Source organism: Phoenix dactylifera, chromosome 5 (genome assembly GCF_051530095.1).
Source record: "Phoenix dactylifera cultivar Ajwa chromosome 5, Ajwa_hap1_PhDact_Kaust_v1.1, whole genome shotgun sequence".
Classification (NCBI taxonomy): Eukaryota; Viridiplantae; Streptophyta; class Magnoliopsida; order Arecales; family Arecaceae; genus Phoenix; species Phoenix dactylifera.
In genome coordinates, this window is record NC_143194.1 from 39,313,369 (window position 1) to 39,456,919 (window position 143,551).

Consider the following 143,551-nt stretch of genomic DNA (forward strand, 5'->3'; position numbering starts at 1 on the left):
TACATGATGCATACCCATATAAAAATTTATTAAGTGCATATATTAATGATCGTGGATTAGGATTTACATTGACTGAAACTGATTGGAATAAAGGAAAAATTTTGGAAGATTTTTTGCTTAGTTTTTATAATGCTACCAATGTTCTTTCTGGTATTTATTACCCTACTTCATGTTCATTTTTACAACAAGCATATATAATTAGTCAAAAATTTGCAGAACATAGATATGATGATGTTTTAATGCCTATTATTCACCTAATGGAATCTAAATGGAATGAGTATTGGGACAGGATATGTCCTATGCATAACTTAGCTGCTGTATTTGATCCTAGAGTTAAATTAAATGGCGTGCTAATTTTACTTGATGCATACGCTGAAAATATGAATCAAGATGCTGAATCTGCTAAAGATGAGGTAAGACAACTTCTTTATGATATTTATGCTATATATGATGAAAAAATTCGTGGATCTAGAACACAAATACAAACCTCTATTCCTCCTTCTAGTAGTTCTCGTTCGTCATCTATTTTTTCATTCATTGCACAGAGAAGACACACACATGCTTCAAGTTCCTCTTCATCTTCTTCATCTTTAAGTAGTGAACTAGAATTTTATTTACGAAATGATCTTCAGTCTGCATATGATGAAAATCAAATAGAGAATCTAGATGTATTATCTTGGTGGAAGAGTGTTAGAAATCAATATCCTGTTATGTCTGCAATTGCACGCGATATTTTAGCTGTGCCGATGTCCACGGTAGCATCGGAATCCGCTTTTAGTGCAGGTCGGCGTGTTCTTGACGAAAAGAGAAGTAGGATGACGGGCGAAACGGTGGAGATGCTTCTCTGCTTCAAGGATTGGCTGGATGCTGAGGCAAGACTTCAAGATAAAGGTGGACATAATACAACATCCTCTGATGATGATGATACAAACACTACTGAAGACTGAAGACTGAATACTGATTCACTGAATCACTGATGATTAGTAAGATTTCTTAATTTTTTATAATTGTACATTTTTATTGTATTCTGGAGGTCAGACCAAGGTCCAAACCTCGGCCCTTTCTTAGTTTCTTATTGTATTCTAGAATCTAGAGGTCAGACCAAGGTCCAAACCTCCCTTCATGTACCATTTTGATTGAAATTAATAAACTGGTAGGGGTCTATGCCAAACCCCCCACCATTAAGGTGGCTTTATATTCATAAATCAAGATTTCTTAGTGTTCATAATTTATTAATGTATTAAAAAAATTTTATCGGGCCGAGCCGGGCCCAGGCCCGGACCGTGCCAGGCCCGCGTGCCAGCCCGGCCCAGGCCCTTATGGGCCGTGCCGTGCTGGCACGCGGGCCGTGCCGTGCTTGGCCCGCGTGCCTAGACCGGGCCGTGCCGGCCCAGGCCCGAAGCGGGCCGTGCCTGGCACGGCCCGCTGGCCAGGATTCGCTAGCCCAGCACGGCCCTATCAAAGGGGCCGTGCCAGGCACGGCCCGTCACTGTAGCTGGCGGGCCGTGCCAGGCACGGCCCGCTTCGTGCCGTGCCAGGCACGGCCCGCTTCGTGCCGTGCCGTGCCGGGCCGTGGGCGGCCCGGCCCAGTGCCCATCTCTAGCTGCTACGACCTTCATCAGGCCTGCTTAACGGGTTGCTGTCACAATTGAAGTGCAGGTACTATTGTGGCCTTTAACTTCCATCTTCTTCTATCTATTGTATGTGTTCTTTAGTCGCAGGCTGTTGTCGTGCATCCTTCTGTTGGATGTACCAAAAAAAAGCCCAAAGTAGATGTGATGTGGCCATCCATTGTTCTTGCTGGGTGGATCACAAGTGCTTAACACAATTGTCATGCTTTAAACATAACATGTGGATCTCTGGTGCTACCATGGCTTTAAACATGAGGATCTCTGGTGTCATTAGCTGTACAGGGAGTGCTGGGAACCGTTGCTGCGGGCTTTAGGCTCCAAAACTAAATGGTGGATGGAGTCGAACGAAGCATTGGTGAAGAGGGATGGTAAAGGGAAGGTGGTGTTTGAGAGTGTGAATGAAGGGGAGGAATGAGATGAGAGAAGAAAGCGGGCTGACAAATTAAGGAAGAAAGCACAAAGAGGCTATGGAAGTCGAATGGGCGAGAGTAGTACTAGGATGGTTACTCCGTGGGAAGTCCAAACCTTCTTGCCTGTAGCCTTTTGGCAGCACTCAATGTACAAAGCCTCCAAGTCATCAAAACTGGTTACTTGCCACCACTCCGCCTGATCTCGACTCCCGCATCTTCTGCTCTGGAAATTTCAACAGGTCTGATCCACCAAAGTTCCTAGTAATTGGTCCTTACTTATTTCAAGCCAATGGGGAAATTCAGGCATGACAGAGCTCTTTCATGCCATCGGTTATGGTCTCGATTGATTCGAGAAGCATTGAGGGGTGTGGTAGGAAGCTAACAACAGCATCATGGTTTGCCAAGGGACACGCCATGCCTATCATAGGGATTATGTGGCCTTGGGCCATTAGCGGAAGGAGGTATTGGACCCTTCGTGTCGTTATTGGGTGCTTGAATGGTCGAGTGGAGATGGGAATGGCTGTTTGATTCCTAGTGAAATCTCTGCTGCAGGCACTTGCGCCTAGTGAAATCTCTGCTGCAGGCACTTGCGGATGGTTACAGGTGTTTGGAAAAATTTAGAATTGGAATTCGACTCAGTGGTTCCTGGTTTGATTCAGAAGCGCCATGTTCTATGTTGTGTTTCTTTCGAAAAATGGACTGCAAGCAAAATAGAGGAGTGCTGCTCGGCTCAATGCAAAAAAGTAAAGGGTGCTCCTCTATTTCAGCTTGGAGAATGGGATTTTAATGGAAGGTACAAGTTTTGTTGGCCAGCTGAAATCCAAATTCAAAGCTGATGGCAAGTGTGCTGTTTAAAATTGGTTTCTTCTCAACTTGCTGTCTCGATGTTTTCTGGATTAGCCTGCTTTCACCATAGCTGGGTGCTGAGATTTTGTTCTCTTCTCTTCAATTTTGTTGTCTCATCATACTTTGTATTTGTATCACATTGTAAATAGTTACAATTCACTTGCATAAAAGCTAGGTGACTCTTCCCAGCCTCCCTTTTCATCAAAAAAAAAAGAAAAAAAAGAGTGGAGATGTGAATGAATAAATGAAGCAGAAGAATAAGTAACTCCAAGGAGAGATGACACACAAAGAGAAGAACATTGGATTGAGAGCAAGGAATTCGGAAAAGGCTCATGCAAGTCACAGAAAAATCTCACTTCCACTTATTATGCGACTCTAAAAATTAGTCCATCTATCTGCATATATGTATGTGCCTGTCTATGTGTATATGCATGATGTATATAAAGATATATGTATGTGTGGATGGATTGGGTGATTGTCTTTAGAAAACCTGCTAAACGTCAGCCCCCTAATCTTGACTATAGATAATGTTTTGCTGTGGCAATCGGTGATTGGTAGAGCAGTTCCCTTTGCAACAATCCCTGACTTCCATGATTAAGTCTGACCAGGGATGCGAGAGGTGATTAGAGCGGTGATACTTTTGTCGTTAGGAAATGAAGGCATACGTATGGCGTGACGAAGGCAGCTAGGCGGCGATCGTTATCCCAGTGAATTTGACATTCAATTCCGTCCATGTCGACGGCTCTCGGCGTTTGGTCAGGTTCGGTGGCGGAGTGGGTGCATGATTCTTACCGCCACACAATTCGCATGCAATTTTGTACCAAAAAACAATCGCATGAAATTACGTTAAAAAAAAAAACTTTTCTATTTTAAAGGTTGAGATTCGACCATCGAGGTAGATAATGTTGCAAGTATTGTTCTCATCGAGTCTAAAAAAAAAGATTCTATTTGATCCATGCGGCGACGAGTCAACTATCTAGATTCACAAGCTGGAAAAACAAATCATTTATGTGAATGATCCAAATGATCGGTTCATGTAGTTTCTCTCATGACGTGCTATGCTGTTGGGAAGAGAGACGAGAGAACGAGGGGGTTGGATTTGCATCTGTCCCATGTTGGCCATTTCAAGCTCAGCACAAATGATGAAATGAAGATATTGCATTATTTTCAGAGATGTGCATGTTGCAATCCAACAGTTCACATTAAAAAAGAAGCATGGAATCATTCTTTCATTGGAAAGATGGTATTCAGTTTAGATAGAAAAACCAAAATGGAAAAACTAAAAGACAAAACGTCAAAAAATGGTACAAAATCACAGCTCCCAGATCTGAACAAATATAAAACTAATCCTCTCCTGAGCCCTCTCTTTCTATGCTGGTGCGAGCATGTCAGCCTTGACCTGTTTGATGAGGAGAGTCAGGTTCTCGTAAGATGAGCCTCCTTCTTCCATCGCCTTCCTAGCCTTCTCCCCCATTTCCCTAACCCTCTTCCTTCTCTCCAACCCATCCTCCCCTTCATCCATCAATGCACTCACTGCCTTCTGTACATCGTCCCTCTTTACTAATACTTCATTGTTTTCGACCCCCCATCTTGTCATCTTCTTAACCCCTACTGCAACTCCAATGTTCAGCACCTCCACCATCAGTTTCTCATTTAGAAACTGCTCTGCAAAGTGGGGCCATGTTATCATTGGCACACCTGCCGTCACCCCCTCCAGCGTTGAGTTCCATCCGCAGTGCGTCATGAACCCTCCGATCGCCGGATGTGAAAGGATCATCACCTGCGGTGCCCAGCCTCTAATGATAAGACCCCTCGACCTCACCCGCTCCTCAAACCCCTCCGATAGCCATTTCTCCACCTCCGGAGACTTATCTCCAGCTCTTATCACCCAAATAAAAGGACGGTTCGAGGCCTCCAAGCCCAATCCGATCTCAACAAGCTGTGGAGGAATAGGGCTGGCAATGCTTCCAAAACTCACATAGATCACAGAGTTTGGCTTCATGGAATCAAGCCAGCGCAAACAATGGTTACCATCGATCGAGGCTAGGTTCCCCCTTGCAGACATATCCGCAGCATCTTTATTGCAGAGCGACATCGGTCCAATCGTCCAAACCTTCTTCCCTATGGCCTTTTGGTAGCTCTCGCTGTACAAAGCTTCCAAGTCATCGAAGGTGTTCAATATCGTGCCATCGAACCTTGGCAGGTCCTCCTTCAGCTCCTCCAAAAATTTGTCCATGCCTCGCCCGCCCATGTTTCCGGGTAATTGGCCCCTTGTTAAGTCTAGATGATGGGGAAATCCAGGCACGACGACGACTTCCACCTCATCGGATATGTTTTTGTGCAATTCATTGGTGAGGATGATGTGCCTGCAGAGGAGAGAGAAGCCACCGAAGCCATTGAATGCGAACCTTGGGATGCGAAACTCTCGAGCGACATCTCCGGTCCAAGTGTGCCAGACATCAGAGATGATGCAGCTCGGGCGCAGCTTTTGCTCTTTGAGGTGCAATATTAGCGGCTCTCGGAGCAAAGCACATGCATCCAAGAAGCTCCTGAGATGACCGTTGGAAGGCAAGGTGTCGATGTTCTCGCACCCCTCGGGCAAGCCTACTGCACTGCACGGGAATGGGAGAGATACAAATTGTATCGGAAGTTGCGATGCCTTCACACGGTCGATGACGGTCTTGATTCGAGCAGCATTGAGGGGCGTGGTGATGACACTGACATGGATACCTCGATTGGCAAGCAGGCGAGCCATGTCGACCATGGGGATCGTGTGGCCTTGGGCCATCAGCGGAACCAGCACGAAGTGAAGCTTTGGGTCATCTCGACTGTTTATCACAATTTGGTTGGTCATGCTGGGATTTTGGTGACCCAATGAATTGAATCAGAAACAGGAGAATAGGTCCGTCACAGGTTAGCAGGGGAGAAACACAAACGAGGAGGAGGTCACGGTGGAATTGTGGGCAGGGAATGGGTAAAAGGATCTCAATGCAGAACGTTCCAAGTTCCAGTGGTTATGTAAATCTGTGGATCCGACCATCTCCATATTTATACTCGTAGCCGGGAGCGAGAATAACTTGACAATGCACATAATGGATGACATAAGTCCCGACATCATCTCATTCAACCCTTTGGAAAAAAATAAAAAAACATCATCACATTGAAGCTTCGTATGTCAACATAATGGATGACATATGACCGCTCATCATGTCCCAACATAATGGATGACGTGATGTCATGCATGGCGGGATGCATGTGGCGGCTGGCGTGTTTCTTCAGCAGACTCCGATTGTATCTTTCGGACAAAATGATAATTAATCTTCTTTTCACAATATCCCTCGTTGGATTGCGTCTCGCATTTAATTATTCAAGACACTCCTAAACCTTCATTCATCTATCAGGATAGATCTCGCAGCTGCAACTATTCAATAGCAGATTCAGAAAAATGAATTGATCGGATCTTTCACATAAAAAATAAAAGAGTTAGATCTTTTGTATGAAAGAAAGATTCATTTTTCTTTGCACGTATACTATTAGAGATGTGCAAGCAAATGAATGAATGCAGTTCAGTTTATTTTGAGATCTATGTGAAGCATGATCCAATAATTAACATCGCAAGAGAACGTCTACCATTGTTTGGCGCCAAAGATACAACCCGAGCCCGCCTTTCTTGACCATAAAAAGTTCCAGCTAAAGCTAGCTAATTGGTTTTGTTGACTGCTCGGTCGTCTCTCGGCCTTGAACCATCCCGGCCGGCAGTGGGTGCTTTTTATTTTTGCTCCATTTTCTTGGCTGCCAAGGCAAGCACAAGTACATGATCTGCATGTGAATGGTCCATGCGGGCCTTACACATAGCCAGTTGAGAGATCCTCACCAGGTTAGCTTTATTGTTGTCCCATAATTAAGATGTCTTGGAAATGAGTGCATGGCTATTTCGATGGACAACATCTTGCATGGAAAAGATGTCTTAGCAGCACAAATTGCTGTCATATTCTCGTTGCTACTTTCTATTTCCTCCAAACGAAAGTTCCATTCACAGGTGCATTTATTGCCAAGTTTCAGACTAATAAACCTACGTGGCATTCTTTTTATTAGTTAATATAGAACTGTAGCAGTCTCTTCCATCCAATTTCGTGATATATTTGTGATAGATGACACTTACTTGAGAGATCCAAGTTGATCCTGCTACTTTTCAGACTGAGCGGCTCATATGACTCACAAAGATTGTAATGCTTGTCAGGGACTCACAGCCTAAAATGCTCTGAGTTATTGGGAGAACAAAACTTGGCTTATGTCACGCCCCGAACCCGAGGCCCGGGGCGCGAGCAGACGCCGCGCACCTGCAGGGCGGATCCCGCAGGCATGCAAGGCAGATAATTTAGATCCAACATCAATAGCTAAATAAAGATAAATTCCAATTTTCAATTCAAATGTCCATATATACATAAGTCAAAGGAAAGTCCATATCTACTAGCTAATTACATCATGATCACTCTATCCCGTAATCCCCATAATCATATGTCATCACCTGCAAAAATGTAAATAGTAGGAGTGAGCTAACAGCTCAGTAGGCAACATCATGCAATAAAGTCGTCATATAACATGTCGTGATGCATATAAAAAGCAACTAAACTCATGAATCCAAAATCCACACAATAATCCGTAAACCCGATCTGAGACTCAAAATAACTCAACCGCATGACTACAGCCACATCACCCAGTGGCATGGTTACACCGAAGTGCCAATACAACTCTCCGAAGAGCCGCTCCACTGAGCCAACGCACCACTGTGCCGCACCCCCTGGTGCCAAACTCACGCTCCACCGAGCCGCTCCGAAGAGCAAAACACACCCCTGTGCCGCCACTATTCTATCACCGGTGGTTGCGGTGTCGGAACTAGTTCCTCAGTACAAGTCGACTGGGCCAACGTATCATCCCATTGGCGGGGCCTAGACTATAGTCACGCGGATTTTAAAAATCTATAAATCAACTTTCTATATCAAAGTCATAATCATACTCCCAACAGTAAAGCACATAACAATTTATGAAATTAAATATTTAATTCTAAATCTAACACATAATGCCAATAATAAATCATAGCATCGACATATGCAAGATACATGTTAAAATTCTACTTTAAAGTAATAGGTCACCTACCTGGGTTCGCTTAAAAATTCCTGCCACAGATATCACGAACCCCTGATTAAAACATAAACATTAATTATTTAATTAACTAAGAAACATAATTTAAACAATTTTTCAAACCCTTAAACTCCTAAGTTCATAGATCCAAGAATGGGCCCTTAAGATCAAACATAGACCCTAAGATCAGAATCCTTTAAACCCAAGTCAATTGTGACCCAAAACAGATTAGGCCCAATTGAACCAAATCGGATAACAGGTCCAGATCAGATTTCGGGCCCAACCCAAACCAGCCCACAGATCCAATCAGGCCCAACTCAACCCAAAAACAGGTCCCTAGCCCAACCTAAACCAGGTCTGATCAGACCATAACAAAACCCATTCATGGAATAGGTGGAACCGGTTCACAATTTAAACCCGGTTCAAAGTCTGGTTCACCCTTAAGGCACGGATTTCAAAGCAAGGAAAAACCCAGACCGAATAAAGAAGAAAAAGAAAGAGAAGAAGAAGAAGGAAGAGAAGAAGAAGAAGAAGAAGAAGAAGAAGGAAGAGAAGAAGAAGAAGAAGAAGAAGAAGAAGAAGAAGAGGGAAAGGAAGAAGGGGGGGGGGGTGGCTGGTGGTTCCGGTCGGCCTTCGGCGGCCGACCATGGCCCTCGGCGGCGGCGCTCAGTCAACCGCCGCCGGCCACTCCACTGTCACGGCGACGGAAGGGAAGAAGAAGAGAAGAAGAGAAGAAGAGAAGAAGGAGAGAGAGAGAGAGAGAGGAAGAAAAGGGAGGAAAGAGAGGGAGACCGGGGCTGGAAGCCCGGCCCCCGTTCACCCACCTCCGGCCGAACCCGTTTCGGCCGGATTGACCTCGGCCGGCCACCGTCGGCCGGCCGAATCCCACAAAAAAAATAAACTTTCCCGAAACAGGGGAAGTGAAACCGAATAATTTTCCCTCATTTCTCTCCCCTCAAATCCAAAAATAATAGTAACTATGTTGTCTTGCTCACCTCCGGTCGTCGACGAGTGGTTCCCTGGCGGCGATGGCGGCTCCGGCGATGACTACGGCTCCGGCGATCGTCTCAAGAAGAGGGAAAATGAGAGGAGGAAAGGATTCAACTCTCAAAGGGATGAGGGCTCCTCTGAGAGTTCACGAAGAGAGAGGGGGAGAGAGAGAGAGAGAGAGAGAGGGAGGGGGATTCAGTTCACGAAGGACCACGACTTCAGTTTGTTGGGCCCTAGGACGGGCCCAATTCAGGTCTTCACAGCTTATAAATCTATGCGGCATATGCAGAAGTTTTATTTGAATGAAAAGCTATACTGAAGCCGAGACAAAACCCAAAGCGGAGATTTAAGCCTGCCATCAATCACTGCCCACATCTCTAGATGCAAGCCCATCAACAGACACTTGTGCATCTCAGAATGCACATGTGAATCTCAAAGGTGGGTGGACATGCATGTGTAAAGAAGTCACCAATATATCTCGCGAAAAATGATACTATAAGGAAATTCTTCTTTTTTTGAGATGGAATACTTTATAGAAATTCTAAGACATGGCGAATCCTGATTTCATAGGATAATGAACTCTAGCGTCCATCCGGCGAAGTTGGTATTATTTAGACAGGAATTTATAAGATCACAACAAGATGGACAGTGGTGATGAGAATTTATCTTCTACCATGGAAATCAGAGTTGGTCTTCCCAGGAATCTCGATCATGGGCGGCAATCCCCAAAATCAGAAGTTCTGTAGCCATGTGGTCAGCCTTATTTATAGCTGTAATTAAATACTATCATTATTCAGAACTAAAATGATAAGTTCCAAGATTGTATAGAATCTTTTTCTTTATTTTTAGGGTTTACTTTTTATTTTCTACCTATAGGATGTTTGGGATTCCATAATGAAAATTATTATGCGACTCTAAAATTTAGTCCATCTATCTGCATATATGTATGTGCCTGGCTATGTATATATGCATGATGTATATTAAGATACATGTAGGTAATCCCTGACTTCCATGAAAAAGTCTGACCAGAGATGTGAGAGGTGATTGGAGCGGTGATACTTTTCTCTTTGAGAGAAATGAAGGCAAACGCATGGCGTGACGAAGGCAGACGTATAGCGTGACGAAGGGAGCAAGGTGGCGATCGTTATCCAATTGAATATGACATTGAATTCCGTCTACGGCGACGACTCTCGGTGTTTGGTCAGCTTCGGTGGCAGAGTGGGTGCATGATTCTTACCACTAGAGATGGGCACTGGGCCGGGCCGTGGAGCGGGCCGTGTCCACGGCCCGGCCTGGCACGGCCCGCCAGCTACAGTGCCGGGCCGTGCCTGGCACGGCCCCTTTGAGAGGGCCGTGCTAGGCTAGAGGGTCCTGGCCAGCGGGCCGTGCTAGGCTAGAGGGTCCCGCTTCGGGCCTGGGCCAGCACGGCCCGGTCTAGGCCCGCGGGCCAAGCACGGCACGGCCCGCGGGCCAGCACGGCACGGCCCATAAGGGCCTGGGCCGGGCTGGCACGCGGGCCTGGCACGGTCCGGGCCTGGGCCCGGCTCGGCCCGATAAAAATTAATGCTTCATAAATTTTTTTAATAAATTAATAAATATTGAACACTAAGAATTTATGATTTATGAATATAAAGCCACCTTAATGGTGGGGGGTTTGGCATAGACCCCTACCAGTTTATTAATTTAAATCAAAATGGTACATGAAGGGAGGTTTGGACCTTGGTCTGACTTCTAGAATACAATAAGAAACTAAGAAAGGGCCGAGGTTTGGACCTTGGTCTGACCTCCAGAATACAATAAAAATGTACAATTATAAAAAATTAAGAAATCTTACTAATCATCAGTGATTCAGTGAATCAGTATTCACTCTTCAGTCTTCAGTCTTCAGTCTTCAGTAGTGTTTGTATCATCATCATCAGAGGATGTTGTATTATGTCCACCTTTATCTTGAAGTCTTGCCTCAGCATCCAGCCAATCCTTGAAGCAGAGAAGCATCTCCACCGTTTCGCCCGTCATCCTACTTCTCTTTTCGTCAAGAACACGCCGACCTGCACTAAAAGCGGATTCCGATGCTACCGTGGACATCGGCACAGCTAAAATATCGCGTGCAATTGCAGACATAACAGGATATTGATTTCTAACACTCTTCCACCAAGATAATACATCTAGATTCTCTATTTGATTTTCATCATATGCAGAATGAAGATCATTTCGTAAATAAAATTCTAGTTCACTACTTAAAGATGAAGAAGATGAAGAGGAACTTGAAGCATGTGTGTGTCTTCTCTGTGCAATGAATGAAAAAATAGATGACGAACGAGAACTACTAGAAGGAGAAATAGAGGTTTGTATTTGTGTTCTAGATCCACGAATTTTTTCATCATATATAGCATAAATATCATAAAGAAGTTTTTTTACCTCATCTTTAGCAGATTCAGCATCTTGATTCATATTTTCAGAGTATGCATCAAGTAAAATTAGCACGCTATTTAATTTAACTCTAGGATCAAATACAGCAGCTAACTTATGCATAGGACATATCCTGTCCCAATACTCATTCCATTTAGATTCCATTAGGTCAATAATAGGCATTAAAACATCATCATATCTATGTTCTGCAAATTTTTGACTAATTATATATGCTTGTTGTAAAAATGAACATGAAGTAGGGTAATAAATACCAGAAAGAACATTGGTAGCATTATAAAAACTAAGCAAAAAATCTTCCAAAATTTTTCCTTTATTCCAATCAATTTCAGTCAATGTAAATCCTAATCCACGATCATTAATAGATGCACTTAATAAATTTTTATATGGGTATGCATCATGTATCATGCTATATGTGGAGTTCCAACGAGTAATTACATTAAGTTTAAATTTTTTAAAACGTTTACCATGATTTATGCATAATTCCTTAAATTCTTGAAGTCTTGATCTAGAAGCATGAATAAAAGAAACTGCATTTCTAATTTTTGAAATCACATCTTGAATCATGCCCATGCCAGCTTGAACAGAAAGATTTAAGATATGACATGCACATCTAATATGCAGTAAATTTCCATCTAATATGGGATGCAATGAATCTTTTAATAATACAACAGCAGAATTATTATTAGATGCATTATCAAAAGTAATAGACATAATTTTATCATTAATATTATATGAACATGCAGTTTGATAAATTATATTTGAAATTTGTTGCCCAGAATGTGGAAAATCAAAAGCACGAAAAGCAACAATACGTTTATTTAATTGCCAATCATTATCAATATAATGAGCAGTAATGGCAATAAAACAATTACTACCTACAGATGCTGACCAAATATCAGAAGTTAATGAAATTTTTACATTTAAAGTAGAAAGTGTTTCAATTAAATTTTGTTTCATTGCTAAAAAATTGGTCATAGCTACTCTTCTAAATGTACGCCTACTAGTTCTTTTGTAAGCAGGTTGTAGGTTTAATTGAACATATTCTTCAAAATTAAAAGATTCACATAAACTAAAAGGTAATTTATCCTTAACTATCCATTTTACAAGTGCTTTTCTTTGATTTTCATGATTATATGCAAAATTACCTACAAGTAATCCCCCTTGTATATTAAGGGTACTTTGAGTTTGAGCATGAGAATCATGCATCCTATGACTCTCTTGATGTCTTTTTAAATGCCCTGTTCCCCCACTACTACTACAACTATAAAGTTTGGCACATTTTTTACATTTAGCTTTCCAGACTCCTTCAACCATAACTCTATTAAATTCATTCCATACAGTACTAGTCCTCTTACGAGAAGAGGTTTGACCTTCACTCGGTTCACCAGTTCTAGAGGAACTAGGAACAGGGGGTTGGGGATTAGTTTCTTCTCCCTCAGAAATAGGAATGCCAAACTGACTTTCCTCAAAAGATGACATATCTATGATTAATTCAAAAAATAAAAACTAACCGCAAGGAGGAATTGAGTAGAGGGTCGGAGGGCAGAGGCAGAGCCGAGATTCCGAGCTTCCTCTTGTGCTCTCAACAGAAGCGACCTTCTCTTCTCAACAGGAACCTCCTCTTGTGTAGCACTTGAACAAACTAAAAATTAAATTGCTAGAAGAGCACTTTAGAAGAGAGAAATAATAGCAGTAGAGAAGGAGAGAATGAGAGGTTTGGTGTGGTGAGAATGAGGGAGGAATGGGCTATTTATAGAAGCCCAAAAAATTTTTTTTCCCAAAATACCCCTCAATTCAGCCGTTATTGGACTGTTGGGAGGGGTAAAAGGGTCATTTTCACGAAAATAGCCGTTGGAAACGGCTATTTTCCTCCCCCCTCTCCAGACGGGCCGTGCCTGGCACGGCCCGTCTGGAGCCGTTACGGGCCGTGCCAGGCACGGCCCGTTTGGAGACGTTGCGGGCCGTGCCTGGCACGGCCCGCTTGCGCCCGTTACGGGCCGTGCCTGGCACGGCCCGTGGCGTGCCGTGCCCGGCCCGGCCCACCAATAGAGGGGCCTGGGGCCGGGCCGGGCTGGACGGGCCGTGCCAGGCACGGCCCGTTTAGTCTTTGGGCCTGGGGGGCCTGGGCCGGGCCGGCCCGGCACGGCCCGTTGCCCACCTCTACTTACCACCACCCAATTCGCATGCAATTTTGTACCAAAAAAAAAAAAAAACGCATGAAATTACGCTAAAAAAAAACCTTTTCTATTTTAATGGTTGAGATTCGAGTATTGTTATTATCGAGTCTAAGAGTAACACTGTGACAGGAAAAGAATATTTAAAAAAAGATTCTATTTGATCCAGGTGCCGACTAGTCAACTATCTAGATCAACATAGCTGGAAAGACAAATCATTCACGTGAAACGAAAATATTGCATTGATTTGAGGGTTGTGCAAGCTGCGACCCAACGGTCGCGTCAAAAAAAAATATCGAATCAATTCTTTCATAAGAGAGATCCAACCAGAATCTGAACGGTGGGAGTTGAAAAGTGAGCTAAAAGACCAAAAGATCCAGCACGCCATCCTCTTGTGAAAGCGGACGGCTCTGAACAAGTTTGGAGACACTCAATCCATGGCCTAAACCATCTTGTACCGTAGAACTATACTGCCTATTAGATTTTTTTAACGTAAAAAGAAATTCCTTTGTGTTTTTCACTAGCCGCCGGAGCAAAACAGACTACATCCATCCATGGATCACGTATGTAAGAAACTTGGTGAGACGTATTTAGAGATACCCGAAAAACTTGGAAATCGACATAGACGGCGAGAGAGAAAAACTTCTATGGATATAAGACTTGGATCCCATCTTTTGCATAATGAAGGACATCGAGGCCAGGTTCATCAACTGCACAGATATCAAAGCACCGAATACAGATTCGTAGGTTGATAAAAATGGAGGAAGTAAATTCTTCTTTCGTATGAAAAATACAGTCTATGTCCGATATTGCTGGCTTTTATACCAATATTTTTTGTTTATTATTAAATATAATTACAAAAAAGAAGTCAGATATATATTTTCCACAAGGCAGCTCGACATAGGCTATTTTGTATATTGAATCTTATTTGGGGATCTAATTCCAAACTAGGTTAATTGAATGTTTTTGATGATTGTTACACATGAAAATAAATGAGACTATATATTATTTTGAGAAGCCCTTCAAAAGTGAGATGGAATGGAGTTGGAAACTCCATCTAAATTGGTTGCAGTGGAGTTGAGAGTGCCCAATCACAAGGGTTTGGGGCAATATCCTCTCTCTCTCTCTCTCTCTCTCTCTCTATATATATATATATATATATATATATATACATATACACACACATATATATACATATACATACGTGCGTATACAAGTGCATGTATTTATCCATGCATGCACCATGATGCTCTCATTATATTAATAAAACCAATATTAATGCGTGAGGAATATCCGCTCATCATTCTTTGTTGTAACAATGATGGTATTCAGTTTAGATAGAAAAATCAAAATAGAAAAATTAAAAGACAAAACGTCAAAAAATGGTACAAAATCACAGCTCCCAGATCTGAACAAACATAAAAGTAATCCTCTCCTGAGTCCTCTCTTTCTATGCCGGTGCGAGCATGTTAGTCTGGAGTCTCTGGACGTGTTTGGCGAGGAGAGTCATGTTCCCGTAAGACGAGCCTCCTTCTTCCATCGCCTTCCTAGCCTTCTCCCCCATTTTCCTAACTCTCTTCTTTCTCTCCACCCCATCCTCCCCTTCATCCATCAATGCACTCACTGCCTTCTGTACATCTTTCCTCTTTACTAGTACTTCACTGTTCTTAATCCCCCATCTTGTCATCTTCTTAACCCCAACTGCAACTCCAATTTTCAACACCTCCACCATCAGTTTCTCGTTTAGAAACTGCTCTCCAAAGTGGGGCCATGTTATCATTGGCACGCCTGTCGCCACCCCCTCCAGCGTCGAGTTCCATCCGCAGTGTGTCATGAACCCTCCGATTGCCGGGTGTGAAAGGATCATCACCTGCGGTGCCCACCCTCTAATGATAAGACCCCTCGACCTCACTCGCTCCTCGAACCCCTCCGATAGCCATTTCTCCACCTCCGGAGACTTATCTCCAGCTTTTATCACCCAAATAAAAGGACGGTTCGAGGCCTCCAAGCCCAGTCCGATCTCAACAAGCTGTGGAGGAATAGGGCTAGCAATGCTTCCAAAACTCACATAGATCACAGAGCTTGGCTTCATAGAATCAAGCCAGCGCAAACAACGGTTACCATCGATCGAGGCTAGGTTCCCCCTTGCAGCCATATCCGCAGCATCTTTATTGTAGAGCGACATCGGTCCAATCGTCCAAACCTTCTTCGCTATGGCCTTTTGGTAGCTCTCGATGTACAAAGCCTCCAAGTCATCGAAGGTGTTTATTATTATGCCATCAAGCCTTGGCTGGTCCTCCTTCAACTCCTCGAAAAATTTGTCCATGCCTCGCCCGCCCACGTTCGAGGGTAATTGGCCCTTTGGTAACTCAAGATGATGGGGAAATCCAGGCACGACGACGACCTCCATCTCATCTGATATGTTTTTGTACAATTCATTGGTAAGGACGATGTGCCTGCAGAGAGTAGAGAAGCCACCGAAGCCATTGAATGCGAACCTTGGGATGCGAAACTCTCGAGCGACATCTCCAGTCCAAATGTGACAGAAATCAGAGATGATGCAGCTCGGGCGCAGCTTTTGCTCTTTGAGGTGCAATATTAGCGGCTCTCCGAGCAAAGCACATGCATCCAAGAAGCTCTTGAGATGATCGTTGGAAGGTAAGGTGTCGATGTTCTCGCACCCCTCGGGCAGACCTATAATGCTGCAGGGGAATGGGAGAGATACAAATTGTATCGGAAGTTGCGATGCCTTCACACGGTCGATGACGGTCTTGATTCGAGCAGCGTTGAGGGACGTGGTGATGACACTGACGTGGACACCTCGACTCGCAAGCAGACGAGCCATGTCGATCATAGGGATCGTGTGGCCTTGGGCCATTAGCGGAACCAGAACGAAGTGAAGCTTTGGGCTATCTCGACCGTTTATCGCATTTTGGGTGGTCATGTTGGGATTTTGGTGACAATGAATTGAATCAGAAACAGGAGAGTAGGTCCGTCACTGGTTATTAGGGAAGAAACACAGAAGAGGAGAGAAGGAGGTCACCATGGAATTGTGGGCAGGGAAAGGGTAAAAGGATCTCAATGCAGAACGTTCCAAGTTTCAGTGGTTATCTTAATCCGAGGATCCGACCATCCCTATATTTATACCCGTAGCCGGGAGCAACAATAACTTGACTGTGCACGTAATGGATCACATATGTCCCGTCATCATCTCAACCAACCCTTGGGAAAAAATAAAAAAAGTATGTATTAAGCTTCGTATGTGAACATAATGTATGGCATATGTCCGCTCATCGTGTCCCAACATAATGGATGACGTGATGTCATGCATGGCGGGATGCATGTGTAAAGAAGTCACCAACATATCTCCCGATAAATAATACTACAAAGGAAATTCTTCTTTTTTTGAGATGGAATACTATATAGAAATTCTAAGACATGGCCAATGCCAGATTTCATAGGATAATGAACTCTAGTGTGCTCCATTTGATCCGGCGAAGTTGGTATTAGTTTAGTGTGCTCCATTTGATCCGGCGAAGTTGGTATTATTTAGACAGGAATTTATGAGATCACGACAAGATGGACGGTGGTGATGAGATTTTATCTTCTACCATGGAAACCAGAGTTGGTTTTCCCAGGAATCTCGATCATGGGTGGCAATCCTCAGAATCAGAAGTTCTGTGGCCATGTGGTCAGCCTTTTTTTATAGCTGTAATTAAATACCGTCATTATTCAGAACTAAAATGATATGTTCCAAAATTGCATAGGATCTTTTTCACCGCCATTATTCACCGCCACCAGATTCAGCTTCAAAACAAGTTAGGTCATGTAGGGGCTTACGTCATGATTTGAGGCTTGATTTAGAAGCCTGGCCCATAATTCATGGGACTTCCCGGTCATTTTTGCTTTCGAGCAGTACCAAAAATAATAAATAATACCAACCGCAAGGTGTCCAAGGTTCCAGATAAATGCTGGCTCCTCTTCCTCTGCTTTCTAATCTGTGGCTTCTCCATCAGAGTCGCTTCCTTGATAGCTTCCACAGCTACACCTCTGCGCTTTCTTTGGAGACTCGCATCCGTTCCTCCATTTAGGATGACCAACCAAGCTTCCACGAATGGTCTCAGCAGTCGCAAGCCTCACTTCATCTTGGTCCCACTGATAGCCCAAGGGCACATGATCCCCATGGTCGACTTGGCTCGTTTACTCGCGGAACAAGGTGCCCGGGTCAGCCTCATCACCACCCCAGTGAACGCCGCACGAATCAAGGCCATCGTCGACCGAGTGAAGGAATCCGGTCTCCCGATACACTTTGTCGAGCTCCAGTTCCCTTGTGCCGAAGCTGGCCTACCGGATGGTTGCGAGAATGTGGATCTCCTCCCTTCAAACGACTACTTCAGAACAATTTTCGATGCCATCCCCCGGCTCCGAGAACCTCTAGCCCGGTACCTGCGAGCACAACGGCCTCGTCCAACATGCATGATCGCCGACATGTGCAACCCATGGACGGCGGATGTCGCTCGCGAGCTTGGGATGCCACGGCTCATCTTTCATGGGCCCTCTTGCTTCTTCATTCTAGGCGTCCATCTCATGGAGCAAAACGGGATCTACGACCGCATAACCGATGATTTCGAGCCCGTCCTCCTATCTGAGCTGCCGCAACCTGTCGAGGTCACCAAAGCCCAGTTACCGGGCTTCTTCTGGTCAAAAGGGTGGGAAAAGCTTCGATTTGAGGCTTTAGAAGCGGAGTCGACGGCGGACGGGGTGGTGATGAACACTTTTGATGATATGGAGCATTCATATATCGAGCTCTACAAGAAGGTTGCAGGAAAGGAGGTATGGACTATCGGACCCTTATGTCTCTACAATAAGGATCTTGACAACAAGGCTGCCAGAGGGAACAAGCCTGTCATCGACCACCACCGAGTTCTATGTTGGCTCGACTCGAGGAAGCCCAAGTCCGTGCTCTACGCTAGCTTTGGCAGCCTTCTGCGGATGCGCCCTTGGGAGCTCATTGAAGTAGGGTACGGTTTGGAGGCATCCAACCAGCCCTTCATCTGGGTGATCAAGGATGTGGAGAGGACGCCGGAGGTGGACAAATGGCTGTCGGAGGGATTCGAGGAGAGGGTAAGCACCAGGGGTCTTGTAATTAAGGGGTGGGCGCCGCAGGTGGTCATCCTGTCTCACCCTGCCATCGGAGGATTTATGACACTGCGGATGGAACTCGGTGATGGAGGCCGTGTCCGCGGGCGTGCCAATGATAACATGGCCTTGTTTTTCGGACCAATTCGTCAACGAGAAGCTGGTTGTGGATGTGGTGATCATTGGTCCGAAGCTTCGGGCGAAACCAATTCCCAGGGTGTGACGGGCGGTATGTACAGGGCCCGGGTACATATTCACCGCGGCATGCTGATCCGCGATTAGATGAAAGATATGCTGTTGGTTTGCCCCTTGTCCCTGCTTCGGGTGGAGCGGCTCTGCCCTTGCTACTCTCTTATAGTAACTAGCGGTTATCCCAAGCGAATTATCTGATTAGGACTCATCACCCGTCTGTTTTGTGGCTCTCTTCATAGATCAGCGTCCGATGCATGTGCTAACTCCTTGTGGGCCGCTTTCTTCGTACTTTGGCTACGTGGCGAGCAGCATTCATTCAACCCGTGGTTCTATAAGACCTGGCTTGCTCCGTCTGACTACGTCTCCTCTTGGGCACCCAGAAAAAAATGAAAATGGAAAGAAGGCGAGTAACTATTTTTTGAATAGCCGGCGTGAGAACTGACTTTTCCGGCGATCGTATGAACAATGCCGTCCGCTTTTATGAGTTTCCATTGATCTCTCCTCTCCAAGTGTGCTTGTTCCCCTCCGTCTTCCTGGCAAGTCTTATTGTAGATTCGTAGAAGAGAATCAGAGTACGCGCGCTAGCTCTGGATAGCTGCGAAGCCTTCTATGGTATGGATACTTTGCTTCCCGTTCGTTGCCCAGGCGAGTCTGCAATTGGGGTGAAAGTTCACTTCTACTATATCAATGAAGATAGTCCGTCGGCAGCGAAGAGGAACGACATAGGGAAGGCAGTCTCTAGGCTTATGGACGAAGGGGAGGAGGGGGAAGAGAGAAGAAAGAGGGCCAGGAAGCTGGCTGAAAAGGCTGTGAGCGCAATGGAAGGAGGAGGGTCGTCCTTAGAGAACATAGCATGCCTGATTCAGTATGCGTTGAAGCATGGACACGACGATTCTGATCAAGAAGAGGAACACAGTGCGTAGATTTGCTCGTCAAAGGGTAACGTTGAATGTATCGAAAATATGTAATGGTAATTTATTTCGCATAACCTGACCTTGTCCTGAACAGATCATTGCTTGCAATTTGCCCATTTCCTCATTGTATTGAAATTTTTACTTCCAGGTGCGCTGATCACCGTACATCTCGCTTCTAATTTCTCAGCTGGATTGATATCATTTTTAAGTCGGATTGATGTGTACACCAAGAGGAACAATTAGGCTTCATTTTCAGATCTTAACTTTGGCATTTTTACAGGTTCGCACAGCAAACTGATGCTGGGCAGCTGACAAGAACCCTCCTCTTGGCACCTCGAGCGACTGCCAATGTAAAACCTAATCTACAAATCATTGCTGATGATGTCAAATGTTCACATGGAGCTGCTATCAGTGACCTTGAAGAAGACCAACTCTTCTATTTCCAGGCAAGGGGTGTGGATCTACAAACAGCAAGAGATGCTCTGGTCTTCTCCTTTGGAGCCGAGGTGGTGGCTCGCATTCCATCTGCACCCATTCGGAAAAGTGTAACCAGTCAACTTAAAGAGTTCCTAGCAAATCAATGAATAAAATATCGAACCAGCGATTGCTGATGATGTCAAATGCGATGAAGCATTGTGGATCAATTGTTTTGATTAATAGAAAAAGATGTGCTTGGTCAAAATATGGGTCTGTTTGTATTACATCTGCCACATGATATCAAGATTTTTCTCTACTCCAAAACATTAGTTTCTTCTTTGGGACATAGGTTTGGTAATGACAAGGTTAAACTCATACCTAACCTTTGTACATCCTTCATCGGATAGTAATCCTATTGCATGCCACTCTAATCTCTGCTTAGTTTCGGTTTGACATGGCAGGAGGCTATTGAAGCAATTCAGGCAGTTGATCCGTTCATAAGGGTTGATGGGAATTTTGTTGTTTTTTAATATAGAACTGTAGCAATTTTTTCCATCCAATCCCGTGATATATTTGTGATAGATGACCCTTACTCGAGAGATCCAACTTGATCCTCTGCTATTTTTCAGACTGAGCGCTTCATATAACTCATAAAGGGTGTAATGCTTGTCACGGACTCCCGCTTAAATGCTCGAGCTATTGGGAGAACAAAACTTGGCTTATAAATCTATGCAGCATATTTTTTTATTAGTAAACATTGGATTGTGATAGGGGGCTTCGCGGATGATTTATTTGAAAAGTCATACTAGAGCAGAGTTCAGGAAACTAAAGACAAAACCCGAAGCGAAGATCTAAGCCTGCCATCAATCACGGCCCACATCTCTAGATGCAAGCCCATCAACAGACACTTGTGCATCTCAAAATGCCTATGTGAATCTCAAAGGGTGGGTGGACATGCATGTGTAAAGTAGTCACCAGTATATCCCGTGACAAATAATACTATAGGGAAATTCTTCTTCTTTTTGAGGTGGAATGCTATATAGAAATTCTAAAACTTGGCGAATGCCAGATTTCATAGGATAATGAACTCTAGTCTCCATTTGAGTTGTGAAATATTACCATGACATGATCAAAATCAGTCATGGATCAAGTTGTGAAATATTACCACAACGTGAGCATAAGTGGAATAGACCAATCAATACTATAATATAATTTAACCATCACCTGACATTTCTTTTTTCACATTTTTCATCTTTAAATTTTGCTAGAACTAATCAGATCTTCCATCTTTCCAAATAGAACATTCTCCGCTATATAAATGATTCAGATATGGACGTCTTAGCCCTTAGGGTGAGTTACAGATCCGGAGAAGCAACAAAAAGAGGGTTTCTCAAATGGTTGTGTACGTCATCCATCCAACTACCAATAAAATCGAAGCATGGGAACGGGCAATCTCGGATTACATCGACCTTGACATATAACAGAACTTGTTCTTTTAGTTTTTATTGAACCAAAAATAGAAGATAACATCTACCAGACTACCACAGAGTTGCAGCAAGTATAAACCACTGGAACTTCTTGAAACGACATTGAAAGGACTCATATAGAATAGTGTATTTAGAATTTATATTTATTCTCTCAAAAAAATGCTAATTTATGTTTACGTTTTCCCTCTGCAGTCCAATCATGCACCTTTGGATTGGAATGGGTGTCCATAGGCTTACAGTCATGCATCAAGTCCACTTACAAGTCATTGGATTGGATTAGATGGTTCTACCTTTCCAATCATGCACCACGTTATTGTTCGAAATTTCGCTTTCAGTTGTCTCTCAAGAGGCCTTCTCTAGATTTTATCGGCATCTTCGTCAATGTGGCTTTAATGATGTCCGCGTGACGCGGATCTTCCATTGAAAAGATAATTTTATCTTATGTCGCCAGCTAGCTTTTTTTTATTATTTTATTTCTTACCTGGCTGCTGTTCTCCAGGATAAACACAGCTGCTACATCGCAAGCAAAAGAACTACACAAAGTAAAAGAAAATAAGAACGGCTGAGTTCAGAAAAACTCTTCCGAATAGTGAGTAATAGAGGAAAAAATGGATCGTCCAGCCCACAACTAAAAGGCCGTCCAGTTTTGGCCCAGTAAACACCAACGATGAATGACTGAATCTTCACTTCGTCCCAGAGCCAGCTCGTCTTCGGAACTACGCCTAAAGCTCCACCAACTCCAGACATTCGCTGACTCTCCCGACCAAGTTCGGGGTACCTCCAGACAAACGCCAACCCGTCCCGACCAAGTTCGGAACGCCAATCCCGGCGATACACAGCATACGCTCCGACCCTCGAGCTCGGAGCGCTCTCTCGAGTACATCTCGGAATTCGAAAAATCGAGCCACTCCCAGTCTCTACCAACCCGACCTCACCAAACGCATGATGCGATTACTTAACGAGCTCGGCCTCGCCAACAACCACTTCCACGTGCGGGCCTACGCCCACCTATGTAGCCGTACTTCATCACACTGCCGTGTCATGTCTTTATAACCGGCCAACAGCAGTCAGACGGTACCTTGACTACTTCGGCCATACCCTGCTGTGACTTTCAATGCCCTACCGTTTTTAAGAACGGGCTGTACCGCATGTCACCAGCTTACCTGAGCTGCATGTCATCCGGCTCAGAGCCATACCCCCTCATGATGGGGCCTGATAGTACCTTCGTCGCCTGGGCCACTCCACCGAGGCTATAAATAGCTCGGTCAAGTAATTCCTAAGGGATCTTTGGCTGGACAAAATTTATCCACTCTAACTTGATCGTCGGAGGGCCCTCACTGGAAACACCGGTGAGGCTTTGTACAGGTCCGCGACCGTCGCGTAGGAGGTGGTTCCCGTCTTCTCCTTTCGAGCATCGGCGACTTCCTCGGCTCCACCGGCATGGTCATCCTCGGGCCAGATTTGAACCACAACAGTGAGCAGCAAATGAGGCGACCCAGTCAGCAGCTTGGTTCACCTCTCGAAGGATATGCCCAACCTAGATAGCCCGGCACTTCCGTAACTTTCGTCGCATATCGTCCAGAAGCGGATGCTCCACCTTCTCTCGCCCCTCCTTCCGAAGACATGCGATTAATGAGACCGAGTCCCCCTATAGAATGATGCAACCAGTCTGCAAAACATGTCTCGCATAGAAAAGGCCTCTCATGTTGCCCTGAGCTTCATCCTAAAAGCTGAGACCTTGAAGGAACAACACCCTCCACCGCGATCAGCCTAGCACCATGATCTTTAATAACAAAAGTCACTCCCGCGTGATATAAAACATAATTGGTATCTTATTGTCCAATGAATAGTTTTTTTTGAAACCCCACGATTTAAAATATAGATATTATTTTTTAAAAATAAATATTAATAAATAAATAATAGTCGCTGTTGGCGGCCCTTGCTCACCTCAAGATATGAGAGACAAGAATTTTGGCTTGGAGCCGTATACGATGGGATTGGTGATGTTAGACGTGCTTGGCTTGCCAGCCCTGAGCTCATCTCCTCATCCGTTTTTGTACTTTTCAAAGAACCGAACGTTGGTCAGCAACGAACGATTTGTAGGTTTTTCCATCACGAACAATGGTGCAGCCAAAAAAGAGCAACGCCCGTGCACGTATTTCCTGTTCCCCTCTCTCTGCCGGTGCTGTGACCTCGCGGAGCAACGTAAGAACCGCGCTAGACCATACAAGTGGTCCTGCATTACATTAACCAACCCCAAAAATGGATTTGTTACGGGGGTTCCCCGAATTTAGTCCCACATCGGCCGTGTAGCAGGAAGGTCTGTGCCATATAATGGGGGGCTCAATCACCCTTCCTTAAAGAGGCGTCTTTTGTGGGGCAAAACCGTGAGGCGCCGTGAGGAGGGCTCCGGGTACGCTCGACCTCCGAATCGGACCCAAAGCGGACAATACCTTCTGGAAGACACTTTCTCTTCTGCTGCTCGGCTGTTGTGTGGGCTCTGCTGGTGACGGAGTGTAAATCCCGCATCAGGATTGGATATTCATATTTCTATATTTAAATTATTGTCTATTTTTATTATGCGAATTTCTGGGGCGAGATCACCGCCACCAGATTCAGCTCCAAAACAAGTTAGCTCATGTAGGGGCTTACGTCATGATTTGAGGCTTGATCTAGAAGCCTGGCCCATAATTCAGGGGATTTCCCCGGTCAATTGATTTCGAGCAGTACCCAAAATAATAAATAATACCAACCGCAAGGAGTCCAAGGTTCCAGAAAAATGCTGGCTCCTCTTTCTCTGCTTTCTAATCTGTGGCTTCTCCGTCAGAGTCGCTTCCTTGATAGCTTCCACAGCTACACCTCTGCGCTTTCTTTGGAGACTCGCATCCGTTCCTCCATTTAGGATGACCAACCAAGCTTCCACGAATGGTCTCAGCAGTCGCAAGCCTCACTTCATCTTGGTCCCACTGATAGCCCAAGGGCACATGATCCCCATGGTCGACTTGGCTCGTTTACTCGCGGAACAAGGTGCCCGGGTCAGCCTCATCACCACCCCAGTGAACGCCGCACGAATCAAGGCCATCGTCGACCGAGTGAAGGAATCCGGTCTCCCGATACACTTTGTCGAGCTCCAGTTCCCTTGCGCCGAAGCTGGCCTACCGGACGGTTGCGAGAATGTGGATCTCGTCCCTTCAAACGACTACTTCAGAACAATTGTCGATGCCATCGATCCCCCGGCTTCGAGAACCTCTAGCCCGGTACCTGCGAGCACAACGGCCTCGTCCAACATGCATGATCGCCGACAAGTGCAACCCATGGACGGCGGATGTCGCTCGAGAGCTTGGGATGCCACGGCTCATCTTTCATGGGCCCTCTTGCTTCTTCATTCTATGCGCCCATCTCATGCAGCAGCACGGGATCTACGACCGCATAACCGATGATTTCGAGCCCGTCCTCCTACCTGAGCTGCCGCAACCTGTCGAGGTCACCAAAGCCCAGTTACCGGGCTTCTTCGGGTCAAAAGGGTGGGAAAAGCTTCGATCTGAGGCTTTAGAAGCGTAGTCGACGGCGGACGGGGTGGTGATGAACACTTTTGATGATATGGAGCATTCATATATCGAGCTCTACAAGAAGGTTACAGGAAAGGAGGTATGGACTATCGGGCCCTTGTGTCTCTACAATAAGGATCTTGACAACAAGGCTGCCAGAGGGAACAAGCCTATTATCGACCACCACCGAGTTCTATGTTGGCTCGATTCGAGGAAGCCCAGGTCCGTGCTCTACGCTAGCTTTGGCAGCCTTGTGCGGATGCGCCCTTGGGAGCTCATTGAAGTAGGGTACGGTTTGGAGGCATCCAACCAGCCCTTCATCTGGGTGATGAAGGACGTCGAGAGGACCCGGAGGTGGACAAATGGCTGTTGGAGGGATTCGAGGAGAGGGTAAGCACCAGGGGTCTTGTAATTAAGGGGTGGGCGCCGCGGGTGGTCATCCTGTCTCACCCTGCCATCGGAGGATTTATGACACACTGCGGATGGAACTCGATACTGGAGGCCGTGTCCGCGGGCGTGCCAATGATGACATGGCCTTGTTTTGCGGACCAATTCGTCAACGAGAAGCTGATTGCGGATGTGCTGGGCGTTGGCGTGGCAATTGGGGTGAAAGTTCCCTTCTACTATATCAATGAAGATAGTCCGTCGGCAGCGAAGAGGAACGACATAGGGAAGGCAGTCTCTAGGCTTATGGACGAAGGGGAGGAGGGGGAAGAGAGAAGAAAGAGGGCCAGGAAGCTGGCTGAAAAGGCTGTGAGCGCAATGGAAGGAGGAGGGTCGTCCCTAGAGAACATAGCATGCCTGATTCAGTATGCCTTGAAGCATGGAGATGACGATTCTGATCAAGAAGAGGAACACAGTGCGTAGATTTGTTCGTCAAAGGGGAACGCTAAATATATCGAAAATATATAATAGTAATTTATTTTGCATAACCTGACCTGGTCTTGATTTTGGTACGGTTCAGGCTAGGCGGTGTCGGAACGGATCATAGCTTGCAATTTGACCATTCCTCATTGTAATGAAATTTTTACTTCCAGGTGCGTTGATCACCGTACATGTGGCTTCTAATTTCTCAGCTGGATTGATATCATTTTTAAGTCGGATTGATGTGTCCATCAGAGCCTATTGAAATCTTTTAAGAGGACGGATCAGCCATCATCAAACTTTGGAGCTAAAAAAGCAAGCAACAGTAATCCTAAAACAATCAAACAAATCAGAGAAATCAAGTCTCACGTCCGGCCTAGTCTTCGCACTTGTACTGCATGCACCACATGGTTGCAAATGCAGCTAATTGCGATCGCTAATTTTTATAAGCTTTATTCATCAAGTACCCATCTTAATTCATCGTAATTGACTGCGGGCATCATGTATGCAGTGTAGCCAAAATTTCTCGGACAGACGTCCATCGGTTGAGTTTGTTGCCAAGTTTTTTTACCTATAATGATAGTAATAGTTCTAAGAGCATCTTATGAACCATCTGGAAAAGGTGTGGAATTTAAGGACTACCGAGAAGACACGCAAACTTTTTATGTCCACAGAGGTCATGGCGCTCCAGACAAAACCCTCGCATGCAGATCTGTACCTTCCAATTCGTCCCGGTCCACATTTCAATCACAGCCAATGTGCTACGTCCACATCAGAGCGACCCAATTGGGCACCCATCTTTTATGAGTTTAACAGCAATGGAATCAACGCATTATGCATTCCAGAACAAGCTAAACTTAATATAAATATCTATACATGTCTCTCTCTCTCTCTCTCTCTCTCTCTCTCTCTCTCTATACACACACACACACACACACACACACACACACACACACACACACACACATACATACATATATATATATATATACACACACACACATATATATATATATATATATATATATACACACACATACACATATATATATATATATATATACACATACACACACATATATATACATATATATATATATATATATATATATATATATATATAGAGAGAGAGAGAGAGAGAGAGAGAGAGAGAGAGAGCACATCATGGTTTGTCAAAATTTGGTGACTGTTATTAAATAATCAGGATTGGTTGTCTTGATTGTTCTTTGAAATATAACATTGATTTTGATTAAAACCTCCACGAGTATTGCACGATCTTACAAAGAATCAGAAAGATTACGTCGAGCACCAAAGACTGCAAGGAATGTTGTTGAGGGTAGGTTTTAGGCTTTTAGCATAAAATTGCAGCATGAGTTCAAAAAAGAGAAGCTGTCCAAAAAGTTAATCAAAAAAAAAAAAAAACACGCATGCACACACCTAACACAGGAAAAATAGAACATAAAATGTAAAATCTAAAATTTAGAAAAATTGGAAAGAAATTCATTGAAGAAATTGATATCTTTGAAAGTTATTTTCAAAAGTAATTTTTAGAATTTTCCATCCCATGCACAATGCAAGGAAAATATTAGTGTTTTAACTCTCAAATAAATGAAATTAATAACAACACCATAACAGAAGCAAGAGATGCAATCCACTTTAAAAGTATATTTCCCTTTAAAACAAAGATAAATGATCAAATAAATACCAATAATAATCTAGGGACTAGTTAAAGCAGAACCAAATTTGGAGAGGAAGAAGAAGAAGAAACTGAACCTAGAAGAAGTAAAAGAATTAGAGTTGAAAAGAACTTGGAGAAAACTACTACACATTCCTAATAGAAGACTCTCCTACTTCTTTAGAGAATGCCTTGAAATTTTTAGATGTCCCCTTTTGAAGAAAAAAAAGATAATGAAATGCAATCCATAGTGCAAAACTACACTTGAGAATTGGCAAACTTACTCCCAGAAAGTAAACCAATAGGGTATAAATGGATCTTTAAGAAGAAACTTAAGCCAGATGGAGCTGTAGACAAATACAAGGCTAGGTTAGTAGCCAAAAATTTTACTCAAAAATCTGGGATTGACTTCTTTGATGTTTATGCCCCTATAGCAAGAATCACTACCGTTAGGATCCTTGTTGCCTTGAATTCTATTCATAAGCTGGTTATACATCAAATGGATGTTAAAACCGCTTTCTTGAATGAGAACCTAGATGAAGAGATCTATATAGACCAACCCGAAGGTTTCATTGTACCAGGTCAAGAGAAAAAGCTATGTAGGTTGATTATATCTCTTTATGGTTTAAAACAAGCCCCCAAAAAATGACACCTTAAATTTGATGAAATAATCCTAACTAATAAATTTAAAATTAATAACACATATGAATGTATATATTATAAAAAGAAGAATAACAAAATTATAATCTTAAGTCATATGTAGATGATATCCTAATTTTTAGAACATATTTAGAAATAATTAATGAAGTAAAACAATTTTTATCTCTAAAATTTGACATGAAAGATTTAGGAGAAGTAGACCTAATCCTAAATAATAAAATCATAAGGAATGAAGATGGAATAACTTTGTCCCAAAGCTACTATATAGAGAATATTCTTAAAAAGTTTTACTACCCTGATTGTCATCCTGTATCTACTCCCCATAATCCATCTCTTCATCTAAAGAAGAACTTAGGTGATCCAGTCAATCAAAGCTTGTATGCCCAGATCATTAGTTCTCTAGGGTTTCTTATAAATTATACCAGACTTGATATTGCATACTCTATGAACCGACTGAGTAGATATACTCACAATCCTAAAAATGATCATTGAACTTCTCTAGAAAGAATTCTCCGGTACCTTAAGGGTACCATATTTTTGCGATTACACTATTGCGGTTATCTTGCTGTTCTGAAAGGCTATAATGATGCCAATTGGATCAGTGATAAAGTTGGCACCAAAACCACTACTAGTTTTGTCTTTCTTTTAGGAGGTGCAACTGTATGGAAGTTTATCAAATAAACTGTAGTGGCTAGGAGCACCATGGAATCTGAAATGATTGCCCTAGATACCACTAGCATTGAGGCCGAGTAGCTTAGAGATCTACTGGTAGATTTACCTCTCGTGACTTCACCATTATCTTCTATATCTGTTCATTGTAACTGCATATCTACTATAGATAAATGCAATCAAGAAAATGCAAATATAAAAATGAATAGATACTTGAAAGTGCGCCATAAATTATTGAGATATAAATTAAAGAATAACTTGATTGTACTAAATTTTGTAAGATCCGAAAGAAATCTAGCTGATCAGCCTATCGAAGAATTATCTAAAACAGTGGTTCTAGAGTTATCGAGGGAGATGGGGCTAAGCCCATAAGTAAAGTCACCACGGTGGTAATCCAATCTGAAAAGGTTCAATGGGTAGAAACAAGCTAGATAGGTAACTAATGAGGAGCACTATTTGGTTTTTCCATTTCTAGGGCAATAATGCTCATAAAAAGCAAGAGTTAGGTTGAGTTTTTACTCTTAATGAATCCGAAACCCATGAGGCAGAGTATCTACTTGCTCGTACCCTTTTTCACCTGTAGATGTGTAGTCGTGAGGCCGCGACTGTAGAAAGTGGGTTGCTTCATAATAACACACAAAGAGATACCTGCGCATAGCCGTAAAGTGCAAACCCGCTTTGAGCATTGTTCACGCTATATTATGTGTGTTGTTGATGAAATCTGAGTCATGGACCAAGGTTCAAGGCATAGTCCATCTTGGCTCCATAGAGGTAATCAATTGTCACTAAGTGAAAGTTCAAACCAAAAGGTACCTACATTTATTACATAATATAAGATACTCAATATTTTATTTTGATTTTTTAAATTTATTTTGATTTTTAATTTTTAAATATTTAATTTATGTAGGGAATTGTTGAATTAAATTAAATATTTTAAAATTTGAAAACCGCATGCCAAACAAAGCAAGCCGCGACCAATCATTTGACTTGGTCAACGGTCAAGTGGCAAGCATCCGCGCACAAACAAGAGAGCAAACATGGAAAGATCTCCAAAGAAAGCAGGCCAAGACAAGTGTCATGCATCCACGCACAAGAGCAAGCATGGAAGGCCTCCTAAAAAAGGAAAAAAACATGGGCGGCCAAGATGCAATATGCCTCATGATCAAAGGAGCACAAAAAGACACGTCATCAATCCGTGGAAAGGGAGTCTGCTTCTTTTGACGCGCCTGAACGTATATAAAGGGCTCTAGGGATTATTTCAAATACAATGAAAAATTTCTCTTCTCCCTATTTCAAAGTTCTATATAAAAAGGGCTCTAGGGATCGTTGGGAAGAAAATAAATAAAGAAAATTTTTCTTCTTCTCATAATTTCAATAATTTTTTTGAGTTTTTTTGAGCTATCTGCAAGCGTGAACGTGTTCTTCTTTCTTCTCTGGAAACGCACTGACGAAAAAGACGTGGTTCTATATTGGTCATCGTATCACTAGGAGATCTGTGCCAGCGGATCTGTACATGGGAGGCATAAACTTTTCTGAGACAATGCGTCAGCATGCTTCAATCCACAGGCTATTTTCTTTCATTTCTTCATTTCATTATTCTATTATCAAGTTAATTATTTGCTGGTTATTCTTCTTATATACTGTTTTTGAATATTAGAAATATTTAATTATTGATTTATTAATTATATTTGTGCATCTAGGCTAACAAAAATATCATAAGAAGAAATAGAGATTTGTGTGGTTTAATCTTGGTGTGGTAATGAGCGTTAGAGCCACTCTGCTAATATATCAATTATCAATTGTGTCTAGGCACATGCTGCTGCTAAAATCACCTAAATCCTACCAAAATTGCTAAAGAAAAACTCTAAGATAATCATAGAGTCTAGAGAAAGAAATTGCCAAGATAACATAGGCTGCAAAAGAAATTTTAAAGTATTTTACACTTATTAAAATTTTTCATCATTTAAATAAAAAAAAAGGCTTCTTCCAGTAAGTTCGCCTTAGGCCTCCAAGTGTATTGGGCCGCCTCTGACCACAACGTTAGCATAAGTGGGATAGACCAATCAATACTATAATATAATTTAACCATCACCTGACATTTCTTTTATCACATTTTTCATCTTTTCAATTTTGCTAGAACTAATCAGATCTTCCATCTTTCCAAATGGACCATTCTCCGCTTTATAAATGACTCAGATATGGATGTCTTAGCCCTTCGGGTGAGTTACAGATCCGGAGAAGCAACGAAAAGAGGGTTTCTCAAATGGTTGTGCCATCCATCCAACTACCAATTAAGTCGAAGCATGGGAACGAGCAATCTCGGATTACATCGACCTTGACAAATAACAGAACTTGTTCTTCTAGTTTTTATTGAACCGAAAATAGAAGATAACATCTACCACAAAGAGTTGCAGCAAGTATAAACCACTGGAACTTCTTGAAACGACATTGAAAGGACTCATATAGAATAGTGTATTTAGAATTTATATTTATTCCCTCAAAAAAGAGATAATTTATGTTTACGTTTTCCATCTGCAGTCCAATCATGCACCTTTGGATTGGAATGGATGTCCATGGGCTTACAGTCATGCATCAAGTCCACTTGCAAGTCATTGGATTGGATTGGATTAGATTAGATGGTTCTTACCTTTCCAATCATCCACTACATTATTGTTCGAAATTTCACTTTCTCTCTCAAGTGGCCGTCTCTAGATTTTATACGCATCATTGCTGTGGGTATATAACGACTTCGTCAATGCGGCGGGTGTATCTCGACTTCGTCAATGCGGCTTTAATGATGTCCGTGTGACGTGGACCCTCCATTGACAAGATAATTTTATCTTATATTGCCAGCTTTTTTTTATTTTTTATTTTTATTTTTTTTGGTGCATTAGCTGCGCTGTATGCTCTAAGATGAGTACAACCAACTATATCAGAAGCAAAAAGACTACACAAAGCAAAAAAAAATGAGAACTGCTGAGTCCAGAAAAATTCTCTCAAATAGTGAGCAGCAAATGAGACGACTCAGTCAGCAACTTTGTTCGTCTCTCGAAAGACATGTCTGACTTGGATAGTCCGGCACTTCCGTAACATGCATAGCATATCGTCTAGAAGCGGGTGCTCCACCTCCTCCCATCTCTTTTTCCAAATACGCATGATCAACAAGGCTGAGTCCTTCTTCAGAATGATACAACTAGCCTGCAAAACATGTCTCGCATAGAAAAGCCCCTTCTATGCTATCCCGAGCTCCTTTTCAAAAGCCGAGATCTCAAAGGAACGATACCCCACTGCCGCAATCAACCTAGCACCATGGTCTCTGATAGCAAAAGTTGCTCCCTCCCGTTTTAAAACATAGTTGGTATCTTATTATCCGAGGAATAGATTTTTGAAACCCCAAGATTTAAAACATTGACATTATTTTTTAAAAATATATATTAATAAATAAATAAATAATAGTTGCTATTGGTGGCCATTGCTCACTTCAAGATATGAGGGACAAGAATTTTGGCTTGAAGCCGTATACGATGGGATTGGTGATGTTAGATGTGCCTGCCCACCGGCCCCAAGCTCAGCTCCTCACCGGTTTCCGTATTTCCCAAAGAACCGAACGGTGGTCAGCAACGGGTGATTTGTAGCTTTTTCCATCACGAACAATGGTGCAGCCAAAAAGGAGCAGCGCCCGGGCACGCATTTCCTGTCCCCCTCTCTCTGCTGGTGTCGTGACCTCGCGGAGCAACGTAAGAACTGCGCCAGGCGATACAAGTGGTCCCGCATTACAGTAGCCAACCCCAAGAATGGATAGGATATTAATATTTCTATATTTGAATTACTGTTTTAAGTGGTGGTGGCCTGATATCTATGTTCGTTTAGTTTAGATTTGGCTATTCATTTATTTAGTTCCCTCATTTAACTTAATTTATTTTTTTTCACTTATTTTTGTTATGCGGATATTCGGATTCAGATTCGAATTCGAAAAAAATAGATGTATCTTCATTCATATTCATATTCGGATAATTTTTAAATTGACTATTTGAATTCGTATTCGAATTTGATTGGACCAAAAAAAAATAATAGCTGAATCCAATCCAATACGAAAATAGATACTTCCACTCGTTTCCAGTAAGTAGGCCGCAGCTTTATAAATTTTATTTTTTAAATAAAATTATTGGGAGCCACCTAAGATGTAGGATTTGTCTGTCGCACGATTGTTTGCCGATCACCACTGCCATATTCTTTTTTTTTTCAGGGGGAGATCACCGCCACCAGATTTAGCTTCAAAACAAGTTAGCTCATGTAGGGGCTCACGTCATGAGTTGAGGCTTGGTCTAGAAGCCTGGCCCACAATTCATGGGATTTCCCGGTCAATTTTACTTTCGAGCAATACCAAAAATAATAAATAATACCAACTGCAAGGAATCCAAGGTTCCAGATAAATGCTGGCTACTCTTCCTCTGCTTTCTAATCTGTGGCTTCTCCGTCAGAGTCGCTTCCTTGATAGCTTCCACAGCTACGCCTCTGCGCTTTCTTTGGAGACTCGCATCCGTTCCTCCATTTAGGATGACCAACCAAGCTTCCACGAATGGTCTCAGCAGTCGCAAGCCTCACTTCATCTTGGTCCCACTGATAGCCCAAGGGCACATGATCCCCATGGTCGACTTGGCTCGTTTACTCGCGGAACAAGGTGCCCGGGTCAGCTTCATCACCACCCCAGTGAACGCCGCACGAATCAAGGCCATCGTCGACCGAGTGAAGGAATCCGGTCTCCCGATACACTTTGTCGAGCTCCAGTTCCCTTGTGCCGAAGCTGGCCTACCGGATGGTTGCGAGAATGTGGATCTCCTCCCTTCAAACGACTACTTCAGAACAATTTTCGATGCCATCCCCCGGCTCCGAGAACCTCTAGCCCGGTACCTGCGAGCACAACGGCCTCGTCCAACATGCATGATCGCCGACATGTGCAACCCATGGACGGCGGATGTCGCTCGCGAGCTTGGAATGCCACGGCTCATCTTTCATGGGCCCTCTTGCTTCTTCATTCTATGCGCCCATCTCATGCAGCAGCACGGGATCTACGACCGCATAACCGATGATTTCGAGCCCGTTCTCCTACCTGAGCTGCCGCAACCTGTCGAGGTCACCAAAGCCCAGTTACCGGGCTTCTTCGGGTCAAAAGGGTGGGAAAAGCTTCGATCTGAGGTTTTAGAAGCGGAGTCGACGGCGGACGGGGTGGTGATGAACACTTTTGATGATATGGAGCATTCATATATCGAGCTCTACAAGAAGGTTACAGGAAAGGAGGTATGGACCATCGGGCCCTTGTGTCTCTACAATAAGGATCTTGACAACAAGGCTGCCAGAGGGAACAAGCCTGTTATCGACCACCACCGAGTTCTATGTTGGCTCGATTCGAGGAAGCCCAAGTCCGTGCTCTACGCTAGCTTTGGCAGCCTTGTGCGGATGCGCCCTTGGGAGCTCTTTGAAGTGGGGTACGGTTTGGAGGCATCCAACCAGCCCTTCATCTGGGTGATCAAGGACGTCGAGAGGACCCCGGAGGTGGACAAATGGCTGTCGGAGGGATTCGAGGAGAGGGTAAGCACCAGGGGTCTTGTAATTAAGGGGTGGGCGCCGCAGGTGGTCATCCTGTCTCACCCTGCCGTCGGAGGATTTATGACACACTGCGGATGGAACTCGATACTGGAGGCCGTGTCCGCGGGCGTGCCAATGATGACATGGCCTTGTTTTGCGGACCAATTCGTCAACGAGAAGCTGGTTGTGGATGTGCTGGGCGTTGGCGTGGCAATTGGGGTGAAAGTTCCCATCTACTATATCAATGAAGATAGTCCGCCGGCAGCGAAGAGGGACGACATAGAGAAGGCAGTCTCTAGGCTTATGGACAAAGGGGAGGAGGGGGAAGATAGAAGAAAGAGGGCCAGGAAGCTGGCTGAAAAGGCTGTGAGCGCAATGGAAGGAGGAGGGTCGTCCCTAGAGAACATAGCATGCCTGATTCAGTATGCCTTGAAGCATGGACACGACGATTCTGATCAAGAAGAGGAACACAGTGCGTAGATTTGTTCGTCCAAGGGGAACGTTGAATGTATCGAAAATATGTAATAGTAATTTATTTTGCACAACCAGACCTGGTCTTGAACAGATCATAGCTTGCACTTTGACCATTTCCTCATTGTAATTAAATTTTTATTTCTGCGCTGATCACCGTACATCTGGCTTCTAATTTCTCAGCTGGATTGATATCAGTTTTAAGTCGGATTGATGCGTACATCAGAACCTATCGAAATCTTTTAAGAGGACGGATCAGTCATCATCAAACTATGGAGCTAAAAGCAAGCAACAGTTTTCCTAAAACAATCAAACAAATCAGAGAAGTCTCACGTCTGGCCTAAGGCTGCAAATGGGTTGGGTCGATCCGAGACCCGACCCGGCCCGACCCGTATAGATCCAATCCGACCCGAATTTTAGGATCCGCAGGTCCGGATCGGGTCCTAATTAAATTGGATCCGATTCATTTTCTGGGTCGAGTCTGGGTACAATCCGGCCCGACCTGAATAGATCCGAAGAGAGAAAGAAAGAGAGGGAAAAAGCAAAAGACAGTTTTATTTTTCTTTTTTTCATGTGGGTCGTGGCACTATTGGTCCGTGAGAATTCTCTCTCGGTCTATTACACTGTTGATACCTTTGGTGTCTTGGTATCAGGCTTTTTTTTTTTTTTCCTTCTGTTTTTCGGTTTCTGTTTTTTTTAAACTTTTGCAGGGAGGAAGCGAGGGAACACCGAACTGAATATGGGTCATGTGCCAGTTTTCTGCAATGGAATTGGATTTTGGAAGAAGGTCTGGGATTTTTTTTGTCCTCGTGAGGGGGGAGCCGGGAGACACCAAGTTCCGTCCAATCATTCATATGGACAAAAAATAGTGTGATATGAAATTTGGCTTGTAGACCGACTTAGTCAGGGGTCATTTGTTCTGACTGGAGGTCAATTGCAAGTCTTTCAAGTCATGGGTCACCCAGCAACTCATAATTATGATATGACCAAATTAGATTTGCCCAAATTTTTTTCCAAAAGCACAAAAAAATTGGCCTCAATTTGGATCCGAACTCGACCCGACTCCGGAACCGACTCGGATTCGACCCGACCCGACTCAACCCATTTGCACCCCTAGTCTGGCCTAGTCTTGTCACCCTATAAAACTAGGTCATGTAGATGAGAAATTATTGTTTGTACTGTGTATGTAGCTAATTATGACAGCTGGTTTTTATAGACTTCATTCATTAAGCACTCATCTCGACACATCATAAAAAAATCCAGCAGTCATAATTGACTGTAGGCATGGTGCATGCAGTGTAGCCAATAGTTTCTCGAACAGAGGTCCATCGGTAGAGTTTGTTGCCAAGTTGTTCTACCTATAATGACAATAATAGTTCTAAGAGCATCTTTCGGACTACCTGGAAAAGGTGTGGAATTTAAGGACTGTTATTAAACAATCAGGATTGATTGTCTTGATTGTTCTTTGAAATATAACATTGATTTTGATTAAAACCTCCACGAGTATTGCCACAATCTTACAAAGAATCAGAAAGATTTTGTCGGGCAACAAAGACTGTAAGGGATGTTGTTGAGGGTAGGTTTTAGGCTTTTAGCATAAGATTGCAGCATGAGTTCAAAAGAGAGAAGCTGTCCAAAAAGTTAGTCAAAAGTGATGAATGTGTTAGACATGGAAGTCGTGTTAAGACGTGATTTTTGAAATTTTCAATCCCAATCTCACCAAAAAAAAAAAAAACACACAGGCACGCACACACCCAGCACAGGAAAAATAGAACATAAAATGTAAAATCTAAAATTCAGAAAAATTAGAAAGAAATTCATAGAAGAAATTGATATCTTTGGAAGTTATTTTCAAAAGTCATTTTGGAATTTTGCATCCCATGCACAATGCAAGGAAAATAGAATATAAAAGGAAATATTCAATCGTTTCCATGCACAAAAACATACATAAAAGAAAACATTTTCTATTAACGTAGAAATCCACGCACACGTATATATGAATATCAATGGTAACTAGAAAACAATTAGTTTTTTAACATTAAAGAAAAATTAGCCTTTTCCTCTTATATTGCCCACATGAATAAGGTTTTTTTTTTTTTTGACTCAAATACACAAAAAAATGACACACAAAAGGAAAATTAGTTTTTTTTAATTAATTTTGTATTCGCAAAAAGTTCTACTCAAAAAAAAAAAATCGTTCAAAACCATAAAAGCATATATTCAATCTTTCCCTTGCATAAAAATATAAAAGAAAAATCACGCACATAAGAAATTCAACCCTGTGAAAAACTTGTTTTTTTAACATAAAAAGAAAGTTTTTTTTACTTTTATGTCACTCATATATATGACTATTATAAGATTTAGTAGGAGACCGAAAAAATATCCCAAAAATTAAAGTGTTAGATCGTAGCAATCGAAGCTATTATTCTATTATTCCTTCTATTATCTATTATTCCTTTCTTTATTTGTTCCAAAAATTCTATGCCAAAAAAAGGAAAAGATAATCTGTTCATGATATTTTCTAAAAATGTCGATATTTTTGGAAGTCGTGTTAAAAAGGAATTTATGAAATTTTGCATCCCGGGCACATAAAAAGAAAGGCACGTATAACGCAGAGAAAATAGAACATAAAAGGAAAAATTGAATCATTCCCATGCACAAAAATAAAAAAAGAAAATTTCCATTAATATAGAAATCCACACTACAGGAAATTCAATTGTCGAAAAACTAGTTTTCCTAACATAAAGCGAATTCATACACACAAAAGAATCACATAAAAAAGAAAATTAATTTTCTAGTAATTTGTATGCACAAAAACGTTCCACTGAAAAGAAATTGTAATGCACGTACCTAAAATAAAATTCAAGAACATAAAAGAAAAAAAATCAATTATTTCCATGCACAAAAACATAAAAGGAATTTTTTTATTAATATGGAAATCCGTGCATGCATAGAAGAAATTTAATGGTAGGAAGAATTAGTTTTTGAACGTAAAAAATTAGTTTTTTTACTTTTATGTTACCCACACATAAATATTATATGTTTAGTAGGAGACCAAAAAAAAATTGGAGCATCTCTTTCTTCCTGCAATTGTAGTGTCAGTCCGTGGCAATTTAAGCAACTGGGGAGACCAAAAAAAAATTGGAGCATCTCTTTCTTCCTGCAATTGTATTGCATTTTGCGTGCTATTATTCATTTCCTTCGTCATAAAGAGATATATACCGTGACCTGTTTCATTGTGTGCCATTATTTCTTTTATTCTTCATAAAGAAGAAATATGTCATGATTAGTTTCTTTGGATGCTATTTCTTGTTTTCTTAACCATAAGGAGATGGATCTCCTAATTTATGTTCTTCTACGCTGCTATTTATTTCCTTTGGAATAGGAGTAAAGCTCATGGATTCAGTATGTATAATTGGTAAAGCAGATTTGCTGGCAAGGATGATGCGCTCTCACATATAAATACTGGCTTTTCTCTCCCTTTTTTTTCTCATCTGTAGCTTGACCAACCAAGCTTTCGTAAGAGATTTGCGTCAGTTCATTTAGGGTGACCAACCAAGCTACCATGAATGACAAGCCTCACTTCATCCTGGTCCCACTGATAGCCCAAGGGCACATGATCCCCATGGTCGACATGGCTCGTTTACTTGCGGAACAAGGTGCCCGGGTCAGCCTCATCACCACCCCAGTGAACGCTGCACGAATCAAGGACATCATCGACCGAGCGAAGGAATCTGGGCTTCCGATCGACTTTGTCGAGCTCCAATTTCCTTGCACCGAAGCTGGTCTTCCGGAGGGTTGCGAGAATATGGATCTCCTCCCTTCAAACGACTATTTAAAGACATTTTTGGAAGCCACAAGCCGGCTTAGAGAACCCCTGGCCCGGTACGTGCAAGCGCAATGGCCCCGTCCCGCGTGCATGATCACCGACTCGTGCAACCCATGGACGGCAGATGTCGCTCGTGAGTTCCGGATGCCACGGTTCATCTTTCACGGGCCTTCTTGCTTCGTCCTTCTATGCTTCATTCTCATGTTACAACACGGGATCTACGACCGCATAACCGATGATTTCGAGCCCATCCTCGTACCTGGGATGCCGCAACCTGTCGAGGTCACCAAAGCCCAGGCACCAGGATTCTTCAATATGCCAGGGTGGGAAAAGCTTCGATCGGAGGTTTTCGAAGCAGAGTCGACGGCGGATGGGGTGGTGATGAACACTTTTGATGATCTGGAGCATTCATTTATTGAGCTTTACAGGAAGGTGACGGGAAAGAATGTCTGCACTATCGGGCCATTATCTCTCTGCAACAAGGATCTTGACGACAAGGCTGCGAGAGGGAACAAGTCTTCTATCGACCACCACCGAGTTCAAAGTTGGCTCGACTCGAGGGAGCCAAAGTCCGTACTCTACGTTAACTTTGGTAGCATTGCGCGGACGCGCCCTTCCCAACTCATTGAAATGGGGTGCGGTTTGGAGGAATCCAACCAGCCCTTCATCTGGGTGATCAAGGATGTGGAGAGGACGCCGGAGGTGGACAAATGGTTGTCGGAGGGATTCGAGGAGAGGGTAAGCACCAGGGGTCTTGTAATTAAGGGGTGGGCGCCGCAGGTGGTCATCTTGTCTCACCCTGCTATAGGAGGATTTATGACGCACTGTGGATGGAACTCGGTGCTGGAGGCCGTGTCCGCGGGCGTGCCAATGATAACATGGCCTTATTTTGCAGACCAATTTATCAACGAGAAGCTGGTTGTGAATGTGTTGGGCATTGGCGTGGCAATTGGGGTGAAAGTGCCCATCTTCTATTTCAGTGACGATGGTCCACCGGCAGTGAAGAGGGATGACATAGGGAAAGCAGTCTCTAGGTTGATGGACAAAGGGGAGGAGGGTGAAGAGAGAAGAAAGATGGCCAAGGAGCTGGCTGGAAAGGCTGTGAGGGCAGTGGAAGATGGAGGGTCATCCACGGAGAACATAGCACGCTTGTTTCAGTACGTCCTCGAGCATGGAAACAACGATTCTGAAGATAAAAAACACAATATTTGAATTTGTTCGCTAAAGGGCAACCCTTTGGCGTATCGAATATATGTTATGGTTATTTATTTAGTATAACATAACCCGGTCTTCATTTTGGTACTGCTGTGTGTGTATATGCATATATGTACACATATATGCAGGAACGTACTATATATATATATACACACACACATAAATATATGTGTATGTATGTATGCATATATGTTCAGAAAAAAGGCTGCTACTCTATGTGTGCCGAGTACTGCACGTGCCAAGATGGTAGCTTTCCACTATCCTTAGTTAGCAGCAATATCCTCGAGCTTTTGAAGGTGTTGTTTTCCCTCAAATGACATTCAACCATGGGCTGTGTGATTTGCCCTGTTGCATATTTGATAGACAACCATATTTTGATGAGAAAATTGATCAGAACCCTAAGCATCACCGCTTGATGAAATTTGCTGATTGTTATTAAATGATCAGGGTTAATTATGTTGATTGTTCTTTTTAAGAATAACGTTGACTTTTTTTAGACCCTCCATGAGCATTGCCATGATTTGACAAAGAACTAGAAAGTTTATGTCGTGCAGGGATGTTGTTGAATGTAGATCGATCTTAGCGTAAGATTGCAACCTGAGTTCCAAAAAGAGAAGCTCCCCAAAAAGGTTCGTCAAAATGATGGGTGTATCCCTATTAGAGATGGTAGGTGACAGCCGGACCATACTTTTACCCCAAGCCTGGAAGAATAAGTGAACATAAATCAAGCTTTGAAACGGGTTGACTGATAGCTTCAAGTGCATCAGTTGTAGCCTTCATCCCGTTTAAGTAGTCAGTTATGCTTAAGTCATCCTTGCAAATGTTATGAAGATTATGTTGGAAATATTTTGCCTAGATATTGTTATAGCTTTATTTTATAGAACTATTATAAAGAAATAATCTACTAAAAAAATCCGAAGATTGAAAAAATCTTCTCTGGATCGAGGCGTGTGATATACACTGCCCTAAGAACGTGATTCACCCCCTACGTGCAGGTTTGCGGCGATCTCGTCCTCAAAGTACAACAACCCAACTCAGCTTGATCCTTCCCTAATGAGCATGATTGCTGGGGAGGCTTGACCCGATCAACTCCTTCAGTTGCCAAGATGAAAAAAAACTTGAATTTTTTTTTTGAAAAAAGAGAAAGAAAAAGGAAAGAGGAATCCTCTATTGCATCTCAAGAAGGATAGAAGTAATATGGATTGAGTTATCCAAAATACTGGACCCACAACCTATTTAAAAACTCTTTCCAATGACCGAAACGGTGCAGCATTTCCGAAGATGTAATATTTCAGAAACATCACATACTTACGGAAACTAGAAGCAACGTTCTTTTTAGAAAAGTCACAACTCTTTTAAAAGAAGCGTCCGAAAAAAAAGATAAGAGTCTTAAAACTTTTAAACCATCTAAAATTTAGGAGATAAAGTTGTTATAAAAATTATTTTTTTATTTTTTTTCAAGTTAAAACTCCAACAGAGTATGCTGAAGGTTCATTACCTGGGTGTGAGACTATATGGTGTGAAGCCTTTCAAGGCATTGTCATGCTTCACAAGAAGTTGTTTCTCCAAGCACACGGGTGAGCAAAGTTTCGATGAGAGTAACATAGATCGAACTTAGAATATGACAATCTAGTGTAAATCAGGCCGTGCATTTGGGATTGATTGTGCTAGTGGGATGCTTTTCTGCATCCAAAATAAATTTGGTTGGATGGAACCATCAATATAACCAAGCAAGCAAGAAAAATTCAATCGATCAAAACATAAAAGAAAAAATTTCTATTAATATCATAATCCACACAAACCCATAACAAATTCAATCATAAGAAAAATTAGTTTTTGAATATAAAGAAAATCAAAATTTTCCATTTATATTGCCCGCATGAATAAGGGTTTTTAAAAGAAGCACTTAAAAGCAAAATTAGTTCTTCTTAGTAATTCCTATGAAAGGTTTCACTCAAAAAAAAAAAATCGAATGCATGCACTAAAGACAAAATTCAAGAACATAAAAGAAAAAATTCAATCATTCCCATGCACAAAAGTATAAAAGGAAAAAAATTATATTAATATAGAACTCCATGGATGAACCTAAGAAATTCAATTGTAGGAAAAATTAGTTTTTTTTAATACAAATAGAAAATTAGTTTTTTCCTTTTATGTTGCATGCGTCGAATATTCTAAGGTTTGGTAGAAGATTGGAAAAAATCCCTTATCTATTTGTTATCAGTCCGTTGCAATCCAAGCTATTGGGAAGATTATTATTGCATTTTATTCTACTATTCCTTCAATTATTCTTATTCCTTTGTTTATTCTTTCAAAAAGATTCTTTGAAAAAAGAGAGGAAATATCATGAATTATTTTCTTACATGCTTTCTTTTTTTTGGCTAAGGAGATGCATCTTGTGATTTATTGTTTTGGATAAGTACGCGTAATTGGTACGCTATCACATATAAATACTAGCTCCTCTTTCTCCCTTTTTTTCCCCGTTTGTGGCTTGTCAGCGAGCGTTGATTCCTTTGAGACTTGCGTCCTCTGCGTTTTTCATTAGAGACTTGCGTCTGTTCCTCCGATGACCAACCAAGGCACCATGGATGGTCTGAGAAGCCGCAAGCTTCACTTCATCTTGATCCCTATGATAGCCCAAGGGCACATAATCCCCATGGTGGACACGGCTCGTTCACTTGCGGAACGAGGTGCCCGTGTCAGCCTCGTCACCACCCCAGTGAACGCTGCACGACTCAAGGCCGTCATCGACCGAATGAAGGAATCCGGGCTTCCGATCCACTTTGTCGAGCTCCAATTTCCCTGTGCCGAAGCTGGTCTTCCGGAGGGTTGCGAGAATATCGATCTCCTTCCTTCAAAAGAGTATGCCAGGACCTTGTTCGAAGCCACACGCCTGCTCCGAGAACCCTTGACCCAGTACCTGCAAGCACAGCGGCCCCGCCCAACATGCATGATCGCCGACTTGTGCTGCCCATGGACGGCGGATGTCGCTCGCGAGCTTCAGATGCCACGGCTCATCTTTCACGGGCCCTCTTGCTTCTACATTCTATGTACCCATCTCATGGAGCAACACGGGATCTACGACCGCATAACCGATGATTTCGAGCCCATCCTCGTACCTGAGCTGCCACAACCATTCGAGTTCACGAAAGCCCAGTTACCAGGCTGCTTCCTTGCACCAGGGTGGGAAAAGCTTCGATCGGAGGTTTTAGAAGCGGAGTCGACGGCGGAAGGGGTGGTGATGAACACTTTTGATGATCTGGAGCCTTCATATATCGAGCTTTACAGGAAGCTGACTGGAAAGAAGATCTGGGCTGTCGGGCCATTGTGTCTGTACGACAAGGATCTTGACAGCAAGGCTGCCAGAGGCAACAAGTCTGCTATTGACTACCACCGAGTTCTGGGATGGCTCGAGTCGAGGAAGCCCAAGTCCGTGCTCTACGCTAGCTTCGGTAGCCTTGCGCGGACGCACCCTCGGCAACTTATTGAAATAGGGTGCGGTTTGGAGGCATCCAACCAGCCCTTCATCTGGGTGATCAAGGATGCGGAGAGGACGCCGGAGGTGGACAGATGGTTGTCGGAGGGATTCGAGGAGAGGGTAAGCGCCAGGGGTCTTGTAATTAAGGGGTGGGCGCCGCAGGTGGTCATCCTGTCTCACCCTGCCATCGGAGGATTTATGACACACTGCGGATGGAACTCGCTGATGGAGGCCGTGTCCGCGGGCGTGCCAATGATAACATGGCCTTATTTTGGGGACCAATTCGTCAACGAGAAGCTGGTTGTGGATGTGTTGGGCATTGGCGTGGCAATTGGGGTTAAAGTGCCCTTCCCCTATCTCAAGGAAGATAGTCCACCGGCAGCGAACAGGGATGACATAGAGAAGGCAGTCTCTAGGTTGATGGACGAAGGGGAGGAAGGGGAGGAGAGAAGAAAGAGGGCCAAGGAGCTGGCTGGAAAGGCTGTGAGGGCAATGGAAGGAGGAGGGTCATCCACGGAGAACATAGCACGCTTGATACAGTACACCTTGGAGCATGGAAACAGCGATACTCAAGAAAAGGAACCTTAAATGTATCGAGAATATATCTCACGGTTCATCCAGTCCCGGAATCCAACAAAACTGGGTCATGTAGACACATAATCGAAAAGCGTCCAACAAAAGAGCTCGGTGCCAAATAATGATAATAATAGTTCTAATACGAAAGAACCCCATGAGACTGACAAGGGCATGTTTTGAACTAGCTGGAAAAGCATTTCGATCACCACCAAGAAGACGCCCAAACTTTGGGTCCGCATTTCGATCACAGCCCACCATGCAACCATATTTTAGGAGTTTACTCCAAAAGCATCAATATAGGTTTCTTTAAGTTTAGGTTTAGTTAATCACATAATTGGTTCTCTTATTAAACTTAACTTAAACTTTATTTTTTATGTACCTTTGTATCCATATCTATATTCTTTTGCAGAAGATTTTTCAACTAACTATCCGTATCTATATTTGTATCCAATCATCGAGGCTGAGCCACCTTGATGGTTGTCACCCTATTTTGAGAAGAAGAGGGAGAGATCGACTCTCCCCTATTTTGGGGAAGAAGAGAGCCACTCTATTCTTTCATTCTCCTCTCTCTCTCTCTCTCTCTCTCTCTCTCTCTTTCTCTTTGCTCTCTCACTCTCTCCTTGTTTTCTCTTCCTCTGTTTCTCTCTCTTCACATGGTTCCATAGACCCAGTAGGAGGATCCCAGATGTTCTCTTTGTGGACCCAAGTTGACCCCAATAGAAGGTCCTGGTCTAGTGTTGCTGCGACCACCCATCGTGCTAGCCTTCACTATGGAATTCGTCAGCAATCTTTGGACCCCAACCATCAACAACCCAATATGTTACCCTTGTTGTGTTTGATACCTATTTCTTGATCAGATAATTTTGAAAATACTATTTTAACTATTTCGTACGATCGGGCACCACTAGACTCTATCATCTTTAGTTCCTATTATGTTATTTGTACCATAGTCTAATTATTATTTCATAAGTTGAGTGGTTTGATTGGCTAGAGCAGATCGATCTGGATCGTCGAATGCTGCTATTTAATCGACTCTGTCCTTTCTTTACCCTCACTATTATCAAAAAAGTAATAGGCATTATCATCTATCTAGCCTCGTGTATCTTTCTATACAAAACTATTTTCATAGTCAACCCTGGTTTTGTATGGAGCTGCAGTCATCCGGACATGAAGAAGCCCGACAAGATCTCACACTTTAGTTCAAAATTGAGGTAAGACCCTAGCCCATTATTTAATTTTTAATTCAATGAGAATAGAAAATATGGATAATTCAAATATTAAAACTCTTAAATTAGGTAATTGCTGAATAATTGATTCATTAATATGGTGAGTGATTGATGAAAGATAAGTTGATGTTATTTTGATATTAAATTGATTGGACATGTTAGGTGTGGATTGGTACCATGGTAGCTGCATTGGATTGCAGTAGAGGTAACAATTTCTATACTTGGTCACCAAATATATACATATATGTGTGTGTGTTTATTGGTTTGTACCACTGGATTTGCATCGATAGATTTGGTTTGGCATGTGAGAATATGTTCTATATAATTTCCAGTACAAATATACTTGTATAAATATTATATGTATCATTTATTGAAAACATGATTATGTGAATAAGATAATTTTATTTGGAGACAAATGCACTATGTAAGTGGAAACTAATTTGATAAGAGAAATATGTAAATCAAATGAACAAGATATGGTTTGGACTAAGCTCGTAATGGGATATATAGCCCCTAAGTGCTTATGCATGGGATAGCATTGACGAGCTTATGCGTGGCATAGCGTCCATAGGCTTACGCATGGGATAGCCTCCACGAGCTAATTGTAGGATAGCGTCCATGGGCATATGCATAGGATAACCTCGACGAGCTTATGCGTGGGAAATCGTTCATAGGCTTAGTCTTGGATTGGGTTGTGATCTTGGTTAGTCCAAATTCGGAAGATAATTGATATGAAATCTGAAAATCAACTTAATAAGAAATAGATGACATAACATAAAAAATTATTGTTGAACAATTGGTTATATTTGATATATATATATATACACACACGCGCGCGCTTCTTTGAAAATATGATAATGAGAACTTATGTGTATATTATTTTTATGATCTTTTCGAGTATTGATATGATATTATTTTTATCTTGTATTGCTAATTGATTATTTTTATTACTTATGGAGTAGGTCGTGTAGCAGTATGAGATTCTTACTAGGCTATAAAGCTCACAACCTTTTTTTTTTTTTTTAAGAGTTGTAGGCTGCAAGTGGCTTAATATTTGGCTATAGTTGCTTGGCTATGGTTGAGATTGCATAAAAATGAATAAATAGATAGAGTATCATTGTTTATAAATTAAGATCATTTTTGATCGGGGAACCAAGCTGAGGGCATTGCCAGTTTCATCAAGCATGACGATTGGCTCACAAACTTTAGGACCCCATTGAGATTCGAGGCAACAAATGAGTTTCAAGACCTATGCATACACACTAAGGCAAGTTCAACTCACGACCGAGAAAGATAAAAGAGAATGGAAGTGGTCTCTTACAAAACGATTTTCGGTCAACGGTTGCTACAGCTTCCTGATTCACGGAGGTGTCGTGTCATTCTTCGGTGGGATTATATGGAAATTGGCCATTCCGGAAAAGATAAAAACTTTCAAGTGGCTATGTTATACCAACAAAATACTCGCCGCAAATAACCTAGCTGGACGGGGCTTTGTAGTTTGTAACTGTTGCCCCCTCTGCGAAGATCATGAGGAGACAGTGGACCACCTGATGTTGGACTGCCACTATGCTTGAGCCTTCCGGAAGCATCTTCTTGAAAGAATAAAGACATAATCCCTCCCAAACATCCTTTTTTTTTTTCCTTGATTTATTTTTTTTGATATAAAGGGAGGCAAAAGGAGCCACCTTGAAAATTAATCGTATTTACAACAAAGATGAGAGGCAAAGATGAGTTACATTATCAAGGGAGGAGTGAAATAGATGCGACAAAAAAAAGCTAATCAACTCCAAACCAAATGTCTGATAGCCAGGACAGAGAATGTTGATGCTCGAGCCACTAGAACAACCTTTTTGACCTCTAGCATAAATGTCGAAAAACTCTGAAGTCTAAAGAAATGAGAACTACAATGGATGCTCTGCTCGCAGTGGGATTCTGGTGCATATAGAAGGAAAGAAATGGAAGAATTTTCAGATACAAGGCTTACTCGCACATGGAGGTGGTCAGGCAAATGATTCACCTGTTCAAATATTGGACGTCAGAAGCGCGGGAACACTCCTTCCTCCAAGCTGCTGGGAGTGCTCACCAAGAGATAAGGAAACAATATAGCAAAGCTTCTGAAAATCGAAGAAGCTCACAAAGGGTGACGACGATTCCGGTTACCATGCAAACATGCATGGGGTGGAACGAAGGGAATAGCTTTAAACATGCATGGCACTGTTATGTTAACTGAAACGTAAAGGGAAACCCAGCTTTAAACCAGCTGGTACCTAGCTCACAAAGGGAATAATTGCTTCCAAGTCATTGATATATCATGTTAAGTTATTGATATGTCATGTTAAGAGAAAACCCTAGCTGGACATTTATTAGTCCCTATTATCATTTTGTTAAAAAAAGATATATCAACAGAGTTGGGATAAAATTAGTCATGACACTAGATAAGTTCAATTACAATCAAATTATTGACAAAATATTATAGTGAATATAAACAGAAGTCATGCTTATAAAGAAGATAAAAGTTCATCAAATTCATTAAATAAAATAAAACAAAATAAAAAATATGACTGCAAAAACCGAAGTCCCCCTTCCTAGATCTATATTAGCTATTGATTTATAGATTTGACATATCTTGAACCATCATTGGACTTCAAATTTGAGCCAATCATCAATGCTACTTTGGCTACGGGCCAAGCCCTGTGAGGAGACTCCAAAGTATACATATAGACCATAAATATCCCTTTTTAATAAATATCATCAACTTATAACTAACGAAAAAAAAATCTCAATACAAAGACTCAAGGGTAACAGTGATGATAATATCATAAATACAAAGAAGAAGAATGAGAGTATAACCATCTAGTTAAATAATAAACAATGAGTTATTTGTAGATAATAATAGGAAACCCCAAATCTTGGACGAACAAGCTTATAAAGAAAGAAGTCGACGCCTCATAAAAACAGTAGCAATACGATGATACAGACCATCCATCTCACGATTACTCATTAATCTCTAAACAATCAAGAGAGAGTAGATCCTTATCATCACCATACCGTAGAAAATCAAAATTTTTAATTGCATGGTTTCTAATAAGATTATGAATAGCCACAATTATAGTGATATGGCAAAGATATGCCATAATTACAAAAATTGGCCAGCTATACAATATCATAAGGAAATACATGCCATGATTTGTTTTCTTGTATAATATTATTTATTTCATAAAAATATATGATGTTGCCGCTCAAAATCCAACCTAACAGTGGACAGACTGATAGATGAGTTGCCCTACTCGGTGGAGTTGGTCAAGCGCAGCATAGCGCTAGAGCTGTTATGCAACCACAGAAATTGATCAAAGGGTCATTAGAATGTAGCAAGCTAGAGACTCTCCGATGCTTAAGTCAAACAGAGTTTTGAAAGAAAATAGGAGAGATAAAGAGAGGTAGAAGTTTTAAATGTGGCGATAGAAGTTTTCTTCATTATACTTGGGGGCATGCCTGGTATTTATAGAGGAAAGGATGCGAATATATGTAATTAGATTTTCAAGATTTGCCGACGAGCAGTTAATCTCTTTCTATATCCGCCGATCAGGGCAACGAAGATATTTCTTTTCAAATGCACTGTAATTGAGTGCTTTTCTTATCTGCTGGTTAATTATGATATTTCTTTTTGGGCAAATAAAGATCGTGCCAAGCTATAATTGATCGTAGATCTAATTGGTCATTGATTTGTTTGATTCGGTGGGCTGAGTTGTCTTATGAAATTTTAGGAATGGCCGACGTGAGCCGTACCATATATCATAATATATTGGCTTATATATTATGATTTGCTTTTTATTTTTTAGAATAGGAGTAAATCTTATAGGCACAGTAATTAGTAAAGTAGATTTGCTGGCGTTAATGCATGATACGCTGCCGCTTATAAACATTGGCCCCTCTCTCTCTCTCTCTTTTTCTCATCTATGGCATGTCAGTCGGCGTTGATTCCTTGATAGTGTCCACAAATAAACCTCTGCGCTTTAGCGAGAGACTTGCGTCCGTTCCTCCGATGGCCAACCAAGGTACCATGAATGGTCTAAGGAGTCGCAAGCTTCACTTCATTTTGGTCCCTCTGATAGCCCAAGGGCACATGATCCCCATGGTCGACTTGGCTCGCTTACTCGCGGAACGAGGTACCCGTGTCAGCCTCATCACCACCCCAGTGAACGCCGCACGAATCAAGACCATCGTCAACCGAGTGGAGGAATCTGGTCTTCCGATCGACTTTGTCGAGCTCCAATTTCCTTGCACCGAAGCTGGGCTTCCGGAGGGTTGCGAGAATATGGATCTCCTCCCTTCAGAGGACTATTTAAGGACATTTTTCGAAGCCATGCACTTGCTCCGAGAACCCCTGGCTCGGTACCTGCATGCACAACGGCCCCGTCCAACATGCATGATCACCGACATGTGCAACCCATGGACGGCGGATCTCGCTCGCGAGCTTCGGATGCCACGGCTCATCTTTCACGGGCCCTCTTGCTTCTCCCTAACGTGCTTCGCTCTCATGCAGCAACACGGGATCTACGACCGCATAACCGATGATTTCGAGCCCATCCTCGTACCTGAGATGCCACAACCATTTGAGGTCACGAAAGCCATTGCCCCAGGCTTCTTCAATGTGCCAGGGTGGGAAAAGATTCGATCGGGGATTCAAGAAGCGGAGTCGACGGCAGACGGGGTGGTGATGAACACTTTTGATGATCTGGAGCATTCATATATCGAGCTCTACAAGAAGGTGACAGGAAAGAAGGTCTGGACCATCGGGCCATTGTCTCTCTACAACAAGGACCTTGACGACAAGGCTGCGAGAGGGAACAACTCTGCTATTGACCGCCACCGAGTTATGGACTGGCTCGAGTCGAGGAAGCCGAAGTCCGTGCTCTATGTTAGCTTTGGTAGCATTGCGCAGACGCGCCCTTGCCAACTCATTGAAATAGGGTGCGGTTTGGAGGCATCCAACCAGCCCTTCATCTGGGTGATCAAGGATGTGGAGAGGACGCCGGAGGTGGACAAATGGCTGTCGGAGGGATTCGAGGAGAGGGTAAGCACCAGGGGTCTTGTAATTACGGGGTGGGCGCCGCAGGTGGTCATCCTGTCGCACCCTGCCATCGGAGGATTTATGACACACTGCGGATGGAACTCGATCTTGGAGGCCATGTCCGCGGGCATGCCAATGATAACATGGCCTTTCTTTGGGGACCAATTCCTCAACGAGAAGTTGCTTGTGGATGTGTTGGGCATTGGCGTGGCAGTCGGGGTGAAAGTGCCCTTCCACTATGTCCCGAAAGACAGTCCGCCGGCAGCGAAGAGGGATGACATACAGAAGGCAGTCTCTAGGTTGATGGATGAAGGGGAGGAGGGGGAAGAGAGAAGAAAGAGGGCCAAGGAGCTGGCTGGAAAAGCGGTGAGAGCAATGGAGGAAGGAGGGTCATCCTTTGAGAACATAGCACTAATGATTCAGTACGCCTTGGAGCATGGAAACGATGATCCTGAGGAAGAGGAACATAATGTTTAGAGATTTGTATGTTAAGCGCCCTTCTTTGGAGGGTAAACATTTTATCTGAAAATCCGTATTTTTCCGTGTAAGTATGTTTTAACCAACAGTTAGACGGAAAAATAATTTATCCATATCTTTTTTTGCATTGAAAAATCGCTCCGAAATTTATTATTCATGTTTTTTCACATTACTACTTTTTCAAGTAAGTTGCTAAGATTTATCTATATTTCTCAACATATCTTTTATTATATAATATTTATTTATTATATTATATATAATATATATTATGTTATTGTATATTTTAATATATTAGTATAATATAATATATGATATGACATTCAAATATAATATATTATAACCATAAGTTATATTTTATAATAGTAACATTATTATATGAGAATTATATTTATATTATTTTTATATTATATTGTATTTTATAGTATATTATATCATATTATATTATATAATATATAATATGATATAGAGAATGTATTATATTATATTACAACATTATATATTATATAATTATATATTACATATTATATATTCTATATTATTACTATTATTATTATTATGATAGGGTTAAGGGTATTTTAGGAACAAATTAAAAAATTATTATTCAAGCTAATGGAAGAATGATTTACCCATCTTCTAGGAGGGTAAGACTTTTTCTTCATTTCATGAGTAAAAATGCTACCCATGGAAATATAACTTGCCTATTTAGAGAAGTATAAAAATATAGGTAAGTTGGTCAACGAATAAGTTGACAATTTTTTCATAATATTTACCCACCATATAACATGTCCTAAAGGGGAACCCTTAGATGTGCCGAAAATATGTTATTGTTATTTATAGTTTGTATAACCTCATATGGTCTTTGTTTTGGTGCAGTTTAGGCTAAGCGGGGTTGCAACTGAGAAGTTCAATTCGACAGCTTCCTCATTGTAATAGAATTTAATTTGCTCCTAGGTGCACTAATCACCGGATATGTGGCTTCTCATATTTAAGTTGGATTGATATGTACGCTAGAACCCATTGAAATATTTGAAAAGGACGGATCAGCCATAAAACTTTGGAACTAAATTAAGCGACCGTTTTTCTCAAAAAAAAAAAAAATCAGAGAGACCAAGTCTCATGTTTGACCTAGTCTCGGCCTCCAACAAAACTGGGTCATGTCGATACGCACTCGACAAGCGTCCAACACTTGAGTTTGTTGCCAAACTCTTCCGCACGCTAAAAGCTGGAGACTGATGGGGACTCAAGGAAAGCATGAAAGCTGGAGAGATCGTCGACGTCGGAATAGAGAAAAGCTGTGGTTCTTCTCCAGTGGAGGAGAACCCTCAAGCTTCACCGCCGGATCCTGGAGGGAGAACGTCGTCTCGATCCCTTGCGGGATGTAAACTAGAGAGAAGCTAACTCGGAGCAGCAGCAAGGTTCTCAAGGTAGAACCTGGGCTGGAGTGTTACCTGGGGAAGAGACGTTATCGATGCAAGACTCAACCTATCTCGGAGGAGGAAATCAATCGTCCGCAGGAAAAGTTCGCAGACTCTACTGTTTTCACGGACGACAGGATTGAAGGTGTGAGTAGGAAGTGGACGAATTCCCTGATTGGGAAGTTACTGGGTAAGGGTCCTCCCCCCTCTGATTTCCTCTGTAAAGAACTAAAGAAGGGATGGTAGGCGGCTGGGAACTTTAGGATCGTTCCTTTGTCTGCGGGACATCTGGTCTTTCAGCTTCAGAAGGAAGAGGAAAGGTTGTGGGTCATGGCGAATGGGCCATGAATTGTTGCTGGACAGCTCCTCGCTCTTGAGCCTTGGCATCCCAACTTCACTGCAGGAATGGATTCCGTCACCAGTGCTACTCTTTGGGTTCGTTTCCCTGATCTTCCTATACAACTGTGGGAATAGAATATGCTCCTGAGATAATTGCATCTACCGCTGGGGTTCCTAAATTCTTTGATGGTCATCAAAGCTGTCATGAAAAAGGCCTACAATAAAAATGTCGTGGGCAAATCTGGATGCTGTCCTCAACCACAATGGTATTCATCAGAATTTCATTAAACGGATTATGTGCTGCATCCGCAGTCCATCTTTCTTCATCCTCATGGTTAATTAATGGCTGTCCGTCAAGATGGTTCTTCTCTTCGTGGGGATTAAGGCAAGGGTGTCGATCCTTAATTTGTCCCCCCCACATTTTTATTCTTTTGCTCTGGCATGCTCTCGAAGTCATTGCAAGAATTAGCTCAAACTAGTGCTCTTAAGGAATGTCAACCAAAACCAGCAGGCCCTTGTTTCCCACATCTTATGTTTGTAAAAGATAAACAGCACAAAGAACTGATCAAGAATGGTGTATTCTTGATGAAGAACAATGGAAATGAGGCTAGGATGTTACTACTTGAAAATAGACTCAAATTTCATTGATTCAAGTGTATGTTCTAAAGTTACAAAGCTGGAAAATTTATAGGCAAATTTCCATACGAATTTACACTAATTAATGACACAACTTTCTAAGAGACAAGAACCAAGTTTCTAGAACATATTCAAAGTAATAATAAATTCTTCTCAAGAAATGAAGTTTATGAAACAGAAAATTCATGAACCACAGAAACCAAAGTGACAACATAAATTCTTCCCAACTAACGAAGTTCATGAATCAGAAAATTCATGAACCACAGAAACCAAAGAGACAACATTAACTAACCTTGGAAACCAAAAAGACAAAAGCCATAAGTCAAAGAGACAAAACATATGTCTAGCTTATAATTTCTAACAATGTTTGCTGATGATTGATTGCTGCTTGCTCGGGCCAATATTAATAGAGCTAATGATTTGGTGCTTAGAGAGGCTATTATGAATTATTGCAGTCAATCTGGTCAGAGAGTTAATATCCTTAAATCTTATATGCAATTCAGCCGAAAAGACCTCGCCTAGAGTGAAACAGCAAATTCTTAATATAATGAACATCTCTTTGAAAGATGGTTTGCGGAATTACCTTGGAGTGCCGTTATTTACATCTATCTTCTTTCAAATGTTTCCGTCCCAAGGTCTGTTCTTAACGATTTGGAGAAGATTTTTTAAGGCTTTTATATGGTGTCATCAAGTCGGCATAAGGAAATTGCATTTGACTTCATGGGACAAAGTCTGTGTGGAAAAGAAAAGTGGGCTTGGTTTACAATGAATAAATTTACGTAGAGAGGCGGCGATGGGTAAAGCTGCTGGAAACCTCGTTATCCAAAACATTTCCTTGTGGACCAAGTTGGTTGAATCAAAGTTACAACTTCAGGACATGAAAGCTCTCATTTGTTACACAACATTGTCAGTATGGAATAACGGAAACAGATTTTTATTCGAACGAAAACAATGCAACCCAGCAAATGTTCTCTTCTCTGCTCACCGTTTAGCCGAAGAATTCATCCATACCTCAAAAGGAGTTAAATGAAGCCAGTCAGCTACGGCCCTGGGGTACCGGTAGCTTAGTGAGCTCTTCTCAGTCCCATCTTAGACTAGTTTCTTGGGTACGGCCTGGATAAAATCAATTTTGATGCCTCATAGTCTGAAAATGAAGCAGATTTGGGTTATATTATAAGAGATCATCATGGATTATTACTTCGAGATCATTTGCTTTTTCAGTTCCAGAAGCTGAGTTACAAGCAGCCTGGAAAGAGTTATTAGTGGCAATTTTGTAACTTGGTGTTAAGAAAATCTGAATTGAGGGAGACTCTCTGTCATGCCCTGACCCCAAAATCGCTATTTGAAGGCATGAACAGCCGCTGCATACTTTCAAATTAAGACTAACCCTATAAGCATATAAGGCATTTGTCCTGTCAATGAACCCAATATAATTTGGAATTTATACAGTTCATATATAGGACAAAATAACTAAGCTATTGACCCAAAATATCTCACTCTCTCACAGTCATTAGTTGGATTTCTGATTTTTAGACAAAAAGAGATTCTTTGGGTTCGACCTCTTGACTTCTTTATGGTCTCACATGCTTTCAGAGAGTCAAACAAGCCGGCAGATAGCTATCAACATTGCTTGACTTTCATGAGTATTAGCGTAATTTTAAGGATCATGTAATAACTTGTATCAGCCTATAATAAAATTACTTTTCTCAATCTCTTGTTTTTTTATAAATATTTTAACAATGAATTCCACTCGTTCTCCAACCTTCCTCACCACATTAAACATTTGGTTTTGGCTGATTCATGTGGTGTTCAGGTTTCTTTGCTTGTAATTTTTCAGTTTTTTGTTTCTTTTGGGGCTTTGGCCCCCTTTTGTTACCAAAATGGAAAAGAAAAAAGATAGTTGCACCACCAAAGAACCCCATAGGACGGTCAAGGCCATCTTTTGAACTAGCTGGAAAAGGTGTGGAGTTGAAGGACCACCAGGACCACGCCCAAACTTTAGGTCCACAGAGTTCGTGGTGCTGCAGACAAAGCCCTCATACGGATATCTTACCTCGCAATTCGTCACGGTCCACATTTCAATCCCCACCGTGCATCACGTTCGCACTAGAATGACAGGATTGAGTACCCATCTTTCATGAGTTACTTCACAAGGACTGGAATGAATGCACCATGCATCCCAGATCAAGCTAAGTTTAATATATCCAGAAAACTTACATTAATATATGTATGAATGGATGTATATATACATGCATGTCCGTATGTATGTACAGAAACAGATTTCTGCATGCTGTGAAAATGCATGGAACTGCGCATGCCAAGACTGCATGCAGCTTTCTACTATCCCATCAATCAAGCATTCTTTTTTTTCTTTTTTTTTTTTGACATCTGGTTGGAGAGAAGGAAGGTTTATATGGATCAATATGTCTTCCTGCAAATTGTCTAGCTAATTATGTGAAAATAACGCATGATGCAGGGTAAAGGAGATAATCAGTCATGGAAGCCCCATGCGGAAGAGGAAGAATCCCTGCTCTGGGCCATGAAAGCTAGCACAGTGAAAAATGGTTGGTTCATTGGTTGCGAGTAAATAACACATCAAATTCCATTTTGTACCCTTGCTCATTATGCTTTAGAACGAGGATTACATACATCCAGGATATCAGCAGAATAACCCCTCTATATATACCATGCATATAGATGGCATACATTGGTCGCATCAATTTAAGACAGAAATGCAATCTCAAATCCGATGAACATAGGTATCGGCGAGGAAATTAGCACAAGGCCGCATGGGTGCGATTCATATGGTATGCTACGATGTATAGCGATCTCAGTGCAGTTATATCTCACCACAGGCTCGATTTGTTTGCGGGAAGAGGAGAAGAAAAAATATGGTCAACGAAAAAATGAAGAAATATTTTATGTTTGGTTGAAGTTTTCAAATAAGAGAAATAGAAAAGTAATTTTTTTTAGAAATAAGATTTTCATGTTTTAAGAGAGAAAAATTCATGTGAAATACGAAAAAGCCCAATTTCCTCCGGTTCCAAGACGAGGGGAAGGTCACCATTGAGTTGGATCTGGGTTTGGTCAGCCGTTCGTTGATTGTTAGAGGTGTTGTCCCGAGTCTATTTCGAACAATATCTTTTTCTTTATAAAAGTCATTCTTTTTTGAAAGAAAGGTAAATCAAGCCGTTTTTATTAATAAATAAAAATTACTCAACTGAAGATTTAATTTTTTCTTTTCAAAAGTATTATTAAGCTTTTAGATAGGATAAATAAGGTCTTCTTTTTATTAAGAATAAAACATGTGCTTTATCCAATTTCTTTTAGAAAAGTAATGGTGAATCAAATATAAGCTATTTTAAAATATACCATTTTTTATAATCAACTAAATATATATAATATTTTTTAAAAAATATTATATATTTAATTTTTATTTTTTTAAAAAAATATTTTGATGAGAAAAAAAATAAGGAACCAAGCAAGTTTTCTATAGTTTTCTACTGAGTCCTGTGTTTTTTTTTTTTTTTTTTTTGCCTTTTTTGCTAAGGCAGGTGGATCTGACGAGTACGGATGCACTCAATAAAATCAAAAAACAAAATATCTCAAAGTACCAGGAACAACTCTCCATCACCAATCCACAAGATAGTACCGAAAGGACTGGCTACATAAGCAGTTACCCAATTCGTAGCTCTATTAGCTTCACGGAATACATGCTCGGTCTGAAAGGCCCTTTCATTTCTTATCATTGTCTAGGTGCATTCCCGAGGAGCATTGGTGCAGTGCTTCAACTCGCAAAGGATGCAGCATCTGCTCACTGTGCAGAAAAAGAGAGAATTATGAATGGTATTCACTTGGACCATGATGCAGGATGGTTCCTACAAGGAGCCAAGATGGCCCTAGAAAAAGCTCGCTGGGGGGCAGAAAGAAAGAAGTGCAACCAGACAAAGAAATCCAGGATCTCTTACGGCCATGTGGGCTGTCACGAGGTGGGGCCCGTGGACAAGACTCACATGGGTCGTGCGGTTGAGCCAGTTCACGCTTAGAGGGATCCATCCAAACCACATTTATAAGGCGGGGGGACATTTACAGGAGGAATCGCACACGTCCTCACGAGTTCCGACCCACAACAGCTCACGAGGAAAAATATGCCATTCCTCCCCACAGAAAGGTCTCCCAAAAGGCTGTAAACTATTCGCCAAAAACAAAACACACAAAAAAAAAGGCTGTAAACCATTACAAAATTGGCATTTATAGCATTTTGGCACCAGGTTAACAGCTTAGTCCACAGTATCCTGAATCGGATATCAGGTTTGAAACCATTTCCATTGATAAATGTAGCAGCAAATCTTTTAATGGGGACTCCACTCTTCTAATTGAAGTAGACCGGACGGCCTCAACTCCAAATGACAAGTAACCTTAGTTACAATACAAGTTCCCTCTCGTCCGTTTCAAAAGCCATCCTAGTTTCTATCTTTGAAAATAATTCAAATACTAGAAAGGTTAACAGGGCTGCAGATTAGATGGTTGCCTACGTGGCTAGCCATTTCGGAGGCACCATGTGGGCCAGAGGAGAGAAGTTACCTTGGGCATCCCGTGATCTTTTGTTTTCTGACTTCATTGGATATATTCGTACTCATAATATATAAAATACCTATTTTAGTAATAATAATAATAATAATTTAAATGCAAGTGACACTAATGAAATGACGATCAAGCAACTTTATTCAATCTCTAGTATATTTTTTTTCATTTGGTTTTAACATATTTGTCATTCGGCATCTAGGGTAAACCATGACGTCACTTGCTTGCTTAGAAGTTATACCTATGGTTAGCTCTGAGGCTATATACTCAATAGTTCAAATATTCTCTCTTCTCTAATTAGAGATTGATCGAGGGAGATTCAATTTTCCACCTCCATGCATTTATCAATCATTATATTTTACAATATATATAGATGACTAGCAATGTAGATTGGACCTCTCCTTTCAATTCAAATTCAACCAAAAAACTTCCTAATCACATATCTATGAGCCAATGCATGAATAGACATGGTACATGAATGTTGCATACAAGTCCTACTTGCAACCAATTGCATGGTGCCATGTTAAATGCATGAGTCAACATGTCTATATGAGCATACAGATTTCTTTTGACGCCTAGCTTCTATTGATACGATGTTATCGTGCAGGGTCTTAATATCCACCAATGTAATTAATGTCTACAATACCAAGGATGGATTTATTATTGAACTACTCTTAAGTAATTTTCTAACTACTAAATTTTAATATCAATATTTATAAAATATGTGTAATATTTTTATTATCGAACTATGTTATTTCATCCAACAAGAAGAAAAAGGTTGGACTTCTCCTTATCATTCATTGGCTACAATTTGCTAGGAAGAGAATAAAGTTTAGATTTTTTTTCTTGTCAAATAGGACAATATACTTAGTTATTATTATGAGAAAAGTCAATAACTTAGATACGTAGTCATCAAGTCTCAATTCTTATAAAATTTCTCTAGCCTCCCATCTCAAACAAGAGAAACCATTATTTCAACTCATCTCTTTATCCGTCAATTCAAGAATCACAATCCAATCTAACATCATGACGATATGCAAAACACCTTCGGAAGTCATCGTGGACACACTTAACAAAGACAGACAATTAAACGAACTAATTATTAAACGAGGAAACAGATGGCAAATGGGGCAATAGAATCCAGCGATAATGAATTTGACTGCGAGACATCAGCCCGTTGCCATCTAGCGAAGCATCCAGGCCTATTTCGTTTGGTCGGCGGAGACGTCGAGAATTTAGTCAAAGCCGGCCGCGCCGCCGTCACGTCACCGCGCTTTTTTTCCCGACCATCCGCGACTCAAAAAAAAAAAAAAAAAGGGAACCCATAACGGAACGTGGCCACGTGCGGCGAACACGTGGATAGCCATCTAACCGTCCATCAACGCCCAACACCCTTTCCGAATCCGAAGGTAATTAGGGGAACATTGGGGGGGCAATTGGCCAAATAGAGCTCTTCTTGGTTATTTATGTGGTTATCGGACCCCTCGTTATGTGCCCCTCTGTTCCATATCTTCGGACCCTTGCTCTCTTCTTCCCTAAGGAGGCGGGTTCTCGGCCGATCTCCGACCGAGATCGGGGTTCGAGGTCAGTAGATCATCGATCGCTTCCAGGATTTTTCTTCTTGGTGGAATGTTGATTTCTTTTTGCGCCCTCCGTCTCTTTTTCTGTTGTTGTTGTTTCAAACGGATAAAAATGAGAGAGAGAGAGAGATTGCTTTGGTTTTTTGTTCAAAATTCAATTTTTGTTCCGGATTCGAGGTCGGTACATCGATCTGGGCTTCGTCAAAATCTGATTGTGTTCTCAGAATGCATGAAGATTTCTCGTTGGATTTGTTTCCCTCCGTCTCTTTTTTTCCTGTTTCTTTTTTCTTGAAAGATTCGCTACTCGTTGTAGATGCTGTCTAGAATTCGTGTACTCTGTGGCGTGGTCCTCGGACAAGCTAAGCTTTTTTTCTGGATGCTACATTTGTAGATCTTTTGCCTGTCTGGTTCACCTTATTCGTTTATTATATATTATTTGAATGTCTCCTTTAGGTTTTTTCTCGCGGATTTTGGATTTTGAGTCTGTTTAGGAAACCTCGGATTTCGACTTGGATTCGTGTTGGACGTTTAGTTTCACTGTTTGTAAGATTTCGTCTTCAAAAATCAAATTTGTTCTTTTTAGATGGGTTGTAGCGCTCGGAAATTTTCCTCCTTCTGTTTTAGCATTCTTTTTTTCCATCCTTTTAGATTCGCTTGATCTACCTCATCTGGCTTTGTGTTTTGCTTTTTTTTAAATGAAGATAACAAAGATCTTGAGATGTGGATAGCTCGGTGTTGATTTTTTTTTTCTTTTTTGATTCATACCGGGGCAAAAACAGGGATTTTTGTGGGTTGTTATCTCTCGAATCATTGTTTTAAATTATAATTTCTCCTTTTTAACATTTCCTGCAGGGTTTTGTGCTTCACTCTAATTCGTTGCAGCGCGGAGAAGGGGCCATCTTTTTAGCAAAAGGATCACCTTTCCATCTCTCTCTGAAACTAGTCTTCTTTAGGTTAGTAGCAGAGAAGAAGAGCCATTCCCTTTGGACTCTTGTTATTCGTGTTTCCTCTCTTCATCTCAGGCAAAAAGAAGCATCCTTTCTCCCTCCCAAGTTTCCCCCCATTTTCCCATAATCCGATCATGGCCGAACCATTGCTCAATAAATCATCCTCGAGCCGTCTCCCCAGCTTCACGCAATCGGTGAAGCTCAAGTATGTCAAGCTCGGTTACCACTACCTCATCACCCATGGCATGTACCTCTTCCTCACACCCCTCGTCGTCCTCGTCGCCGCCCAACTCTCCACCTTCTCTGTCCAAGACCTCCACGACCTCTGGGATCATCTCCGGTTTAATCTCATCTCCGTGATCCTCTGCTCCACGCTCCTCGTCTTCCTCTCCACCCTCTACTTCCTCACCCGTCCTCGGCCTGTCTATCTCGTCGACTTTGCATGCTACAAGCCGGAGGAGGCCCGGAAGTGCACCAGGCAAATCTTCATGGAGCGGTCCAAGCTGACGGGCTCGTTCACGGAAGAGAACCTCGAATTCCAGCGTAAGATCCTCGAAAGGTCGGGCCTTGGCGAGAACACTTACCTCCCTGAGGCTGTCCTCAATGTTCCTCCTAATCCCTCGATGGCCGAGGCCAGGAAGGAAGCCAGAGCTGTTATGTTCGGCGCCATCGATGAACTCTTCGCCAAGTCTGATGTGAAGCCCAAGGACATCGGGATCTTGATTGTGAATTGTAGCTTGTTCAATCCGACACCATCTCTTTCTGCCATGGTCGTGAACCATTACAAGCTTCGAGGAAACATAGTAAGCTATAACTTAGGTGGGATGGGCTGCAGCGCAGGGCTGATCTCTATCGATCTTGCCAAGGATCTTCTTCAGGTTCACCCCAGTACCTATGCCTTGGTCATCAGCATGGAGAACATCACCTTGAACTGGTACTTCGGCAACAATCGTTCCATGCTCGTTTCCAACTGCTTGTTCCGAATGGGCGGGGCTGCAATCCTTCTCTCCAACAAGAACTCCGACCGCCGCCGCTCCAAGTACCAATTGGTTCACACGGTTCGAACCCACAAAGGTGCTGATGACAAGTGCTTCAGCTGTGTCACCCAAGAAGAGGACGCCAATGGGAAAATCGGTGTCTCGCTTTCGAAAGATCTGATGGGAGTTGCCGGCGATGCCTTGAAGACCAACATCACGACGTTGGGTCCTCTCGTCCTGCCCATGTCCGAGCAGTTGCTCTTCTTTGCTACATTGGTGGGGAGGAAGATCCTCAAGATGAAGATTAGGCCTTACATTCCTGATTTCAAGTTGGCCTTCGAGCATTTCTGCATTCATGCCGGCGGAAGGGCTGTCTTGGATGAATTGGAGAAGAACCTGCAGCTCTCGGGGTGGCACATGGAGCCTTCGAGGATGACGCTCTTCAGATTTGGAAACACTTCGAGCAGTTCCCTCTGGTATGAACTGGCGTACACGGAAGGGAAGGGAAGGATCAGGAGGAGGGACAGAATTTGGCAGATAGCATTCGGATCAGGATTCAAGTGTAACAGTGCAGTGTGGAAGGCTTTGAAGACGATCGATCCTGCAAAGGAAAAGAACCCCTGGATGGACGAGATACACAGCTTCCCAGTCGACGTTCCAAGGGTGTCAGCAATCTGAATCATAGTCCTGCTGGAAATGCGAGTTGCAAGACCTTGCTGTTGTTGGGTGGTGAAATTGGTATTTGATCTGGTTTCATGGCTTGCAATAATTTTACATTCAGTTGTAGGTTCATTCTTATGATGGGTGGGTGGAGAATTTGTTAGGAAAGGTGTTTTTTTTTTCTAGCTTTCTTGGTGTAGTCATGTAGAGGTCTGATCATTGGTTCGAAGGAAGGATGGGCTGGATTGCTAGACTAGGAAGAGGTCAGGGATGAATTGTTGTGTGTTATCATGTGGTTTAGTCTATGCAACTTAAACCATTGACTCTGCTTAAATCTCATCTATTTGGTCTACAATTTCTATGCTTGGTAAAAACTAGACGCTCCGAGCAAGCTCTCTAATTGCTAAGAAGTTCTTTATCAGCAGACAGTTCTAAATGTTTTCTTGTTGATGATTGAGCTTTTTATCCCGACAATATGAGGTCCATGACAAGTCATTTATATGAAAAACTAGGTACCATGACAACGCATTTTCTTTATGACAATGTCATGATCTGGTCCCTTTTGTGTTGTTGTTTTTCTATTCAGTATTACAGCTCAAACAATATTGAGGGATAGCCAAGCAGTCATACATGGGAAGTAGGAGTGTCTGCTTTTAGCCCTCGAGATTGATCATATGAAGCAGCCTTCCTGAAGACAGCATCGAAGCTGTACAGATTTTGAAGCTATTGGATCATGCCAAGTTAAAATCTTGGCATTCACAAACCCAGTTATTAAGTCAGCAGTCAATTTTATAACTACACAAAAGCCAACATGATGGGACCAGCAAAGCGCAGCAAAATCTGGTCCTCCAGGCATTAGAGCTCCAAAGTTACCTTCAGGCCATGGGGGTCGGCAAAATATAAGCAAAGTCACAAGAAACTGAACAACCCTGGGCTTTTAGCATGATTCTATAACTTCATGTGGGTAGCTATTAGCAAAAAGAGTAATCCAATCCAAAATAAAAAGGTGGAGCTTTGGCGATTCGAACTAATCCTTGGAAGACTTGTTGATGAGAGATTTGTGGATGTGAGGGATCACACCTCCTCCAGCTATGGTTCCCTTGATGAGGGTATCCAGCTCTTCATCACCCCGGATCGCAAGCTGCAGGTGCCTTGGAGTAATACGTTTCACTTTCAGATCCTTGCTTGCATTTCCAGCCAGCTCCAATACCTCCGCGGTCAGGTATTCCAAAATAGCAGCAGTGTACACAGCAGCTGTACCCCCCACTCTCCCATTTGCTGCAATTCTGGACTTTAGCAGACGGTGGATACGGCCAACTGGAAACTGCAGAGAAGCATTAATTAAAAAAGGAGAAATTGTGTTAATACATGAGCATATGATACTGGAGGGTCACTCTTTTTTTTTTCATACAATCAATACAATGGTAACATACTAAATGAAAAGAATCGACCACATCCTAGACACTAGTGCCAACCAACTACTTATATAACTCTCCTTCGGCCTTCTACTGCTGTGATATTAAAGTTTCAGCTAACTAGTTTCATTTCAAGGATGCTAATTAAATACTGTATAACAATTGTCAAACAATAATAATCATCTGCATTGTGCAATATGCTTGACAGATGATTTCAAAAAGTTTTGGAAGTATGGCAAAAAAAGCTAGGCAGAATCCCTTGATGACATTACTTTAAAGCTTGCTACATCTCTTCCTTGCCAAATTAGGGAAAAACTGGAAAGTAGATTGCTGGGATCCTTCGGTCAGGTTTTGCTATCAGATTTTTCATCATATCAGATACTGCAGACTAGCTATGTCATTTTCTTTCCTCCCTGGGGGTGTTCGAGCACCAGGTTCTGTGGTTGGTTTAAATCGTCGAAACATAGATATTCTTCTATGTTTCAGGCACGGGGGTGTGTGGTTGGCTTAAAGCCTTGAAAGATAATTATTTTCTTGATTGAGGTGGCTATGGCAATGGCTGTGTGCCCTGTGACCAACTGTATGATGACAACAATGCAAATGCAATGAGACAAGAAGATATGCATCTGCTAAAAAGAGTATGATTGACAGATATCCGACATACGGTTGGTTTGAATTTCAGACAAACAAATAGGGAAACAGGCCAGATGGATGCACAATGAAAACTTGAATAAAAAGGCAAATGTTTCGCCACCTAGTTTAACACCAGAGTAAGTTAAGTCTTCAGTCTATATAGCAAGCCAGAATGGACAGGTTGATTTCAACGACATGAACAGAGAGACCTGTCTGACTAGTTCAAAACCAAGAACTCAGACCAACATAGCAGTCCAGGCCTGATCTTGTATGCATAACGATTGACAACCAAAAACTTGGTGCTTATTCAAAAGTAATAACTAAGCTCAAGAGATTAATAACTCGGTCGACTCTTACTTGATGCAACAAAACCCTGACCATACGGGTCATATGTACATAGCGATCAAGTGCTGTCTTTTGAACATTGAGCAAAACGAGAAAGAAATTATAACATATGTGGCTGATCTATAACTTAACTAAAGAAGTGAAAAGGCCATATTAGGAATGAAGAATGGATATGTCGTCAGCTAATGCAGAAGTTCACTGGTCAATATGTAGCAATAATGAGAAAATTAAAGGATCTGTCTCATCTATCAGGCTGTGCACCATCTAATAAATGGCAAGATATGCAGTAGCAACATTTTGCTGCCACTAGATCCATCTTGTTCGCCAGGCCCACTTTATTGGCCAATGACAAGTCGTGAAGGCATAGCTTGGTTGTATAATGTCCTACAAGCCCCACTTCATCCACTCAACTACAACTGGACGGATTATCTCTTCATCAATTTACATTTTTCCTAAAATGATGCAAGATAGGAGCTCCTGCAGGCCACGTCTTATGGAGCAAAGATGAACAAAGAAGCTAGTCGGATAATGAAAAGGAATTGCTTGTCAGATGCTAACTTACCAAAATCGCATCAATACTCAGTGCAGATCAGCTAGATAAACTTGCACTGCATGATTCACTTTAGGCCTGAGTAAATGCTCATCAACAACAAACCTAATGCATAAACTTGCACTGCATGATTCACTTTAGGCCTGAGTAGATGCTCATCAACAACAAACTTAATGTATAAACTTGCACTGCATGATTCACTTTAGGCCTGAGTAAATGCTCATAAACAACAAACCTAATGTAGAAAGAAAGAAAGAAAGAAAGAAAGAAGAAAAGGCATTGTTGATGATTTTTCTAAGAAATATGGTAGGAGTGCCCACCAACAGGGTTCAAACCCTTGTCCTCGCCTCCTGAGAGAGGGAAGCCGGCTGGAAGCACCGGTGATTATGAGGTATCAGCAAAGAGACTTGGCATACTTATGGTAATGATTTGTATCATTTTGATGGAAGCAATTTTGCATGTGATTACTCAAGCCGACAAAATATATTCATTAAACTGTCGACTACTCTGAACATTGAGTTATGGTCCTGCTCTACGTCTATCTGTTTGCAGCATGCTCGAAGCCAAAAGAGATGCGGTGCATGCTAGAATTCATCCGCACATCTATCAATTTCAGAAGAGAACATATAAATTTTCATCGTCAAATCATTGACTCATGCAATCATTGCGCCAAATTCTGAATCTAGAACCCAAAACATAAGAAAAGGTTTCTTGGACCGCCGCTTATTTACATGAAACCGCAGAGACTCCAAACACAAAGTCAAAGCCCACCATGGCATGCATCATCTTTTGATGAGTTTATGAGAAATTCCCTTCTTGTCTTCTACTCCTTTTTTGTAATTTTCTTTCGAGATCACATGCATACTCTGTAGTAAATCAGGGGTTTGTACTCGTTGTTTCTTCCTGGTCCATATCGGATCCTCGAAATGTTTTAACATTGATGAAAACCTAACGAGATCGATGGCAAAAATCCTAACAATACTGAATGGGTTCATTGAGAAAGTTAAAAAGTGGACAGGATTCAATGGATCGGATCGAGGGGGGGAGAGAGGGAGGGAGGGAGGAGAGGAGAGAGACCTGGAGGCCAGCTCGAGAAGAGCGGGAGACGGGCTTCTTCTTGTCCTTGTCTTTGTTCACCGTCGGTCGCCCGATGATGAGGCCCTTCGCGCCTTTGCCCGACATATTCCCGCCTAGATTCCGACCGGAGAAGTGAACGGGGACACAATCGGAGAGAGGAGAGAGAGAGAGATCGGGGTATCGGGAAACGATCGAGGAGGAACGAGAGGTGGCGGCTTTGTATACTCCAACGCGTACCTTTCGGACCTAGAACTATATGTATAAGTTAATCACGAATGTTACGAGCAGGATAAACTGAGATCCCGACCGTTTGATCGAGCAACAGTTCATCGGAAGTTATGTCACGACCGTTTGATAAAGACGTGCTCGACCGGCTTAACTCGTTCAGCTTCAAAATATCCTCGGATGGGTGAGATTTCAACTTGATCTTTGCCCAAAAAAAAGGAAAAAAGAAAGAAAGAATCCTCGGTGGTATGGTCAAGTTCCTTGCCGGTCCATCAAACCTAAACGTACCAGCTTACATGGCACAATTCTTCTCATTATCTTGGCTGGCATTTTAAACTCATGAAACTGGATGAACTATCTTTTGATGCATCTCACCGCCAATATGTCAACTTGGTTCAAGAATCATCAATTAGCATATACATTCAAATTGCTCCACCTGTTAATTAAATATGACAAATAAACATGCCAACCCACTATTTTTAAGTGTGTCGGTTATGGCATGTTCCTGAAACTTGAAAAAGGATTTCAAGTCGCGCAGCATATCTCATGATTTGCATCGTGCCTGGGGGAATACTTAGCAGACACTTGAACTAATTCGGGTACAATTCATATACCACTGCAGTAAATGTAATCTATCATCATCCTTGGCCTTGGCCTAGGAAGGATCTAAACAGAAGCTGTTCAAGATACTCTTGGCCAAATGGCCACCCAGGTCCGGTTCCACATTCAAGGAACTCAGCTACTTTCTGACCGCATCACATGGCGGGTTCAGAGCACAAACTCCGGCCCAAACGCGAGACCAACACCACCACAGCAGGGTCCTGGATTCTGTGATTTTTTTGTGAGCGTCACAGGGCTACAGACACTCAATTGTCATCAACAGCAAGGATCACCAGTCAACCTATCTTATTGTTTGTGATCTTATGCAATGAATCCGATCTTCCAGTACCCGCTGAAAGGCAGCCATTGGAGCGAGATGCCATGCATGGCAGGCTTTTAGATTCATTTTCAACGGATGATGCACTTCCCACCAAAAGCGTTGCTTGCCTTGCACCAATTGATTGTTGAGTCGATCAATCAATCAAGAAAAAATAAACACCTGAAACATCGGACGGGCGCTAGTCTCTAGATCCGCATTGACAAAGGAGAACTCCTAGATTTCTCCCCTTTTTTAACCCCTCTGGTTTTACAATGTAAGCTTCTTGACGGCATAGAAGACAGCCTTTTATATAGCACCACCACACTAATACAACTCCACGAGGATCAGAACATCGAAATTATACAGCACAAGGTTTTTTTTAAGTTTCTTTATAAAGGATGATTCAACAAAGCACATGAAAGATGGAAGGTTGTAACCAGGCATATTAGAAGAGGTGAGAAATGAGCAACAAGGAATAAACCTTCTTATACCCAGTTGGGCACAGCATCGTTCAGGAATCTACTAGAGCAGCATTCTACCCCTCGCTGGGTCCATCCTTGGTGATGTGAAAACCCTCAATTTTCCGAGCAACTTCATTTGCAACAACCTTCACTTTTCCACCAGGACCATTTGCCCCAATTCCCTCATGCTCATCAGCGGTGGCAGGACTCATCTGCCATATCCTTATTGTCCCATCTTCTGAACCTGAAGCATAGGATTCGCCTATGGGAGAGAACCGTACACAATGGACAGGTCCATGATGACCTTTATTGCAAGCTGAACCCAGGCAAAAGAACATCCATATTATTGCATTGGTGTAAAGTGCTATCAGGATCCAGTGAACCAAACAAATCATAAAAATGAAATCATCCACAATCAAGTAATTCAAGTATAAATGATAGTTCAGACTTACTGATCTGTTCACCAGTATGAAAATCAAAAACATGAATCCACATATCTTCACCTCCAGCAATGAATCTGTTGCCAAACTTTGGCTCGAGCGAAGCTGATTCCACGGTACATGGCATATTGTAGCTTTTAACAAGTCCAAAACTGATGACCAACAATCAAGGAATTTAAATTTAGAAGAGAATACCTGTGCAAAAACAAGCGAGCAAGCAAGAGAGAGAGAGAGAGGCATGAAAATATATGTGCTCAGAAAGCTTACTGGTTTGCATCCCAAAACTTGACAGTTGAGCCATCGGCAGTAGTGATATACCTGCCATCTTGGCTAACTTCAGCACTCGTAACAGGTGACTTGGTCTCAAGAGTTTGGACAATCTTCCCGCTTCTTACATCCCATAACCTGTGCAGTAGTTGAGTAACACGATAAGGGGGAAAGAGTGAAAGAAGATCGCATACCAATGAGTTTATTTAATGGTCAAGACATGTTATTGCACAGTCCAAGAGATAATGAAAACAACCACACTAGCAAAAATGAATAGAGTACTTTAGCAACTTTGTAAATGTTTGACATTTGCTACTAGGTGTCGGATTATACTACATAATTCCTGATCTTTTATATGATCAACCTAAAATAGCATGACATCATCAATTCTACATTAACAAAGTCTGTTAACAAATACCGTGCACTACCACAACAAACATGTGAAGAGAAAAGTAGGTCAACAATAATGTAAAAAAAAGATTAGATTAAAATATCCGAGGAAGAAATAAACACACCTCACACCCCCAATATCAGTGCAAGAGCTTAATATTGTCTGGTCACTATGAAGCCAAGCAACAGTTCTGATTGAACCAGGTGACTTATCAACTTCTCTTGGAGGTGCATCTGGACGATTCAAATCAAATATCCGCAACATTTTCTCAACTCCTCCAGTGAGCAAAAGGTGTGTATCCTGCAGGTAGTCTTTAATGAGTGGGAAAAAAAACTAATGCCAGATGGTTGAGATGCACCAACATACAAACATGAAGTCCTCTTAGGAAAAGTTCCAAAGGGTCAAAATTACTATGACACAAGTAAAGTGTGATAATTCCACAGCCAGACAGACACAAACCAAAAATCAGCAATGAATCTCTATGATTAGAGCTTCCAGTCCCCATCTAACAAAGAAATTCACCAGCTGCTTACAAAAGCAAATCTGAACTGTTGTCTTGGTAATACAGCCGCAGTGGCCAAATTTTTAATCAATATTCACCAGTAGGTGTTGAATTGCAGTATGATTGCATGTGTGTATCACTGTAGCTCCAACTCATCGCAAGAATTTAAGAGACACTTGCAAATACAGCAACTTGGATTGAACATCAACCACAAATTACAATAGCAATTAAAAGCAATAATATCAAGATAAGCTGTGCTGACAAAGGAATCATAAGCATCGCAACTTGCAGCATAACTCATAATACAAGACAGTGGATTTCGGAATCTAACAATAAACCACTTCATACAGAACATAAAAGTCAACTTTTATAGCCCCCCAAAAATAAATAAATAATAACCAATGAAAAAAACACCAAGACCAACTACTACCACCACAACAATAGAATGATAGGGGGAAAGAGGAGGAGGAGAAGAGACAAATAAAAAGAAGATAAAGGAGCACATTCCTCACATATGGTGTCTAGGTACCACAAAATATCTACCAGACAACTGGAGGAGGAAAAATGAAAACCAATAGAATGCCAATAAAAAAAAAAGTTTTTAAGATCCAAAATTGAACTGTATGAATCAATTAGCAAAGAAGGCCTCATTTACCTCCGAAAAGGCACATGCCCGAACAATGTGCTTGTGTTCAAACGAGTGCAATTCATCTCCAGTCAACGCATCCCATATTTTCCTGCACAAAAGTAAAGGTGAAAGAATCTTAGTTAATTGTCAATAAATATAAAAATATACTATATCCAACTGATTGAATAACATAATAGTTCAATTAACATTATGCAGGGAACTGTATTATTAGCATAAACAACAAAACCAACCATCCATGTGTTTATTCAACTATTGTAGATATCAAAATACAATATAATATTGCTAATCTCCTGATTATCAAGGGCCAATCTGCATTTCTCATTAAATATTGATTCTCACAAGATGTTATACAGGAAAAAACCAAACATTTATGGATATTATTCTGACACCTAATATGTAGTGATTTCATCAACAACATATTATTACACATATATGCTAAAGGACATCCCTAAGTAGTTAATGTCAAGGCCCCTGATGGTTAATATCTTCTTACCTAAAGATAAAAAAAAATATCCTAATCAACACAGCTTTGATTTCTCTACCCAGCTGCCCCATGTCGCCACTTTAATGGCTATTCAAATCAGAAAAACACATGATCAAACACCAAAGAAGCACCAAATCACACAAGCACTCCTTCCCTCAAAAATTGCTACTTCTCAAGATTAAGCTCTACACTTAGCAACAGTATTCAAAGTTGTCTTGGTTTCACTTGGGCTCCTCCAAATAAAATCCAATAGATAGGAAATCAAGTAGCATGAATCACACCACAACTCCTACTACTACTACTACCACCCTAAATAGGATACTTAATAAAATCACCTGACTACTGTGTCAGGCCTTCTTAGGTCATGACATTCACAGAGGGCAAAGGAAATGCTTGGTCAAGGCATCCAAACAACATTGGACCAACCATGCCAAAACGTCAGGCCTTGATTTGCATTCAAGGCATGCAGTTCATGCTACAAGAAAAATCAAAATACACAATCACCAATGGAGATGGCTTAAAAACATAAGCTTATCTACCAATAGGACATAATACGAAACCAATACATCAACACAGAGACAGATTCATGATCTCAAATTTCACTCATCCACATGAAGTCCACAACCACATGTTGAAGAAGATTATGAAGAGTTAGAAAAATGACAAGTAGTTCTGACATTTAGCAATCAAGTGATGCAGAGGAATAAAAGTAAAATAAATCACTAATAGTTGTACTTGATATAGTAAAAAACAAGAGAAGGAAAACTCATAAATCTCGAGGAATTACTTCCTGAACTACAAAACAATAAAAACAAATAAATAACATACTTGGAATGAATTCCCAGAAAAATCACAACAATCAATTGGATTCTTCCATTCTTTTTGGCAACTTAATGAAGCTCATGTTGGAATTTCCTCAAGTTGGAAAACATCAAGATTGCAACAAGTAAAAAGAAACTAAATTATCAATGACAATGTGTGCTTGCCATTAAAGCAGAGTTAATTGATTAATTATGTGAAACATTTGTCCACTCTGTTTTTCAAGCATCTTTCAGCATTGATATAATTAGCTTATTGGATTGATGTCTTTTACAAAAGATGAGCCATCTATAGACTTAGTGAAGGCTTATTCTATAAATCAATTCAATGAAATCAAGAGTGGCATGAGAGTCCATATATCTTCACTGTTATCTTTCTAATTAATGCATGCATACCATAAAATGCTACAAAATTTTTCAAAGTGAACATGTTGTCAATAGAATAGTAGCACAGCCTTCTCCTACAGGGGTATTCAAGCTCTTACTTCGCAGCATATAAATTCACTTCTTTCTTCACATCCTAACATAATATGTAAGCATATGTCATAGTGATGGGAATCTTAACATGGTCAAATAACCATGCTCTCCAAATAATGTAAATATACATCATAGAAACTGCACTGCAAAAAGATTCATCAACAAAATTAACAAACCAAGACTGGAAGATCATTAACTTTTCCAAATTGTGCAGCTTTTTGAGGGGTTTAAATGCCCCTACACCAAGCTCTCACTTCCACCATAAAAATTATGGTATATGGCTGTCTGCCATGAATTACCGGAGAACAAAAAAATACTGCTTGTTCCCGGATTTTCGCTCTCTTGAATTGTCTGAGAAATTAGAATGGTTAGAAGACTCACCAGCATTGGCAACATGTTAATTGATCTTCCTCATCACACAAAGTTATCGGGCTTTAAGTTGTTGCTCCACATCATGATATACTTCTACATATTTCACCATCTTGCAGAACATAGTCATCAGACGTGCTCATACATTATACAAGAAGCATCACAAGCATGAGTTCTTGTTTATAAGCAAGACCAACTAAAGTATAACTCTTATTTTAAGGATATTAAAAGAAATAAACTGATCCTAAGTAGAACAACATGATAATACTTATAACATCCAGTGCTCTATGCCTCTATGCAGCCTACATGAGTGGCTGCCCAACTTTAGAGAATTTCTGAAAGAAAAAAACATGAAAGAATCCAGACTCAATTCCCAAAACTTTCTTCTATTGCAAGACAACTTTTTATGAGAAAAGTTTGTGCCCACAGCTTTCCTGATGCCCACTAATACTAGCAAAATCACCTGATCTACCTGATTATTTAACTAAAAATATAATCTTCAACTGACCCCTAAGTAAATTGTATGATTCACATTGTTTTTTTCTAAATAAGAATTAATCTAATGGTGACATAAATATCACTCTACTTTGGATAACCATGAGTATTAGATACTGTAACCTGTCAACCAGAAAGTACCCATAGAATGAGTCCAAATATTTAGATATAAAATTTGACTCAAATCCAAGCAGCTCACATGAAACAGATCTTTGCCCAGGTTACCGGCCATTAATCTAAAAAATCCTCCTAGCAAGGAAGGTGGTGGTTTGTATGTAAAGAAAAGGGCAAGATGAGGTTGCTTGCTCTTCCACCAGCACACCTACACCTACCTCCCCTACCAAATAGATAAATAAACTCAATAACCTTAAATCGTGCTTAAGTTAGCTGTCCACAAACTGACAATTGCTGAACATTTCTATGGCATAACTAAGTATAATGTTTTAATGTCAACTCGTACTTTCTCATGGAATTAGCAAGGATAGCAAATATAAGGCCCATAGTTGTCACTCAATAATGTAAGGATCCCACATTTCAAAATTTAGATCATTAATTTGGATCTCATCCTTGCACCAAGGCAAAAGTGCCATATGTTAATAGCCATGCCAGTCACATGCTGTCATGAAATTGTACGATACTGGGCAATGCTACACATCCACATTCCCAAGCAGGTATCCATGTCATGGATGAAAAATTGACTAGCATGCATGATATCATTTATGTACCCAGCATTTTAAGCATCAAGCTGTACCATGTAGTACAAGGCATACAATATTGATCCATATAGTACTGACACAGTATGGGTGCTCGACACCTTGTACCGACACAGTACGAATGTTGTGCCAACTCAAACAGTGTACCATTTGTTGGTATGGGGCGTACCACACCACACTAGTAAGGTAGCAGCAGAGTCTGTACTGACTTGAAATATTGCCTACACATGTCGAGCATGTATTTGGTACAATCTTCATCGCTAATATGGACTGGCGTACTTTGCTTTACTGAGAACATCTAGTTATTTTTACTTGCTCTTCTAAGAATATAAAGTTATGATGATCATAAGGTTCAACAATATGGCAAGGAAGAAATCTTGTCTATTCCTTCTAAAGGCAATAGAGCAAAGGTGGTTCTACATATTAATTCCAATGATACCACTAGTGATAATTATATTGTTTGTCATTTGTATTTGTTCCATCAACCTATCTCCTCACATTTGTTTTGGTCAATAATATGGACTAATATGACAGTATATAAAATATTAAAATAACTAGACATAATGTTTGCATCATTAGACATCTATGAATGGCCTTATGATGGTGAAAATTAGACTTGATCATCTACTTTTATTTATAGAAATTTCTAAATTGTCCAAAAAAATCATAAAGAATCTTATCAAAGATCCCATACAAGTTAACCCCTTATGATTTATGACTTGATCCTGATTATAGCAACATTGCTATGATTCTCATTAGTAATAGCCTAAATGCACATCAAAATGAAATCATATTTCAAAGACAGAAGATGCCCATGAATACCCACAACTTTTTCAAAAGCAGTACATTAAGCTTTAAAAACATGTTTTCTGAAAGATACATCTCTTAAATTTCTAGTCATCAGTACTGGACAAATATCAAAGACGGGGAAAATATGATTCATGCAATTATGTTAAAAATTCACAATAGTAGACAGATTTTATAAACAAGTACGAAGTTATTGCATTAAAATTGTTTGTATAACAATCATAATAACAATTATGCTTTCCTTGACATTGTAATCCCCAATGCCAAAATGGAGCTCTTGAGAGCACTAGAAGTGCTCTCTCCCAATCTAATTTGCTCCTTTCAATTTTCTTTGAGCTAATCCACCCTCCCTCTATTATAAAGAGCTTCCACTGCTACATAACCAGTCCAAGAAACATGTTGATATCAGAACGCTGATCATCCAAGTAGCTTCCAATAATTCCAAACCACTATCTATTCTCACTTAATGATGTTATTACCAAAAAAATGGTTTGTGTTTTTTAGATAGTAATCAGGCCACAAGTCTGTATACTGCAGCTTTACAAGTGGTGTGTTGCCCAAAAAATTGATACACTGTAGAAGCAAGCTTAGACAGAGAGCTTAATAGGTGGCACTTTATAAAATGAGAAGAAATAGGATCGTGAGTATATCTTAAACCCTTGAAAGGATAATGTAGTGCCTGGCTATGAGAAAGCAGGTGAAGAGTATTATCCAGCTCCTAAGGCCATATTCCCTGTGGGGTTAGAGTTGAATATGACCACTTAAACCCACCAAACACTGTTTGCAGGCAGCTTCATTCCAACCCTCAAATAGGCATATAAAATGTTAAAAAGAATTACTTTGTAGGAATAAGCTGAAGGTAAACTATTCCAGCTATAAGGTAGAGTTGTTGACTCCCCAGTAAAGAGATTTAAGAATAAGTTAACCCATTTACTCTGGGCTAACATATTCCACAACCAAATGTGGCCTACGGTAATAATGCTGCATATTGAGAGTTTGAACATCCTCATAGCTTTCAAAAGATGCAGTTTTACAGGATGATACATCAATTTTAACAAACCAAATAGATCTTCTTTCAGATCTCCCTTGTCATATAGCTGATGTTCAGAAGCAAAAAACTCAACCAGAAACATCCTTGCATGGTTCTCAAACTAAATAATAAATTAAACAAAAAGATCCTATCCAGGACAAATTTAAACATCCCTGGATGCAGAAATAGAAAAAGAACCTAGAGCATATCATGGATGGAATTAGACATTAGACTAGTAAAGCAAGAGAAATTTGCAAGCCCTTAGGCAAGAAGCATGAATCAACCAGAACAAACTATCGTCATTTAGGAAAAAAAAGCCCTAGAACTTGCAGATTCTGAAAGCAATTTTTCTGTAGAGATACATCATTACTGGACAAGCATTCATAAACACCATCATTGTAAAAAAAATGAAAAGCATGATTCGATTCACATTTTGAACTGCTTGTTTCTTTCATCAGCTTTAACAGCAGTCACTAAAATAAGTAAGATGGCATACGCTGTGAAATCAGCTGAACCAGATGCAGCACGTAGAGCATTGGTATCGAGGCAGCAACTCCAGACTGCACCCTTATGCCCTTCAAAAGTTCCAATCCAGTCTCCTGTCTCACCATTTCTCAGCATGGGACTGGCATCTGAAGAGTTAAAAATTACTTTTATTATTTAAGTAACCTAACACATCCGACTAATCACTTCAATGCATTTGAAAAAAAAAATTAACACAGTTTTGAACACCCTATCTTTCAATCATGTGTAGATGTATATTCATATTCATCAATTACTAGCTGTTGAAAAAATGACAGGAGGAAAAGAGACGGACAAATACTTCTCTAATCAAGGATGAGAATGAATTTCAAAATGAAAAAATAAACACCTCAAGTAGAAACAATCTACTGACCTGTACTCCCACACATGCAAAGCAACAGAATAAGCATTTCTGGAAAAAAATCAAAACTACAAACCATCCCTTGAATATAGAACACGGACAGTAAATCCAAGATAGAATCGTAACAGCCTTCATCGACGAAGAATAAGGAGTCCGTTTTTGCTAGTCAAAGATCGGTTATTCAATTCTGGCTGAAAAATAAACACTACCCACCAATATGCATGAACCATATGCAACGTCTACTTCACAGCCTATATATCACATTAAAGATCACTAATTCTGGAGATTGGGTACTGTGAGGCTAACGGGGCAGCAGATTGGGTAGCCTTTTACGTGGCTAACCATTCTAGAGAGACCCTCTCGCTGGGCGAGGAGGACTTACCCAGAGCGCTCCAGGAACTGTTATCTTTTGACCTCTTTGGGTGTATTTGTACCGCCAAAAAAAAAAGAAAAAAAAAAGAAAGAAAGATCACTATCCATCTACCCATTCTACATTCTCTCGAAGACTTACGCTTGCTCATACAAAAAAAATACTAAACACTCGATCAGACGCTTTTAGTGGTACCTTTTTATTTGTGGGGGAAAAAAATCTAAGTATATATTGGCAAAAGACTGCTCCTCTAGGATTCATCAGTAAACAGAAAAGACGGCAAATTAGGAGGGCAAGAGAAGAAATCCTAACCTTTGCTTGCGCTGATGAGAAAGAATCCATCCGGAGTAACGGGGCTGTAGAACAAATCCACCACCGGCCGCGAATGACCATGGCAGACGAGAGGAACGGCCACCTTTTTCTTCTCCATTCCTGCCGCTGGACCAAGAATCTAAAAGCAAAACCCTCGACCCTAAAGAATCCCTTCGGCAAAAATCGAAGTGAAGGAGATCGAATACAACAACAAAGAAACAAACTCCCGCTATCCAGAAACCCTAACCCTAGACCCAAAGAAAACCACTAATCAATCATACGGTGCTCGAGATCTAACCCAGTCCTCTCCAGTCCAAAAATGAATCGAAGACGATCGAAACCCTCTACAAAGATCAAGAACACCGGGATGGAAGATTGAAATCTATATTTTTCACACCTTTTTCCTAAAATTTTAAATACACGAGAAGGAGAAAGAAATACATAAGCAGAAAACTAGGGAGCGGGGCGAGGTCGGAGACGGAGGAGCAGACGAACCGGTCCCCTATAAAGGAGAGGGAGGAACGTTGCCCAGGCGGAGATTAGCATGTTCGTCTTCCACATGTACATCGCTTCTCTCTGATGAAGAATCCTGGCCGTTGGACATAGTTTTCGCGGTGATGATTTGGTCTTCGGCTTTTTTTCTCGCTGTCTCGAGTGGGGGGTAAAATTGGGCCGGTTAGGCCCATCGGACCGACGGGCGGATCCAGTGAGACTTTTTTCTTATCCCCGGAAGAATTTTATCTCACTGAAACCTTTTTCTTATAAGAGTTTTTTTCTTTTAATTCTCAAGTTTTCTATTTATGTGTTTTCTAAGAAAAAAATATAGGAAAATTCCATATATTGACCTTCTACCTGTTTAATTGGAAAATAAGACAAAGTCAACTGCAATTTCTCATCACATAAACACATCGTTATAGAGGATATGGCTGGCAAGATTTGACCCTCAAAGCCAATCTAGCCAACCATGAGAGTCTAAGTGACCTCAATTTATCATAAATATAAAGAATTAAAAAATATCTACATGTTTTGGAAGGAAAAATAAGAACAATATCTAACATGAATTGGCCCGGCATTCGGGTGAAGTGATTTGGACTAGGATCGGAGATATACCTTACTCTTTGTATCACTTTTTTTCTGTTGATTTGGCAGGTTGTACTCATGTGAGAACCATATGAATGCCGTTTTTAGCCAAAAAAAATATAAATATATAGCAACAACTATTAAACTTATAAACTTGAGAATAGATAGGAAGTTTAGTTCTTCAAAAAGCTTTCCAAAGAGAAAAGATCTTCACCTAAAAAATGTGAAGCTAGCCAAGTTATTTAGAAATTAAGTTGATAATTATTTATATTTTTTCTGAAAATTTAAGTTATATATTTAAAAATCGATTTGCAATTGAATTGATGGAAAAAGTAATATAAGAGTAAACTCCTCTCAGTATTAGATTGAGCTACCCTTAAGTGGGTCTGGAGTTAAGAGTCCCATCGAGAGCTCAGAATACAAGTCATACTCATTCTAGGACATGAAGGTTTTTCTTGATGACTAAGAAAAACAAGTAACAACAATATGCGATAAGATTTGGTTTTTAGTGAATTTTTCCATCGAGTTTCATGCTTCTTATCTTAACAAAGCCTGAATCTTCTGGGCTCCCAGTTGCGAGAAATTTTGATTGTGTGATGGTATGGATTCATGCGAGCACACTTAACACTGGCATTCATTGTTTGTCATGACAATGTATAAATGAGACCTGCTAGACTCGTGAAATAATTCTAGACTATACTTGTGTTGGTCTTCTCCGTTCTTCTCCTCCCTCCCATGCATAAGTCTGTTAACAAGCCGAGCTGCTCGGACTTGGCTTGGGCTCGGCCTGGTAAAAGCTCGGCTCGAGCTCGGCTCATTAATCAAACGAGCTCTAGCCTGAGCCTAAAATGAGGCTCGTTTAAATCCGAGCCTGAGCTTGAGCCCGAGCAGCTCACGAGCCCGAACGGAGCTCGTGACTTAACACTGCCCACCGACGACCAAATGAGGAGGCGGCTTGGGGATCCGACGGTCGAGATCACGCCATCGACGGAACCATAGGCGGTCAGATCTAGATCTCACTTAGAAACCCTGCATCCAACCCAAGGGCCAAGGCCCTCCTCTCCAACCATCCTCCTCCTCCGACTTGCTGCCCACCTTTGAATATCTTTCTTCCCCACCTCCTTCTCCGTCTGCCCTAGCTTTCTATCTCCCCTTCCTTTCCTCGGTTCCTCCGTCCTTCCTGTCGCCGACGTCGAGTTCCAACTTCCGAGTTCTTTCCTTTCCCTTTGTTCTTCCGAGTTCTGACTTCCATCCTTTGCTCGTTCGCCACTGGCCCACTCGTCGTCCTCCCCATTGGGCCGGCACTCTGCACTCGGCTGAAGAAGAGCGACGAGGGATTAGGGAGGTGGCGGCGGCGGCGGCATGACGGCATCTCTTCTCCAGTTCTCCTTCTCGGCGACTCGTTCCTCCGCCCTCTCAAGTGAGCTTCCCACTTTCGAACCTCCGATTTTCTTTTTTTTCTTTTGACTTCAGTCTTCCAACCAAGGGGCAACTGGGCAAGGGGCTGGGTCCCTGGGGACTCCACAGACCGGGATCTAGCCATTTTATTTTTTTGTTTTTTTGCTGCCGAGCTTTATGAGCTTAAATCCGAACCTTTGCTTTGCCAGATAAACTCGAGCTCGAACCCAATACAGAGCTCAGTACTGAGCCCGAGCCCGAAATTTTAAGAAACGAGCCGAGTCTGAGCCTCCTTGACTCAGGCTCGGCTCTTTAACAGGCCTACCCATATACTACCCCGCCCCATCCTTCTCTCGAGTGCAACATCCTATCCCAACCAAGCCAGCCCTCCCTGAGGTAGGAACAAGATACTATTGGCATTCCCTTTGGATATCAATTCGGAGAGCACCACCCTTAGCCACTTAAACCAACAGGTACAAGTATGATGCCGAAGGGCATCCAACCTTCCTTCTCGATATCCTGATTTTGCAGGTGTTGGGGGAAAAACCCCAAGTCATGCCAAACGAAGGCGCTCGGCCAAAGAGTGCCGACCGGAAAGGCGCCTGGCCAAAGAGCGCCGACCAGAGAGCTGCTTGGCCAAAGGATGCCGACCAGGAAGGCGCCCGACTAGAGGGCGCCGACCAGAGTGCGCGCCAAGAGGTGCCCAACCAAAATAAGCTGCTCGGTTAGAAAGTGCCGACCAAAGACAGCGCCGAGGCGCTCTGCTAGAAGGTGCTCGCCTAAAGGGCGCCGACCAGGAGTACTCAAAGCAGCCCCGCCACAGGGCGCCCCATTGGGCGACCAGCTCGGCTCGGCACCCTTGCCGAGCCGATGCCTTAACCAAATGTTCAACCTCCGCCTAAAGTCCAAGGGACTTGACAACTCCTACGGCTTGCGATCTGCCACTATCTCCAAGCCATCAAGGCATAAGATCTCCGCAGGCATTCGGCACGATCTGCCATTAATGCATGAGACTCCCTCAAGTCTCCGATGCACTCAGGCATTTAATGAACACGGCCCAAGACGATCTCCGGATCACTGAACCATCAGAGCGCATGGCTCTACCTGACCGCCGGTTCATTCGGTAATAAATGCACTTACCATCCACAGACCCCAGGCCCGCCACGGCCGGCGGTTCAACCACTCCAACAGGTCCGATCGACCGTGACAACTCCCTGGTTCCGGTCTGATTCGGCCCCATTCTCCACTACGCCATAAATGGGCCAAATCGTGCCCAATTATTACGGACAGGGACAAATCCCCCGGTCACCTCCCAGGTAACGTAATCCCCTCCTATAAAAGGGAACCTGGGAGAACCAAGGGGGGACGACAACAAAAACGGAAACAGACCCCCGGGACTGAACCCTCCGGAAAGCACAGACACAATTGATGACATCATTCTCTTTGTCTTCTTGATCTGATAAAATAATGTGTCTTCTCCATACACTTCCTCTCCCCCGCTCTCTCCACATACTTGCCCCCTCTGACTTAGGCATCGGAGGGCCGGCGCCGGGGAGCCCGGCCACCGGTTTTCCTTGCAGGACTTGCACACCCCCCGCGGCGGAGGACGCAGCCAGCCGGCGCACCGCCGTCCGCCTCCTGCAGCAGCGGAGCTCCTCCTTCCCCGGCTTCACGGCGGCCCCCGGGTCCAATTTCCAGCAATAGCAGGCATGATGCCCGGGGGCTCAAGTTTCAACTCGGGTGGAGAGAAGGTTCAAGTATAGAGTTTGAAACGATCACAATTTCCCTCATCTGGGATCCATGGGGAAGAAGTTTGAGCATAAGAAAATGATTCAGTTCTAGAGCCAAAAATCATAGTTCTCGAATGATTAATCGAAAAGATTCTAAAGCATCCTTGGGGTTAGGTATGATTTCTCTAATAGTCATAGCATCAAATATGTGTTAACGAACTCTAATAAAAAAGATTTATAAGTAGGCATCTTTTGTAAAATGAGCAAGACTATATTTCTTCAGAGCCCAAACTTTCATTTCTCTTGGTCGCCATTCCTTTTACATGGCCCTTCCTCTAAAGGATCATTGCATAACAAGTGCATAATGCCTACCAGAACGTTCATGAATTTTGTCAACTTAAATTAATTCTAGAATATAGAATTTTTCTATTAAAACAGGTTATTTGAAAGGATCTTCTGCCCTTTCATCAATTTTTTTGCTTTTTTCTCAGATTCTTGGATCCAAATACATATGATATTAGGTTATTTGAAAGGATCTTGCATGAGATATTTTTCTTTAGTACTCTCTGCTTTTGATGGCGCCACCTTCACCCTCTCAACTCCGCATCCTCCATCCAATGCAATTCCAAGGGGAGACTGAGCTGGAGCACACTTAATTCGACGAAGCTTTTAAGGCCTCAGGTAGATCGAAGCCCGATGGTTTGGGTCACTCCTAGGCTCATATTTCTCATCTACACTTTCGTTTGTGACGCACAAGAAGATATCCGCATCTGTGCTCCTGAAAATTAAGATGCTTCTCTCCTTCCTCTTTGTTCGATTCTTTTACAATTTCAATCTTTTTTGGCTTGCTATATTTTCCCCTTGTGAGTTCTTTCCTCTGTTTCCAAGCAACGTAAGCTTGATAGCCAGCTCAGGCCAATGCACTTTATGCTAATATTTCAGCCACATCAGGTGGTTAAAATAACATTAAATGCCACCAGAATATCCGACAGGCATAGAGTTGGCTAGCTTCATAAGATTTTTATAAAGGAAGCATGCATAGGAAAACAACTATAGTGCACTCAAGCAATAAAATTTCGGAAATTACATGAAATACCAGTTCTATGGTTCTTTAATATTTCCAAACTAACTGAATAATTAAATAAATAAAAACCAAGACACACAACTCGATAGTTTAAGCTAACATGGCAGGTGTTGTGCGGACATAAGCCTAACATCATGCAAGATATTTGACATTGGTATTTGAATCAAGAATGATAGAATTGGTACCGGATGCCGTACCGATTGTTTGGCAAGACGAACTGATATAGATCCGTATCGTACCATACCAAACCTGTACTGATATAGTAGAGGAGGCGGGGAGACAGAAAAAAAGAAAAATAATAGAGAGAAAAGCTGGCAGAGGATGGCAAAGGCCAGTAAAGGTCGACGGAGAGTCGCCAAAGACCGGCAACCTAGGTAAGAGACGAAGAAAATCCGTGGCTAGAAATAGGGCGGGTCTCCTATTTTAAATGTGGAGCTCGGAGGAGCATCCTTTGCGCAGCTCGCCAAGCCTCCGTCGGCTGGCCTCCACTTCCCTCTCTCCTTTCCTTCCTTACTCATTCTATCTTTTTATTTCTTTTCTTCTCCCTCATCCTCTTCGGTAACAATTTTTTTTCATTGTCAGGACCGTGCGAGTCAGTCGCCGGAATGGCCGAAACTGCTCGGTTCGGGACGACTCCGCTGATTTTGAATTCTTAGTTTCAATTTGGTAAACATTTAGTTGCGTAATTTATAACTGTGCCTCATTTGAGGGTATCAATATCAAGTTTGATTATGTTTAGAGATGTTGCCTAGTTTTTTTTTCTTTAAAAAACCGAGATATATTTCTGGTTGGGCCAGCAAAGCACCTCCTGCGGGGGCATTATCGTAATTGTGTCCTGTTCTCCGAGCCAACCGACTTACGTTATCTTGGGATCTACTGTAAAATGCTCAGGGCGGGCTTGCATCGCTGGGTAGAGAAGAAAAAGAAGGGGAAAAAAGAAGATGGCGACAGCGGCGGTCGAGAAGCAGGTGGCGGCAGCGGCGGGGGACAAGCGGGCGGAGGCGGAGGGCGAGATGTTCTCGCCGCCGGCGAAGGTAAGGGGAGGAGGAGGAGAAGGGCTGCGGCAGTACTACCTGCAGCACATCCACGACCTTCAGCTCCATCTCCGCCAGAAGACTCACAACCTCAACCGCCTCGAGGCCCAGCGCAACGAACTCAACTCCCGAGGTTAGTGCCCCCATCTTCTTGAAACCCTAACCCTAACGCCAAATATTGCCTCGATGGAGGTTTCTTGTTGTTATCGTCGTCGAAACCCTAAATCTGATGCCAGCCCTAATTCTGATTTCAATTTACGTTCATGTGGTTTCTTGGGATTCTTGTTTTGATCGTTTATGGAATGGGGGAGAGACGGGAGAAAATTTCTATGAATTTATTCGATTGCTTGTTATTTGATCTGGGCATGTTTGAAAACCTGAGGTTTTTCTGATGGGTATTGTTGCGAGGAAAGCTATCATCGTTTTTTGGGGCAGTTCATGAAGAACTCTTCTTTTCGAAGTTGTTTTTATATTCTTTGAAAAGATTTGGATGGTGGGTTTTCTGATCATGCTTTATGTCTGTATTTGGTGTCGGAAAGATATGAGATTAAAATTTGAAGTTTCAAAAATAAACAACTAATGAGACCTTTTTGAATCTTTGTATGATAATTTACTTTGGTGTTATGATGTTGTCATCTTTTTCTCCGTAAAAGTAGTATGTGCAGCATCTAGTTGTCTGGAATGTTGTATGTTATGATACATTCCGTCTGTCGTATCTGTAAGGCATTTTTGGTTTATTGTGATCTATATGCGCAAAATTTTTGAAACGTGGTTTTGCTTCAATTCACCATTTAGGGTTCCAAGATTGCTCTGGATCTGGTTTTTTTTTTTTTTTTTTTTGAAATATGAAATGCTAACAGTGTTCGATATGTATGCTGATTGATCACTTGGTTATGAAGAAAACTCTATTGCTTCCTTTTGACCCGTATCATTGACGTTGTAATGGTTATTGCAATTGCAGTAAGAATGCTTCGAGAGGAACTACAACTACTTCAAGAGCCTGGGTCATACGTTGGTGAAGTGGTGAAAGTTATGGGGAAGTCAAAAGTCTTAGTTAAAGTAAGTCATGGCGTTTGGCTGCATGTATTCTCCTCATCAAGCTGGTATTCATTTTATGATTATCTTCTTCTTTAGCTAATGCAATCTCATCTATCCTGGAATGTCAGATGTCTTAGCTTATATTCTTAAGTTCTGTATGACAATTTGAACCTGTTTTTGAGGCTTGTTTCTATATTTTTTGTGCCAAATGAGTCTTTACAAGTCAATCATGAAAAATGTTGCAGAAACTTCTCACTTAGCATGAGCCACTTAACTATCTTAAGAATCTAAATTAACTCAATTATGTGCTTACCTAAGAAGCTGCTACCAAAAGAAGCCTCTAACTGTTGGATACTTGAAAAACATGCACACACATGTGCGTCTGTGTTTATGTTATATGTGTATGTATCACAATCGCAATTATGTAGCCATTTCTCAACTATTTGGGATCAGCTTTATGATCCTCATTTGCGAACTATTCCTGTCTAGGGCCATCACTGATATTGTTTCAAGTGTCTCCATATGTGTCCTCACAACCTCCATCAATGTTAAAGCAGGTCTTCCTATTCTTTTCTTACAACTTTCAACACAAACTAAAGTACCTCTTTTTCTCGAAGGCTCCTCAAATCTTCGTTATACATGTTTATACTATCTAAATTGATTTTCCATGTCCTCGATTTGTACAACTCCTAGGCTTCTTTTATGTATTATTTCTTAATTTATTTTTTTGTAGCATTACTATGCATCCATCTTAACATTCTCATTGTTGTTATGCTTAATTTATTTTCATGCACTTCCTTTTGTCGCTCGGCACTCGGAGCTATGCAATATTGTACGACTCACTATTGTTCTAAAAAATTTTCTCTCGAGTCTCGAAGGTATTTACTTGGCACATAATATTCCAGGTGCAACTCTTCACTCCATCCAACTAGCTCTAATTCTATTACATATATCTTCATCTATATTCTCATTATTTTGTATAATAGATTCTAAATAACAAAATCAGTCAGTCTGTTGTATCTCTTGTCCATTGTATATTTGTATGTATGTATATGTATATGAGATCCTAAATCTAAAATGTTCCGATATATCTTCATAACCAGCATTGAAGGTTCTAGGGCATTTTCTTATATCAAGAAGCATAAGATGATTGGATACTTGAATCTTAAGCTTCAGTCTAGCATATTCAGGAGAATATAATGTTCCCTTGAGTTGTCTAATTGTTATTGATCTAACTAATCACTGGAGTTATCCAACTCAGTCCAAAATTTTCAAGTCACTTCTGTATATTCTTCTTTCATAAGCGCATTCAAGCAGCTTGGTAGATATGTCTTCGGAGAAGGCATGCATTTCTTGCATAGAGAATATGATTTGCTTCAGAATGATCTGCCCATAATAAAATTTATGCTGAAATAACTAGTGTACTAGCAATATCTGATATCCACTCTTCTAGGTTGATATAGGTTGGCTCAATTACTAAGAATTTGTTTGTTCGACAGTTCACATCTTATACATGAGTCACCTGTTTCCTTCATTTGATGCAATTCGATAGATTATCTGCAGTTTGTGGGAGTTAAATTTTTGACACAATGTCTGTATATTAATTGAATACAATCATGACAATTATTATTGTGAGATTATAGAAATTGGCTGGAAACATCACATCTTTGTAGGTTATTTTGGCTTGTTCTATTTATTTATTTGTTTATTTACTTATGTCTTACATATTTGCTTATTTATGTTATCCAGTTTTTCATTTTAAGTTATTTTATTACTATTTCTTGGGATATGAATTATGAACTGCTGACTTCATCTCTTACTGCTACTGGGTAACACCTATCTAGTTCGTTGTGTTCATTTTGTGAAGTTATTATGTGTGAATTTAATTCCAAAACTAAGTGAGATTCAAAGAGTGAACCTTAATTTTCTGAATCTGAAGCAAACAGTTGTGGATTTGGGTCTTAGTTACCAGAAGTGGAACTCGGTGAGAGAGTGGGTTCTGATGCAGGTATAGAGAAGTTGGTCTCTTAAGAAAACTCAAATAGGGAATGCTTAGGAATTGGGTTTATTGGCAAGTTTTCAGAGCCCCCAAAGTGGAAGCTTCCTGCTACTGACATGTCTTGGGTTTTGAGCAAGAAAGCAGAGTTATGAAGATAATTAGGTTATGAAGGTGCATCAAAATATTTTTGAGTAGAATGTTATTGAATAACATGGTGATAAAATTAATTACTCAGTAAATTATTGTACGTGCAGAATGAAGAAAAATGGCAAAAATAATGAGCAGTGCATTATATAATTGAGGTAAGCTGGATTTTTTTGATAAAATGCTGCTGGTGATATATGGCAATTGATTTAGGATTTAGGAGAAGGTGGAAGCTTTAGGAAGCTGGTCCAACAATAACAAGGCAAGTGAGATTTTGAAGTGGGTTTGATGCCCTCGGTGAAAGGATCCCAGCTACAATTGGGGTTTGTGTGGTAGAAATAAGTGTTTGAAAGTGAAGCCACTCACCTTCTTGAAGTGATTACAGGTTCAATCTACTGAATCAGACATGCAGAAGTTGCTCACTTCTGCTGGAACCCACTTCAGGCCTGCCACTTCCCCCAATTTGCACACCCTTTACGGAACAACTATGCGATACACAGATTAAGTAGGATGCTTGTGGTGTACCTTCTGGATCTATTTTTATTTTATATTTTCTTCTATCAAGTTATGTTAGCTCCATGTCTTTGGATTTCAGGAAGTGGTTTTTGAACATAAGTATGAACTAAGTTGCTGGCTTTCTTTCTGGAAGCTCATTTTTTTAAGTGGATTCTGTATTTTATGCTAGGCAACTCGTGAAGAATAATGTTGGGCTGTAGATTATTCTGTTTACACAAACTTATTTGCATAGTATTCTGCTGATATAAAGTCTTTATAGTTGATGCTTGCTTTTGCTTGCTGTAGAGCAGTTGTTGTAACACGAGTATCTAGGATTCAAACACTTGGATATTTCTTTCAGGTTCATCCAGAAGGGAAATACGTTGTGGATATTGATAAGAACATTGATATAACAAAGATCACACCATCAACCAGAGTTGCTCTTCGCAATGATAGTTATGTGCTTCACTTAATCTTGCCTAGCAAAGTGGATCCTTTAGTTAATCTTATGAAAGTTGAAAAGGTTCCTGATTCTACTTATGACATGATTGGCGGTCTTGACCAGCAAATCAAGGAGATAAAGGAGGTCAGTGAAGTGGCAACCTTAGCTTTTATATACAGTGGTTGATTTTTAAGCATATGCTAATGTATAATTGTTTCTACATCGGGCTTTTGCACTAAATTCTGCTTAATTTCAGGTCATTGAGCTTCCAATCAAACATCCTGAATTATTTGAAAGCCTTGGAATAGCTCAACCAAAGGTATATGTCATGACAGCATATTGGTTTCTTCTTGTTCATCTCATATGAAGTACATGTTTTTTTTTGTTTTGCAATTAAATCTGTATTCAAGAAGAAGATTTTGATGTTGGATTTTCCCAGGGAGTGTTGCTTTATGGGCCTCCAGGTACAGGGAAAACTCTGCTAGCAAGAGCAGTTGCTCATCATACTGATTGTACCTTCATTCGGGTTTCTGGATCTGAGTTGGTTCAGAAATACATTGGGGAGGGCTCCAGAATGGTTCGAGAACTCTTTGTTATGGCTAGGTGTGTAGAATTATTGTCGCTATCAGCTTCTTAACATCTTTATATTGTAAATATCATTGTACAGCTAGTATGTCATGGTCCTAAACATGACAATCGGCAGAGTAAATTAGTAATGAAATTGAAGACCTACTTTTACATTCTGTCTATCGAAGATGGCATAGAACTGAGCACCTTACTTGACTACCTCTAAGAATCTATGTTTGTGTCACCTGCTATTGGAAAGTTATGAGAAATCATGATACAATCTTCATTTATCTCTAATAATGCTAATAATTATGTACTTGTCCAATACTTTCCATTGCAGGGAACATGCTCCGTCAATCATTTTCATGGATGAAATCGACAGCATTGGATCTGCAAGAATGGAGTCAGGCACTGGCAATGGCGATAGTGAAGTTCAACGTACCATGCTTGAGCTTCTCAACCAGCTTGATGGATTTGAAGCATCAAACAAGATCAAAGTACATTGCACCTTGTTTATAAAGTTATTTTAATTGGTTCTTGTTACATATTATTATCCGTGAAATGCAGTTCTTCAAAAACAATGTTCTATACAGGTTCTGATGGCCACAAACCGGATAGACATCTTGGATCAAGCCCTCCTCAGGCCTGGTCGGATTGATAGAAAAATTGAGTTTCCTAACCCTAACGAAGAGGTATGTGATACAGTGACCAGAATATGATACTCTATATTGTCTTTTTGAGTTTCTTTCAAGTGATTGCTAACACTAAATACTATGCCTTCCAATTATTTCTCAGTCTCGTTTGGATATCTTGAAAATTCACTCAAGAAAGATGAACTTGATGCGGGGTATTGATCTTAAAAAGATTGCAGAAAAGATGAATGGGGCATCTGGAGCAGAACTCAAGGTAATTCTCTGCTCTGTTATATTAATAATGCTATCTTGTCTTCATTGTTTTTACAAGTGAAACTATATCTGATAATCCATTCAAAACAACCATGACTTGCTCAAACTTAGGCATGTAGTACCATCTAGCTTGCCTTTTCTGTTCATTCTTTTTGCTTAATGAGTTGTTATTTAGTAGCAGCTTCTGAACAAGTTTAGGGAATTATATCCCCCCCCCCCCCCCCCCCAAAAAAGAGAGAGAGAGAGAGAGATGATTGCTGTAGAATTTCAATTGAGCACTATATCCCCTCCAAAGGTTTGCTGGATACGTTAGAATTTGCATGAGCACTGAACTTACACTATTTTTTGTGTAGGTTCTTTTTGTTTATATTTATAGGTGATGGAACATTGCCATTGGTTGATGGCATCATAATCCTGCCACCTGTATTTGGCACTTTAGTTGGACATGTAACCTAATGTCGGTGAGACATTTTTGCTGACTTTTCCTGTTTTTTCTATCAACTTTCTCGGCAAAACATGTGCTGTTCAGAGGTGGAAAGAACATTTGGTAATATCTCCTGTTGTTTTGCCTGGTTTTTTGCTATGGACTTCTTATTGGTAGTCAACATACATCTAATATGCTGTGAGTTAAGATCTTAAGTAAATACATATGAATTCATCTTTTGTGATGCACCATTACATGCTCCAGCTAAAACTCGCCTATTGCAATGGCATCATATCAGCATATGATATTGAAAACCATATTCCTGGAAATTGAACTTATAAGTTGTCTTGTGAAGCATGCATGTTGAACAAATTATGATTCCTGATCTGCCATTATCAGTTTGAAGTCCACCATATAGGTTGATGCTCTTTTTTGCAGGCGGTGTGCACCGAAGCAGGCATGTTTGCCCTCAGGGAGAGGAGAGTTCATGTAACACAGGAGGATTTTGAGATGGCAGTGGCTAAGGTCATGAAGAAAGAGACTGAGAAGAACATGTCCCTCAGGAAGCTGTGGAAGTAGATCTTTTCTATTTTCTTGCTTTTCTTACTGATGTGTTCTGAAGGACATAAATTATTGTACGTGATCCTAACACCTTTTTGAACTTGAAACTGTTGCATTTTAAGTCGTGATTCGGTAAGGTTCAGGCAAATGCTGTAAGAGTATACCATGATGGAGAACGTCTAATAATGATGGGCTAGCTTGGTCCTTGGTTGTGTTGTGAAATGAAATGAAAGCTGGGCTGATAAATATACCATGATACGGGATTCTTTTTTCTTTTTGTGCCAAATTTTGGTTATAAAATTTGGATGGTTGGTAATCAAACTTGAACGTGGAAGGGGAGGTTCTGGTGATAATTTGCCCTACATTCCCATTATTTCTTAATTATCAGTCACTGCAGATTCATCATACAAAAAACCGTTCTAGTTAAAGGGTCTGGTACAAGGGTAGGAAGCAGTATTGACATTGCTTACTGTTGACACAACAACGGACAAGAAAACAAAAGCATAAAAACAATTCTTTACGTGGACCTGTATGAATTTATCCTGTGGTTGTTTCGAGACATAGTGGACGTGGAAATCAGTGCTAAAGAAGCTTGGGCAGGCGCCCATGCTTTTGTCCCTGTAGGTAGCTTTGGTGGTGTAAGAAACCGACGCGGGTCCTCCATGACATTCTGCTGCAGGAGAGCAAAATGAGAGGGACCCAAACAAAACGGGACAAGGTAGAGAAGGGATCCAGCAGAGCATACTGGATTCATGGGCAATCTCCATGACGCCCAAGGCAGCACAAAAGCAACCAAGCGAACAAGGTAAGCCTCAATGGAAGCAAGGATGCAGCTCAGGATGCCCGATCCGTAGCAGATGTTGCGGCACCTGGCCAGGCATGGATCATTGTTACTGGAGTGCAAGGGAGTGCAGCATCAGCCCAAGGAGCCCCAGCATTTGCGGCCACCTCTTTTTTCATGGATGAACCCATTTGTTATTAAACAAGTATCTTCACTTGGGCTCACATCACCATGCTGACTGATTTTCGGTTAAGAGACGACAACACACAGGATGTTTTAAGCAGCAGTTTTGGTGCCTACATACCCTTTCGTCCGATAATCATCTATTTGGTCACAGCTTAGATCTCTGCTACTTTCATGTGTCATGCTTGTTATTGTGGCTTGCTGATGTATTTGGAGAGAACGTAATATGAGAAATCTTATTCGGCATAAGTACGACCAGAAACGTGTCTTTAAAGATGATCTTTTATTTTATATTTTAAAGGTATTCTTTAGTTTTCTATTTTCTGGAAATGTATTGTCCCTACCAAAGAGTGAGGACTCTAAACTTGTAACTATCGGAGGAACATAGCCTACCAAAGAACAAATTTGCCTTTTCTATTTTCTCCTGTTTTTCCTCCCAAGATCCCACTTTATTGTTGAACCACTTTGTTTTGTATGTTTCCACATTTTGTAGAAACAATAATGCTGCAATAATTCAAATATAAAAAAAATCAGATTAGCTAGATTAAGGATAATTCATTGGACAAACCAAGTGCTCAATACATGTTCAGTGCCAGAAGCAGAACTTCAAGTAGCATGGTTAAGAATGTGCACTGCTGTGCTTAGTTGTAAAGCTATATAGGTAGGGATAGAAGGAGATTCGAGTACAATTGTTCGATGGATCAATAAGCCTTGACAAGCTACATCAAGCCATCATCCATTTTTCGGAGATCTATGGCAGTTTCGCAGAGCCCTCCAAGCATTTAAAGTTACTCAAAAGTGTTTCAAGAAGGTGAGTGATCAGCTGATAGGTTTGCCAATCATGATGTAGAGCAGGATATGGAGTTCACAGAGCATGACCATCTTCCTTCAAGTTTTTCTCTCTAATAAAAAGGGTCATCAGGTATCTACGTCTGCTTGACCACCTTCACGACTTCAGTTTGGAGCCAAACCGAAGAAAAAAGGGTCCACCCATCGTACCTGACTTGCAGAAACTGTGATGCATTCTATATACAACTTAAAGAACCATAAACCTTGAATACCTATGAAAACTATGATCATTTGCATGGTCAGCATCCATTGCATTTAGATCAGGAAGCCACTTTGGGATTTTAAAGTGGTGACGGCCTGCCTTACATTGGTAACATTCAATGAAGCAAAACATGATGAATTGGTGTTCATACAAATATTCTAAGAACAAGTTATATCGGTCTGCATTTAACAATGCTATCATCACAATTTTGATACAGTCTCGTGTTTTGCTAACCAAGTTGTCGTGTTATTGGAAATTATCTACAGTGTCGCCCGAATAGCCGGCTTTGGTTTGCCAATGGAACCAGATATTCCCTGTAACAGATTCATGTGCTGTTCTCTGGCAATCTGCTGAGACAGTAATGGACAGGTCATCGGATACACATAACAAATGCTGAAGTGTTACAAATAATTTAAGAACTGGAGGAGAAGGGAACTGCAAAATGCTTCAGACTGGCGACCACGAGGAACCAAGTAACTGGCCAAGTAAACCAGTCACCTGTCAAAGGTATCAGACAAATACGTTAATTTACATAATCAGCATTGTATATATAGTAAAGAAACAAAATAGTTCCATTCAACTTGGGCATCAGAAATTAGAAAGAAATATAATAACTAATGGAGCACACCACATAAGCAATATTAATAAAACAAAAATGCACTTGCACCATTCTTCTTTAAGTGCATCAATACGACAGGGCATCAACTAAGGCACATATGGTTTTATGAATGGTGTATCAATACTGTCAGTAGAAATGGGCAAAAGCTATCACAGCAGTTAAAGAGCGTGTCAAAAAGGAAGCAGGTTCACCTATATTTTTATCTACATAAAAATACAGCATGGTGAAGAAGAGGATGCCGTGATGATGGGATGACATGGTACTTCACAAAGCTAGCAGAATAATTGAGATGCTTTTGGAACCATTTCATCTTACAGCAGACAAGTTCACAATGACTTAAGAGTCAAGAGAGGTAAAACAGTGATAACTAACATGTTGGCAATAAATCAGCCACTAATGCCTGTCATTCAATACGAGACTGATCAGACCCTTCTAAATGCCTCCTCTCCTTTTCACCCAAAAAAATACCATCTTGCTGGCATGTTGCAATTTTGCATCCCATTTACTCTGAAGACAGCTTTAATACACTAGCTGATGAAAGTTCAATGTGCATTTTGCAAAACTTGACATGGTATTGGATAACAAGCATTGCATTATAACAGAAACAAATGAAGAATAAGCCTGATTAGTCTTCTGAAGACATGGCATTTACTTCTAATGCTGGTTGTGACATGTATTTTTGCCATCGTTATATTACATGCTCCTGTAGATTACAATCTTGAATCTCTTCTGGTAGACAATTCCACTGTCAAGATTCATTCGTGAACAAAATGTTGCCAAAAAAGGGAGAAAAATAAGCAAAATTTGACACTAGAAACACAAGAACAGTAATACAAGCTCTGAAAGATACCGTACAAAAAGAACACAGTAGCATATGCAATAAGACAGAACATAACGCTACCTTAAGTTGCCTTTTGAAAGTAAACTAGCTATCAGAATACCTAATAAATAGTATGCATCTTCAAAGGATCAAAGGAATTATAAACCGACATTAGGTAAAATATATATGACCACAGAACAAAAGCATGCAAACTCATTGGGTGCTCTAGGTTCATACCTTTCTTTCAGGATCTTGTAGGGCTTGGCCGTTCATTGCATCATCTATTGCAATTTCCTCATTAATATTGATCGCATCTCGCTGCGCACCTCTACCAGCATTTTTTTCAAAAGCAATGATATCGGTGAAAGCCTTCTGGAACACATCCTTTGCTGCTTTATATATCTCAATAGATGTTGCTCCTTTCTCTGCGCATTTTATGGCATCACGACAAAGATCATTATATCGTGATGTAATAGATTCTTGACTACTGCTCTGAAGCTCAACACTGTGTTCGTCCAATATAGCACAACTTTTGGCATGTCTTGTCCATCGTTTCAAAAAGTACTCTTCCGGAAGCATATGCAAATCGACCATTAGGAAGACTCCCAGAATATGTTGACATAGAATGCCTGAAAACTCAAAGTTTCTGCAGGTACAAGTTGCTGTCTTTTTCGTGGAATTATAAGTGACGATGAATGTCTCAAGAGAATCCTCGTCTCTAGCCACGCTAAATTTGCTAACTGTGCCATCCTTTATTTTATAAACATTATAACCTAAAGACTCAACAAATTCCTGCTGAAATTTATTAAACACCGCCCTTGTGTAAATAGTTGCTGCTTGTTTTTCAATTGGTGATGCAGTCTTCAGCACTGGTTTAGTACACATTGTATCAGCATCTGCTTGGGCTTCATCCTCGTATCGGCTTGCCATGGCTAATTCAAACTGTGTGAGGAACACTTTTAATGCGGTCTTGGTATTAAAGTATTTCTTATAAAAATCATTCGTAGTCTCTAACTTTTGTGTTGGAGACAGTTCTGCAAAGAATGTGTCCTTTAGATACAAAGGAATCCATCTATGGCGGATATTAAATAATGCTTGAAGCCATGTATTCTTCCTCAGATCATATTTATCAATGATGGATGCCCAAGCCATTTCAAAAGCTTGAACAGTTTCAGATTCAATGACACATTTTTCCAGCTCCCCTCTCAAAGTAGGATGTGCTGAGTATACATGAGCTAACTTCTGTTTGCTTCTACTCAAGATGAGCCACTTGCAAAATCGATGACGTGTGTTTGGAAACACCTTTGCAATTGCTGCTGTCATGGCCCTATTCTGATCAGTAACTAAGGAAACTGGAGGGCGCCCACCCATAGCCGCAAGCCACGTTTCAAATAACCAAACGAATGAGTATTCAGTCTCATCGATGAGCAAAGCACACCCAAAGATAACAGGTTGCAGGTGATGGTTGACTCCCGAGAAAGTTACAAAGGGCATCATGTACTTATTCTTCTTGTACGTTGTGTCAAATGTAACAGCATCACCAAAATAATTGTATGCACTTCTAGCCTTAGCATCTGCCCAGAAGGAATTGGTCACGCAGCTATTGCTGTCAACTTGTATGGCATAAAAGAATGCTGGGTTTTCGGCTTGCATCCTCTTAAAATAATCTACGAGACCTTGAGCATCTCCTCGTTCCCCAAAGGCATTCTGTCGTAGCAGCGTCATTGCATCTGATGCCACTATTCTTGCCTTGTCACATGTGTCGATAAAGCCTCTCGCTCGAAGATAGCCCACTCTACTAGAAGTCCCGAGATGATGATTGTGAGCTGTCTCAAGTTTAGAAACCACCCATCTGTCTGAATCTCTAATGACCTCCATCATCGCCTTGCAACCTTCCCTCATTGATATGCGCTCACGCTTCCTTGTGCCCTCACCGGAAGGCTTCTTCCTGTATATTCCCTCTTTTGAGCACACAAATCTCTTCATAATCAACACCTCCTCCACACCTTTAGAACGCCGTGACCTGCCAACTCGGAAAGGGAAACCCAGACGCCTCGCATAATCATTGTAGAATGCCTTTGCAGCTTCATCAGATTCAAACTCCATACCCAAGGTCGGTTCTTTAGGCTCCTCTGTGCCGACTGGAGCTATTTTTTTTGTTGGAGGTTGCTCTGTTATTCCAACAGGAATGCTTGTGGGTTCCTCAGCAGGAACTGGAAGTATTGTGTTATCATTCTCACCTGGGCGAGTATTGGTATCCAATGACATGAGGCATTCCACATAGTCTTCCATCAAATCATCGCCTTCTGCCCGAGTGTTTTCCATCAATCTGGAGATCAATAACCGTCGATGTCCAGCCTCGCTTAGCCATAAGCAAACAAGTTAAGAAACACTTTAGGCTGTAAGCAGTGAATGTAATGAGTTACCTATACGTTTGAACTTAACGAAAACTGAACAACATATTTCTGGTGAAATCTGGTCTCAGCAGAAGGCACCTCTTCTTGTTCAGGAGCAAGAAATTGATCCACCTGAGAGAAGAGTAAAAAATCAAAACAAAAACTCTACAATCAATTAATTAACTGCACTCATACTAAATCGATGTATAAGCTTACATATGAAATGTAGATGTAGTTCATATGAGGGCGGTGAAAGATTTACAACATTGAATTTATTAACAGAAGCATCACAGAGAACTAAAGCTGCTTAAAGAAACAAGATCACACAAGCACCAGGGCATTACAATAAAAGTTTAACATCCAAAACCCAGATATCACAAAGAAGAGCTTCTAAAAATCAGAAAAGAAATCAGCATGTGCCATGTAGTACAAACATAAACTCTAATTAGCACAAATAAAACATTAATTCCACGGGAAAGAAGAGATTTTGCAATCAGATGCTGAAATCAACTAAGCCAATGGCAGAAGCCTCTGATATCTTAAGACAAAAGAACAAAAGAAGCCTTTGTATTGCAATTAATTCATGGTCCTTCTTGGACCAGTACTTCAATTCTAGACTCTTTTCTCGGATGGATAAATTCTTGCCCCTACAAGAGAGAAGATGCATTTCTTATGCTGGGGTCAAACTTCACCAGAAATACCATGTTTGATTTTGGCTTTTTGTTTCTGCTGCGACCAGACTTCACTATACTACTGCGTCATGTCTTCTTTCTCTCCAATGAACGGATGACAATTGGCACTTCTTCATGGTGGAGGCACTTCCTCTTCCGTGTGCCGCCAATTATTACCGGTTTCGCTTCAAATTATAACAAAAAACCATAAACTTGGGCAACTTCAAGAGAAGTTGACATCATTATTTATAAACATGGCTTGAAGAAAGAAGATATTTTGATCCAAGCAAGAATTTAAATTCGATTTCGTGCTTTTTTGAATTATATATTATGGATAAGTTGAGAGGATAACGAATAAATGCCACGGGAATTCAAAAACTCGAAAAACAGGAAGCAAAAGAAGCTACTAGCTTTATAAAAATAAAAATCAAATCTTTTACACGCCAAGTGAACACTATCCTCCACATCCCTTCCCCTTTCTTAACCTCAGAAGTCCGCAGCCCACGTTCAAGTGAGGCATCTAAGAAACGAGAAGAGAGACAGAGGCCTTCCCGAAATCCATTCCGCTTCTTCTTGCCCCTCCACAGAACAGAGATGTAAATGAGCAGGGAGGGAGGAGAACTTACCAGGTTCGTGGGGCCTTGGAGAGGAGCGGAGGTGGTGGTGTGGCCGGCGGGCGGCGGGGGCGCAGACGCGCGGCGGCCGAGGCGGACGTGGGAGGAGATCCCGTGCCCTAGAGTTGGGAGGAAGGAACGGTAACGGGCCTGGAGGGATGCAAATGGGTCGGGTTTCGAATTTGGTCCAAGAAAAACCCAAATCCAAAGTCAATGAGTTTAATCAACCAAGTTCGGACCCAAACGCAAATCGGGTTGTTAGTATTAATTTGAGCTCCGATCCGTAACCGGATATATGGATTAATGAAATTTATTGAATGTATAATGTATATGAATACCAAATGCATATATTGGCATGCATAAAATTGTTATGATGCCGAAAAAAAAATTTGCTAGCTTATTTAGGCTAGCCATACCTGAACTCAAGCCGGTGGATTCATTTTTTCTGGTTTTTGGATCTGAAATGGGATTTTGCTTGCAATAATATAAATTTATCAAATTATATAGCACCATCTATAGTTATAATTAGAACAAAAATGACCTCATTTGATATTAACTGAGGAAACAAAGATGATATCTATGTTTAAAAAAATATATTCCAGTTTGAATCATAATCCGTAATAATCATTCTAAATCATAGGGACCAACTGCCTTGAACCATTGTACATCAATTACTATGTAATTAGAGAGGTAACGATTTTAACCATAGATGATTTGCTCATACCAATTAAGCAAACTTACGTATGTAAGATTGAAATTCCGCAAGCCTTAGATCGATCATGTAATCTATTTATATTTCAAAAATCTAAAAGAAGAAAGATAAAAAAAATATAATTTTTTTTTTCTATTGTCAAAGGAGATTTTTTTTTCTTATTTGAAAGTAAATAAGGAACCAAGCGACTTGTTAAAAATAAATATAGAAAAAAAGCAAGGGATACGTAGTGCGCTTTGGCCAACTTCATGAAATGATAGATAGATTAGTTGTAACTTCCACATTTTGCTAGAATAGGAGGCATATGTGGCTTTGTTGGGACATAGAATTAGAGGTGACCGTTTTTGAGTTGCCAAATCCAAAAAACAAAGAATTAATTATGTTGCTGCTTTTGATTCCTCCTCACTCTCCTCGCCATGGAGGCATCCCTCGTCTCACTTTCCGCTCTAATCTCCACCCTCCTCCGTTGCTCTGAAGACAAAAAAGCCCTTCGAGCCCAGCACCAAAGCCGTCGATGGCTCCTTCGCAAGGGCGTGTTCCCCAATTCCAAGATCCTCCATGCCCTCCGCAAGGAGAAACAAAAGGCCGCAAGAAAGAAGCTGTCAAGAATGAATCTCTGCCTCTCTTTGCGTCACAAAGGCAGGCCCTAGAGAAGAAGGCCCACTTCCGCACCATGTTCGTCGAGTACTGCGCCGCACGGGAGGAGCTCCGGTGGAGGAGCAAGAAGGCGCTAGCGCTCGTTAGAAAGCTGTGAGAGAGGTCAAATAAGGTTGATTTGAGGGAGTTTATGAGCACGAAGGAAAAGTGTGGTAAGGGGAGGCTAAAAGATGAGCATTTTGGAGGAGCCGAGGGTGATCCTCGCTGAGAGGAATGGAGAGATTTCGGTGGCTTCTAAATGACGATGTGGAAGAGGGGCTTCGGCGGCTTTAGATTTGCTATTCAAAGTTGGTCAAACTGCTAGTTGGATTGGTCGGACCGGTCGACCCGGGAACCGGATAGCTTACCAATTTGCTGTCCAGTCCATTTAAAAATATTGGGAACTATAAACTCCAAGAGAAATAAAGAGACATTAGTTATATGGAGGAGGGCTTTGATTCTTAAAGCATCTCGTTGAAACATCCAAAAATTCGGTAAATTTGACTTACTTTTGTTGCATGTTGAAATATTTATTTTTCGGCCAATGCTTGTCCTGTAGATTCAAGGTCAGAGTGAGCGATGTCTACAACATTTTTCCAAAGCGTACGATGCCCGAGGGTGGACTGTGTCTAGATTTAGCGCTTTGGCCTGCATTCGAGGGTAGCCTTATTTCTCTGTAAAGTTGCTTGGGGCCGGCTCCCGACAAGACTCGTCCTGAGTGGTAGGAGTTTGGATATTCACCCCCAATGCCCCTTGTGCTAGGTGATGGAGTCAATGGACCATGCCTTGTTCTAGTGCTAGCATGCGAGAAGAATTTGAGAGCTGACCATAATCCCACAGAAGGTTTGGTGTCACTCGGCATCGTTTCTGCAGATGATCAAACGGTTGGCTATCGCCCCGTGATCCCGACAAACGACTCTTGTGGTGATCTATATGGCTTATCAAATCCGACTGTTCAAGAATACCTGGACGTCCGGCGAGAAGTGTACCCCACCGAAGTTTATTGTTAAACGGGCTCGGATCCAAGCGGCAGAGATTTCGCAGTCGCAGCTGTTAGATAGACTTTTGATAGCTCAGGATACCTGGGGTTCTATTTCTGTTCTTAGAGCGTCTTGTATGGTGTTTTTACCTGGGAATCCCTACCCCTGAGTTTGCTTAAGGTAAATTTCGACGGATGCATATTAGATTGCAGGGGAAGGGGAGGTGTCAGCTTTATCATCCAAGGTTCGGAGTCCATGGTGATTGCGGCTGGTGGCTATCAGATCTTCGACACCTTAGTCCCGAATGTTGAGCTGAAGGCGACTTGGGTTGGCGTGAGTTATGCTCGGTGGGCACTATAGGTTGGAGCAGTATTGCTCGAGGGCGATCGGCGATAGTAATTGGCTGGATCCAACAAAATATCGTTGGGGTGGGCGACTACCACCCGCTGCTTAGGGATATCAGGCTATGGTCTGTGGTAGGATGGCTTTGCAGGATAAGCATGTGTATAGAGAAGCCAACGGGGCTACGGATTGGGTGGCCTCATATGTGGCAACTATTCTGCAGATACTCTTTGGGTGGGGGAGAGAACTATCCGATGCACTCTGGGATCTGTTATCTTTTGACTTTTTTGAATGTATTCGTACTTATAATGCATGATGCATCCGTTTTAGCAAAAAAAAAAATCAAAGCACTCAAAGATAATCCATTTTCTATGCAAAATTATTTTATTTATTTATTTTATTTTCAAGACGTCAATTTAAGGTACAAAAAATTAGATAATAAGACCATGCATAAATTAAAAAAGAGAAAGTTGAACTCATAGTTTGCAAATAGATGCAAACTTTTAAGTCAAAAAACATCATGTAAAATTCAAAAGCGAACCCATGTAATTATTAAGAAAATCAATTACTTAGTTTTTTTTTGGATGTTTATCTTCAATTATTCTTATATATTTCAAACTCCAAAATCTAGCCCACCATGAACCATATCCATTACAGTGTAGGTAAATTTCCAATTTTCGGCGAATAAAACCGTGTCCTCCGCATTTTAATAGTCCATGGTCATCCACCACTCCCATCGAAGTTAGAGATTTGCGTTGGCTTTTACGTCTTTGAGGCCTGCGTTCATAACATGAGTGCCGAGATTCGTGCAGAACTAGAATTTCTTACCGTTCGATCGCTGGACATTTGCCGTCGCGGTCGCGACAGGGCCGCCGGCCGCACTTCCCACCCTTCCAAATCCTCTTGTCGCGGACCTGTTGCCGTGTTCCGCACGACAGCCGGCAACATCGAACTTTCTGCGCCAAAAAGAATCTAAGCCGTCCACCCTGTCAATCAAGAGCCGCCGACCGATCGACTCCGGAGATCACAAAAAAAAAAAAACAGTTTACGTTGCTCCGAGGAGCAGCACGACAACCGCATCCGACCTAGACGAAGCCAACCACGCAACAGGCCTAATTGATTACTGCCACGTGTCTTACTGTATCCATCCATCTGCCAAGTTTGCATGGATGACTGAAGTCCCAGATAAGTTTCTTCTGGATCTCGCTCGAAAATCTCATACTTCTTTGCCGCGATCCGATTTCAGAGACTGAAATTTACGAGGTAAATGCTTTAATCGTTGCAAAATACTCTTCTCCTTTATCTAATAAATTCCAATTATTTTCTCTGTTTGGTGATTCTTCTGTTCTAATTTCTTATGCCCTTCCTGAAATTTAATGAGGCTAATTTCCGGTTTATGTGCTTCTGACGTCCTTTTTAGGTTTTCTTCCGCTACCGAGAAGTCTCTACTTTATTTCCCGTGATTTCTCCTTTTTTTCTAGGGGGTAGGGTTTTGGTTGGGGGGTGGAATTTATTAGATATCATGCGATTCCGCTTTTCAAACAATTACTCTTTTTTTTCTCCATCAACGGATTTGTTTAATGGTGGTTATGATGTTGGAATTTGGGTGAAAGAATAAATTTTGCTGTTAAATTTGACAATTGCCGCTATTCTCGCTGTGGAGGTCTTTTCTTAGCTTTGTGAACCTTATTGGTTGGTCGTTTGGATTTATTTTTTGTAATGTAGATTCTCCGTGTTGAAAAAAAAAAATATAGCTAAAAAAGTTGTCAGCGCGGCTTCATGTGGTTCCTTTCAACCTTATGAGGGTTTTATGTGTGGACCTGTGCTTGTCTTGGGGATTTTTATTTGTTAAAGAAATATTTGTTTCCCTTTTGGCATTGCTTGCAATATAATGGTTCGTGACTGAGTTTTTAGTGGATGCTGGCCTATGATATTCATTTTGTTTAGTTTTCTTTTGTAAACTCAAGACGGTTCTGTTTGTTCTTGAAGCAATTGCAACTTTTCAGTTAATCAATTCTTGGTCTTTCATGTACTGGTCTGTTCCTGTATGTGATTATATACGATAATTGTTGGAATAATTGCTTGAGACTCAAATGATGGACTTGCAAGCGTGATATACTGTTATGAAGGGTCAATTGATCAATTTTACATTTGATACAGTGGAATCTGATTAGTTTATACTGTTATAAAGGGTCAATTGATCAATTTTACATTTGATACAGTGGGGTCTGATTAGTTTTTGCTTAGTTTAATTGCATCAAATTTGCATTACATGCTATCCAACTTGCAGCTTAGGTGGCGCTGGAAGCTTGTGATACTCTTTTCTTTGATGCGAAGCTCAGGGGGCTCTTTTTTAGTGTTGTTTTCTGCTTTCAGCAGATTTTCCCAATAGTCGTTATAGTCGTAACAGATGGTTTCTCATTTCCAGGATGGCTTCTGCGTCTGCTCGGTGCTCATTTGATAGTACAGCTTTGCTTCACAGTGACTCTAGGTCCAAGTCTTTCAAAGCTGACTTCCTTGGGCTTCCCCACCATGTGAAGAGGGATTCTTTAAAATGTATTATATGCCCAAGTTCTATGTCTACCTATCCACCGAAGGTATTTGAAAACTTATACATATCAGTTTTTTTTTAAAAAAAATATATTTGTGCTACTGTTTTGCATAGTTCAGGTAGAAAAGGTGCATTACTAGATTCTTGAACCCCCAAATCAAGGAAATGATTTTTTTCTGAAAACTAAAAGTAGCAGACTGAGTTTTGAAAATACAGAGAGAGTGCATGATATGCAAACTTTCAGAGAAAATAAAGACTTTTTCCTTGATATATGTTCGATATTGTTCAACAATTTCTAGAACTCAAACAAAGTTATCGGGGTAGGATATTTATAATTGGATATGTTTGTACAATTGTTATGTCAATTAGTTTATCTTTTGGAATCAGTTTTTCATATCATATCAGGGAATCGAGTTGTTGTTAGTTAAAAAACTAATATCCTCTGAAGTGTCATTTATGGGCTGATATCATCTGCAATCTCATTATTGGACATCACAGCAGACAGCACTAGATTCTAGATCATATCCTCAACCAGCAAGCCTTCCACCATCTTTCTGAATATTAAAGCATAACCATCCGCCTATCAGATGTTATAATTGAACAAAGAGATATTTTCTTGTTCCAAAATGGAACTCCAAATATTTATCTTCTGCTATTATATCCAACAATTTGATGATTGTATAAATATAGAGAGCATGGTTCGCCGCACTTAATATTGACAAATTACCTACAAAGGCCAGGCGATGGATCCCTTGTATCACTTAGGCGGGAACTTAGGGAGGAAAGCTCTTTAAACTTTTACTATTCATACTTTTAATCATATACATAAAGAAGCATGTCCATGTATTCTATATACATTCTTTTTCCATGAAATGTGGGTTATGAACCTATTTTTCATACTTAAAAAGTCCAAAGATTAAAATTCACAAGGAAAGCAGTAATAGAATTACTGCCACCACAGCATCTATCAAGCTGCAAGACATAACCAGGTAGCTAGCACGTGGGAAGAAATGGAAGGAGGCAAGCATACTAGAGGCGAGCAAGTAGAATGAAAGGGAAAACTTAGGGGAAATAAGCGGAAAGATGGCGTGATGAAAAAAAAGTGTGCTGGTCATTATAGCCACCACTGCTCCTTTTCACTGTTGGTTGACGTATTAGCAGCTGTTGATTAGCCCACAAGCAATACTAGGGGGTGGTAGCCTTCGCTACGCTTCCATGTGTCCCATATGGGGTGGGGTTCAGGTAAACTTGGCCTAGGCAGCTCGGCCAAATTAAACACCTAGGGTGTATTGTACCATACTGATAGTGAATTGATATTCATTATGGAGGTGTACGTTGTATCAATAGCATGAATTGGCCCATAGACATTGTACCAAATATGATACTGGCGCTGTTACTGGAACTGATACTGTGTACCATGATAGACAAGTTTTTGTGGCTATCATATACTATGGCTTAAAGCAATAATAGTGATAGATGACATGTGTCATGTGCTTCCACTATATGATAGTGATCAGCATTGATATAGCCACCCTTTTGGTATTGGAACATCAATGGGAGAGTTGGCTTTGGAGGTATGTTTAACCATCCCTTGTTTGTCTAGCAAGTTGATTAATTTAGAGATAAGAAGCTATCTTTTTTATCCTGATTCTCCTATCCTGAACCTATTTCCAACATGCTAGCCATTTTTCCTTATATTATTTCACTTCATTGTTTGAAAAATGTTCCAACAAAAGGTTTGAGAAATATCCGCAGGCTTACCCTCTCAACTTCTCGAATATGTGGCCGAGGCAACTAGTTAAGAGAGGGACCTGGCATATTGGAAGACATTGATAGAATGAAAACTTGCTTTATTTGTTACATGATTGAAGCTGATGCAACCAGGAAATGAGCATTGAATGTACTCCTGTTGAAGGGGATCTAGGCATATAGTGAAGATGCTGATGCTTGACTTAAGGAATTGTTCTCATCTATAATGTGCAATATTACCACTGATACCAAATTACGAGTTTAACAATTTACAGCAACATTCAAGTGGTCCTATTGCCAGTATTAGTAGATGCCTGTAAATGCCCTCTCCTTGTGTTGAGAGTTGAACTTTAGACTGCTAGGTAGCTTTCTTTTTCATATGGGATTCCCACTTATTACAGAAAATGGTTACATTGGGAATTTGGATGATTTTGGTTCTTCTTGTTGCAGGGATTTTGTAGGCGAGTAACTGCATTACCAGATGTTGGTGATTTCTTCTGGGAGAAGGCTCCTACACCCATACTGGACATGGTTGATTCACCAATTCATTTGAAGAATCTGTCTGTCGAGGTCTTTGGAATCACATGATTGCTTTCTTATACAATTTGGGTTTCAGCTGTTAAAATACCTAATAGTAGGGTGACAACTTATGCAGGAACTAAAACTATTAGCTAACGAAATCCGCTCTGAGATATCTTTTATTATGTCAAGGAGACGCATACCTTTTAAAGCTAGTCTTGCAGTTGTTGAGCTAACAGTTGCTATCCATCACGTTTTTCATGCTCCGATGGATAAAATATTATGGGATATTGGTGAACAGGTATGCCATGTGTTTCTCTACCGCCAACAATTATGATTTGTTCCCACATTGTTCTATTAATATTGTAAGGGTCCTTTGATGTTAAATAGTTTCATGCCTTCAATTGAACAGACATATGCACATAAGATTCTCACAGGAAGACGCTCTCTTATGCACACAGTCAAGCGAAAAGATGGTCTCTCAGGTTTCACATCTCGTGCAGAGAGCGAGTATGACGCATTTGGTGCTGGGCATGGATGCAATAGTGTCTCTGCGGGGCTTGGTATAAATCTAAACCCCTTATCATTTTGCCTATGTTAAATATTGACATGAACATTGCGGGATGCTTCACTTCTAACCCTTCTTTTAACTGTGAACCGTTGAAAACTTCATTCTCCTGCTACTGTTCCTAGCTTGTCATCAATCACTGTAAGCTCAGTTGCTGACATCTGGGAGAAGCATTAGTTGGAAGATAATACGAGTCCATCTTTATTGGCTTATTTAGAAACCTTCTTGGATTTTGGAATTACTGACTGTATCGCATAACTAATGTTAACTTTGTTCTCTGTATGTTATGTTTGGCACTTCTAGGGGGGCTTTAAAGAGGATAAATACACTTCCCTTGAGTTATTCCAGAGAGACACAGACATGCTTATCCATTCACATTATTGGACTATGTAAGAGGCTTTTGGTATATAACGTGTACAATCACATTGAATAAGTGAATAGATGTGTTATTATTTATTACCTGCTGTTATTTTTGCTTTAAAGTCCTTTTTTTTTAAATAAAAGATTGCTCTTTTTTATTAGTAATTGATGAGCAATAATTTTTTCTTCTATTTGGGTTTTTGATTTATGATCCTGCTTTGTGAAGTGATGTTTGCTCTCAAGGTTTTTTGGTTGATGAGATTTTTATTAGTAATTAATGAGCAATAAATTTTCTGTCTATTTGGGCTTTTGGATTTATGATTCTGCTTTTTAAATTGCTGTTTGCTCTGAATGTTTTGTTGCTTTCTCATTAATATTAAAATATCTTTTGCTATTAGTTGGCAGATAGATTAATCCATTGTCTTATTTTCAGGTATGGCGGTTTCACGAGATATCAATGGAAAGAAAAACTGTATAGTGACAGTTATAAGTAATTGGACAACAATGGCTGGTCAGGTGTATGAAGCAATGAGCAATGCTGGTTATCTTAATTCAAACATGGTCGTGATACTAAATGATAGCCGACACTCCTTACATCCTAAGCCAGATGAAGGACCAAAAATGACAATCAATGCCCTTTCCAGCACTCTAAGCAAGCTTCAATCCAGTAAATCTTTTCGGAAATTTAGAGAGGCTGCAAAGGTACATGTTTTCCCTTCAAACATTAACAGTACTAACACATGCAAATGGTTACATAAAGCTTCAAACAAAATGAATCTATCCTCCCTCTGCTAGTTGAATTTGAAAAGTTGTTTGTGATGCATCCCTAATGATATTTTCAAATAGAAACCTCTACTATTTGCATTTTGAGTTGCTTGAATGATAATATAAATCTAACTTTCAGCCAAAAAGTTTAGGCATGCAAACAATTTAAAGTTCTCATAGTTGCTCCACCTCCTCAATAATCTGTTGCTTTTCTGTTTAGTCTCGTATTTACGCATGGGTTGAAATGTTCAATTCTGGTTAGAAGTTGATGACCCCTCCAGTGCCATTTGCTGATCATGTGCATATGTTTTGCATTTTCTAGTTCATCAGCTCCTCCAGCTGTAGTTAGGGTTCAATTTTTTTCTGTTTCTGTATTTAATATTAGTTCATCTTGTCAGACAGAAGCTAACTTTGTTATACTCATGGATACTGTTGTCAGGGTGTTACCAAAAGGATTGGTAAAGGGATGCATGAACTGGCAGCAAAAGTTGACGAGTATGCTCGTGGTATGATAGGTCCCCTTGGGGCAACTCTCTTTGAAGAACTTGGGCTTTATTACATTGGACCAGTTGATGGACACAATATTGATGATCTAATTTGTGTACTTAATGAAGTCACATCATTGGATTCAACTGGACCTGTATTGATTCATGTTATCACAGAGGATGAAAAGGAGTCAGAAGATATCTATACAAGCAAGAGAACTCTTGAAGAACAAGGTTTGTTTTATTCTTCATGTATCATTTTACTACAATTTCATATTGATCTTGTTGGAATGTCTGAAAACGTTTTGTTGTTAATTCATCTTGTTATAATATATCGGAATGGATCAATGGTTCTTATTTCAACAAAAAAAACGTTCTTGCCTAGATAACCTTTTTGCTGGTTGTATATCCTTTTGATTGGTGTTCACTTTGAGTCATGTGACATTTAGATCTTTGCATTAGATTAGCAAAGGAGATGCACCATTGGCATAAGACTTATTTAGTGATTGTAAGAAAGAAGTTACAAAAGCCAAAAGCCAAAAACCAAATCATTTAAAATGGACTTCCCTCATGGCCTGTTAATTTTGGAGAAGGTATAATCCATGATATGATTCCTGTTCCTGTTATCCTATCAAATCCCAATCCAAGGATGGGACCTAAATTGTTGAGGCCCAATTTCAAGATTGTGGATCATGAGATCTTGACAACAACAATAAATAAAACTATGACTGAACATGCTGAAAGATGAAGACCATAAATTTGGTAGATTAGAAGATATTATACAAAATGTGGTTCTTTTATCAGTTATAGAAGTTGAAAATGAAGCCCCAACCAAAAACTTATCACCATGAGATATAATGAGTCAATCGTTTGCATTATGTTGGATAAGTTATACTGCTGAATAGAGAAATAGTGAAGATATGTGCAACGAATTAGCATTGGGTGAGCGAAGATCCTAGTAGGCCTCCAACTTTTTTGGGGCTTGTTTTATGTAAAAGGGTTAGCGAAGGGGAGAATTTTGAAAACCTGTTAAGAAATTGTCAGAGGAACTGTAAAGGACTGCGCTAATGAATGATGCAGTCTTAATTGCAAAAAAATGGTCAAGAATGATTCATGAAGCCAACCCCATTTTGTTGGATAAAGTTTGTTTGCATGTGGTTGTCCTCATGGTCACAATTTTATAAGTAGCAATATTAGAAGATACGGACATATGTACCTAAGTCCAACTTCCTACCCTATTTGTGCAATGGTTGACTGAAGTGGCATTTTTCTTAGAGTGGCTTGTAGAAGCCTTATTTGATCAAATTGTTGTTGCAAAGAAGTGTTTGATGTAAGCCAAAGTTTTTGCTTGCTACTTGAATGAAGATATGGTCACTATCTTGATTTATTGCTGTTCTCATGTTGAGAATTATTTGAATCAGTATTTCAGGTAAGAGTGATGCAGGATAGGAATTCTATGTACTTCTTGTTCTATAATTATTCTGGTATATCATATCCATTGTTTATGAATAAAGTCGGTCCTTTCCTGATCTTTTTTTTTCCACTTTATTTTTGTTTGCATATAACAGGGACCTTAAAGTCCAATTTGTCAACAACATATCCCAAATGTATAGGCAGCAGCTTCTCTAGAACATACAATGATTGCCTTGTTGAAGCTTTGGTAGCAGAAGCAGAGAAGGACAAGGAAATTGTGGTAGTCCATGCAGGCATGGGAACAGATCCATCACTTCAACATTTTCAGTCAATGTTTCCCGAAAGATTTTTTGATGTAGGCATGGCAGAGCAACATGCTGTTACTTTTGCTGCCGGTTTGGCCTGTGGTGGGTTAAAGCCATTTTGCGTAATTCCATCTACATTCCTACAAAGAGCATTCGATCAGGTGCTATTTGCTTGTTCCTTTATTCCTTTCCTGTGTTTCTCCATTATGCTTCATATGAGATTGGAAATTTATTTTGAAATTAGAATCTTTTTTTTTTTCTTTTTTAAGAACTTGGCATGGCTATGATCATTTGGATGTTTCTGCTCCACCCACAATATATGCTCAGTAATGATTAACTCCCCTTTGATCATTTGATATACCATAGCAAGTACCTCAACCACAAATGACAAAGCCTTTGTGCAATCTGTTTCACCCTTTTGGATGAGCAAGTCTCAGATAACAGATCACTAATTTATTCTTTGTTGTCTTTATGATGCCATTTTCATGCGCTGTTTCTTCCAAATTATATCCTATAATCGATTATGGGGTCTGATCATGTACAGATTTACTTTTCTATTGCTCATCTGAATGAGGTTACTACTTTAGCTGGTCAGGATCAAGTAGGTTTCCCTATACACCAGGCAAGGTTGAAGCATGGGACATTTTAATTGTTTATAATCAGTGGTGCTGGTGTTGGAGGGCATGCCACAAGAAGAAGGTATAAACGAGCACTTGAGGTCAACTGAATTCATTTCTGCTGGTCAGGATGCCACCACCAGTTTTGATCACTGTATCCCTCCCAAGTGAAATTCCAGTCACTGTAAATTATGTTTATAAGAAACATGTTTATGTTGAATCCATTTCTGTTAAATATTACTGGAAGTGCCTAAAAACGTTTTAGATTATTGAAATTGTGAAACAATTTTTAATTGCAATCAATGAGATTTATGATGTCCAAAAGCCACTAATTAAATGTGCTGAAGGTCTATGCATAATGGGATTGCAACATGGACAATTCTGATGGCAAGATATGTTGAATATTATTGCATTGATAATTTAGTAGTATGCAAACCCACTAAATTCATCAATGAGATTTAAGATGCCGGAAAGCCACAAACTAAATGCGATAAAGGTGTAGGGTAATATGATCACAACATAGACAATTTTGATGGCAAGATATGTTGCGTATTGTTACATCTATGACTTAGTAATATCCAAACCCACTAAATTCTGGACAATAAGTATGTTAATGTGTATACAATGTGATCAATAGCAACCAGTTAAGCCATCTTCTTTCCACTTTAATGATGCGAATACTCATATGATTATCTGTTATCGCTTCACACTAAATATCTGTTATTACTTTGCACTAAATAATTCTGGGCTCAAATATTCCTAATAGGATTGTTGATCTACGCTACATGTCTGGAGGATATGGTGAATTGCTGATAATAGCATTTCTATCCTAGCAAGGACTCAGCCAGGTTGTTTCAGATTGGATTTCGGCATCCAAGTCTGATCCATATTTGGATGGGGTTAAAATATTGATCCCAAATATGATCTTGTATTCAGTTGGTTTTAGACTTTTTATTAATCCATTCTAGTTTTCCCAATCAATAGGGTCCAAAGCTAACCAAGATATGATCCACAAGAATGCATATAAATCAAAGTAGTTAATTAATTGTATTATTAACATATAAGAGAAGAAAACAAATGAATATTACATCCAGGTGGTACTATAGTCATAGTTATAGAACAATTAGGAGGTTATTTTTAATTGTTGCACAAAGATTTAAGTAATGAGGTTTTCACTCTATATGACAATTGGCAAACATTTGACCAGGCCTTTTTGGATATAGGTTGCTTTTTGGCTGGAAAAAAAAAGAGGGATCAGAAGTCTACCTCCTGTGGAAGCTTTTTCTTTTTCAAAGTTGTTCAATGTATTACAAAATTTAGCTAAGACAAAGTCTGGGCTTTTTCTGAATACTCATAAATGGTTCAAAAAACTGTACAGATCTAATTAACGTTGATCCCTCTTAATTGGCGGCCGATTCTAAAGGTCATATTTGTAGTTTCTGGTATAATTGGATTATGACCAATATATCTTTTTGTGACTAGATCTGATAACCTGAATAGAAGATTATTTCTTTTGCTTCTGCATGTGCCTGCGCACATGTTTCTGTAAGTCATTTGTAATATATCATCAAAGCCTAGAGTCTAAAATAAATTTCCCAATACATCTGTTGATAACATCTTTTATCTATTTGTAGGTCATCCAAGATGTAGATCTGCAGAAAGTGCCAGTGCGCTTTGCAATCACAAGTGCAGGGTTGGTAGGATCTGATGGTCCAACTCAGTGTGGAGCATTTGACGTTACATTCATGGCGTGTTTGCCAAACATGATTGTCATGGCACCATCTAATGGAGATGAGCTCGTTGACATGGTAGTGACTGCTGCACGTATTGAGGACAGACCTGTTTGTTTCCGATATCCCAGGGGAGCTGTTGTGGGGATCTGTCGTCCTCTATATCGTGCAACTCCTCTTGAGGTAAACTACTGGTCTTGTAGCCACACCCCCTCCCAACCTATTCTCTCTAATAATTTGTATTCTGATTTTTCACATTTTTTCCAAGTCATTTACATACTGGAAAGTCACGATACTGGAAGAGTTTATTCACCCCTGATGACCTTATTTTTATCTCCTTGCTGATAAGGAACCATACGAGTTCTGATTTGAGATTTGCCTGCTCATTATATAACTGACCGGAGTGCCTTACTTGTGCACGAGGCTCTGGGTTGTGAGGCTGTCCATATCCAGGCCACTGTAAGCACTCCCGTCTTGAATAAACTCCCATATAGTTCAGTTCTTACTCTTAAGAGGGAAAACAAAAGAAGTTGACCTTCTAAAACTGGGGGAGTATATATCGAATTACATGAACAATAAGAATAAAATCAACCAGGTGGGAGGATCACAACCATTCATACTACATGTCACATGGAAAAAGCATCCTAGGAACAGTCACATGCATAGCATGCGTACATGTGAGTGCACGCGAGTGCGCATGCCTGCATGTCTAGTAATTTAGGAAAGCAACGTACATATTTCCAATATGTTATTTTTTTGCCCTTCTTCCCTTGTAGATTCAGATATGTTTTGATTGACAAACCACTTGAGTATCAAGTGACAGATGTTTAACGTGTTAAGAAACAAATGAGCTGGTGGTTGGATGATGATCTCGTATGGCAGGAACAGGTTCTAGCAAACTTGGCAAAAATACCATAAACAATCAAATCATAGATCTTGCTGAAATTTCTTTCACAAGTTGCACACTCTCATGTTGTAGTCAGATTAATTGGTTGCAACTTTTGCAATATTATATGTGGTTAGTTTTGTTAGCTTTAATTCATTTTTGTTTTGATTCAGATTGGGAAGGGAGAAGTTCTTGTAGAGGGGAAAGATGTGGCTATACTTGGTTATGGATCAATGATCCCAAATTGCTTGAAGGCTCAGTTTTTGCTTGCTGGCATTGATGTCCACGTGACTGTTGCCAATGCTAGGTTCTGCAAACCACTTGACCTTGAACTCATTCGAAGGTTATGTAAAGAGCACAAGTTTCTTATCACTGTTGAGGAAGGAACCATTGGTGGGTTTGGTTCACATGTTTCACAGTTCATGGCACTTGATGGTTTGCTTGATGGAAGGACCAAGGTAAATCACATCCTTTTGTCAACTAGCTTTTCTTCAATTTTGTCCAAAATTAGTGGTTATATTTAATGATTACTCAGAATCAATGACCCTAATCAACAAACCATAAACATTTTGTTCTTTTAGTCCCAGCAGATAAGTCGATCCTCCACTTCAAGTGATTTTTGAATCCTTGTGCTTGTATCGTTCATGTTGGATCCATGTTAGGAGATCCCTCATATAATGAATATCGGGCATTTGCCTCCATGAGAGGAGGCACTCTAGGAGAGTCTTTTCTGATTGAAAGTCTTCAGTTCATTGGTTTGTCCATCTTAACTATATATCGAAATGCTGAAGTTTCATTCCCAGCAATATTTCGGTTTGTCATTTTAGTCGAAAGATAAGGCCTGGTATGATAATGGATCTTCTTTTCAATGTAACTCTGCCCTTGTTGTATTTACAGTGGCGGCCTATTATATTACCAGACGAGCACATAGAGCATGCTTCCCCGAAAGAGCAGCTTGAAATTGCTGGCCTGACGGGTCATCATATAGCGGCCACAGCATTGAGCCTGCTGGGACGACACCGTGATGCCCTTCTGCTGATGAGATAGAGAGGTTTTAAATTGTGATGGAAGAGAAAGTGATGCCAAAGACTAGCTTCTACATGACAAGTTATGTTTGAGGCAGCTCGCAAGCTCTCATCTGGGCTGACTAATTTTGACCGGCATTCCGCCAGTTGGTATGACATTTATTAGGCGGCATTGGATATATACTTTGAGAACGGCATGGTTTAGCAATTAAGCCTGGCTTTGGTACGTTCCATTAAATATTTAGAGAGGGATGGAGATGGAGATAGCATTGTTGTACATTCTTTTTAGCTGATTCCAGTCTTGTAAATGCTGATCACATCAAATTGACTGTTTGAAACAGCTGTGTGCACCTCATATTTATTCAAACCAGAGACACTGGTTCATCAGATCTTCCATTAAAATGTTCATTACTCAGTATTTTTTTTTTCTACAAAGGCCACGGTGCAGTAGTCTCAACTGCTCCATTGAAGTTGTGATTCTGAATAACTTGTAGAATTTGACAGTGCTCTTGTGCCGATGGTACTGAATCATGTTCTATTTGTTCTGGAACTGTCTACAGAAAAAAAACAAAAACAAAAAAAAACTCACAATAATAAAGCAAGGTGAGTTACAGGCTTACAGCAACGAAGCAAACTCTCCGGAGTGTATTTTCCAGTCCTGCGAGTTGGGAGAATATGGTGCACTCTGATGGGGTACTGCTGCTAAAGTATCTTGTCTTGATCTAATTTGTATTTAAAATTTGTGTCAATTGGTTTTGGGTCCCGAAGAACAAAACTAAATACCTGAATGAGTTTGGCATAAACAATAGATATTAGGGATTTGGCACGGACAAAAACAAGTGACAGATACCAGGAAAATGGGCGATTAATCCCTCAAAGAATAAATGCGGGCATGACCCATGAGATTCATCTTGTCTTGGTATAAAGAAACAACCTCACAGGGAAAGTTCTGCATTTTCCTCTTGGTGGCCAAATGCACCCATCTGACATCTAGTGCATCGTGAATCTGAAAGAGCATGGATCCTCTGCCGTGCGTGGTATTTCTAAGTGCTGTGCAGCGGTGGATGGTCGCTATCAAAGAACTGGTGACCATCAAACAAGGCAGTTCACGAGCACATACTATGTCATACATGGCGCGTATTATTTGATGCTGCGGTGGATGGCTGCTATCAAAGGACTGATGGCCATCAAACATGACAGTTCACGAGCACATGCCATGTCATATACGGTGTGTATTGTTTGATCCCATCCAACCCCTGATGGATGCCATCTCTAGATGTATAGAATTTTGTGGTGCACGAGCCACACTACAGAGGATCCTGGTTGAATCTGAACCAAATTTTGTCTGACATCCTTCCTCGTCTCTAAAACGTCCAACATCGATTGCCTGCATGAATCCAAAAGCAAACCGCGTCACCTGTCTCTCTGGCATTCAGAGCCATTGGTGATGCACGGTCAGTCATTGAACACACCATACGCATGAGCTCCAAGGTTTCTATTTTTCCTCCGCTGGGGACCAGAAGTCCCGAGATGAAGTTGAAGTTTTCAGTAAATGACAACTGTTTCGTTAAAAATTTAATGGCTCAAGATGGCACGCATAGACCTGACCAACAATATATAGATTTTTCTGGGCCACCCACTGGGCTCAGGTTTCTCTCTTTGTCCTGACAGAGATCCTAAGCTTCACTCCAAACTACAAGTGTGCGTCATGGCTGAGCTATCCGTGATTGCAATTGGGATCGGCAGCTCACACGAAAAGGCCCGCCCTACACTCATCACTGGATGTGCATGAATCAATGAGGCTGGTGGCTTCCTTTTATGGGTACGGGTGGTGGCTGGTGATCGGCTCGTTAGAAAATAGGTAAAGACGTCGCACCCTATACGTGTTGGGTCCTGACCACGAGCACGAAGTTTCAATCTGGATTATAAGTTAAGCACCAGCGTATCGATCTCCCGAGACGGACAATGGAGCGGGGAGGAGTCGGCATAGTGACGACTGCCGGTTCAGCTATCATATTCAATCAAAATAGCATGAGGTGCCGTATCCTCTCAGAAAATAGGTAAAGTCCCAAGCAGGTGATATGGGGCGACATTCAAAAAATTAATGGCTATCAACCATGATACAATACCGTAGCTATACATGGCATATTGTTGTTGATAACTGTTCATCTTCTGATGATGGCCATAATATAGTTGCGTGCACCGCAGAGGATCTTCGGTCATGCTGTGCCAACATAATATAGAAACTAGAAAGCTTGTCTGCCTTAGCGGCGAATTTCGCGGATCCCTCGAAATAATTGGATGGTCTAAACGTACAAACATTAACGGACACCGTAAAGCAATGTACTTGTAGCACAATATTTTTTTTTCAATGCTGTTGTCCAGCCACACACCGTCAACTTGCAGGATGGCTTACATAGGATAAATAAGACGGGCACCAGGCATTTGGTGATCCCGAGAATCTCCCTGTTGGGCTCGTGTCTAGCCGATCACATTCGCATGGCCCCTACCACACGTATTGGTTGACATTTAGGTAGAGTCAGAGAGGTTGCATCTATGATTTCATAAAATAGGCATGAAGGTAATGGTGTGGGAAACAAGTATAATCTTATTAATTGCTATACATGTGGCAAATAACTATCCTCGGTCCTATTTTTAAGGACTCATTTGGTTCGCAAATTTTTTTTTCCTTGCCAAAATATTTTTTTATGAAAAGCTGATTCATAAAAATATAATATCTAAAAAAATAGTTTTTGGTATATTTGATTAATTCCGAAAAGTGGTACATTATAAAGCAGCTTATATTTGGTTAGACATCTATTTTTTTGAAAAAAAATGTAAAATATTTATTATATCCTTAAAAAAAGATTTTATTTATCGATCTAATTTTTCAAACAAAATGTCCGCATGTTGATGTTGGTGACAATCGCAGGCTTCAATCGATGAACAGTATGAAGAATTGAGAGAGAAGAAGAGGAAGACGAATCAAACAAAGGGATTTTACGTGATTTAGCAATATGCCTACGTCCACGAAAGCGAAATGGCTGTAATTTAACTATCTCAAAAATAACAAGAGTGTTGCCCAAGGTGACAACCCAAGAGGGGGGGTGAATTGGGTCTTTTAAAACTTTTAAACTACTTCTAAAACTTTTTGATTAACTATGCTAAGTTGTCTAGATGCACAGTGAAAGTTAAACTTAGCAAGGGTTTGATGTATAGACTTCGACTTGATTAAATATGCTTGCAACTAAAGGATGTGCGGATAAGAATTAAGCAAGCAATTTATCTAAGTAAGTAAGTGTGTTAGTTAGACAATAACTAGAGGCATTACAAACACAAAGGACATATAGTGGTTCGGTGCACCCCAGCACCTACATCCACTCCCCAAGACCTCTTGGGAATTTCACTATAATCCTACCGATTACAGCCGGTTGTTTTACAAGCTCACAACCCAACTTGTTGTTTTACGAGCGCACAACGAACTCGGTCGGTTTTCCCAGGCTCACCGACTAGAACCACTCCGATTGTTTTCCCGGGCTCACAATCAAACCCTTACACGTTGGTTTTACCCTCGGCTCACCAACAAACCTAAACCCCGTTGGTTTTCCCTTTGGCTCACCAACAAACCTTACACCGTTGGTTTTCCCTTTGGCTCACCAACAAACCTTTACCCCTTGATTCAATCCCGTGATTGAATCAAGTTACAAGATATTATAACAAAGTTTAAGATAAATCAAAGCTTCTTAAACAAGCAAATATAACACTATAAGCAAATAGAGTAAAGTGAAGTCCTCAAACGAGTTTGGAAGATGAAGGAGCTCGACTTCTTCTTTACTTGACCCTCTTCTGATTTGGCACGAAGTGGAGGATCACTGAGGCAGCACACGGATGGAGAGGAAGCTTTGGGATTCACTTGGATGCTCTTCTTCCCTCTATTTCACTTTGAATGGCCCTTTTGTGCTTTTGGGAGATTTCCCTTGTAATCTGTTTGGAATCTCTTCCCTAAAAGTTCTCTCCCACTTCCATGCATTCTCCCCTAGCTCTCTTCTTGTTTTTATAGCTTTAGATGGAGTGGAAACAAGAATATAGCCGTTAGAGACAAAAATAGAGCCGTTGGAACCAGTCTGCAGCTCCTGACAATATGACCGTTGGGTTTGGAGTCGACTCGCGCGATCAGGAGTCGGCTCGGCTGTAGCAGGAGTCGACTCGAGCTTTTCCGGAGTCGACTCGGCAACTGTTCCAAGTTTGAATTAAAGTTGCCGTCTTGACTGGGAGTCGACTCGACTTAACCCGGAGTCGACTCGCCAACTTCTGGCGCTGACCTGGCAATTTTGGAGTCGGCTCATCCTCTGTAGTCCGTGGATCCAAATTTGAATTTTGTCCACTCGAGTCGACTCGACTGTCCTGGGAGTCGACTCGAATCTCAAAGCCCGAACTCCCGATTCTCTGTCTTTTGGCTCATCCAGTCTTGGAGTCGACTCGAACTTCCTTGGAGTCGACTCGGCTCTCAGTTTCCGAAAGTTGGTCTTCTGCCATCTTAGTGTAGCGCTGCCTTGGAGTCGACTCGAGCTGTCTGGGAGTCGACTCGAATCTCAGAGTCGGAAAACTGATCCTCTGTATTTTGGAGCCGCGCTGCCTTGGAGTCGACTCGACTTGTCTTGGAGTCGACTCGCCTCTCAGAGACGAAAATACCGTCTTCTGTCTTGGGGTTGTTCTGTCTTTGGAGTCGACTCGGACTTTGTGGGAGTCGACTCGAATCTCAGTGTCCAAAAACTGCTTCTCTGAGTTTTCCCTTGTGTACCACTGAGAGTCGACTCTCGCTTTCTTTGGAGTCGACTCGGCAACCATTGGAGTCGACTCGAATTCCTTAGGAGTCGACTCGAAGACTATTCTTTTGAATTTTCCTTTGAATTTGCTCCTCCAATTTGAATCTTTTGAACTTTAAAGTTGGGCCAATGAATTGTAGCTTTCTTCTAACTTTTCTTGAGTGCTTTTGGAGGCCTTCTTGTGTTCTTCCAACTTGCTATGTTCCTTGCAAAATAAATATCTTTCTCCTTGCAACATAAACATTAGTATCTATACTTCAAGGTGTTGTGATCATCAAAATCAATCTATGAATCAATCTTTGGGTCATCAATCTCCCCCTTTTTGATGATGACAAAACTTGGAGTATATGCAATATAAAAGATATTGTTTTCTAGAAGTAATACATAGCAAAGTTGCATGAAGTAGACAACATGTATATTTAAAACAAAACATACTTCATGATAATGCTTTAGATTTAATCAGCTTAACACAATCAATATATTTCAGTTCAAGCTGATTATCACAAAGCATTATAAGCATATACTTAGATATTTCTCCCCCTTTTTGACAACATCAAAAAGATAGTGAAACATTAAGTACAAAGATCAGAGCAGAACACATCGAGTGTGAATTCAAGAGATTTTCTAATTTGATACCACAGATAGTTTTCTAATCAAGTGTAGGTGGAATCTTCCTTAGGTTAATTCAAGAAGTACCACAATTAATAACCAAAAACATGAGTGGAAATCTAACCTCTCTTTAATAATAAGTATGAAAGCTTGTTCATTGAAGAACTTTTGCCCAATCTATTAAGTATTTTATCAACATGAGAGCAATTTAATTGATTTTCAGAGTAAAAGATCAAAACTTATATACTTGAAAAACATATCATCATGTTGGATCATGACTTCAAAGTTCTTTTTATGATAATAAGAGCATTGGGGCACAAATACCAAAATATGAATTCATGCAATTTATGATATATCTTAGAGCTCTTTTAAGGACTTTCTTTTATTCCTTTAGAAAATAAGCACGATTTGATACATATATAAAAATATGAATTGGCACAATATTGAAGTTCTAAAGAGCAAGCCAATTAGGACTCATTAGTGAATTCCAAAATAGATTTTCTACGAGATACTCAAGAAAATTTAACACGTTATTCTCCCCTTTTTTCATTAAATTAGAGGCTCTTAAGATCAACTATTTGAATTGCAATTTGGTTCATGATTTGTGCAGAAGATATATTAACCAAATAACATGCCTCAAGGTGTATCATAAAGATTTTCATATTTAAATTTCAGATGATACATATTGGAGAGTATTAGGATCACTTTTCATTTAGTATTCTTTCCCTCTCCTATAGATTTATGTAATTAAGTTCCGTGAGACCTCTCCTTCTGAAATTTTCTTTCTCCCCCTCTATTGATCATTCCATTTAAGAGTTTAGAATTTGAAGATAATGTTCAATAAAATTGTCAATCTCAAAAATATATTTTCTATAAGTTTCAGCTCATTTTCATAAGACTCAAGGTTTGAGATAAGACAGCCTTTATAGAATAAAGCATGTCTTGCAATATAAGGAGGTTCATCAAAATCAATCCATAAAATTAAAGTTTCTTTAGGATAAGATACTGAATATCTAAAGCTCCCCCTCAAAAGATGCATTCTTCTTTAATCATTCTTTTCTTTGGTTGAATTTCAGAATTTAATAATAAACATGAATAAAACTGAAATTCTATGTTATCGAGAATGTAGAGTGATCTAGAATTATTCAAAATTTATAGTATTCACTCTATATATATATATTCTGATAATAGTTTCTAAGAATGTAGGAGAGAAAAACATATAGATGATCATTGAGGTATGTGTATTTATAGAACTCAATTTCTTAATCACAATTTTTCAGCAATGTATACATGAAACTCAATAAATTTTTTAAATATTAAAATAAAGTCATATATTTTAAAAATATTTACTTGCAATCAAGATCATTGAAAGACACATCATTTAGACCAATATTGGTACATTTTAATGATAAGAAAAGATATGTTTCGGATGCGTATCGGAGCAATCAAAATAAATTCTGTTTTTCTTACATTAACATTTTATTTAGTAATCATATGGAGTTTAAGCTTTTATACAAAATCAAATTCTGAATTTCATAAAGATTTTCAATAGAGGCCTTTTAAGTCATAATTTGAGATATGTATCTTTCACATTGTGGCTCATCTTAAATTATTATGATTGAAAAATACATATTTCAATACCATTAAAGCACTTTCAGAATCTTTGTGTTTAATTTTGAGTTTCGATACAAAATAAAGGATATTTTAACAAGTATTAGGACATTATGTATCAAAGTTAGGCGAGTAGAAAGATAGATCAAAATTAATTTATTTTCCCTAAATAGAGATATTCTTCTCTTCTCCTTTCTACAATTTTATTTAGCTTTCAGATTTTAACAATGATTGTGAATGACAAATCTGAAATTTCTTTTCAATAAAACTAAACAAAAGATGTTATGTAGCAATTCATGCATTCAATCAAATTGTCCAAGTATGAAACATTACAAAATATTGAGAACCCATAAATCAAGACATCATACTATATGCAAAATATATTAAGTGTTAAGTCATGCATTAAAATAATAATAACAAGCATGTCAAGGATCAAAGTCAATTCTTTTCAAATACACTCCCCCTATTTAAATATCATCTTGCATTGACTTCATCCTTATGGTGTGTTTCCAAGTGACTAATAATTAGACTTGATTCTTTTTATATATTTTCATTTACTTTATCTTTCATTTTTAACTTTCTTATGCTTTATATTCTATTTGCTCCCTATCCGGTGGAGTTGGGAAGGGGCACGAGGTACTACCACTAGCCTCCCTCTTGTGCCGTCCCTAATATGCCCTACACCGAATAGTTGGGTCAAATAGTGCCGGGTACTACCACTAGCCTCCCCATTGGCACCATCCCTATGATGAGCAATATAGAAGGATTAAAATGTTTGCTTCGAATTCTCCCTGTTTAAGTGTAATTAATTATGGATTTTATCCCTTCCAAATGTGCCAAATATATTATGCTTATTTTACTTTTCCTTAAGATTGGAGTATTTGCCTTTGCTTAGATTCTACACCTCTTGAATAATATTCATTTTCTTTTCTTTATCTCTCTCTCTTTTTGTTATTCTCAAGTAATTTACATGAAAGAGCAGAATAAAGAAATAATCTTATGTATCATATAGATGTATATCATGCAAACAATATTTTTATTGTGCTCAATGATTCATAATTTCTTACAAGTTATTTTAAATCAAAATTTTAAGCATAAACTTGTGTATTTCATGGTTATGATATAGGCAAAGAAATCTTTTAGTTTAGGCAAACCATGAAACAATTTCTAAGAGCATAAGTCAATCAATATGTATAGAGCCATGATATCAAAAGTTAATAATTAAAGAACTTAATCATGCCATAATAAGACTTAAGTTGTTGACTTTGCTCAAGAAGTATCTAGAATTACCAATCCATTCTGCATTCTTCAGTCAAATACCTACTAGATTTCTTATGTATGAACCTTTGGCTGAAGAAGGTCCTCTCTCTTGTTTGCAAGTGAATGTTTATTGTATCTTACATGGAGATATCCTTCAAGTTGAGATCTCTCATTTTCTTGCTCAAGGATCCTGCATTATTAACAAACTCCTTTTCTTTCTTGAAAGAAAGTCATTGGTTTCTTCAAGATACAAAACATTCATCCACCATATTTTTAACTAGATGACTCGATATAAGATATGATACTAGTTGAATGTTGAGTCACTTTACTCAAGAGATTCCCTAAGTATAAGCAAGCACATATCACTTGAACTAAAGAGATGGTTTCATTAACCAATATGGTTCAAGTACAAGCATGTGAGACAATAGAAGGATTTATCAAGATCAAATCAATTTCTTATTTTCAACATCAATTTAGCTTAGATTCTATTTGCTTAAGATAATTGTCAATAAGGCATGCTAGCTAAGTTTTGATCAAATTGCCTTAAACAATTGTTTCTATCAAAATTCAGATTATGATTCATTTGTTATCAATAAATTATGATTCATTAGAGTTAGATTGAAGTCTTGCACAAGGGCACATAATGATCACACAATCTGGTCTATTAGGTATATGATAAAATAATTATTCTATCATGCTTTTGATGCTTGTTCCAAATCACATATTGCTTTATCATATATGTAATGTGTAATCTTTAAATATGGTGGTTATTTTACATAGATCTCCTTTTTTTTAATGAAATAACCACATAGGAGTGAATTCTACACATTCATTTGACAGATTATAAAGCTCATGAAGCAAACAAATAATAATGGTGATCTTTACTTCTAATCATGCAAAAATCTTATCAAGATCTATCTTTTCTTGATTTAGTCTTTTAGTAGTTATCAATTTTTCTTCATTAAGTGCATATCTGAAAAATCCAATTTTGGTTCTAATTATTAACAAGTTTTTCAGATTGTTATATATAAAAGATTAACCATATACATATATAATTTGTTTTTAGTATTTTGATAATAAATCATTAGTCTCATAAAGAATAAAATGAATTGATACCTCTACAACTAGAATTTTTCATGAATGTTCTATATGCATTGCTTGATGAATGATATCCAAGGATAGAAGTATCTTTATCAGATTTGGCATTATTTTCATAAGAGCATATCAAGCATAACATGTACGACTGAAAAATATGAAAGATATGCAATGGTTCATTTTCCATTTTTCAGAAGATCAAAATTTTCATCAAAAATAGATCTAATAGAAATCATATGTATGACAAGCAGTGATGATAGTCTTTTAAAAAATTATTTGAGTAGATGACTATCATACATAATTGTCTTTTTCATTTCTTCAAGAATTCTATTAACCCTATTTTACTTATGATGTCCTTGGAGCTGAAATAATTGAATTTAATATTATTTTCTGTATAACCTTAATCAGGATTTTGGTTTTCAACACTGTGCCATGATCTTCACAGTTTGGAAACCTTTTTCATTTGAAACGCTTTTACAAGATTCAGTAAATACAGAAAAATACTTCAGTTTTATTTTCCAAGAACAAATCCAATGTAAGCTTTTGAAAACTTAGTGATGGAAACAACATCTTTAGATTTAGAAATGATTTTTGTTTGTTTCCTTAGTTAGCATGCATAGCAAAACTTTGACCTTTAAGTAGATAATCTAAGTAAGCCTATGGCAAGGTCTTTTGAGATTAAGTACATACTAGCATGAGTTGATTCTATGTGCCAAGGATGGTTTCTTTAATCTTGGTATTCATAGTGCATATATTCAAAAGCATACCAAGTACACATTATCATATCTATGATCAATAAACAATAATGCCATGGATAAAAACTCTCAATCAAGCATATAGAGAATTCATAGAATTAATCTTAATAATGATTAATCATTTAGCAACTTTATCCAAGGGTGAGTAAAGTATCCTATAAAATGAAGTGATTTGATTATATTTCCAAAAGTAGTTTCTATATCACAAAATTGATCAATACTAGCAATTCATACTAAAGCAAAAATAATGATGAGATGCAAGGATTACTGATTTCATTATTATTATTATTTAAAATTACTTTTCATAAGTATATTTTAAGTTTCAATGTGTCTAGAATGCCCATTTGTATGAATCTATTTGTTTCATGGGTATCTTGGCACATCTATGTCTACATCCTCATATTTTCATTTTGGGTACCCAAGCTTGCTTGGATCCTTGAGAGTTAGGACATATAGTTCCTTTTGGAACCCAAATTTGTTTAATTGTAATAACTTTACTACTTGATTTAATTATGTTAGAACGATAGGTAAAGTTGTTATGCCCATTCTTTTCATGTTTGAAATAAGTTATCTTATTTAATGGATTGCTTGGTGAATTGATAACCTTTTTCTTTAGGGATTCATTGCTAAGTGAAGGAGTTAAGCCAAATTTTGATTTATCAAAATCTGTATGTTGGCTTTCAAACATCATTTTTAATCTTGCTGAACTTACAGTAAATTTGTTAATAAAAGACTTCAATTGGTTAATTTCTTTACTTAAGTTTTGATTTTCTTTAATTAAATTTTGATTTTTCTGAATTAATTGTTCTGAATTTAACCTTAAAATTTTATTTTCAGAATTTAGTTTATCTTGTATTTCATTATTAGAATTTCTTTCTTTTGAAATTTTCAGATTTAGTTTCTTAAGATTTTTATTCTTCACAGCTAATTTTCTACATTCACCATACAAATCATGAAAAGTATTTAATAATTCATCATAAGATAATTCTTCTTGAAAATCATTTGAGGTAAGAGTAGATTCAGATTTTACCTTGTCTTCTTGTGCCATAAAGCACGAGTTAGTTACCTCTTGTAGTTCCTTGGAGCTAATATCATCATTGTTGCTCCTAACTTTTAATTTCTTGCTTGACTCTTTCTTGGTCAAGGCTTTCTTCCTTTTTATCTCTTTCTTCCTTTCTTCTAGCTTCCTCTTCTTCTTTGTCTTTAGGAAGCTTTTGAATCTTTCTTCCTGATTTAGAGTGTTTCCTGCATGCTCAATGTTAGTCTTGCAATTATCCTCAAGTAAACTAACATGGGGTTCTTCGAAAATATCATAAGTTGCTTCAAGAGTATCCCATATTTGTTTGGCAGATGAACATATATAAATTTGGTTGAAAATATTTTTATTAAATGCACAGTAGAGAAGGTTCATAGCCTTAGCATTTAGTTCAGCCAAATTTTTATCGAACATACTTTCAATTAATTTCGTGGGTGTGTGTAGGCCATTTGTTATGACATTCCATAACTCATAGTTTTGTGATTGAGTAAAGATTTTCATTCTAGCTTTCCATTGAATATAGTTAGATCCATCAAACAGTGGAGGTCTGTTTGTGGAAAGTCCCTCAGCAAGTAATACGTTATGTGGGGTTGTCATGATCTTTGGCTCTAGTCGGTTAAGACTACAAATAATATTTGAGCACCTGCTCTGATACCACTTGTTGCCCAAGGTGACAACCCAAGAGGGGGGGTGAATTGGGTCTTTTAAAACTTTTAAACTACTTCTAAAACTTTTTGATTAACTATGCTAAGTTGTCTAGATGCACAGTGAAAGTTAAACTTAGCAAGGGTTTGATGTATAGACTTCGACTTGATTAAATATGCTTGCAACTAAAGGATGTGCGGATAAGAATTAAGCAAGCAATTTATCTAAGTAAGTAAGTGTGTTAGTTAGACAATAACTAGAGGCATTACAAACACAAAGGACATATAGTGGTTCGGTGCACCCCAGCACCTACATCCACTCCCCAAGACCTCTTGGGAATTTCACTATAATCCTACCGATTACAGCCGGTTGTTTTACAAGCTCACAACCCAACTTGTTGTTTTACGAGCGCACAACGAACTCGGTCGGTTTTCCCAGGCTCACCGACTAGAACCACTCCGATTGTTTTCCCGGGCTCACAATCAAACCCTTACACGTTGGTTTTACCCTCGGCTCACCAACAAACCTAAACCCCGTTGGTTTTCCCTTTGGCTCACCAACAAACCTTACACCGTTGGTTTTCCCTTTGGCTCACCAACAAACCTTTACCCCTTGATTCAATCCCGTGATTGAATCAAGTTACAAGATATTATAACAAAGTTTAAGATAAATCAAAGCTTCTTAAACAAGCAAATATAACACTATAAGCAAATAGAGTAAAGTGAAGTCCTCAAACGAGTTTGGAAGATGAAGGAGCTCGACTTCTTCTTTACTTGACCCTCTTCTGATTTGGCACGAAGTGGAGGATCACTGAGGCAGCACACGGATGGAGAGGAAGCTTTGGGATTCACTTGGATGCTCTTCTTCCCTCTATTTCACTTTGAATGGCCCTTTTGTGCTTTTGGGAGATTTCCCTTGTAATCTGTTTGGAATCTCTTCCCTAAAAGTTCTCTCCCACTTCCATGCATTCTCCCCTAGCTCTCTTCTTGTTTTTATAGCTTTAGATGGAGTGGAAACAAGAATATAGCCGTTAGAGACAAAAATAGAGCCGTTGGAACCAGTCTGCAGCTCCTGACAATATGACCGTTGGGTTTGGAGTCGACTCGCGCGATCAGGAGTCGGCTCGGCTGTAGCAGGAGTCGACTCGAGCTTTTCCGGAGTCGACTCGGCAACTGTTCCAAGTTTGAATTAAAGTTGCCGTCTTGACTGGGAGTCGACTCGACTTAACCCGGAGTCGACTCGCCAACTTCTGGCGCTGACCTGGCAATTTTGGAGTCGGCTCATCCTCTGTAGTCCGTGGATCCAAATTTGAATTTTGTCCACTCGAGTCGACTCGACTGTCCTGGGAGTCGACTCGAATCTCAAAGCCCGAACTCCCGATTCTCTGTCTTTTGGCTCATCCAGTCTTGGAGTCGACTCGAACTTCCTTGGAGTCGACTCGGCTCTCAGTTTCCGAAAGTTGGTCTTCTGCCATCTTAGTGTAGCGCTGCCTTGGAGTCGACTCGAGCTGTCTGGGAGTCGACTCGAATCTCAGAGTCGGAAAACTGATCCTCTGTATTTTGGAGCCGCGCTGCCTTGGAGTCGACTCGACTTGTCTTGGAGTCGACTCGCCTCTCAGAGACGAAAATACCGTCTTCTGTCTTGGGGTTGTTCTGTCTTTGGAGTCGACTCGGACTTTGTGGGAGTCGACTCGAATCTCAGTGTCCAAAAACTGCTTCTCTGAGTTTTCCCTTGTGTACCACTGAGAGTCGACTCTCGCTTTCTTTGGAGTCGACTCGGCAACCATTGGAGTCGACTCGAATTCCTTAGGAGTCGACTCGAAGACTATTCTTTTGAATTTTCCTTTGAATTTGCTCCTCCAATTTGAATCTTTTGAACTTTAAAGTTGGGCCAATGAATTGTAGCTTTCTTCTAACTTTTCTTGAGTGCTTTTGGAGGCCTTCTTGTGTTCTTCCAACTTGCTATGTTCCTTGCAAAATAAATATCTTTCTCCTTGCAACATAAACATTAGTATCTATACTTCAAGGTGTTGTGATCATCAAAATCAATCTATGAATCAATCTTTGGGTCATCAAAGAGTTACAAGATATTTATACTTAAACCCTAGCCTCGGACTTCCAGCCCCTATCAGCGTCCCTGGTAAAATAAAGTACTAGATAATCGCCCCAAAGATAAGCAGATGTCGTTGCTTCACTCCGATCCGTTAGAATACTAATGTACCACTCATATATGAGCCACTTATTCTAACAATCTCTACATTGGTGTTACCCCTTAGGAGAAAAGATAACCTAGGACACCACCTGATGCCGATGGGTTCGAACAGCTCCTCTCTAGTATCTAGAGATGTTAACCAAGTTCAAGCAATGCTTGAACTTGTCTCCAGTAACAGGTTTTGCCAATATGTCTGCTGCATTTTCAGAAGTGTGAACTTTCTCAAGCAATATGTCACCGAAAGAAACCATGGAGAAAAGCTGTCTTTATATCTATCTTCTCCAACTTCATATCGTAATGTGCTACCAATGCTAACACTGCCCTGATGGAACTGTGTCTGACCACTGGGGAGAAAATCTCATCATAATCAATCCTATCCCTCTGTGAGTATCTCTTTGCTACCAGACGTGCCTTGAACTTTTTTCATTTTTTTCTGATATTGCTTTCTTTTTCTTGAACACTTATTTGCATCCTATCGCTCTCTTCCCCTCCAGAAGCTCCAACAACTCCCATGTCTGATTTTTATTCAAATATTGCATCTTCTCCATCATAGCACCCATCCATCTGCTCTTCTCTTGGTTGTGAACCATTTTCTAAAAAGTAGTAAGATCTCCACTGCTAGTGATTAATGCATAGGAAACCAAATCTTCAAAATCATACCTAGTTGGTGGCTTGATAGTGCGTCTGGGTCTGCCTGTGGCTATATTGTGATGCTCTTGATCTACTGAGATAGAAGTCTCTGTACCCTAAATATTGCTCTCCCTGACAGAACTCTCTAACTCTACCTACTTATTGTTGCTGTAATTTTCTGGCACCTGCTTCTCTTCTTTCTAAGTACTCTTCAACATGAATCAAAAATCACATCTCTGCTGATCACCACCTTGTTTGCCTTTGGATCTCAAAGCTTATACCCTTTCACTCCTTTCCGATACCTCAGAAAGATACACTGTCTAGACTTCGGGTCTAGCTCTGACCTCTTCTCACTAGAAATATGCATGTAGGCTCGACATCCAAACACTCTCAACCTAAGTAGTCTACCTCATTATCTGTCCACACCTCCTCTGCAACCTTACCATCTAGTGTTGCTCTTGGTGACTTGTTAATCAAAAAGCATGCCATATTCACTCCATCTTTCCAGAAGTTCTTTGCAAACCCTGCATTTAGCCTGAGACACCATGCTCTTTCTGCAATTATCCTGTTCATCTTTTCTGTCACACCGTTTTGCTGAGGTGTCTTGCATACTGTGAAGTGTCTCTTAATTCCATGATGCTCACAAAACTCCATAAATTTTGAATCTGCGTACTCAATCCCATTGTTTGATCGGAGACATTTGACCTTTCTTCCTGTCTGGTTTTCTACTATAGTTTTCCACAACTTGAACTTGGCAAACATTTCTGACTTTTGTTACATAAAGTACACACAAACTTTTCTTGAGAAATCATCAATAAAAGTTATGAAATACATATATCCACCCCGTGATGCTACTCTGACTGGTCCCCAAACATTTGTATGAACATAGTCAAGAATATCATCTGTTTTATGTATGGCAGTCCTGAATTGTACCATGTTCTGTTTTTCAAGAACACAATACTTGCAAAAATCTAATTTGCAAGTTTTAACACTCTTCAGAAATTTTTTTTTTTTGCAGTTTCAGCATACCATGTTCACTCATATGACCCAAACACATATGCCACAAGATTATATTATTAGACTCAGACTCTACAACAGCAACTCCACCTACAATAGTAGTCTCTATCAACCTGTAGATGTTTCCTTCTACTTTTTGCCCCTTCATCACTATCATAGCACATCTACTAACCTTCATTACTCCACCTTGAGACTTGTAACAAAAACTGTTAGTGTCTAAGGTACCTAATAAAATTAGATTCTTTCTTAAATCTGGAACATGTCTAACATCACACAATGTTCTAACCAAACCATCAAACATAGTAATTATGATATTTCCTATTCCAATGACTTTGCATGAAGCATCGTTACCTAATAAAACAGAACCAGAATTAACTAACCCATAGGTGTCGAGCCAATTTTTGTTGAGTGTTATGTGATAGGAACATGCTGAATCCAAAATCCAAGAATTCGAGAGATGATCTGAACTGGATAAAACTGAAAGTATATCACCGTTACTGCTATCAATGTCTTCTTTCACTATATTTGCAGACTTATAAGACTCTTTAGATATGTCACCATCTTTACCCTTCTTTCTCTCAAGATAATTCCGCTTTACATAACCCTGCTTCCTACACTTGTTGCATGCTATGCCCTTCTTTTTTCTGAATTTAGACCGAAATTTACTACGACTCGATCCATTCCTTATGTTGCTTCGCTCTTGGTTACCCTTCGTCACTAGGCTTTCCACCTGAGAACTCTCATCACTGGCTTTCTTCTTCTAGTGAAAACCTAACAAGGCTCCAATGACGTCCTCTAACTTTAGGGTCTCATTTTTCTATGTTAGAATTGTAACCAAGTTTTCATACGTAGGAGAAGCGGGTAAAGAATGCAATAACATCAATGTCTTATCTTCGTCTTCAAACTTCACATCAATATGCTGCAGATCATTAATAATCTGATTGAACACATTGATATGTTGGCTTAAATTAGAACCTTCCGCCATTTTAACACTATACAGTTTCTGCTTAAGATAGAGCTTGTTCGTCAATGATTTGCACATATACCGACTCTCTGATTTTGATCAAATTGCTGCTGGAGATTTCTCGTCCATGATGGATGCATCAGGTCATCAGCTAGACAAAGTCGTATATTTGAAAAAACCTTCGCCTCCAATTTCTTCCATTCTGCATCATCCATATCATCTGGTTTCTTTCCGTACAAAGCCTTCACTATACCCTGCGACACTAACATATCCTTCACCCTCCTCTGTCATGGCCCAAAATTTTAAGTATATCAAACTTTATCACATCGATGATATCAAGTAAAGTCGTCGCACCCTACGCGAGCATGTCATATGGGGTGTCGTGTCTTGTTGGAAAACAGTTAAAGTCATCGCACCCTATGCGAGCAGGTGATATGGGTTGATACAAGGTGTCGCCATCAAGAAATCAACGGCTATCAACTATGGTACAATACCGTAGCTATACGTTCTGATGATGGCTATGCAGTAGCGTGCACTGCAGAGGATTTTAGGTCATATTGTGTAAATATAATATAGAAACTAGAAAGCTTGTCTGCCCTAGCTGCGGATTTTGCCGATCTCTTGAAATAATTCGGTCTAAGCATACGTACATTGATGAAAGCGTAGAGCAATGTACCCGCAGCACAATATTTTTTTCAATGCTCTTGACCAGCCATCCACCGTCAACTGGCTTACATAGGATAAATAAGACAGGCACTAGGCATTTGGTGATCCGAGAATCTCTCTGTTGGGCCCATGTCTAGCCCCCTACCACACGTATAGGTTGACATTTAGGTAGGGTGCATCGATCTATATTTCATAAAATAGACACGAATGTAATGGTGTGGAAAACAAGTAATCTTATTAATTGCTATAAATGTGGCAAATAGCCATCCTCAGTCCTATATTTTTAGGACTTGTTTGATTTGAAAAATTTTTTTATCAATTTTTTTAGAAAAATAATTTATAAAAATATAATATCTAAAAAATAGTTTTGATATATTTGATTGATTTAAAAAAAAAAGTATATTATAGAGCAGCTTGTATTTGATTAAACACCTATTTTTAAAAAATATATAAAATATTTATTATTTTTTAATAAAAAAATTTTATTCATCGATCTATCCAGCAAAATGTCCGCTCGTTGACCAACTCTGCTCCCGACAGGTTTTTTTTTTTTATTTTGGGTAAATCCTCCTGGCAGTCTTTAAAAAAGAAGGAACCGCGATTACAGCTGTTTCGGAACCTTTTAGGGACATAAAGAATGATTTTTTTAATTGTACTGGTCAGGACCATGGATGGGAAAGCCCTTTTTTTCCGGTTGTATTCTACTGGAAGCCGTGTCTTGGATGGGAAAAAGAGAGCGGAACCTTGTTACGTAGAAGTGAGGAAGGAAGAAGCCATGCTCTTTAATGGTGATCGGCTCATATCAAGTCAGAAAATAGGTAGAGTCGTCGCACCCTACGCGAGCATGAGGTGCCGTATCCTGTTAGAAAAATAGGCAAAATCGTCGCACCCTATGCGAGCAGGTGATATGGGGTGACACACGGTGTCGCCGTCAAAAAGTCAACGGCTATCAACCATGATACAATACCGTAGCTATACATGGCCTCTTCTTGTTGATAACTGTTCATCTTCTGATGACAGCCATGAAATGCAGAGGATCTTGGGTCCAACATAATATAGATACTAGAAAGCTTGTCGGCCTTAGCGGTGAATTTCGCGGATCCCTCGAAATAATTGGATGGTGCAATAGTCTCAACTGCTCATAGAAGTTGTGATTCTGAATAACTTCAATGACTCACGATGGCACGCATAGACCTGACCAACAGTAGATGTTTCTCTCTTTTTCCTGACAGAGATCCTGAGCTTGACTCCAAATTACAAGTGTACGTGCGTCATGGCTGAGCTGTGCGTGATTGCAATTGGGATCGGCAGCTCACACGAAAAGCCCCGCCCTAGACTCATCACTGGATGTGCATGAATCGATGAGCTAGGCTGGTGGCTTCCTTTTATGGAAACGGGTGGTAGCTGATGATCGGCTCGTATCCTGTTAGAAAAGAGGTAATGGTGGGTAAGACACGAAGATGCAAGTTGTCGCACCCTCCGCGAGCACGTAATATGGGGTGACACACAGTGTCGCCGTCAGAAAATGAATGGCTATCAACAGTGGTACAATACCGCAGCTATACATGGCATGTTGCTGTTGACAATTGTCCATCTTCTGATGGCGGCCATCAAATGCAGTACGGCACTCTAGCAGTGTGCACTGCAGAAGATCTTAGGTCATTTTGTATCAACATAACATAAAAACTAAGCTGGTGGGTAAGATACTAAGATGGAGTTGCGGCACCCTCAGTATACAAATCGCACTATACATTGCTATACCATGTTTAATGGTCGCCATCAGAAAATGGACAGTTATCAACAGCAGTACAATACTATAACTATCTTTGTTGACAACTATTCATCTTCTGATGGCGGCCATCGAATGCAGTACAACACTTTAGGATCTTGGATCATACTGTCCGCCTTACGAAGTTTTGATGTTAGCATGTGGGGCAAGAGAGTTGCACGGCGAATTTTGCCCGATCCTCTTCAGATCTTGTTAGCATTTGAGGCAAGTATTGCAGCGGCGAATTTTGCCCGATCTTCTTCAGATCTTGTTAGCATTTGAGGCAAGTGTTGTAGCGGCGAATTTTGCCCGATCCTCTTCAGATCTTGTTAGCATTTGAGGCAAGAGTTGCAGCGGCGGGAAAACTTCAGATCTTGTTAGCATTTGAGGCAAGAGTTGCAGCGGCGAATTTCGCCCGATCCTCTTCAATTCTTGAAATAATTGGATGGTCTAAACATACATTCATTGACGAACACCCTAAAGCAATGTACTTGCAGCACAATATTTTTTTCAATGCTCTCGTTCGGCCATACACCGTCAACTTGTAGGATGGCTTACATAGGATAGGCCAGGCGCTACGCATTTGGTGATCCGGAGAATCTCTGTGTTGGGACCGCGTCTAGCCGATCACATGGCCCCTGCCACATATAGATTGGCATTTAGATGGAGACAGAGACGGAAAGACTCGCAGGTGCATCTATGATTTTAAAAAAATAGTCATGAAGGTAATCTGTGGGAAACAAGGAAATTTTATTAATTGGTATGAATATGACAAATACTATCTTCAGATTTATTTTTTTTTACAACTCATTTGGTTCGCAAAAAAAAAAAATCTTATCAAAATATGTTTTTTAAGAAATTGATTTATGAAAATAAAATGCCTAGCAGAGTGATTTATATTTAATTGAGCACTCATTTTTTATTATATGAAAAAAATATGTAAAATATTTATTATATTTTTAATCTCATTTTTCAAGCAAAAGTCCGCATGTTGACCAACTTCGCTCCAGACAGTCTTTTTTTTTTTTTTTGGGTAAATCCTCCTGACAGTCTTTAAACAAAAAGTAACGCGATTACAGCTGATTGGGAACCTTTTAGGGACATAGAGAATGATTTCTTATAATTATATTGGTCATGGCCATGGGTGGGAAAGCTCTTTTTTTCGGGTTGTATTCTACTGGAAGCCGTGTCTTGGATGGGAAAAAGAGAGTGGAACCTTGTTACGTAGAAGTGAGCTAGGAAGATGCCATGCTCTTACAAGACCTTGTGTCTTCTCTGACCAATGCTTGCAAGGAGCCGACCCTGTGCACAGAATGCCATTTTTCCACCTGCTGTAAAAGGGTTGGCATTACTCGTGAAAACTACTGAGATATAAGAGTGCTGTTAATGGCCCAAAATATTTTCCTTTTTCTCCCAAAAAAAAACTCTTTTTTCCTTTTTCTTGAGAGAAACCTTGGGAGGCGAGGTCCGCCAGCTAAAAAGCAAGCGATTTATGATTTCTTACCAAAAAGCATTCCTTCAGAGGAGGAGAGAGAGGAGGAGAACTATTCCTTATGTCATGCAAGAAAGAAGGAAATAGGAAGGGTCCTACTCAAACTCCTAGAAGTCTTAATACCATGCATTATATGCTATTATAACGTCTAATAAAAGCATCTAAGTTTTTGCCTTTTTGGTGGGGAAAGGATTGAAGTCTTTGATAGATGACTGAGATTCTGGAATGTCGATATTATTATTTACGGCTCCTAACAAAGTAAATATGGAAAAGTAATTAAAGCACATGAATGTCTGCATGAAAGATGACTATGAAGACCAAAGTCAAGTGGAGGTGAAAATGTCGAGGGTAGAGACGTGTAGACTCCGCTCCCATGAGTTTGCCATTGTAGTAGTGAAGAAAGATTAATTTGAACAGACAATATTAAAAGGCACTGCGCTTTATACAAATTGAGATATATCAAAGAAGATATGTGATTGTCGGCATTCTTGCAGTAGTAGTAATCATATATTCTCAAAGAAATTCACTCAACAGAATATATATATATTTTTTAATATGTATCTTGGGGGGAGGTTGATTGGATTGTGATGAACTATGTAAGTTTTGCCCAGTGTGTTTTCCTCGACCAGCATCACTTTTGCATTGCATTTTGTAATAGCTGATAACTAGTATGATTTTTTTCATCTATTTGCAATTATTCTTTAAAAATAATATAGCAGCGTAATAAATTGAATTTGAAATATTATGTAAGTCTGTTAAAATCATCATGGTGCTATTACACTATTTGTAACAGCTGTTACTTGAAGCCATGGAGTCAATTACCTATGTGCAGATTAGAGTATAGATTATACTGAATTTGAAAGTTATAGTTGTATCGATTGGCTTGAGTTTGAATTAAAATTAAATTATAAATGTTGCTGGTGGTCCAAACCGAGAACGATTGGCACAGCGAGGTGAACGGGATTCCGTCTGAGTTGCCTTGGTTGGTGTTGATCGTGCTCCACCTTCCACCGGGAAACCTGCAAGCAAGCCTCGCACCACCACTGGGGTAGTGGGGGCCCTCCGACGATCAAGTCAGAGGAGGTTGGAGGAGAAGGAGAGATAATTGCAGGTAGTAGGAGAATGCTCTGGAAGTTCTTGCTTACCTCCCCCCTTCTCCCCCCCGCCGCATATATACCAGGCTGGGGGGTCCTTCGGGGGGGTTGGTCATCGTGTGGCACGATGGAGTCGCCACTGACATGGCCGTTACAGGGCGTCGTGGGGCAGCGCTGGGTACGGCCGTGACAGGGCGTAGTGGAGCTCCGCCTTGTACGGCTGTTACAGGAGATCGTGGAGCAGTGCCGGATACGACCGTTGCAGGGACAGAGGGTCGTGGCGTGCTTCAGGGGAACAGCCTGTCGTTGTCGAGAGGTTGCCGACTCGGGATCGGATTGCTGGATCAAGGGGCAGCCGACTCGGGGTTGGGCTGCGAAGCCGAAGATATCCGACTCGGGGTCGGATTGCTGGATCATGGGGCAGCCGACTCGGGGTCGGGCTGCGAAGCCGAAGATATCCGACTCGGGGTCGGATTGCTGGATCAAGGGGCAGCCGACTCGGGGTCGGGCTGCGAAGCCGAAGATATCCGACTCGGGGTCGGATTGCTGGATCATGGGGCAGCCGACTCGGGGTCGGGCTGCGAAGCCGAAGATATCCGACTCGGGGTCGGATTGCTGGATCAAGGGGCAGCCGACTCGGGGTCGGGCTGCGGAGCCGAAGATATCCGACTCGGGGTCGGGTTACTGGATCAAGGGGCAGCTGTAGTCTTCTTGGGCGCGCGTGTCGGTCACGTGGGGCATGGTGGCTGAGTTCCCCCGTAACAGTAGCCCCCCACTTCCGAGCCTGGAACCAGAAGGGGAACGGGTGAAGGAAGTGATGCTTCGAGATTGCCGCCATCCCTCGGAGAGGCGCGCGCGCTTCGAGCTCCCCGTCTTCTTTATGACGTATGGCGGTTGTTGCTGACCTGGCAGTCTGAGGATTTCGGCGGACATCCTTCCTTAATGGCGTCGATTCGCCTTTGGGGCGCGAGCGACCCTTCGGCAGCCAGGCGTCCTCTGGCGTCACCGGGGCGTCACCCACCTTTCCGCCTATTTAACCGGGGGTCCTCCTCCGTCCGCCTTTCTCTTTACAGACATCTTCGAGTTTCTCCTTTGCGCTGCCGTCATCGCCGTCGGACTGTTCGCTTGCTCCTCCTTTGACGCTCTCGGAGCTGTTCTTCCTTCTCTTCCGGTGAGTTGCTCCATTCTTTAATTTAGGGCTCTCCATACTCTCCTTTTGTATTAGTGTACTCCAGTCGTTCCGGTCTTTTCCCCCTTTTCGACCCTGTCCTGACCGTAGATTCACTGGCCATTAGGGATGGGCGAAGTGAGAGCAGACCGCATTAAGTCGGAGTTGGCCGCCGAAGACCTAGATAGGTTCGTGGCTCGATACCACCTTCCCGAGGCCTGCAATGTTACACTCCCGGGGCCTGAGGAGAGGATGTCCCATCCTCCTCCAGGGAAGGTTGCCATCAATGAGGGCATTCTTCAGGCCGGGTTCCGCTTTCCCCCCTCGGACTTAGTCGTTCAGGTGCTTCGGGGTTTAAGAGTGGCGCCGACGCAGCTGGTGCCGAACTCATGGCGCGCCCTGACAGCCTTTCAGGTTCTCTGCCGCATGCACGAGGTTCCCGCCACCCTGAATGTCTTTTGGGAATGCTACGGCCTGAGTGGCCACCCCCAGGATAAAGGGTGGTGGTGCTTTGCAGCGCGGCGAGGGTGCGGCCTCGTCAAGGAGGCTCCCACCTCCATTCACGGCTGGAAGGAGCGCTTCTTTTTCGTTGACGCAGATCCCTCTTGGGGAATCAGGGCAACCTGGGAGACACCGATGAAGTCCCCGATTGGCCTATCGAGGTTGTCGAGGGAGGAATCCGACGGCGTCGCCGTCTTGAAGGAGTTGGTTGCCGAGGGTCGGCTCCCCCCGGTGTGTCGCCTTATTTCCGAGGATACCTTGGTGAACGTCGGTCTGAGCTCGGTCCCCACTGACCGTGAGCCCGCCACCATTTCTTTTCCTTAGCTCTGTTCTCCTCTTTCGTTTCGTTCTTTCCTTCAGTTTCTCAACCTCCGACCACCTCGTCCTTTTTGCAGAGATCGACGACGTCATGCGGTCGGACAAGGCAACGGCTGTTGGTAGGACGTCCCTACTGGAAGCAGTCCGGAGGAAGAAACGAGCTCCTCCGAGCGGGGCTCCACCGGCGAAGAAGTCCTGCCGGCAGGCGACTCCGACGCCGACAGACGGGTCCGGACCCACCGATCAGGGGGACGCCGCGGGCGCGGACCGGGAGTTGACGTTGTATCAGCCCTCCGATGCCGAGACTACCGTTTCTCCGGAGGCATCACCCGGGCGCGCCCAAGATGGACGGGTCGGACGTGATCGGTCCCCAGCCCAGCCTTCGACTCGGTCGGCTCCGGATGATACGAGGAGGGACGCGCCGAGGCCCCGGCCGAGCAGGACCCTGTCAATTCCAGGGGCGGCCCCCGCCCCGAGCGGGGTCAGCATGACTCTTCCCCAAGCGATGGGTAAGGGTAAGGCTGCGGAACCACCGTCCGACTCCGGAGAGAAGTCGAGGTCGGCCTTCACTTTCGCCGGCGCCCGAAACCTCATCGAAACGGTACTGCTGGAGAAGGACCGCAGGCAGGTCCGGGAGATGAGGGTCCCTGACGTTGGGGCTGCCAGCTGCGTCTGTCTCATGTCGGTGAGTGTTCTTTCGGTCGCTTTTATCATTTATAGGCTCTGTTGATCCCCGCCTGACGCCCTCGTTTTTCCTATCCCTTAGCTCGCCCAGTACATGATCCGCCTGGAGGAGTGCTACGAGGAACAGGCGAGGCTTCTGGCGAGGGCCGAGAGCCAACTAAAGGCAACAGAAGTGGGAGGTCAGGCTGCGGCGGGGAGGACGACCAGGGACCTCGAGACGAGGCTCCAGGTAGCCGAAGAGCGGGCACTCGGCTTCGCCACCCTCGAGAAGCAACTGTTGGAGGCTCGGGAGCAGCTCAAGGTTGCCTCAGGTCTCGAGGGTGAGATCAAGAAGGCGGAGGAGCGGGCCGAGAAGCAGTCCCGGAAGGCTGCCGACTACCGGGAGAGGTGGGAGAAGGCCCAGCGGTCAGCCGACAACGCCCGCAACCGGACCCGGTCTCTTGAAGCCAAGCTGGGCGAATTGGAGTCGGCTTTGGAGAAGTCCCGCGCGAGCGACCAGGAGCTTCATTCGCGCCTGGAGGAGGCTGAGGCTGCTCGCATCGCTGCCGAGGCGAAGCACAAGGAGGCCTAGGCTGATCTGTTGAGGGTCTCCTCCGAGGCGGATGGCCGGATTGTGGCGAAGGTCTTGGAGGCAAAAGCTCAGATTATGGAGCGAGCAGAGGCGACGCTGGCCGAGAAGAGTGCGGAGATCGGGCGTCAGGCGGTACAGGCTTATCGTCAGTCCGCCGAGTTCACCCGTGATATGTCGGAGGCGGTACAGGCCTATCGTCAGTCCGACGAGTTCGTCCGTGATATGTCGGACGCGGGGTCCGACTCCTTTGTCTTAGGCTTCGAGAAAGGCCTGGCAAGGGTGTCGGCTAAGTACCCCGAAATTGACCTGAGTGGGATCTCCCTTCTCGACTCCCCTCCGGCGCCATTGCCTGCTGCTTCTCCAACCGTCTCCCTACCCCCCACGGACGTGCCCGACGTTCTCGACCCGGGGGTTCCTCCAAGCTGAGCTTCTGTATTTTGTTCTTTTCTTTGTGTGTTGGCGTTTTGCCAAGTTGTATGGGTCTCAGCCCTGAAACAATGAAAGTTAATGCAAATAGAGTTTCTTCATTTCACTTTCGTCCTTCTTCTTTTTAACTCTTGGTAGCGTCTCGCTGACTCCCGACTCCGAGGGTTAGGCCTCAGGAAATTCTTCCGGCGCTAAGCCAGGCATCCGAGGGTTAGGCCTCAGGAAATTCTTCCGGCGCTAAGCCAGGCATCCGAGGGTTAGGCCTCAGGAAATTCTTCCGGCGCTAAGCCAGGCATCCGAGGGTTAGGCCTCAGGAAATTCCGCTCGTTGGTCGGCCAAGGCTGGCGCAAGCCGAGGCGACCGGTCGGGGCTTCAGGCTAGTCTGCTCCCGGGATGATCATCGGGTTAGCCTGGCATCCAAGGGCCGAGCCTCGGGAAATTCCGCTCGTTGGTCGGCCAAGGCTGGCGCAAGCCGAGGCGACCGGTCGGGGCTTCAGGCTAGTCTGCTCCCGGGATGATCATCGGGTTAGCCTGGCATCCAAGGGCCGAGCCTCGGGAAATTCCGCTCGTTGGTCGGCCAAGGCTGGCGCAAGCCGAGGCGACCGGTCGGGGCTTCAGGCTAGTCTGCTTCCGGGATGATCATCGGGTTAGCCTGGCATCCAAGGGCCGAGCCTCGGGAAATTCCGCTCGTTGGTCGGCCAAGGCTGGCGCAAGCCGAGGCGACCGGTCGGGGCTTCGGCTAGTCTGCTCCCGGGATGATCATCGGGTTAGCCTGGCATCCAAGGGCCGAGCCTCGGGAAATTCCGCTCGTTGGTCGGCCAAGGCTGGCGCAAGCCGAGGCGACCGGTCGGAGCTTCAGGCTAGTCTGCTCCCGGGATGATCATCGGGTTAGCCTGGCATCCAAGGGCCGAGCCTCGGGGAATTCCGCTCGCTGGTCGTGCGCCTGTCGCTCGCCGCCCGACGGGATTTCTCCATGGCCAGCTGCGATTGTATTTCTCCTCCTCTCCAAGCGTCGCCTGGGGAACACCAGATGGGCATTAAGTGCTAATTAAGGGGTTACCTGGGAAATCGGATCGCCAGTTGCTGCTTGCGAGGAGTGTCAGTTAAGCGGCCGCGATACGCGCGTTCTTCGAGGCGGATGCGGCTTAGGGCGCAAGCGGAGATACGTGGGCCTAGGGGTACAGGCCACCCGGAGTGTCCTGCACAAAAAATGCGATTAAGGAGAATAACGCTTAGGAAATCGCGGGAAGATACGCCTTGAGAGCCGGATCGGCTCCGGATTCAATGCGCCCGCATTTATTGGAGCCACCCGTATCGGAACGACCGGGGGGCCGCAGTTTGGCTATAAATATAGGTGCAGGTGCGATGGAGCCTGCCAAGCCGGAGCTGTTCAGGTTGCAATGGATCGTGGGCCTCCTCTCCGGCGCATGGTTGAGAGACCCCTGCCGAAGGAACAGGAGGCGCGCCCTTCGCGACTTCCGCCAACTAGCCGTTTCATCTGGGATCAACAAGGAGGTTCTCCCCGGCGGAACTCCGCTCTAGGCGTTTCATCCGGGATCACGTCTCTCCTCCTTGAAGTTCGGCCTCCCGATTGAGCTCCGCACCAGGTGCTTGATCCGGGACCGCGCCTCCATATGCTCTTCCCCCTTGTATTCCTTCTCTCCCCTAACGCTGGGGAGGACCGGGATATCCCTTGGAGGTGGCGTTCCCCTGGAGGCAGCGGGAGCTTCGTCTGCGGCGGCTCCTCGTCCTCTTCGTGGGGCGTGGATGGCGCCTCCGGTTGGAGGCAGTGTGGACTTCTCCTTCGTCCACTTCTTCTTCATCCGCGCTGGCTCTTCGTCTCTTTCGTGAGACGCCGATGGCGCCTCCGGTTGGAAGCACCCACTTCCGACGGGATTGCAACCGCTTCAGATGGAGGTTTCGGGATCCCAGATCCTCAGCTCCTCGGAGTCTCCACCTCTTTTTTACTTTCTTTACACCTTAATTCCCCTCTGGGAATTCCTTGTAATCACACGAGCACGCCGTTGTAACCAGAAATTATTGAAATGCAAAGTGTTATACATTTTTGAACTGTCTTTCTGGCATCGTCGTTCTACTGGTAATACATCCGCAGGTTAGCGGAATTCTAGCTCCTTAGAATTTCTCGACCATCTAGGGCCTCCAACTGGTAGGAGCCAGGTCGGTTTACCCAGCGAACCTTATACGGGCCTTCCCAATTTGGCGCTAGCTTCCCACCTTCCGCAGGTCGAGATGCTTTAGCTCGCCTTAGCACCAGATCTCCGATTCTGAAAAGCTTCGGTCGGACCTTGGAGTTGTAATATCGGGCCACCCTCCGCTGATACATCGCCATCCGAACCTGCGCCATTTCCCTCGCTTCTTCCAAGAGATCCAGGTTCCCTCGGAGTTGTTCCGAATTGGCCTCGGGTCGGTGCGCGGCCACCCGAGGTGAGAGGAGTCCGAGCTCCACGGGGACAACGGCTTCCGTGCCATAGGTTAGGCTGAAAGGCGTCTCCCCGGTAGGGGTCCGATGCGTGGTCCGATACGCCCAAAGGACATTCTCGAGTTCTTCGACCCAAGCTTGCCCCGTCCGACCGATTCGCGCTTTGATTCCTTGGAGGATTGTCCGATTTGTGACCTCGGCCTCGCCGTTGGTTTGGGGATGCGACACAGATGTGAACCGATGCTCGATCCCGAACTCCTCGCAGAAGTCACGGAAATGCTTGTTGTCGAACTGTCGGCCATTATCCGAGATGAGGACCCGAGGTACCCCAAATCGGACAATGATGTTCTTCTTCACGAACTTCCGGACTTGCACCTCCGTGATAGTGGCCAGCGGCTCTGCCTCCACCCACTTGGTGAAGTAGTCGATTGCAACAATCAAAAATTTCCGCTGAGCTGAAGCGACGGGGAATGGTCCGAGGATATCCATTCCCCACTGGGCGAAGGGCCAGGGTGCAGTGATTGGTGCCAAGGGGACAGAAGGGACTCTCTGGACGTTGGCGTGGCGCTGGCAGGCGTCGCATTTCCGTACATGATCCTTTGAGTCCTCCAACAAGGTAGGCCAATAATAGCCTTGCCTCATGATCTTGTGCGCCAAGGACCTAGCCCCCAAGTGGGATCCGCAAACGCCTTCGTGGACTTCGCCGAGGACGTAGGCCGCTTCCGAGGGGCGGAGGCACTTTAAGAGGGGGGCGGTGAACGAGGTCCGATACAGCCTCCCTTCGTTGAGTACGTAGTGGGCGGACTTCATAACAAGTCGCCGAGCTTGATCTTCGTCTTCGGGGAGGATCCCTTCGGCGAGGTAGGCGACAAGCGGGTCCATCCAAGACGGCTCCGGGTCAATCGCCATCACCGCTCCAGCCTCGCCGATGCTCGGGGCATCCAGGGTCTCCAGGTAGATCGCCCTCGACAAGTTGTGCGCGTCTGCGCTCACTAAGCGGGACAGCCTGTCGGCCCTGGCATTTTCACTCCTTGGGACCTGCTGGATGTCGGCACTGCCGAGGTCGGGAATGAGTGCTTGCACCTTCCGGACGTAATTCTGCATGGTCGGGTTCCGGGCTTCGAACTCCCCACGGACCTGCCCGACCACCAACTGGGAGTCGGTGAAGACCTTCAGGCGCCGGATGCCGAGCTCCTTGGTGAGTTTGAGTCCCGTGACTAGGGCCTCATACTCCGCCTCGTTGTTGGTCACTGGAAATCCGAACCTCAAGGCATACTCGGCTATCACTCCATCAGGGCTGGTGAGGACCAGCCCAGCCCCTCCACCTTCGGGGTTCGACGACCCATCGATGTGAAGCGTCCAAATCGGGAGGTCGAGGCTAGGTGTTTCCGGCGACCTAGGTTCCGTCTCCTGCACCGTGCACTCAGCGAGGAAATCCGCGAGCGCCTGGGCCTTGATAGCGGGTCGGGGCTGGTAGCGGATGTCGAACTCACCAAGTTCTACTGCCCACTTCACCAGCCGTCCTGCATTCTCAGGATTGCTGAGGATCTGCCGCAGCGGTTGATCGGTCAAGAGGGTGACAGAATGGGCCTGAAAATAGGGGCGAAGCCTCCTGGTCGCGGTCAGCAGCGCGAAGGCGATCTTTTCAGCCTTCGTATACCGCGTCTCGGCATCCCGTAAGACCCGACTGATGTAGTACACAGGCTTCTGGAACTTTGCCTCTTCCCGAACCAGTACCGCACTGACTGCGGTTGGGGAGACCGCCAGATAAAGGTAGAGCATCTCCCCTTCTTACGGCTTGGACAGCAGGGGAGGAGACGCCAAGTATTCCTTGAGCTGGTCGAATGCTGCTTGACATTCGGCCGTCCAGAGGAAGTCTTTCGGGCGTTTCAACACCTTGAAGAAAGGTTGGCAGCGTTCGGCCGACTTTGCCACAAATCGTCCGAGCGCGGCGACCCTCCCAGCGAGCTCCTGAACCTCCTTCACTTTGGTCGGAGGGGACATATCTTGGATGGCCTTGATTTTGTCAGGGTTGGCTTCGATCCCCCGCTGGTTAACAATGAAACCGAGGAACCTCCCGGCCGAAGCGCCAAAGGCGCACTTCGCTGGGTTCAGCTTCATGCGAAACTTCCGCAGGGTGGCAAAAGTCTCCTCCAGATCCGCGATGTGCTGGTCTACATGGCGGCTCTTCACCAGCATATCGTCCACGTACACCTCCATGTTCCGGCCGATTTGCTCTTTGAAGATTTTGTTGACGAGGCGCTGGTAAGTGGCGCCAGCATTCTTCAGACCGAAGGGCATTACCTTGTAACAGTACAGCCCCCGGTCTGTTATAAAGGCAGTTTTCTCCTCGTCCTGTGGAGCCATCATTATCTGGTTGTAGCCGGAGAAGGCGTCCATGAAAGACAGCAGCTGATATCCGGAAGTCGCGTCGACCAGTTGGTCTATCCGCGGAAGCGGAAAGCTATCCTTGGGGCATGCCTTGTTCAGGTCGGTGTAGTCGACGCACATCCTCCACTTTCCGCTCGCCTTCCGGACAAGTACGATATTTGCCAGCCATTCGGGGTAGCTGACCTCCCTTATGAATCCTGCCTCCAAGAGCTTGTCTACCTCCTGGTCGACCACTCGGATCCGATCCGGGGCACAGTGTCTCTTCTTCTGCTTTACTGGTCGGTGGGTTGGGTCGACGTTGAGGGCGTGAGAAATGACCTCCGGGTCGATCCCAGGTACATCGGCCGCCGACCAAGCAAATACATCGGCGTTGGCTTGGAGGAATTCCACCAACCGAGCCCGAGCTCCCGGGTCGAGATTGGTGCCGACCCGGACCGTCCGGTCAGGGCGACCTTCCTCGAGGGGAACTTCGATCACACCTTCGGCCGGCTCCCCGTGCCGCAAGGCCACCTCGTCTCTGGCGTCGAGGGACTCGACGCTTAAGGCTTCTACGGGCTTCTTCCCTTTGAGAGTTGCTAGGAAACATTGCCTTGCGGTCGGTTGGTCACCTCGGACCTCTCCAATCCCGGCCGCCGTGGGGAACCGCATGAGCAAGTGGTACGTTGAGACCACCGCGCGAAGGGCGTTCAGTCCGGGTCGTCCGAGGATAGCGTTGTAGGCCGAGGGAACACGGACGACCAAGAACCCGAGCCGCACCATGGCTTCTGCGGGTGCAACGCCCGCAGTCACAGGCAGCTCAACGACACC

General features: G+C 41.6%; 7 protein-coding genes and 7 pseudogenes across 14 annotated transcripts; 9 read left to right on the top strand and 5 right to left on the bottom strand.

Annotated features, from left to right (window-relative positions):
• Window positions 1-4,027: 4,027 nt before the first annotated feature.
• Window positions 4,028-5,904, bottom strand: LOC103708808 (UDP-glycosyltransferase 73C6-like). Its single transcript, XM_008793899.6, has one exon. The coding sequence runs from the start codon at window positions 5,739-5,741 to the stop codon at window positions 4,257-4,259; it is 1,485 nt and encodes a 494-aa protein (XP_008792121.4). The 5' UTR covers window positions 5,742-5,904; the 3' UTR covers window positions 4,028-4,256.
• An 8,980-nt stretch (window positions 5,905-14,884) lies between these two features.
• On the bottom strand, window positions 14,885-17,465 carry LOC148703625 (UDP-glycosyltransferase 73C3 pseudogene; annotated as a pseudogene).
• Window positions 17,466-17,571: 106 nt separating this feature from the next.
• On the top strand, window positions 17,572-20,550 carry LOC103708807 (UDP-glycosyltransferase 73E1-like; annotated as a pseudogene).
• Window positions 20,551-24,529: 3,979 nt separating this feature from the next.
• LOC113462835 (UDP-glycosyltransferase 73E1 pseudogene) lies at window positions 24,530-26,420 on the top strand (annotated as a pseudogene).
• A 7,198-nt stretch (window positions 26,421-33,618) lies between these two features.
• On the top strand, window positions 33,619-35,406 carry LOC103708804 (UDP-glycosyltransferase 73E1 pseudogene; annotated as a pseudogene). The gene has a single exon (XR_015987647.2). The product of XR_015987647.2 is annotated as a UDP-glycosyltransferase 73E1 pseudogene (transcript).
• A 3,186-nt stretch (window positions 35,407-38,592) lies between these two features.
• Window positions 38,593-40,368, top strand: LOC103708834 (UDP-glycosyltransferase 73C6 pseudogene; annotated as a pseudogene).
• A 2,386-nt stretch (window positions 40,369-42,754) lies between these two features.
• Window positions 42,755-44,491, top strand: LOC103708833 (UDP-glycosyltransferase 73E1 pseudogene; annotated as a pseudogene).
• A 4,992-nt stretch (window positions 44,492-49,483) lies between these two features.
• LOC103708832 (UDP-glycosyltransferase 73C6 pseudogene) lies at window positions 49,484-51,117 on the top strand (annotated as a pseudogene).
• Window positions 51,118-59,541: 8,424 nt separating this feature from the next.
• LOC103708803 (3-ketoacyl-CoA synthase 11-like) lies at window positions 59,542-62,589 on the top strand. The gene is made up of 2 exons (XM_008793893.5): window positions 59,542-59,675; window positions 60,524-62,589. Exon 2 carries the CDS (start codon window positions 60,753-60,755, stop codon window positions 62,271-62,273), a length of 1,521 nt encoding a protein of 506 aa, XP_008792115.1. The 5' UTR covers window positions 59,542-59,675; window positions 60,524-60,752; the 3' UTR covers window positions 62,274-62,589.
• A 566-nt stretch (window positions 62,590-63,155) lies between these two features.
• On the bottom strand, window positions 63,156-66,516 carry LOC103708802 (putative histone H2A variant 3). The gene is made up of 2 exons (XM_008793892.5): window positions 66,276-66,516; window positions 63,156-63,579 (listed from the first exon to the last, which is right to left on the bottom strand). The coding sequence occupies exons 1-2, from the start codon at window positions 66,378-66,380 to the stop codon at window positions 63,283-63,285; spliced, it is 402 nt and encodes a 133-aa protein (XP_008792114.1). The 5' UTR covers window positions 66,381-66,516; the 3' UTR covers window positions 63,156-63,282.
• LOC103708801 (uncharacterized) lies at window positions 63,442-77,522 on the bottom strand. Of its 2 annotated transcripts, XR_015987648.2 has the most exons (8): window positions 76,888-77,366; window positions 75,819-75,954; window positions 70,136-70,217; window positions 69,103-69,278; window positions 68,588-68,725; window positions 68,333-68,472; window positions 67,901-68,196; window positions 63,442-63,579 (listed from the first exon to the last, which is right to left on the bottom strand). XR_015987648.2 is itself a non-coding variant. In XM_008793891.5 (7 exons), exons 1-7 carry the CDS (start codon window positions 77,003-77,005, stop codon window positions 67,955-67,957), a joined length of 1,032 nt encoding a protein of 343 aa, XP_008792113.2. In that variant the 5' UTR covers window positions 77,006-77,522; the 3' UTR covers window positions 67,778-67,954. The 2 variants fall into 2 exon arrangements, 1 of the variants encoding a protein (XP_008792113.2); XM_008793891.5 differs by lacking the exon at window positions 63,442-63,579 and having other exon boundaries at window positions 67,778-68,196; window positions 76,888-77,522.
• Window positions 77,523-83,047: 5,525 nt separating this feature from the next.
• LOC103708800 (26S proteasome regulatory subunit 8 homolog A-like) lies at window positions 83,048-90,041 on the top strand. Its single transcript, XM_008793890.6, has 9 exons — window positions 83,048-83,346; window positions 84,175-84,272; window positions 87,251-87,475; window positions 87,588-87,650; window positions 87,771-87,934; window positions 88,239-88,395; window positions 88,492-88,590; window positions 88,694-88,804; window positions 89,666-90,041. Exons 1-9 carry the CDS (start codon window positions 83,121-83,123, stop codon window positions 89,804-89,806), a joined length of 1,284 nt encoding a protein of 427 aa, XP_008792112.3. The 5' UTR covers window positions 83,048-83,120; the 3' UTR covers window positions 89,807-90,041.
• A 1,893-nt stretch (window positions 90,042-91,934) lies between these two features.
• Window positions 91,935-97,112, bottom strand: LOC103708799 (protein FAR1-RELATED SEQUENCE 5-like). Of its 3 annotated transcripts, none has more exons than XM_008793889.6 (4): window positions 96,936-97,112; window positions 95,669-95,770; window positions 93,480-95,571; window positions 91,935-92,301 (listed from the first exon to the last, which is right to left on the bottom strand). In XM_008793889.6, the coding sequence occupies exons 3-4, from the start codon at window positions 95,565-95,567 to the stop codon at window positions 92,251-92,253; spliced, it is 2,139 nt and encodes a 712-aa protein (XP_008792111.3). In that variant the 5' UTR covers window positions 95,568-95,571; window positions 95,669-95,770; window positions 96,936-97,112; the 3' UTR covers window positions 91,935-92,250. The 3 variants fall into 3 exon arrangements, with proteins under 3 accessions (XP_008792111.3, XP_038984637.2, XP_088578979.2); XM_039128709.3 differs by lacking the exon at window positions 91,935-92,301 and adding an exon at window positions 92,906-93,167 and having other exon boundaries at window positions 96,936-97,085; XM_088722853.2 differs by lacking the exons at window positions 91,935-92,301; window positions 95,669-95,770 and adding an exon at window positions 93,032-93,167 and having other exon boundaries at window positions 93,480-95,604; window positions 96,936-97,062.
• A 3,219-nt stretch (window positions 97,113-100,331) lies between these two features.
• Window positions 100,332-112,968, top strand: LOC103708798 (1-deoxy-D-xylulose-5-phosphate synthase 1, chloroplastic). 4 transcript variants are annotated; one of them, XM_026805300.4, is made up of 12 exons: window positions 100,716-100,856; window positions 102,022-102,190; window positions 104,344-104,463; window positions 104,549-104,713; window positions 104,825-104,975; window positions 105,774-106,042; window positions 106,545-106,611; window positions 106,720-106,824; window positions 108,159-108,469; window positions 110,560-110,838; window positions 111,715-111,999; window positions 112,439-112,968. In XM_026805300.4, the coding sequence occupies exons 2-12, from the start codon at window positions 102,023-102,025 to the stop codon at window positions 112,586-112,588; spliced, it is 2,070 nt and encodes a 689-aa protein (XP_026661101.3). In that variant the 5' UTR covers window positions 100,716-100,856; window position 102,022; the 3' UTR covers window positions 112,589-112,968. The 4 variants fall into 4 exon arrangements, with proteins under 4 accessions (XP_008792106.3, XP_008792105.3, XP_026661101.3 ...); XM_008793884.6 differs by having other exon boundaries at window positions 100,332-100,856; window positions 101,884-102,190; window positions 106,545-106,824; XM_008793883.6 differs by having other exon boundaries at window positions 100,420-100,856; window positions 106,545-106,824.
• The last annotated feature ends 30,583 nt before the right edge of the window (window positions 112,969-143,551 follow it).

Bases quoted from the DNA above. Each gene is read 5' to 3' on its own strand.
- LOC103708802 (XM_008793892.5), bottom strand. From the start codon at position 66,380: ATGTCGGGCAAAGGCGCGAAGGGCCTCATCATCGGGCGACCGACGGTG. The intron at 63,580-66,275 runs GTCTCTCTCCTC...GCTTCTCTGCAG, and splicing joins CTTCTCGAGCTGGCCTCCAG to TTTCCAGTTGGCCGTATCCA.
- LOC103708803 (XM_008793893.5), top strand. From the start codon at position 60,753: ATGGCCGAACCATTGCTCAATAAATCATCCTCGAGCCGTCTCCCCAGC.
- LOC103708808 (XM_008793899.6), bottom strand. From the start codon at position 5,741: ATGACCAACCAAATTGTGATAAACAGTCGAGATGACCCAAAGCTTCAC.
- LOC103708799 (XM_039128709.3), bottom strand. From the start codon at position 95,567: ATGGAAAACACTCGGGCAGAAGGCGATGATTTGATGGAAGACTATGTG. The intron at 93,168-93,479 runs GTATGAACCTAG...GAATCTTGACAG, and splicing joins TACAAGATCCTGAAAGAAAG to TGGAATTGTCTACCAGAAGA.
- LOC103708801 (XM_008793891.5), bottom strand. From the start codon at position 77,005: ATGGAGAAGAAAAAGGTGGCCGTTCCTCTCGTCTGCCATGGTCATTCG. The intron at 68,726-69,102 runs GTGTGTTTATTT...ACTACTGCACAG, and splicing joins ACTGATATTGGGGGTGTGAG to GTTATGGGATGTAAGAAGCG. The intron at 68,473-68,587 runs GTAAGCTTTCTG...GTTGGTCATCAG, and splicing joins AAGTTTTGGGATGCAAACCA to TTTTGGACTTGTTAAAAGCT.
- LOC103708798 (XM_008793884.6), top strand. From the start codon at position 102,023: ATGGCTTCTGCGTCTGCTCGGTGCTCATTTGATAGTACAGCTTTGCTT. The intron at 106,825-108,158 runs GTTTGTTTTATT...TGCATATAACAG, and splicing joins GAGAACTCTTGAAGAACAAG to GGACCTTAAAGTCCAATTTG. The intron at 108,470-110,559 runs GTGCTATTTGCT...ATCTATTTGTAG, and splicing joins TACAAAGAGCATTCGATCAG to GTCATCCAAGATGTAGATCT.
- LOC103708800 (XM_008793890.6), top strand. From the start codon at position 83,121: ATGGCGACAGCGGCGGTCGAGAAGCAGGTGGCGGCAGCGGCGGGGGAC. The intron at 84,273-87,250 runs GTAAGTCATGGC...TATTTCTTTCAG, and splicing joins AGTCAAAAGTCTTAGTTAAA to GTTCATCCAGAAGGGAAATA. The intron at 88,805-89,665 runs GTAATTCTCTGC...TCTTTTTTGCAG, and splicing joins CATCTGGAGCAGAACTCAAG to GCGGTGTGCACCGAAGCAGG.